The sequence below is a fragment of the Aotus nancymaae genome, unplaced genomic scaffold (assembly GCF_030222135.1).
Source record: "Aotus nancymaae isolate 86718 unplaced genomic scaffold, 86718_ANA_hifiasm-v0.15.2.pri h1tg000103l, whole genome shotgun sequence".
In the NCBI taxonomy this organism is placed as follows: domain Eukaryota; kingdom Metazoa; phylum Chordata; class Mammalia; order Primates; family Aotidae; genus Aotus; species Aotus nancymaae.
Window position 1 is genome coordinate 907,843 of NW_026988518.1, and position 144,179 is coordinate 1,052,021.

Consider the following 144,179-nt stretch of genomic DNA (forward strand, 5'->3'; position numbering starts at 1 on the left):
ATGACCCCAGATAGATGGTACCTTCCCTTTCCCCACCTCCAAACTGCAAATGCACCTGTGACCATTGTTAAGTGTGTTATTTTAGACACGTTAAGGTGTCTTGGCTTCCTTACCTCTAAACAAGGATAATACCACTTATCTCAGAGTGTTGCCATGAGAATTAAAAGAGAAATACGGTAGTCTCCCCATTACGAATGGTTTTGCTTTCCATAGATTCAGCTGTCTGTGGTTATCTGTGATCCAAAAGTAGGTGAATATAGTACAATAAGATATTGCGGGGTGTGGGGGTATGGGAGGGGAGACCACATTCACTAACTTTTATTACAGTATTGTTATAATTGCTCTTTTTTATTAATTAGTTATTGTTATTAATCTCTTATTATGCCTGATTTATAAATTAAACTTTATTATGGATATAGAGGAAAAAACAGAGTATATGTAGAATTCAGCACTATCTGTGGTTTCAGACATTCATCGGTGTCTTGCAATGTACCCCCTGAGGATAAAGGGGACTAACGTATACATGTAGCAGGGACTGAAGCTGAGACCCACATGGGCTTTTGTTTGCTTCGCCAGCACTATTTAATCACTCCACCTTAGAGCTTCTTGCATTCTATATTGTCAGCCTACTGAAACAGCTTGAAAATGTCTCTCAGACTGCTGATAAAGAGCTGAAAACTGATCCGTTGGTGTAATTTGTCCTTGGCTATGTGTAGACAATTGATTTACTCATAGAGGATAAAGTATGGTATCTAAATAGCAGACCGTGATAACAAGGCCCTTATAGAAGATCATCATAAATGAGGAAGAAATATGATGGTTCGATAATCTGCAGGTGGACTGAGCAAGCTCCACCTTGGTTCCAAAGAAAGCCTTAGGAAGTGGGCGGAAAGATGTGGACACTTAATGTTTTGAAGGTTGTCAGTGTACGAGGGAATGCGCCACAGGCAGCTGCAATGAGCTTAGAGGTTCATCTGGGTGATGTGGGAAGAGGGTCTGCAATTCCAAGGGTACATTGGATTCACCAGTGAGCAAATACCAACTTGTGGAAAGTCTCTATCCTCTAGAGGGTTCTGGCAGCAGATACGGCTACAGACAGTGTTGCAAATGGTTGAAAAGGACAGAAATGAGTGAGAGCTGCAAGCATCATTCACCTTCCCTCCTTGAGGACTCTAGGAGGGATGTAAAAATAGGGGGTGGCCTTTTATAAAAAAGACTAAAAATTGTAAATGTTGGTGAGGATGTGGGGAAAGGAGAGCTCTTATATACTGTTAGCAGGGATGTCAGTACAGCCACTATGGAAAACAGTATGGAACTTCCTCAAAAGATTAAAAATAGAACTACTGTATGGCCCAGCAATCCCACTACTAGATATATAGCCAAATGAAAGGAAATCAATATCTCGAAGATATATCAGCACTTCCATGTTTATTATAGCACTATTCACAATAGATAAGATATGGAATTAACCTAAGTGTCCTTAAAGAAAATGTGATATATATACACACTGGAATACTGTTCAGCCTTAAAAAGAATGAAATACTATCATTTGCAAAAACATGCATGAGCTTGAAGGACATCAGAAGTGAAGTACACCAGGCTCACAAAGACAAATACCTCATGATCCCTCCCATTTATGGAGTCTAAAAAAGTTGATCTCTTGGAAGTAGTGACTCAAATGGTAGTTATCAGAGGCTGGGAAAAGGAGGGGAGTGTTGGTCAAGGGGTACAAAGTTCCAGCTGGATAGGTGGAGTAAGTTCTAGTGTTCCATTGCACAGTAGAGTAACTATGGTTAACAATAATATATGGTATATTTTAAAATAGCTAGAAGAGAGAATTTTGAATGTTCTCACTATGAAGAAATGATACACTTTTAGGTGATGGATATGCTAATTACCCTAATTTGATTTTTACACATTGTATATGTATACTGATGTATCACACTGTCTGTAAAAATTATGTACAATTGTTATGTCCATTTTATAAAATTAGATTTTTATAAAAGAATGAGGAGTAGCAGTTGGAAAGTATTATTAATAGACCTAGGGGTGAACTATTTAAAATGACTGGGACTAGAATCTCATACTAGATCACATTTAGACTACCTATTCAAGGGCCACTGGGAATTCTAGGTGATAAATGAAAAAAGGAAGTCTTGGAAAAAGTCTAGAATTCTTTTAGTATCATGACCTGGTGTTTTCTTGTAAATGTGACCCTATTTGTTGTATTGTTTTGTTTTGTTTTGTTTGAGATGAAGTCTCACTCTGTCACCCCGGCTAGAGTGCAGTGGCGTGATTTTGGCTCACTGCAACCTCCATCTCCAGGGTTCAAGTGATTCTCCTGCTTCAGCCTCCCAAGTAGTTGGGACTACAGGTGTATGCCACTACACCTGGCTAATTTTTGTATTTTTAGGAGAGATAATTTTCGCCATATTGGCCAGGCTGGACTCGAACTCCTGACCTCAAGTGATCCACCCGCTTTGGTCTCCCAAAGTGCTGGGATTACAGATGTGATCCACCATACCTGGCCAAATGTTTGTATTTACCCTTGAAATGTACCCATTCAATGCATGTAAAACACATAGCAGTGAGTACAGCATACCATAAGCAGTTAAGAAATGGTTGTTGCTATTTAATATTGTTGTTGTTGTTGTCAATATCAATCCATTAACCCCACTGCAGCCAGTATCTGCTATTTCTATCGGCATAGTAGAAAATTAATTAAAACGTGTTAGATAAATGAAAAAATGCATCTCTGAGATCTGGGTAGCTTTTCTGCAGAAGCCTGTAGTTATAAATTTATAGAAGATGAATTTAGAATCAATGAAAGATACAGATATGATTATTTATCATTCTATTTTAGGATTTTTCTGTCCTTAACATTTGCCACCACTATCCTAATGCAACCATTATTTTTTCTGCTATTATTGCCAATGACATTCTGTTACTTTAATCACCAAAAGTATTGTCCTGGTGCTGCTTCTCTACTGATCATGGGAGCACTTTGTTGAGCTGCTGCAGGGATGTAGATTGAGAAATGGTCCCTCTCCTTATCATTCCTAGGGAATCTGTGCTTCCTGTCTGCTTTGAGTAATTAGAGGTCCTGGTTCTAACCAGGGGCAATAATAAAAGTTCCACTAAACTCAAAGCATTGGCTTACACCAGTTTATTTAGGTTCCCTCATTCTAGTAAACTATCAGGCAAAGAAATTAGATACTCTACAGGAAGGAATAATGGAGCCAAATTATCATTAGGAGATAAGGATGTTGCTACATAATGAAGTTTTATGGGGACTCCTGATGCTTTTATGCACAGTGGTAACAGTGAACAGATTATTCTAGAAAGTACAGCCCTGACACGGGTTTCATATTTAAGGGCGCAGACACCTCAGTGGTGAAGCAGGTTGACCTTACCTTATGGAGCCAGTGACCTAGACCAAAGTGCTGGCTGAATTTGATTACAACCTAAAATAGGTGGTAGAGGAGAAAGAAAATTAATATCAGTATGACCTGAACAAATTGCATCAATGCAACTGGGAATATAGTTTATACCATGAATCTTCCTATTGTCTTTTTAATTTTTTTTTAAAAAAGAAATTGTGAATACTTATCAATTTTAAATATCTGTGATAGGATTGAGGCCTGAGTAAACATAATTTGGATCATGAGTTGGTTCACAAGGGAGGGACTGTAGCAGATGCTGTCAATTGGCCACCAGTATCTCCTTGGCATTAACTCTATCTATACAACTTGATTGCTTCTTACTGCAAATACTTGGCAATTTTCTGACAATACTTTCTCTATTTGTAGGAACGATCTTGGCTTGTGTGCATGACTTGCTGGAAATGACTAGAAGTTAACTTTCCTGAGAGCAACCTTGAACCAATTATGGATGGAAGTGATGAAGTAATAGCATAGTGTCTCATACCTCTGGCGGGATGGCTCTGAGGGGCATTCTACATGGTCTCCCAGAGGTCCCTAAAAGAATGTTTCGATTTCCCACAATGGCAAACTCTTCATTAATGTACCCTATATTGCCTTGTTGTCTTCTCTGGCTTACTTCCCCATTTTCTTACTTGTGCTTCTTGAAATGACATCCCAAATAAGATACTTGCACATACATCTTTGTCTCAAGGAACCCAACCTAAAAGTGGCAAAACAAATCAGAGTCCTTACCTCCCTCTATTTATAGACTAGTAAAAGAGAATGACATTAATCAGATAATTACATTATAATTGTAAAACTGCAACTGTGATGAGTAATGCAAAGAAGCCATATTGCATATAAAAGGGACTAGAAGGGGATTTGATGTGTGTATGCCTGTTGGAGTCAGGGAAGGTCTCTCCTTAGGAAGTGATGCTTTAGTTGAGAATTGGAAGACAGACAACGAAGAGAGATAGAGCAGGGCTCTGCACAGAAGAGCAATCTGTGCCAAGGGCACGTGGGAGACAGCAGTGTGGGATGTAGAGAGACTCGAGAAAAACCAGTGCAGCTGAAGTAGAGGATGATGGGAAGTTCAGGGGGAAACAAGACCAGAAGGTAGATAGGACTCAGATGATGCTGGGCTTTCTAATGTCATATTTTTGTGAAGCACTATGGGAAGCCACTGGGAGAGCTTAACCAGGGGTTCATATTATCAGGTTTATGTTTTACAAAGGTCACTTTGTATGCGGTATGGAAAGAGGGAGTCAACTGAAGGATATTTGATCTTAGGTGATACAGGAGTCTAGGCGAAGACTTTTTCTACTGTCATTACTTGGACCTGATTGGACCCCAGGATTCCTACCATTTTGATTTTGGTGCATGTATCTTCTGCTTTAACAACTAATATAGTGGGAAGTGAAGTGGCAGAGGGTCTAGAATCAAATACAGGCATGAGTGCTTACTGGCTGAACAAACTTGAGCAAGTTACATTACTCCTGCTTCCTTCTCTCTGCTATGAGGAGGGGGCCAATAATGGTACCTACTTCTTTGGATTATTGTGTGAAACATGAACTTTCCATCAGATACTGGTAGATAGATGACACATAAGCTTCATGTCCATTGCAACTATTGTGGTAAGAATTAATAATTGCCTTTTCTAGTTGCCATTCTACTAGTTTATTCTTCTTCCAGTGTGATCCTGTTTTAATCCTTAAATAAGAATCTAAGATAGCATTTTGGAATATTTTTTACCTTGTAAAAGCACCCAGACAATAACCCACCTTAAAATCAAGCCCTTAGTATAGACAATCTCACAAAAACATAGATACATTCACCACCTTTCATTCATAGGTATATTCATTCACTCTTAAAGAAGGATGCATTCTCCTTTAAATTTTACATTTATACCACTTTAATGTCTTTATATTATGAACATCACACATCTACTGCTATATTATTATTGCAATAAGGTCCTCATCAAAATGACTCCAACCCTGTATCTCTATGAGTGAAGTAACCACTCTGATCTGAACGGTTATCTAAACAAATTGCTGGGAACCTTCCAGGTGTTATATCACATTCCTTTTGGCTTCAATAATTTCATCATAATTATTATAGAAACATATCACATATTTTGCTCATAAGCATGAAATCTTGTGTTCTTAACACAATTTTCTCTCAGGACTGAATTACAATGTTTTATGAAGTAGAAGAAAAACATGTTTTTTACTTGAAAACTACGTGAAGTAGAAAACAACCAGACTATGAATATGAATACATTTTTTTATTGAAGTACATTAAGCACATTAACTTTTTTTGGTAAACATTGTCTATTTATTGAATGTGGCCTTTAAAAATATTTTAGCATGATATAGAGACATTGAGAAACAATCTCCTTTCTTGGATAGAATTATATTGGTCTTTTCCATTTTATGTTTTTAGCACATTTTTCTGTATATATACTTACACTTTCTTTCTACATAGGTTATTAAGTTTCTTTAATGTTTGGGTTTAATTAATTTTATGACATTTAAATATGTGATATCTGAAGTTGAAGATTGTTTCTTAATTGATTTTTGTGCTGCTAAACAACTGTGCACATTTAATAGTTATGAGATTATCAGATTTAATCCAGATAACAATACATATTATTAATACATTCTAACATTATTTCCCTTCATGTTACAAAATATTACTAATATATTTTGAGTAAGAAATTTTCCTATTGTTCTTGATTCAAATTCGCAGCATCAAAGGAAGATTTCTAAAATTAACTGATTCCACTTTTGATGTTTTGATAGTTTCTATAAGCTCCTTTGAGTCTATTTTCTAAGATGCTTTACTGAAAATACCTTGAAAATAGCACTGTTCATTTTCTGTTCGCATCAGCAGGTGTGCATGGTGATTACTTTAGTTTTCATACCTTGTTTCTGACATGTTACCCAAGTTTTCAATGGCTCAATTGTGTAAAATGTGTAGCAACAACTCTAGAAAACTTTAAATAATCTTTAAGCTTCAATCTGGCAGTATCAACTTTTGTGCAAGAAACATTTTCAAAGATGAAACATTAAGTTCCATTTCAGATCAGCATTAACAAATGAACATTTGCAATTGTTTTGAGGATCAGAAACACTGACTTGAGTCCCAGTTAAGCAAAACGTTATTTCTTCCAAAATAATCACTTACTTTTTATTAATTTACTTGTATTATGAGAAAATTGTACTTAATTATCATCACATATTAAATTCTGTCAATAAACATTTTTCAAATTTTTTTCTTTTTTGTTTTGAAAGTGCCTGCACTATATCTTTGATTTTGCCTCCTGTCCTGTAAAGCCTAAAATACTTGTTATACGGTCCTCTAGAGAAAAAAAGACTGACTTCTGCTTTCAGGAAATTGTCTTCATTTCAGCAGGAAGAATGGATTGTGGGACGCGAGGTGTCTGGTTAGGGTGCTATTTGCAGAAGTTCAGGTGAGAACGGATGGAGTTAGGAACTGAGCAGGAGTGTTAGAGTGGTCCCTGACTAACAGGAGAGTGCTGAGCCTTTTCTATGCTCCCTTGGCAGTGGTAGGGAAGGGGTGGGAGTCATCCTCCCTGACCCCCAAAAGGGTTTCTAACAACCACTAACAGAAATTTGGGTTGATAATAGACAAGATATGTTGATTGCATTTTTTATGAGAATTAACTTATTTGATTTTCATAGTAACCCTATGGTAGGAGATACTATTATTTCCATTTTATAGATGAGGTATCTGAGGTACAGAGAAATTTAAAAACAAGCCTAGTGTCGCAGGAGCAGTAAACGGAGGCACCGTAGCTTGAATTGAGCAGTGTGGCTCAAGCGCTCAGTCTCTGAGTCACGACTACACTGTCATTTCCATAAAGAAGGGAGGCAGCTATCTCCTATCTTGGATGAATGTCTGCTGAGGTGGTGTGCTTGTGGTTCTGTCCCCATTGCCTACTGGAACAGGAGGAAGGAGCAGGGAAGAGATGACAGGGTGAATACATAGGAGACGTATGAGAGAAATCTACATTCCCAATGTGTGGTGTGTCACAGGTGTGTGGACCAGGTAGATCGACCCTGTGAAAAGAAGCAAGACTTCATCTGTCTCAAGAGGACCTTATGGCAGAGAACTGCTTGATGAGGTAGGAATCCAAAAAGCAAGAGATGAGAGGAGAGAGAGCTGGGGAATTTAAGCTGGAAAGTCTCTCTCACATTAGCAAACTACACTGTGAAGATTTTTTTGACGTTTTCTGAGGAGCCCACTAGGTCGCCTGCCACATAGAGTAAAATGACAGCCAGGCTGGATGTAGTGGCTCATGCCTATAATTCCAGCACTTTAGGAGGCTGAGATAGGAGTACCACTTGAGGGCAAAGGTTTGAAACCACTCTGGGCAACATAGTGAGACTCCATTTCTACAAAAGTATTTAAAGATTAGCTAGGCATGGTGGTGTGGTCCTATAATCCCAGCTATTTGGGAGGCAAGAGGCTCAGGTGGGAGGATTACTCAAGCCCAGGAGTTTGAGGCTGCAGTGAGCTGTGATCGCATCATTGCACTCCAGCCTTGGCAAGAGTGAGAAAAAAAATGACAGCCAAGAGAAGAAAAGAAAAAGACAGCCAGAGAGGTCTTCAGCAGTAAGAGGCATTTGGAAAAACGTGTGCCCTTTTCTCTGTTTCCTGCTGTACCCTACCCTACTCTAATGTTGAAGAAGACGTAATGAAAGCCAAATTGTGTGGGTGTGTGAGAGGAGGTGGGGGGTGGTGGCAGACTGGTGGGGTGGGGGAGCAAGGACAGAATGAGGGCAAGAGGAGATGGGAAAGATAAGACCAGCATCTTTCTTACTCCAGTTTCTTCACACTGACTCTGAATCTGCTCAAGCTGAGATAAAATTCAAATTTCTCTCCTACAAAGTTTTCATGTACTCAGAGAATATGAACAAATCTGACTGTCCATAATGCCAATAAATAGATCTGATTATACACAGATGCTGCAAAGTATTTCATAAGACAAGTTGGGGCAGTATATGTTTTACAGTAGTATTGACTATACGCCATAGTACGTAGTTTCTCTTTGCAAATGAATTTACTGTGATTTTTAAAGAAAACTGGTATCCGTATTGACTGTCTACAGCATCATTCCCCATCTCCAGCCTCAGTTTCAGTCTGTGCTGAACCCAAGTGATGCAGACAAAAGTGAAATGAAGTGCAACAGGACGACCTGTGAGAAACAGCTATTTGTCTTGGAATTTAAAAGATCTTTCTGTATTTGTGTAAAACCCAAATCATGCTGCTGCTGCTGACGTTGACATCACGTAATTTAACTGCCAAAGCAAAACGGGGAGAACTGGAGTTATACTTCTAATATTCAAAAAGCCAAAGTGGCTGGGTATGGTGCTCACATTTGTAATCCCAGGACTTTGGGAGGGTGAGGTAGGAGGATCACTTGAGCCCAGGAGTTCGAGACCATCCTGGGCAACAAAATGAGACGACACCCATCTCTACCAAAAAAATACCAAAATTAGCCAAATGTGGTGGCGGGTGGAGGCTGAGGGGAGAGGATTGCTTGAAACCTGAGACCAGGAGGTTAAGCCTGCAGTGAGCCTACTGTTCACTTGGCTGGGCAACAGAGTGAGGCTGTCTCAAAAAAAAAAAAAAAAGAAATGCCAGATGCAGGTGAGGGGGGGATGGAGACAGCAAACCACCATAACATGTGTGTACCTATGCAACAATCCTGCAAGATCTGCACATGTACCCCAGAACTTAAAGTACAATAAAAAAAAGAAAGAAAAAAAGGGGACAGTTAAAAAAGAAAGTCAAACTCCCTCATCCACACATTTTACCCATTTTTAAAAAAATTTAAAAATGTTGTAAAGACTGCATTCATTCCATTATTCAACAAAATTTTACTAATCACCTATTATGTGCCAGTCTGTGTTTTAAGCATGAGAGATTCGGCAGTGAAGAAAAGAAACATAATTCCTTTCTCTCACATAGCTTAGAATGCATGTGGATGTGGGTTTATTGGAGATGGGAAAATAGAGGAGAGACAGACAATAAAGAGATTATATAAATAAATTATATAATATGCTAGAAGGTGTTCTTTGTTATGGAGGAAGAAAGAAAGATAGGCGATTGAAATTAGGGGATATGTGGAAAAGTGGTTTGCAATTATAAACAGGGGTTTTCCGGGTAACATATATGAGATTACTTTGCACTTGGAAAACATCATGCAAAAGCTAATTGCTTTTATCGGTTGGAGGAATCACAATATAGGCATCTGTTTTTCAGGGTAGGTACATGCAATTTTGTAATAAAGAATGTACAAAGTCACAGAGTGGCAGAGTATCCTATTTAGGCCTTGTGTACTTATTAAGCTTCTCTGCACCCTGATCCCTAAATGTCTTCTAATAAAGCTGTACCACTACTTCATTGGGAGTGGATGCCCTTATGGTGCTTATGAAAGACTTAAGGAAAGATTTAAAATGAAAGCCTTGGGTCAGGCATACTTATCTCTATAGTGGTTTCCAAATATCAAGTCATCCATTGATCCATCTATCCATCACCTAATATTTACCCAGGATGCATGATATCCAGGGCATCTTGAGTAAGTGCTGGAAGAGTTAAAAAAGTGCTCGTGGTCTAGGGTGAGAATGGAGCTAATAGGGTTATTTAGGAATTATGCTCTGGAGATTTAATTTGGTGCTAACTATACTATTTCAGGATAAAAATCTCATTTGACATCAAAGCAAAAATGTAAAACGACCCTTTGAAAAGTGGAGTCATGTATCTTCATACATATAGCATGCGGATCTTCAGTTTAATGGTAGAGGTGATGAACCAGCATAGACTTCTGTAGAAAGTTTCACAGTATGGGAAGCATTGTAAAAATCAAATTGAAATGAAAAGTAAAAGGAGTTAGCTGTTGAAATATCCTTTAATATTAATTTAGTATTAATATTAAAAATTTTAATTATTAATCAAAGAAAAGCGGTATTTAAATAGAAACATTTATGTCATTTAGGATAATTTTCAGGATGGCCCTGACAGCCTTGTATTACTGTACCTTTTTCAAATTCCTGTGTTTACAATCATTGTTATCTCTTTAAGATTGACTACAATTATAGAAATATTAAATAATTTTTATTATAAATGTTCAAATAATTCAGATAAAGTATGCTATCGTTTGAATATTTGTTCCCTTGAAAATCCATGTTGAAATTTAATCCCCAATGTGGCAGTATTCAGAGGCTGGGTCTTTAAGAGGTGTTGGATCATGAGGGTTTTTCCTTCTTGAATGGATTAATTTATTTCATGGATTAATGGTCAATGAATTAATGAATTACTGGGTTATCGCAGGAGTGAGACAGGTGGCTTTATAAGACGATGAAGAAAGACCTGAGCTAGCATGCTCAGCCCCCTCACTGTTATGTTCTGTACCACCTTGGGACTGTGCAGAGTCCCCACTAGCAAGAAGGTCACCCCCAGATGCAGCCCCTCAACCTTGAACTTCTCAGCTTCCATAACTATAAGAAATTATTTTCTTTGTAAACTACCCAGTTTTTGGCATTCTGTTATAAGCAACAGAAAATGTACTAAGACAAAGTACAGGTTCCATTTGCCTTATTCCTATTCCCAGCTACCTCCTAAGAAATACCCACCATTATTAGTTTAACATTTTGTATAACATAATTAAATAAGAGTTTGTTACATATGAGTATGTAGGAATATATAGTTTTATTTTGTGTAACCAGTCTTTAAATTAAATGGGACTATAATGCATTTTTACCTTACAGTACACACCTTGGAGATCTTTCCACATGTATAAGTATTGATGTCTTATTCTTTCCAAGAGCTGCATAGCAGTCCATTATATGACCTTCCATAATCATTATTTTATTCATGGATATTTTGGTGTTTTCAACTTTTTACTGTTAACAGACAACGTCACAGTGAATGTCATGTATGCTTTCTTCTACACACAAATATTTATTTCCTGATTATATTGAACTGTACAATTGCTGGGTGATAGAGTAGCCATATTTTAACTTCTAAGAGCACCGACAAATCATTCCCTAAAAATAGTGTGCCAGTTTACACCCCTACCAGTAATATACAACAATACCAAACTTACAACAATCTCATCGGCACATAGTAGTATCAAAGTTTAAAGTGTTTTTATAATTTCCTGTTATTTCTCATTGATTTGTATGAAGTCTGTATCTATTCTAGGGAGTAGTCTTCTCCCCATCACAAAGATTGAAAATATACTCTTCCTAGCTGAAGTTTATCTATTCTGAATGCTGATCATTTTTTCTGTTATGTAGGTGGACAATACTTTCTCCAAATCTGTAGTTTGCTCTCTGATTTTTAAAGTTCTTAATTTTGATGTAGTCAAAATTATGACTCTCGAGTATTTTATTTGTGGCTTCTGTGTTTTATATGTTGTTTAAAAAAGTCTCTTTTATCCCAAAGTTATAAACAAATTTTTTTTAATTGTGTGTTTGCAGTTTTGATTTTCACCTTTACATCTTTAATCCATATGGAATTTGTTTCTTTGCATATGGTGTAAAGAGAGATTCAACCTAATTGTTTTCTCTCATTTTACTGACTACTCTATACCCTCCCCATTGAGTTGTTTTACTATCCTTATGAATTATTGCATATTTTTCCATACATAGGCTCATTTCTGGACTCTATCCTGTCATAATAATCCATTTGTCTCTTTATGCATTGATACTATCATGTTTTAATTCTTGCTTCCTTCTGACTTTACATTGCCTGCCACTCTGCATGTTAATATTAGCAAACTAAATATCATGTTTCCAAGAAAGGATACTGACATAGGGTAGAAGTTAAATTGACATTTATTGAATTTTCTTTTTAAAGAAAATTAACTCTGAGTCACCTTCAGCAGACTGAAAAAATAGTGTATTTAATAAAAAGATAAATTGGACTCTATTTTTTTCTATTTTCTAGGCTCACATATTCCAAACTTTGGGATTGAAATAAACTCATTTTATTAACTCCCAAAGCCCACCCCACTGCCAAGAGGAGAAGCTAGCATAGCCATCTGAATTCTGCATTTATAAATAGCTATGTGTGCAAAAAAGCGTAGTGGACTGGAGCTTCCAGTAGCTGCTGTCAATCAAGAAAAGAAAGACCAGACTGTAAAGCAGTAAGACAAGGCATTTATTGGGGTCTTAGGAACTGGAATTCAGGAGACACAGGTTCAGCTAGAAGCCAAATTGTGTTCCGAAAGAGGAAAGGGAGTAGTGATTTTTGAGAGGACACTGAGGGTGATTACACAAATTGTTTTATAATAATTATCATTAGTGGAGGCAGCTAGTTTAGTAAGAGTCTATAGTTCATTGGTTGTTGCTGCTTAAGAGCTGCAGGGCTGGCAAAATTCAGCTATTTTCTAGGACATTGTGGTTGCGGTGGTTTGACCCAGCTTACTTGTGGCTTCTTGACTTACAATGGCTTCTTGACTCCATTTTAGAGCTCTGAACCAAAGTAATGCCATTTCGTTTATCATACATTACACTCCTATGGTTGAGGGTTTAAAGAAACTGCAGTTCTTTCTTTAGATTGTTGCCACGTATCTTTAAAGAAAACAACATTATTTTGACATGTTAACTAATTGAGAAAGATTATTCCATAAGCATTGCTTTCAAAATGTTTTATTGATTTAAAAATTTTAAAGTAAATAGCAACAAAACAGTAGAATACACACCATGAAATAATGTAAATTAAAATAATTTAAAACTTTTGCTTTCTGTTAAGAGGGCTGATGACATTAATAAGAATATTGTAAAAAGAAGTCCCAAAAATGGTAGAAAATAAAATAAAGCTAACAAGGGTGGCTAAAATAAAATAACCACAGAGTATAACAGAAGACTGTTATGCTGTTAGGCAATTAATTCATTACTCATTGCTAGGAGATAAGTAATTTAATTTTGTTCTTAACATTAATTATAATCCCTTTTCAAAGTCATTTGGATTTAGGTCAGAAAAAAGAGCAATATATTTTTACGTGTTTCTAAAAAATACATTATGTGGTTTCTGGTTCAGCATATTAATGCCACTCCATTCTAACAAGGAAAAAGCTGAACAAACTGAAAAAGCGACAACTCTTCTTAAACTGGTAAAAGAAGTGAGGTCACAGGGCAAAGTGCTATCTCCAAAATTGGAGAAATCAACAGAGTAATACAGAGAATCTCATTTTAACAGAACAGAAATCCAGGAGTGGAAACCTCTGTGGGAACTAGTACCAGGATAGGAAAACCTGAACTGTGGTTGATAGATTGCTGGAGGCTTAGTGTGGAGAAGTCAGATATAAAGCCTCCAGGGGGACCCAGTTATTGCGAGTCCCCACACTTTTGCAAGTTTTATCTCCAAGAGCTTGACCTGGTTATCACTGTTCATAGTGAATAGAGAAGAAACATCCCCTCCTGCTTCAGGCAGAGGGCAGGGAAAGGAACCCTTCTGAAAGCCAGAGCACTGTGTATTTAGCAAGGCTGGCCACCAGGAGCAACTGTTTAATCAGAGCCCGACCTGCTGGTCTTTATCAGAACATAACTGACCTGGGAGAAAGGAGATACCTTACTAGCTGGTTCTAGTTTTCCCAAGGAGAAAGGAAATGCCCAACTCTAGTCCAATTTAGCCTTCCTGTTCCACCAAAGACAGGAGGTGGTTATGGGATATGGGGAACCGAGAAGCACTTGTGAAGTTCCTAGTCCAGTGGCACAGTCTCAGCCCTCCTCAGAGGCAGAGCCCTCACCAGTGCCATTAGTGCCTTTATAAAAGGGGCTCAGGGGAGCGCTTTTGTCTTTCTACTACGAGAGGACACAGTGAAAAGACTGCTGTGGGTGTGCCAGGAAGCGGGCCCCCACCAGACACCAAATCTGCCAGGATCTTGATCTTTGACTTCTCAGCTTACACAACTGTGACAAATAAACAGATTGTTTATAAGCCACCCAGTCTATGGTATTTTGTTATAGCAGCCTGAACAGACTAGGAGAACTGGATAAAACACAAATACCAGTCACACACATAGTGCAAGTCCTTTATTGTAAACCATGAATTTATAAATGTGGTTTATCAGTTAGTTAAAATTTAATTTGTGTCAGTTCCTCTTATTTTGGTCACCTTTAAATGAGCTGATTATGTCGTTTCTGAACTTTCAAAGAGGTGGGCCCTTCAACTGCGTTGCTCCTTCATGAAGCCTTCCTTAAGTGGTAAACCATCTAGTTTCTCACGTTAAAACATGAATTTTTCCCCTGTAAACCTGAACTGAAATGCTCTTTGTTTATTCATTTATTGAATATCTTTTAGAAAATACTGTTGTAGGCATTGAAGATACAGCAACGAACAAAATTAACAAAGTCTTTGCATTCATAAAGCTTATGTGCTATTGAGATGCTAATAATATATATTCTTAGATGTAAGAGTCCTTGAAAAGCTTTTAGTTCAATTTCCTTATTTTAATAATCAGAAAGTGAACTCTTTTAAAGATGAGATCCCCTGCCCTAGGCCAGATAGTTAATGGTAAAGCTAGGGTTTAAAGCTGTTTTCTCATTGGTTGTCAAGAAAACGGGAAGGTGATAACAGAGCCAAATTTGTGTTTCCATTGACTGCTCTGTAGTATTGGTAGAGAGGAATGAGGGCGACTTACACTAGTGAAGATTACCCAGGGATGACACACCAGGATGGAAATGAGTATTCACACAATTTCCTCATTACTCTGTTTTCAGTAAAACATTGCCAGAACATCTAGAAGAAAAACTAGGACGCTATATTTTAAACCACATAGATATAATACACAATCAAACAATGAGGAGAAACCAAAGTGGAAAAAAAAGCATTAGCCAGGGAAGTGGAGATATTTAGTCAATTATAAAAATTTTGTTTAGTGTTGCTATTGGTGTTGTTGCTTAAGTAACAAAACAACAATTTAGCATGGGAAAGGAAGTGTTTAAAATATAGACTCAACTAATACAATTATTTTGACATTAGGACAATTATCTCATCACTATTTTACTTAAGAAACAATTCAATAAATCATGTATTTACAGGGCTGTAAACCTAACTCAACATTTTCTGTGTGTTTTCCCACCCGTCCCTGGCAAAGTAGCAAAAAGTATGGTTTTTGAAGCCTAGGTCCTGGATGTACATGCTGCTTCTACCTATTACTTATGAGTGACATTGGCCAAGACACCAGCCTTTCTAAGCCTCTGTCTTCTCTTCCTTAAAACGTGGTGAAATATTTCTTTCCTCACAGATCTGCTGAGAGGATAAAATAGATCTTTGCATAAAAGCACACTGTAAGTTAGGGGAAGTGTATATTAAACTGGTCAAACAAATCCTAGGCGTTCATCATACACAAGGGCCTATAAAGTCTATGAAGAAGTTCACTTAGTTCAAAACATTCTCTGACCTATAGTAGCATTTCACCTCTTCTTTTCTTTAATATATTTTTTATTGTACTTTAGATTCTAGGATACGTGTGCAGATCATGCAGAATTGTTGCATAGGTACACACATGGCAATGTGTGGTTTAGTGCCTCCATTCCCCTGTTACCTATATCTGGCATTTCTCCCCATGTTATCCTTCCCCAACCTACCTACCCCCCACCATCCCTCCCCTAGTCCCCTCAATAGACCCCAGTTTGTGATGCTCCCCTCCCTGTGTCCATGCGTTCTCATTGCTCAACACCTGCCTATGAGTGAGAACATGTGGTGTTTGATTTTCTGTTCTTGTGTCAGTTTGCTGAGAATAATGGTTTCCAGATTCATTCATGTCCCTACAAAGGACAGGAACTCATCGTTTTTTATGGCTGCATAGCATTCCATGGTGTATATGTGCCATATTTTCCTTGTCCAGTCTATCATCGATGGGCATTTGGGTTGGTTCCAGGTCGTTGCTATTGTAAGCAGTGCTGCAATGAACATACGTGTGCATGTGTCTTTATAATAGAACAATTTATAATCCTTTGGATATAGAACCAGTAATGGGATTGCTGGGTCAAATGGAATTTCTGTTTCTAGGTCCTTGAGAAATTGCCACACTGTCTTCCACAATGGTTGAACTAACTTACATTCCCACCAACAGTGTAAAAGTGTTCCCATTTCTCCACATCCTCTCCAGCATCTACTGTCTCCAGATTTTTTAATGATCACCATTCTAACTGGAGTGAGATGGTATCTCAATGTGGTTTTCATTTTCATTTCTCTAATGACCAGTGATGATCAGAATTTTTCATATGTTTATAGGCTTCTTAAATGTCTTCTTTTGAAAACTGTCTGTTCCTGTCCACTTTTAAATGGGTTTGTTTGTTTTTTTTTCTTATAAATCTGTGTTAGTTCTTTGTAGATTCTGGATATTAGCCCTGTATCAGAAGGGTAGATTGCAAAAATTTTTTCCCATTATGTTGGCTGTCGGTTGACTCTAATGTTTGTTTCTATTGCTCTACAGAAGCTCTGGAGTTTAATTAGATTCCATTTGTCTATTTTAGCTTTTGTTGCCAATGCTTTTGGTGTTTTAGTCATGAAGTCCTTGCCTATGCCTATATCCTGAATGGTTTTGTCTAGGTTTTCCTCTAGGGTTTTTATGATGTTAGGTCTTATGTTTAAGTTTTTAATCCATCTGGAGTTAAATTTAGTGTAAGGTGTCAGAAAGGGGTCCAGTTTCTCTTTTCTGCACATGGCTAGCCAGTTATCCCATTCATTAAACAGGGAATCCTTTCCCCATTGCTTGTTTTTCTCAGGTTTGTTAAAGATCAGAGGTTTGCAGATGTGTGGTGTTGCCTCCGAAGCCTCTGTTCTGTTCCATTGGTCTATATCTCTGTTTTGGTACCAGTACCAAGCTGTTTTGATTACTGTAGCCTTGCAGTATAGTTTGAAGTCAGGTAGCATGATGCCTCCAGCTTTGTTCTTTTTGTTTAGATTTGTCTTGGCGATGCGGGCTCTGTTTTAGTTACATATGAAGTTTAATACATTCTTCTCAGCACCACATCACACCTACTCTAAAATTGATGCTATATTTGGAAGTAAATCACTCCTCAGCAATTGCAAAAGAATGGAAATCATAACAAACAGTCTCTCAGACCACAGTGCCTCAAATTAGAATTCAGGATTAAGAAACTAACTCAGAACCACACAACCTCTTGGAAACTGAACAACTGGCTCTTGAATGTTGACTGGATAAACAATGAAATGAAGGCAGACATAAAGATGTTCTTCAAAACCAACGAGAATGAATACACAATGTACCTGAGTCTCTGGGACATATTTAAAGCAGTGTCTAGAGGAAAATTTATAGCAATAAATGCCCACATGAGAAGCAAGGAAAGAGCTAAAATCGACACCCTATCATCAAAATTGAAAGAGCTAGAGAAGCAAGATCAAAAAAACTCAAAAGCTAGCAGAAGACAAGAAATAACTAAGATCAGAGCAGAACTGAAGGAGATAGAGACAGAAAAAAACTCTTCAAAAAATCAGTAAATCCAGGAGCTGGTTTTTTGAAAAGATCAACAAAATAGACAGACCGCTAGCCAGATTAATAAAAAAGAAAAGAGTGAAGAATCAAACAGATGAAATAAAAAACGATAAAGGGGATATCACCACTGACTCCACAGAAATACGAACTACAATCAGATATTACTATGAACAACTCTATGCACATAAACCAGTAAACCAAGAAGAAATGGATAATTCCTAGACATTTGTACCCTCACAAGCCTAAACCAGGAAGAAGTGGAAACCCTGAATAGACCAATAACAAGGGCTGAAGTTGAGGCAGCAATTAATAGCCTACCAACCAAAAAAACCCAAGGTTCAGATGAGTTCACAGCTGAATTCTACCAGACGTACAAAGAGGAGCTGGTACACTCCTTCTGAAACTATTCCAAACAATCCAAAAAGAGGGAATCCTTCCCAAATCATTTTATGAGGAATCCTTCATTTATCATTTATGGGAATCCTTCCCAACATCATCCTGATACTGAAACCTTGCAGAGACTCAACAAAAAAAGAAAACTTCAGGCCAATATTCATGATGAACATAGATGCAAAATCTTCACGTGCTTCTTAGTGGACTCCTATCAAACGTCTCCCCTCTTATTATATTAGAACTAAGCAACCTCTGGTTAAAATTGTGAGATCAGAGAAGTTTGTCTTTATTCTTGCTCAAACCCTTTTCCAATTCATTTTTCCTTTTTCAGATTCTATACAAGGACCATTAAGACATAGGACTTCCTGCTTAAGGTTATTACAAGGATGTCATGAGAAATATGTAATAAAAAGTGCTTCAGATATACAAAGAGGTATTATTATTCTTTATTTCAGTTTCTATCATTTGTGCAGATGAAAGTTAAACACCTACATTCGATAAGTGCTGCACAGTAATTTTAGATTGTCTCCCACCTCCTACCAACAGAAGGCTGGAAACCAATTTGCCTTATTTTGTTTGCCTGCTTATGAACCTCTTATCCAGTAGGCTTTCCATATTTTCTTTGGATTATAATTTGAAGTGTTTTTAGATTCTCCTGTGGTTTTTACAAATTATTATTATTACTGGAGCTTTCTGATGCAGGCAGTTTCTGATTTTCCCTTACATATAATTCATCTCAGTACTACCAGAAGCTTATATGATATACAGACTCAGATTAAACAGAACTCCAAAGTAAGTAAAGTCAGATACAATTTTACATTGTACGTTTACAGATAAAGTTTCCATTTAATTTCTGCTTCTTTTGTACAGTCTGAAAATAGTTTAAACCCTGAAAACTCTTCTCAACACCTGAATAGTTCACCAATTTTAAATTTCAAATTTCAGTTCTCTATACCATGTGGTAAGTCAGGTAATAATACTTTAAAAAATAAATAGAAATGATTGCATTATGCCACTCTTATTCCCTTTTCTGTTATGCCAATTTATACTAATCCTTCAAACATGCACCAAATGAATGCTCGGAATGCTCCAAAATATATATAAGTTTTAAAGGTTGGATGCCTGGGTAGGGAATTATGCCTCACACTTTGTATTAAGCACATTCTATATGCCTAGTAGTCACCCTGTGAATTCTTGATGATTTTAAGTGAACAGAAAAAAATGGGAAAGGCTTTAGTAATTGGGGATGGAAGAGCATACCAGAAATAAAATGAGCATATCTGAAAGTAAATCTTAAAAACCAGAGATGTATGAGCCATGTGAAAGGCTCAAAATACAACTTTGAATGAGTCGAAGTTCAGACTATTTAATCAATGCTGTATTCCTTGGGGAAATTGGATCTGAGAGTTTTGCTCAGCAACGCTAGTTGAGTTCATGGATTGGCAGAAGCAGAATCTAGCATTCTCAAGCAGCGTTAGACGAATTTTCTTCTAGAGAAGGCTGGGATAATCTTGAGAGAAGGGTACAGTGAGAGAACCCTAACAACAAGGACACTGGGCGAGTGAGAAGGAAGTCTGAATATTGTTACAGGGATAAATAATACATAGCAGGAGGAAACATGATGGTGAATTGTATGTGTCAGAGGGAAGGGTAGAGGTTAGTCTTGTAGCCTCTCTTCTGTACTTTCTATTTGGACATCTGAAAGGTCAGAGGCATCTGTGTTTTAGAATGGATTCTAATAGTCAAGATGGAGGAAGCCATTCTGTAGGGGCATAGTGCCAGAGAAGGACGTAGATAACTGAGGCTAGAACTGGAATACAAATTTTGGAGCTAAATGTCAGCTTTAGGAGAGGCACAAATAGTTTAAGGCATGTAAAACTATTAAGAAAGATGTTGTATGCTTTCCAAAACTGTTAAGTCTTTCCAGAGGTAAATAGTTTAACATTATACAAGACCTCACATGACATATATTATTAAAGACAGTCTCTACAATAAAAATAATATACTTTTGTTCCAAAGAAGGTACTATTATTTTCATTGAGAATAGAATATTTCCATATTCTAAAACTCATAGAGATGAAGTATTGGACCACATATAAAGAAGAGTATTTCTGCCTTTAAAAGAAGTACAAGCAATTCAGAGTTACAGAAAGGCTGTTACATATAACAGCCAGTGGCAGGGCACAGCCAATCAGAAAGTGAGTTGGAGAGCAAGCAAATGGGAGGTGTTTGATCTAAAACTTCACAGCATTGCAAATATGGCATCAGAGATAACATTTATATATTGGGACACTAGGGAAATAATGTAATTTACTGTACTGACATTTTGTGATTTCTAGCTTCTAGAACTAGATATTAAGGATTGTTTTTCAGCATCAGAGCCCATTCTTTTAGTCACTGTTTTTCTGATAATTTATTTAAATGAATATCATGTATATGGTTATAGGCAGAATAAGCTCTGCTGTAGGTATATAGCCCTTATCTGAACAGATCAAGAAAGGGAAGTTGCTCAGCACCATCAGAAATGAAATTGCTGATATTTCATTTTTGATACAATTTCTCCAATAATGAAAGCACTTACATATCTTTAAAAGCATTGCTTATTGCAGGCATAAAAAATGTAATTGGGTTTCTTTAGCACCAGAAATACGAATTTAACCATAAGTTTTTGAACATCAGAAATAATAGTTGATACTATAATGTAATTAAATCATATTTTTGTTATAATGGAAGACATTTTGATTACTACAAGATACAATTACTTCAGTTATTAGGCTTCTAATAAGGTCAACTCATGCTTTTAAATACAAAGCAGCTTAAATGTCTAGCAGGCATTAAATGTCTGACATGCATTTCATTACACGGTCTCCCCTGAAATGAATGCACAAATTCATTCTTAATGGAACATTGTACTGACTGGAATAAAATCAAGTTACTTTCTTGCATTCTCTATATGCTATTACCATTGTTCTGAAGAATCCTCAGAAAGAATAATATAAATCTGAACTGTTATGAGTCATTTGTATTTGTCTATGCTAACACACTGTGAGGAATATGTAACTTACATTTTCTATATTAAAAAGCATATCTAATACAATTTATTAATTTGTATCATGAATTTAGCCAGAAAGTATAATTCTAATGATAGTGAAACAATCAAATTTTCTGAGAAGATAAAAACCTGATTAAATATTTAGATGATTTTAGTGTTTTGTTTCAAATATTTTTCCTAGAAAAAATATATATATTTTGGCATAGACATTTTTGATCTTTTTGTTTTCTTATGTGAGACACCCAAAGTTAGCCCTCTGATTATGATTAAAGTGAAAAAAAAAAAAACCCCTTTCTTCTGTTTAGTGTACAATCATCTATGTGAAAAGCATTTAGAAATAAGACCAAATGAGGCATCAAAATACAATAAAAGCAGAGTAAAATTTCATAAGCTTCAATCAAACTATGGGCTTTTTCACTGACAAAAAATTAACTGGGAGAGTAAAGATTGATCGATTGATTGAACAACACTGAATGAATTTGCTGTGTGGGTCTGGTGATCCCCAAACGAACAAGGTGGACATAGACTGAAGGGGGCTCACAATACAGTGGTGATTACATCATGTGAAAATTTACAACAGTTATTAGTTTTAGAAAAAGTTGTGATTAAAAAATGCTAAGGGCAGCCAGAGAGAAAGGTCGGGTTACCCACAAAGGAAGTCCATCAGACTCACAGTGGATCTCTCTGCAGAAACCCTACAAGCCAGAATACAGTGGGGGCCAACATTCAACATCCTTGAAGAAAAGAACTTTCAACCTAGAATTTCATATCCAGCCAAACTAAGCTTCATAAGTGAAGGAGAAAGAAAATCCTTTATAGACAAGCAATTGCTGAGAGATTTTGTCACCACCAGGCCTGCCTTACAAGAGCTCCTGAAAGAAGCACTAAACAAGGAAAGGAACAACCAGTACCAGCTACTTCAAGAATGTAACAAATGGTAAAGACCATCGACATGATGAAGAAAATGTGTCAACTAATGGGCAAAACATCCAGCTAGCATCAAAATGGCAGGACCAAATTCACACATAACAATATTAACCTTAAATGTAAATAGACTAAATGCCCCAATCAAAAGACACAGACTGGCAAATTGGATAAAAGTAAAAACCCATCAGTGTACTGTATTCAGGAAACCCATCTCAGTGCAAGGACACACATAAGCTAAAAATAAAGGGATGGAGGAAGATTTATGAAGGAAATGGAGAGCAAAAAAAAGGAGTTGGAATCCTAGTCTCTCATAAAATGGACTTTAAATCAACAAAGATCAAAAGAGACAAAGAAGGGCATTACATAATGGTAAAAGGATCAATGCATCAAGAAGAATTAAGGAACTTAAATATATATGCACCCAATATGGGAGCACCCGGGTACATAAAGCAAGTTCTTAATGACTTACAAAGAGACTTAGACTCACACAGAATAAAGTGGGGACTTTAACACTCCACTGTCAATATTAGACAGATCAATGAGACAGAAAATCAACAAGGAAATCCAAGACTTGAACACAGATCTGGACCAAGTGGACCTAATAGACATCTACAGAAATCTCCACCGCAAATCCACAGAAAATACACTCTTCTCAGCACCGCATGGCACCTACTCTAAAATTGACCACATAATTGGAAGTAAATCACTCCTCAGCAAATGCAAAAGAACAGAAATCATAACAAACAGTCTCTCAGACCACAGTGCAATCATATTAGAACTCAGCATTAAGAAACTAACTCAGAACCACACAACTTAATGGAAAGTGAACAACTGGCTCCTGAATGTCGACTGGATAAACAATGAAATGAAGGCAGAAATAAAGATGCTTTTTGAAACCAATGAGAATGAAGACACAGCATACCAGAATCTCTGGGACACATTTAAAGCAGTGTCTAGAGGAAAATTTAAAGCAATAAATGCCCACATGAGAAGCAAGGAAAGATCTAAAATCAACACCCTATCGTCAAAATTGAAAGAGCTAGAGGAGCAAGATCAAAAAAACTCAACATCTAGCAGAAGAAATAACTAAGATCAGAGCAGAACTGAAGGAGATAGAGACACAAAAAATCCTTCAAAAAATCAATAAATCCAGGAGCTGGTTTTTTGAAAAGATCAACAAAATAGACAGACTGCTAGCCAGATTAATAAAAAAGAAAAGGGAGAAGAATCAAATAGATGCAATAAAAAATGATACAGGGGATATCACCACTGACTCCACAGAAATACAAACTACAATCAGAGATTACTACAAACAACTCTATGCACATAACCCAGTAAACCTGGAAGAAATCGAAAAATTCCTGGACACTTGCACCCTCCCAAGCCTAAACCAGGAAGAAGTGGAAACCCTGAATAGACCAATAACAAGGGCAGAAGTTGAGGCAGCAATTAATTGCCTAACAACCAAAAAAAGTCCAGGTCCAGACGGGTTCACAGCCGAATTCTACCAGACGTACAAAGAGGAACTGGTACCATTCCTTCTGAAACTATTCCAAATAATCCAAAAAGAGGGAATTCTTCCCAAATCATTTTATGAGACCAACATCATCCTGATACCAAAACCCAGCAGAGACGCAACAAAAAAAGAAAACTTCAGGCCAATATCCACAATGAACACAGATGCAAAAATCTTCAATAAAATATTGGCAAGTCGATTGCAACAGCACATCAAAAAGCTTATCAATCACAATCAAGTAGGCTTCATTCTGGGGATGCAAGGCTGTTTCAACATACACAAGTCTATAAATGTAATCCACCACATAAACAGAACCAAAGACAAAAACCACATGATTATCTCAATAGACGCAGAGAAGGCCTTTGACAAAATTCACACCCCTTTGTGCTAAAACCTCTCAATAAACTAGGTATCGAAGGAACACTTCTCAAAATAATAAAAGCTATTTATGACAAACCTACAGCCAATATCATACTGAATGGGCAAAAACTGGAAGCGTCCCTTTGAAATCCAGCACTAGACAAGGATGCCTTCTCTCACCACTCCTATTCAATGTGGTATTGGAAGTTCTAGCCAGAGCAATTAGGCAAGAAAAAAAAATAAAAGGTATTTAATTAGGAAAATAGGAAGTCAAATTGTCTCTATTTGCAGATGACATGATTGTATATTTAGAAGACCCTATCATCTCAGCCCCAAATCTCTTTAAACTGATAAGCAACTTCAGCAAAATCTCAGGATACAAAATCAATGTGCAGAAATCACAAGCATTTCTATACACCAATAACAGACTAACAGAGAGCCAAATCATGAGCCAACTCCCATTCACAATTGCTACAAAGAGAATAAAAAACCTAGGAATACAACTAACAAAGGATGTAAAGGACGTCTTCAAGGAGAACTACAAACCACTGCTCAACAAAATAAGAGAGGACACAAACAGATGGAAAAACATTCCATGCTCATGGTTAGGAAGAATCAATATCATGAAAATGGCCATACTGCCCAAAGCAATTTATAGATTAAATGGGATCCCCATCAAACTACCAAAGACCTTCTTCACAGAACTGGAAAAAACCACCTTAAACTTCATATGGAACCAAAAGAGAGCCTGCATAGCCACGACAATCCTAAGCAAAAAGAACAAAGCCAGAGGCATCACTCTACCTGATTTCAAACTATACTACAAAGCTACAGAAATCACAACAGCATGCTACTGGTACCAAAACAGAGATATAGACCAATGGAACAGAACAGAGGCATTGGAGGCAATGCCGCACATCTACAACCATCTGATCTTTGACAAACCTCACAAAAGCAAGCAATGGGGAAAGGATTCCCTGTTTAATAAATGGTGCTGGGAAAACTGGCTAGCAGTGTGCAGAAAGCAGAAACTGGACCCCTTCCTGACACCTTACACCAAAATTAACACCAGATGAATTAGAGACTTAAATATAAGACTTAACACCATAAACACCCTAGAAGAAAAAACTAGGAAAAATCACTCAGGACATAGGCATAGGCAAGGACTTCATGACTAAAACACCAAAAGCATTGGCAACAAAAGCCAAAATAGACAAATTGGATCTAATTAAACTCTAGAGCTTCTGTACAGCAAAATAAACAATCATTAGAGTGAACTGGAAACCAACAGAATGGGAAAAAATTTTTTGCAATCTACCCATCTCACAAAGGGCTAATATCCAGAATCTACAAAGAACTAAAACAGATTTATAAGAAACAAACAAACAAACCCATCCAAAAGTGGGAGAAGGATATGAACAGACACTTTTCAAAAGAAGACATATAAGAGGCCAACAAACATATGAAAAAATGCTCATCATCACTCATTATTAGAGAAATGCAATTGAAAACCACATTGAGATACCACTTCACACCAGTTAGAATGGCGATCATTAAAAAATCTGGAGACAACAGATGCTGGAGAGGATGTGGAGAAATAGGAACAGTTTTACACTGTTGGTGGGAGTGTAAACTAGTTCAATCATTATGGAAGCCAGTGTGGCACTTCTCAAGGACCTAGAAATAGAAATTCCATTTGACCCAGCAATCCCATTACTGGGTATATATCCAAAGTATTATAAATCATTCTACTATAAGGACACATGCACATGTATGTTCACTGTGGCACTGTTTACAATAGCAAAGACCTGGAACCAACCCAAATGCCCATTGACGATAGACTGGACAAGGAAAATGTGGCACATATGCACCATGGAATACTATGCAGCCATAAAAAACCATGAGTTCATGTCCTTTGTAGGAACATGGATGAATCTGGAAACCATCATTCTCAGCAAACTGACAAAAGAACAGAAAATCAAACACTGCATGTTCTCACTCATAGGCAGGTGTTAAACAATGAGAACACATGGACACAGGGAGGGGAGCATCACAAACTGGGGACCGTTGGGGGGGTCAAGCGAGGGGCAGTTGGGGGGTGTGGAGGTCAAGGAGGGATAACATGGGGAGAAATGCCAGATGTAGGTGACGGGGGGATGAAGGCAGCAAACCACATTGCCATGTATGTACCTATGCAGCAATCCTTCATGATCTGCATATGTACCCCAGAACCTAAAGTACAATTAAAAAAAAGGAAAAAGTTGTGATTAATCATTTTTATAAAAGACTAATAATTTGTTAATTATTTTTTAGAATTATTATCAGCCCTCTCTCTGGCTATTCATGTATTAATTGGGGAAGATATATACAAACATATGTATATGGATATGTGTTATTTTTCTTTGATATTTTGGCATATACTTAGATTATTTTCAAAAATGAACCACTAACTTGATAATCTATAAGGAAAACTTTATAATATATACAGATAGCAAATGGGAACATGCTTTAGTACTTTTTAAAACATATAAAGAAACTAAAAACTCAATAGAATTAGTAAGAGAATGCAATTAAATGACAAAATATAAGATAAACATGCCTGAATTAGTTATTAATGGAAATAAGTAATTAGAAAGGATAACTGGAAAAATATTTCAGACACAATTGCACAAAACTGCACAACTTTAGAATTTTTTTAAGGCAGACAATAAAATATTACAACTTTACTGTCAAACATAAAACTGAGCAGATCAAGTGGAGACACATCCCATGTTTCTGCATGGAAGACTAAACATTATATAGATTTAAATTGTGAACTAAATAATAAACTAGATGCAAACAATACTGGGAATTTTATGGAACTTCTAGCCGTTTCCAATGTTCATAAAGAAGAATAAATAAACACGTTACTAGCACACATTTGATACTTACTACTATACAGTTGATCCTTGAGCATTATGAGCTTGAACTGCATGGATCCACTAATCCACTTATATGTGGATTTTTCTTCCACTTCTGCTCCCCCGAGTCAGCAAGACTAATCCTTCTTCCTCAGCCTACTCAACATGAAGATGACAAGAATAGAGATGTTTATGTCAATTCACTTCCACTTAATAAATAGTAAGTATATTTTCTCTTCCTTGTGATATTCTTAATAGTATTTTCTTTTCTCTAGATCACTTTATTGTAAGAATAGAGTATGTAATACATATAACCTAGAAAATATGTGTTAATCAACTGTTTATCTTGGGGGTAAAGATTCTGGTCAACAGTAAACTGTTAGTACTTACATTTTCCAGGAGTCAAAAGTTACATGCAGATTTTCAATTATGCAGGATTAAAAACATGATATACTTTAAGACTATTTAAGAATGAAAAAGAATTTAAAAAGAAAAAGAAATACAGAGGAATGTATTTGAAATCTTGCAGTAGAAAAGTCTCCCTAAGTGAAGCACAGATTCGGAAGCCACAGGGGAAAGCCTGCCATATTTGACTGCATAAACTAAAATGTCAGTAGAGCAAATAAAACCATAATACAATAAAAGTTTAAAAATAAAGAACACATTGGAAGATAATATATACTTTCTATATAACAAAGACTAATACATAAGAGTTTCTAGAAAGTCACATTGAAGTAATACAAGATGGTGATGAAAGAAATGCAGACTTAGTTTGTGTGTAGTTAATAAATGTTATTTTAAAAGATAGCATGAATTTTTAAATGGAGGCCAAACATAAAAATGTATCCCAACTGTAAATTTTTCTTTTTAAATGCTTGAGTATTCCTTTCTTTCCACCATATGCTTGCCAGCATGCATCTACATGAATTTTTGATTTGACTCTTCTATTTTTACACTATGATAGGTACAAGATATCTGTTTCCATAAACCTTGATTCACATGTTATTTTTCTAACAATTTTCCTTCTTCTTGCAGAAGGGTTCTCAAAAATTGAACTCTGATAAGCCTGTTATTATAAAGTATCTATTTATAGGTAGGCAACTGGCAGAGTTACCATAGAAACCAAAACAGTAATCAATTCAGAAACCATAAAAGCGTAAGTAAAGATGTGAGTATTATGAATAGAAAGCAATAAAACACACAATCCCTCATAATTATTAAAAAAATACATAATAGAATCTTTTTCAAGGGATAATAACAGAAGGAAAAACAGTTTACAATTATGGTTTATCCACTAATGTAAATTTGTGCAACTGTAATGAAGCTAGGCACACTCTCATTTTAAGATGCTGTCATGAAATTGGTTATTTTAAGAAAACTGGGTAAATATAAAACTCTAGTACACTTTAAGAGCCCTATGTGTTAAGCAATTATCCTCTCTCTAAATCCCCAGTATTAGACCTATCTCAAATGCAATGCCAGATCATTTTGATTTGGCTATCTTGACCCACATCTACCCCTTCTATAACCACAGCTACACAAACATGGGAGTTGAATCTAGTAGGTGAAATTGAAGAACAGGTCAAGAATCTTAATAGATGACCATTAAAGTGATAAAATCTTTTGACAAATAATTGTCTAGGTATTTTTAGCTGGCATGTTTGGTGCAGTAATGCAATCATTCCCAAGCTCATGATTGTGACTCTCTGGTAAGATTGCAGAAGGAATTATAGCTAATCCTGGTAGGAATGGGATTTAGTTTTCGCTTTTAAAAACATTCTTTAATTTTTTAAAGGCAGAACAATAGGAAGCAAATGTTCTGTTGATAAACGATTTTATGAATAGATTTTTCTCATTTGTAGGTATTCACTGCGATAAAATGGAACTGCGTGAAGAATGTCAGAGTCAATATCCTTTATTTAGTACACTAATATGAGTTACACCTTAAAGTCTAAGACATCTTGTAATTTGACCTCACATAAGCCAACATGAATAACTGGATTTTTTTTCCCCTCAAGCAACAAAGGAAGTTTATAATATACGAGGGAGTACAAGGTAATTTATGTTTCTATGAATATTCTCTTGCTAAATTAAAAGCTTCTCAAAATTTGGCTTGCAAAATACACCGATTGTTTTCCCATATGTCTACTAAAGGAAAAGGAAAATGATTAGTTTAAGAAATTCATATTAATTATATCAGATAGCTCCAAAAATGAAGATTATAACTTACTGTAGGCTTGTTCAGTTGCAGAAAGCAATGCATTTCATTCCCAAAGGGAAATAGCTCAGGTAGCTTTCATTACACTTAGGGAGGTGTAGACTATACTACCCTGAGTCAAAGAGATTTATACAACTGCAGGTGGATTACATAGTAAATCACTAACCTCAAAAATAATTCCCTTAACGAAGATTGACCTTGACCTTATTATTTGGTTTTGAGAATGTTAAAGGCCTTCCATTTATCTGAACACCCAAATTGTACATACTAAGTATGAGAACTAACAAAACAGTACAAGTGATTTTAACTAAATGTAATGAGAAAAAGAACAGTAGTTGGCAATTTTAGGAATAAGAAATCCTGACAAAGAAAAGTCTTTGCTGATGACTTTTATGAGTCAAATAAAAAATAAGGGGAAATATTTCTTCTGCTTCTATTTAAAATTTTCATTTTATATATAGCAATTTCTATGTGTATGACTCAGTAAATTTTCACCAGGTGAACCCACTTGCATTAGTCTGTTCTCATGCTGCTATGAAGAAATACCCAAGACTGAGTAACTTACAAAGGAAAGAGGTTTAGTTGATTCACAGTTCTGCATGGCTGGGGAGGCCTCAGGAAATTTACAATCATGGCGGAAGGTACCTTTTTACAGGGCAGCAGGAGAGAGAATGAGTGAAGCAGGGCAAATGCCAGATGCTTCTCAAATCATCAATTCTCATGAGAACTCACTCACTATCACGAGAACAGCATGGGGGAAACTGCCTCAGAATTCACTTACCTCCCACTGGGTCCATCCCAGGACATGTGGGAATTATGGGAACTACAATTCAAGATATTTGGGTGGGGACACGGTCAAACAATTTCACCTCTCATGTAAATAACACCTAAGCTGAGGAATAGAACATTGTCAAACTCCCAAAGCCACCCTCAAGTTCCTTACCAGTCACTACTCATGCTTCCTAAAGTTAAAGATTATTCCAACTTCTACCATTGTGGAATAGCTTTGCCTATTTTTGAAATTTGTCTGAATAGTATTTTGTATGTACTATTTTATGGATTCTGCTCCTCTTACTCATTACCTTTATGGTATTCAACCACCTTTTGCATCTATTTATAGTTTAATTGTGTGAATGTTTCAGTTCATTTATCTGTTCTGTTGACAGACATTTATGTAGTTTTCATTTTGGCTCTTAAAAACAGCACTGCTCTGAACATTGTTGTCCATGGTTTTTGATCAATACATAAGTATTTCTATAGAGTAGATACTAAGGAAGTGAGTTGCTGACGCATGAAGAATGCACACACTCGGCTTTAGCAGATACTGCCAAACAGTTCTCCAAAGTGGTTATATACCAATTTAAACTCCCATCGACAGGATGAAAGTTGTAGTTGTTTCACATGCTTGCAACACTTAGCGTTTTTTGTTCTTTTCATTAGTTATTCGTGTAAGTGTATAGTAAATTCTCAATGTGGTTTTAATTAGCACCTTCCTAACATGTAATGAAATCGAAGACTTCTTCATATGTTTATTAGTCACATGGATCTTTTCATTGTGAAGAGCATCCCCCAAACAGTGATTGCTTCCTAAGGGAAAACTGTAATCTGGTCTATATTTTAATAATTCTGCATTTTAATAAATACTCCTGGTGATGATTCATGTCAACATATGACAACCATTGCACCAGACTCTATTCACCAAGACAGGGATTATGTTTTAGTTACTACTGTATTTCTAGTGTCTAGCACAGTGCCTTGTTTTAAATCATTCACTTTGCATTTTTCTTTTTAAATATGGACATTTACATCTATAAATTTACTTCTAAATATAGCATTAGCATTTCTTTAGCTGTATCCAGTTAGTTGGTATGTTGTATCTGTATTATCATTTAATAAGAAATATTTTCTAATTTCTTTTATGATTTCCTTTTAATTCCAAAGTTATTTAGGAGGAAGCTGATTAAATACCAAATATTTGGGGATGTTCTAGGTATCTTATTGATTTTTAAAAAATCCAGCTATGGTATAAAAACATGTGAATCCAATCCTTTTAAAGTTAACAAGACTTGTTTTATGGTCCTAAGATGGACCTTCTTGGTAAGTGATGGTCCAAGATGGTCCATCTTGGTAAGTGTTTCATTGCGCACTTAAAAGGAAAACATATTCTGCAGTTGTATAAATAAATAAATAAGTAAGTAAATAAATAAATAAATATGGCTGGGCACGGTGGCTCATGCCTGTAATCCCAGCACTTTGAGAGGCCAAGGCGGGCGGATCACGAGGTCAGGAGTTCGAGACCAGCCTGGTCAACATGGTGAAACCCCATCTCTACTAAAAATACAAAAAAAATAGCCGGGCATGGTGGTGCGCACCTGTAATCCCAGCTACTTTGGAGGGTGAGGTGGGAGAATCACTTGAACTCGGGAGGTGGAGGTTGTACTGAGCCAAGATTGCACCATTGCACTTCAGCCTGGGTGACAGAAAGAGACTTCACCTCGAAAAAAAAAATGTAATGTTTAGAATGTAATTTAAATTGCTATATTGAGGTATTGGAGCTAAATACCCTTTAGCACTTTTTTCTTGTGCTAGTCAAATTCTCCTAGGTGAGTTTTTCATCTTTGACTTGGAGATTATTCATCTACTTGATGTAATTCTGAGAGCCCAATGGGACAAGAAGTTGGGTTTTCAGAATTCACTTTATGCTGACAGACTTTCACTTAATTCTGTGATTTTAATAAGGATTTCTGTTTAAGGATGTGGTTTCACCCCCATCTCTACTAAAAAGAGTTTCATTCTTTTACTTTGAGTTCTGGGGTACATGTGCAGGATGCGCAGGTTTTTTACATAGATATAACGTGTGTCATGGTGGCTTGCTGCACCTATATCAACAGATCACCTAGGTATTAAACCAGGCATGCATAAGCTATTTTTCCTAATGCTCTCCCTCCTCCCACTCCACCTCCTGACAAGCCCCAGTGTGTGATGTTCCCCTCCCTGTGTCCAAGTGTTCTCATTGTTCAGCTCCCACTTATAAGTGAGAACATGCAGTGTTTCGTTTTCTGTTCCTGCATTAGTTTGCTGAGGTTATGTCCCTGCTTCATTCACATCCCTGCAAAAGACATGATCTCGTTCCTTTTTATGGCTGTGTAGTATTCCATGGTATATATGTAGCACATTTTCTTTATCCAGTCTGTCATTAATTAGGTCAAGTTTTGGCAGTGTTATTCAAAACTTTAATGTGCTTACTGATATTTTCCCACTAATTAATTACAAAGAGAAGGGTGTTAAAATCTCCACCTTTGAATGTGGATTTGTTAATTTTTGCTTTATATATTTTAAAGTTCTATTAATAGGTGCATGCATGCGTGGGACTATTATGTTTTCTTGATTTACTGATTACCCGTCTGGTTAATCTGGGTGGACTGATATCAGTCCTTTTAGTACTTGTCTCCTGTGCTAGTCAAATTCTCCTAGGTGAGTTTTTCAGTCTTTGACTTGGAGATTATTTGTCTACCTGATGTAATTCTGAGATCTCAATGCGGTGAGAAGTTGGGTTTCAGAATTCACTTTATGCTGATAGACTTTCACTTAACTTTGAGATTTTAAAAAGGATTTCTGTTCCTATCTGTGATGAGTGCTTCCCAGGGACAGAACTCTTATCTTCTCAAAGAAGCCTCTGTCTTCTAGTCTCAGGGACAAACCTGAAGTCTTCTGCAGAGGTAGGAAAGGAACAGTGAGACGGTCATGTGGTAGCTCTCGCTGATTCTTAAACAATCTTCTTGGTTTAAACTCTACCTTTATCTCTATTTTTAAAGGTACTCGGTGTTGCAAATTCAGGATTGTGGGAAGAGGTGATAAATAAAAAATCAGATTGCTTCTAAGTTTCCGAAATTTTGTTGCAGAGTTGAGGATTGTATGTAAAGGGGATAGTGGCTCAAATTATGGAAAATAGGAGATTACTGAGGTTTATAGTTGAGTTGCTGCTGAAATTCTAACATCATAAATTAATTCTTCCTTTGAGTATTCATTTATGCACTTATTGTTAAAAATTATTTCCTCTATTTCCAAAGGATTTAAATCAGCAAATTAATTTTTTAAATTTAAATATCTCTTTTAAAGTAGATCACCCTGGAAAGTGTAACACATTGACCTAGCATCAGTCATTTACATTATATTGTAAACAAAATTTAATCAGAACTTTCTAACAAACATATGCGAAACCTGCCCACTAAGGCTTGGGAGTGTGGGTAGGGAAATGCAAAAAAGCCAGGGTGGGTCTGTTTATGAGCTTTGTAAACCTACAGCGTGGGGACCTAGAGCACGTGGGGAAAAGAGTGCTATGAGGTCATGGGGAAAGAAGAGAATGGACAAGATGCAGGGTTTTGTGAGAAGCTGGACATAAAGAGAAAAAGGAAAGAATTCAAAGATAATGCTAAAGTTTCTAGAACTTATTTGTTGTTAATAGTATAATACCTGAACTCCTCTTTGAAAGCTATATGCAAAGGTTTTGAAGTTTACATGAGAATTACAGATTTTTCTAAAATGGAAATTTTTCTCTGGGCTCTTAAAATACAGTACAGATTAATCTTACTTTCTTATGTTGCTTATAGGAAGTTATTTGTAAGCTACCAATGTTTTTCTAAATTAGATTATTTCATACCAATCATCTTATAAATTTAGAAATGTTTTATGTTACTTATTGCTTATTATTATTTTCGACTCTTTAGGCTCTCTCTCAAGTAGCTAACAAGTTTTGCTGTTAGATGTACTACAAAGTTAATAATTAAGAAAAAGTAATTACTTTGCATTGCCTTAATTTTCTCCTAGAGTATTTATGTTTTATGCTGGCTGTTTTGCTTATACTCAAATAGTGCCAATCCAAATAAAAATTTAATTAATTTTCTAATTTAAAATATTTTTATTTTCAGAGGTCAGATAGATTATATTTCTATACATTGAAAAAATTTGTGACTGCTACCCATGGAATGTTTTTAGAGGTGACTTTTGAAAACGCAATTAAATTGGGTGCATGTGTTGCTCATAACACTGGTGGTGTGGGTTCAGCTTACCTGGAGGTAGCCTTCTAGTCTAACAGGGTTTTCCGATGTTACATTTGTTCCTATGGAAACTGGCCTCTCTTGCATTCTCTCTCTCTCTTTTTATCACTTTAGAAACAGGTTACAGAAGCAATGGTCAGGAGGAAACATAAAATATTCATACAGCCGCTACTTAGGAGCTTCAGCTAACATACTTACAGGTGTATATTTTCCCTTAAAGGTTATACACACACATGCACAAGCCCCCACAGCATGTATTTATATATTTCTAGCAACCCAGACCACAAAGCTGAAAGAATTCTCTCTGACTTGGCAATGAAACAGTTCAGTGATGCTGCTGTAAGATCTGTCAAGGCATGTGTGGAAGTGGACCCACACGGCATTAACAGAACTGAAAGACAATGGTGACTTCTTGGGTACGTTGCCGTTCTGGGCCAGGATGAAGACAGAAGTTCCATCCATGCTCCTGTGCCCATTGATTAACAAAGATAGAAACTGATTAAAATCTCATAAAATGGATTAAAATCTCAGTTCTCAATCTTTCAGCGCATCAGTTTGCTCATCCGTAAGGTGGGGAAAATAGTAAGACTTCTGTGAGATTACTCTAAGGACCAAAGTACCCTACTGCTGCCGTTGACAGGTACATGCTGAGGTGATGCTAGAGTTCTGCACAGGCATGAAGAAGACAATATCTAGTTTCTATCTTGTCACAGCACTGAGCACAGCTTGCAACAGCAAAAGAAACAGAAATAACAACAATTGTAATGCTCCTCAAACAACTAGCCCTTTGTGTGCCCTGAGCCCCATTGTTCTAAAGGAAGGGGAGGAAGGGAGCCACTCTAGTTCCATATCGAGGTGGCAGCAGCAGCTGTAGGGGACTGGGAAAGCACCTCCTCCCAGGTGCAGAAAATGGAGTCTACACTACGTTCTTCCCTAAGTGTTGATTTATATGGTGACTAAAATTAGTTTAAATAAACCAAGCTGCTTTATGTTTGGGTCTTACATTTCATAAAATCTGCCTCTAAATGCTATTTTCTTTATGTTATGTAAATACAGATATTTAATATTTGAGCAGTCTATTATTTTAATAAATATTGAGTGACTTATTCGTTGTAATTTAAATTGCTATACTAAGGTATTGGAGCTAAAAATTACATTCTAATTTTAGTACACAAGTAGCGCTGCCATCTCCTGGTGGCGGCCTGCTGATTTACAGGTGGAAATACTTGAGCATTGCCAATCCACAGATACACTGGCACCATTCACTGAAATGATTGACTTGAATATATCACATCTTATTTATTACACCTTCAGCTATGTATAATGGGGAAGTTAAATTACGAATTTTAAGCAAAGCCTAAATTTATTTACTAGTTTATATTTGTGCTATTTATTAACCTTTTACAATTTAAAAAATTGTAGCTGTACCATCAATCCGATTCTCAAAAATCTTCGTGAGCTCGTGTTTTTGGACTGCTATTTTTTAAATTTTATTTTACAGAGGCAGAAATGGAAGTTCAGAGAGAGCAAAGGATAATTGCCAAAGATTACACTGCAGGCAAGTGGCGGACCTGGGACTTGAATCCAAATCTTATGACTATATCTCAAGCCCGTATTCACTCTATAAGATTGCCTCTAAACTGGAATTATCATCTGATTTTCAAATACAGCTACAAACATATATACAACATCTTTCACAAATTTCAGGCCATAAGTTTGACAAATCCAATTAATTTTAAATATATACAGTTAGAAAAGACTAATTTCCTGAAAAACCACTTTGCTTATTTGTTACATAGTGAAAGTAATCACAAATGTGCCAAGGTGCTTTTTAAAATAACCATGGTAAAGACTTATTAAGCTTACTGTTAACAAGACAGTCTGTTGTGCTTCCCCTATAGATTATGTGTGTCTTTGCTGAATATGTTTAACTGCAAGACCTGAGTGTCCTCTGATCCAGAACCATTTACTTGATTTTTCATGGGGTCTCAAGTAGTTCCAGGTGACTAGAACATGAGTATCTTGGTCCTGCGTGGTCCCTGCTAGAGGGAAAATGGCTTGTTTACTGCTTGCTACAAATTGTCCTGGGCTGGGTTCCCCAGCTGTGATCACCATCTGGGCCCACTGTTTCACCTCACAGGACTCGGGGGCAGGGGAACTTGTGCTACTGTTTGATGTTCCTGATTTTTGCTGTCATGTGAGTAATAAATTGTTCTCTGATCTTGTTAGTGTGTCAGAGTGTCTTGTCTACTCTTGGGATATGTGCAGTTGTCACAAGTCAATTTGTTTAGTCTTCTCTTTTCGAGTCCTGCTACTCTTTGCTATCCTCTATGAGAATGAGGGTTCTTCCCTGACACTTTCCTTTATTCCCAGCAATTATCTAGTCACATGGTATTTTGTGTCTTTCTTTACAAATAAGGAAATTGAGAGACTTAACACAAAGTGGAAAGTGATGGAACTGAAATGCAAACGTGGTACATGTTCTCTCTCAATCATTACTCTTGAAAGAATAACAACAAAACAGCAAACCTTAAGTTGGGTCCTGACTTTTTTGAATAAATTCCAAGAATCGCCAGATCTGATGGATGAGAGATGCCATTTTATTTGTTTTGAAAGTTTCTACCATTGATCAAATCTGAACTCCAGAATTATTGCAATTATTGTATTTTCTTCTGGTAGGATTAGAACATATGATTCGTTTGTGCAGTATGCTAGCAGCAATACTGGATTTCCTTCAGTGTAGAGGAAAGACTGTGAAGCTAGAATAGAAAGTATGGAAAGCACAGTCAGGTCTGTGGCTTCTAGAGGATAAGGATGAAGGATCTTATCCTATCTAGAGGATAGGATTGACAAGACCAATGCCACAAAGAGTTCCTGGAGATTCCATTCAGCTCTAATTCAAGAGCTGGAACCCAGGTACTTGCTATCTAATTGGGGACATAGGCTGTAGAAAGAGGTAGAAAGTTCAAAAATAGAGCAGACACGGTGGGGTTTTCAGGAAAATATGGGCTTATTTCAACAACTGCAGCATCCAGGTCCTGAGTAATGGAGTTTGCGGAAATCAGGGTCTTATTCAGTCACATGAATTTGGGGCATGCCTTTAATTCCACTAGTGGCTTAGACTAAAAGGGGGCAACATTACCGAAAAGATCACATAAGACAGGCCAAGACTTCAGATAAAAGTGTTTTATTGAGGGAAGTAAAGGGAGAAGAGATCCTGAGGGCAGGGGGAATTGTGGGAATATCACTTATGCTAGCCCCTGGGTTTATCTCAGTGGAATGACATTCCACCTGTCACTGATACATGGATGGGGGATTTTGATATGTCATGTTGTGAAGTTACTTTTTCAGCAGTTCAGGGAGTAACACGATTACCTGCTGATGCTAGGTATTCATTAGAAGTCTCTGGAATAGAGGCTAGTCCGGTCACCAAGACTAACTTTCATGGATATTTAAAGAAAAACATCTTTTAAAAATTCTCATGTCATGATTAATCTTAATAATGAAAGACTCCCCAGGACTGTGCATGATTATTTGCACTCAACATCAATTTGAAGTGAGAAAATAGCCTGATATCTACAATGCTTTACCATTTTGATTTGTTTAGCAGAAAAAATGATTTACTTAGCTAGTGGAGCACTTCTTTCTCTGTCATAGACATTATTTAGTATTTAGACTCAGCAGGGTGGAGAAACTTGGCTAGAACATTTGGCATGGACAAGGAAACTGACTGCATAAACAATTTCTATTTATAGATAAGTGTAAATTAAGACCTTCTTTTCACTTAGTTGTTGTATATCCTTCAGCTTAAGTTTTAAAATTTAGGTATTCAAAATTTGATGATGGAGGAGCGGTATATAGTGAGGGTTCTTAACTGGATTAACCTTTTTTTTTTTTTTTGGGGCAGGATCTTGCTCTGTCATTCATGCTGGAGTGCAGTGGCACAATCTCAGCTCCCTGCAACCACTGCTTCCTGGGCTCAGGTGATCCTCTCACCTCAGCCTCTTGAGCAGCTGAGACTACAGGTGTGTGCTGCTACATCTGGCTTTCATTTTTTTGATTTTTAGTACTGACAGGGTCTTGCTATGTTGGTCAGCCTGGTCTTGAACTCCTGGCTTCAAGTGATCTTCCTGCCTTGACCTCCCAAAATGCTGGGATTACAGGCGTGAGCTACTATGCCCAGACTGTATCAACTTTTAAGTAACATATAAACAAAAATTTATATATGTTTTTCATATAAATGTATAGTTTCAGCATTTTTTTGAAGTATTAATTACAACTTGTACAAAAATAAAAATCTTAACATTAATGATGCTGAGATAAATGTTTGCTGAAACTCGTTGAAAGCATTGCCTACATTTGCTGTCTCCAGTTCCAATCCTATTTGTTCCTGAACCCACTCCAATCAGGTCTTCTCCTGCAAGTCCCCTAACACTTTCCTCATCATAATCATCAATGAACTTCCTGTTGCACAAATTTATGTTAAGACAATGATTGGTGCTCATGTTTATGTATATTATTATGTAAATTTTATTCACTGCCGAGCCAAACATGTACAAATCTACTTTTTCATTTTTTTTTTGGTCCAAAAGTTTTAATAGTTGCCTTTTTTATTTTCTTAGTTTTTCTTTAAAGGTCTAGTTGGTAATTTTTCCAAAATGTTCTGAGATCTGTCAAGTTTCTAGCAATAGTTCTTCCAGACGCTCAAACACTTCAGAGGCACTCAGCTGAATTCTGTTTCTAATGTCATCTCTCCTATCATCTTCCAGCCTCCTTCTCCAATCTGGACTAGTTGATTTTGCGCCTGGTTACAACTAGACTCCTGAGACTGTCCTTCAGTATTTCTATGTGCTAGAATTGTGTTTTTAGATCCTATATCTTCTTTCTCATTTACTCTGATTTGTTAAAGCATACTTGCCAGCACTTCCTAAGCATTATGAAATAAGAAACCGTTTTTCGCATTCAAAAGCAGAGAACAGTACTTAGCGCATCATACTCTAAATATTTTATTTTTTATTTTTAATTGACAAAAATAGTTGTATATATTTATGGGGTACAATGTGATGTTTGATATATGTAAACATTATAGAATAATTAAAGTGCAAATTATAATAAAAATAATAATTAAATAAAATAAATAATTAAATAAAATAATAAATAAATAATTGCATAATTGATAATTATGCAATCAATTATCCTTACTATTTTTTTTGTGATGAGAACATTTGAAACCTACTTTTAGCAATTTTGAGATATAAAATACATAATAATTGACTGTGGTGACCATGCTGTGCAACAGATCGCTAACACTAATTTCTCTTGTCTAACTGATATTTTCTGTCTTTTGCCTAAACACATCTCGTTTTTCCAGCCTTTACCCCCACCTCTGGTACCGTTCTGCTTCTATGAGTTTGACTTCTTTAGGTTCCACACATAAATGAGAAGATGCAGAATGTGTCATTTTGTGCCTGCCTTATTTCACTTAACTTAATGTACTCTATGTTCATCCAGGTTGTTCCAAATGACAGAATTTCCTTCTTTTTTAAAGCTATATGGTATTCCATCATGTGTATGTACATTTTATTTATTCATCGATTCACTGACAGACACTTAGGTTGTTTTCATATCTTGACTATTGTGAATAATGACACAGTGAAAATGGGAATGTAGATATTTTTTCAACATACAAATTTCAATTGCTTTGGATGTACACCCATAAGTGGGATTGCAATTCTAGTTTTAGTTTTCTGAAGAATTTCTATACTGTTTTCCATAACGGGTATACTGCTTTACATTAGTACAAACAGTGTGCTTTGGTTTCTTTTTCTTGCCAACATTTATTATCTTGTCACTTTTTGATAATAGCCATTCTAAGAGGTGTGAGGTGACAGCTCATTGTGGTTTTAACTTGCATTTCCCTGATGATTAGTGACATTGAGCATTTTTTCATTTTTCAGTTGGCCATTCATATGTCTACTTTTGGGAACTGTCTGTTCATGCCTTTTGTCCTTTTTATTTTTGCTTTGAGACAGAGTCTCCCTCTGTTACCCAGGCTGGATAGGGTGTGGTGGTGTGATCTCGGCTTACTGCAACCTCCACCTCCTGGGTTCAAACAATTTTTCTGCCTTAGCTTTCCAAGTAGCTGGGACTACAGGTGTATGCCTGGCTAATTTTTGTATTTTTAGTATAGACGGGGTTTCGTCATGTTGGCCAGGCTGGTCTTGAACTCCTGACCTCAGATGATCCACCTGCCTCAGCCTCCCAAAGTGCTGGGATTACAGATGTGAACCACTGTGCCTGGCCCTTTGTCCATTTTTTAATCAGGTTTTTTTTCTTGCTATTCAGTTGAGCTCCTTTATGTATTTTGGATATTTGCCCCTTACCAGATGTATGACTTGCAAATATTTATTTTTCTTTGCTATGTAAAAGATTTTTGAAATGAAATCCCATTTGTCTATTTTTGTTTTTTTTTTTGTCTGTACTTTTAAGGTTATATCCAATAAATCATTGCCCAGATAAATCACATGAAGAATTTTCCCCTGTTTTATCCTAGTAGTTTTACAATTTAAGGTCTTATATTTAAATATTTAAACTATTTCAAGTAGATTTTTGTATATGGTACAAGATGAGGATCTAATTTCACTTTTATGTATGTGGATGTCCAGATTTTTCAACACCATTTGTTTTGAAAAGACTATCCTTTCACCATTGTGTGTTTGTGACATCTTTGTGGAAAATTAATTGACCATAAGTATGTGGATTTATATCTGGGCTTTCATTCTATTCCATTGGATAATGTGTTTGTATATAGAAAACCCTAAAGATTCCACCAAAAAAACTGTTAGAATGAATAAATGGAGTCAATAAAATTGCAGAATATAAAATCAACATACAAAAATCAGTAGGATTTCTGTACACTAACAATTATTGAAAGCAGAAATCAAGATAACAATCTCAGTTACAATAGCATTTAATGAAAGGATTAAATTTAACTGAAAAAGTACAAGATCTGTATACTGAAAACTATAAAACATTGATGAAAGAAATTAAAAATGACACAAATAAATAGAAAGATATCTCATTCTCATAGATTGGAAGAATTTAGTTAAAATGTCCAATACCACCCAAAGTTATTTACATATTAAATGCAATCTCTATCAAAATTTCAATGTCATTTTTCACAGAAATAGAAAAACAATTCTGGAATTTGTATAGAGCCACCATAGACCCCAAAAGACAAAGCAGTCTTGAGAAAAATGAACAAAGCTGGAGGCATCACATGACCTGATTTTGAAATATACTACAAAGCTATACTAATCAAAACAGCATGATACTAGCAAAAAACAGTTATATATTATTCATTAAATATTTTAAATGAATGAATTAATAAATGAGGACACTAGAGAATGTGTAAGGAATAAATTTTCTGAGACTACAATTTCTAGTTTCTTACTTTTACTATTACCTTTACATTATGGTTCATTGAGGTATATGATCCTAGGTTGAAAATAATTTTCTTTCTCAATTTTAAACTTATGAATTTTGCTCAACAGTTTTCTCGCAGCTGGTATTAATAAGGGAGAAGTCTGATGTTATTTTATTTCTTTTTCCCTTGCTCTCTCAAGAAGCATTTAAATTATTTCTTTCTATTAAATGTCATGATGATATCTTGGTGTGGTTATTTTTATTAACTTTTTGTGTATTTCATGGGCTTTTTCAAGTTATAACGTTAGGTCCTTCAGTTCTGAAAAAAAAATCCTTGTATTATTCAGTATTTTCCCTTTTATATTGGACTAGGATTACTATTCTCGTTTTCTTTTTCCTCATTTCTTCTTTCCCTCCCTCTCTCCCTCCCTCCCTTCCTCCCTCCATCCCTCCTTTCCTTTCCTTTCCTTTCCTTTCCTTTCCTTTTCTTCTTTTAGCTCTGTTGCTCATTTATCTTTTTCCCCTAATTTCCAGGAGATTTACTCACATTTGCCTTTTAAATCTTTGATAAAATTTTTATTTTTATCATATTTTTAATTTCAAGAATTCTTATTCTCAGGTTAGCTTATTTTCATGCATCCTATTCCTATTTCATAGATGTGATATCTTCTGTTATCTCTGAGGAATTTAATTATAGTTTTCTCACAAAGATTTATTCTATCTGAATTTTTTTCTGAATATCATTTTATAGTTTGTTTTGTTTTGGTCTCTATCTTTCACGTGGAACTTTTTAACAAATATATAATGCTAAATTTGGCCATCCATTCATATTTACTGCAAAACACTAAAGTGTTGGTTGGAAATTGTGTGGATGAGCATTGCTTTTGATTGGTAGTATACTCTAGAAAGATCAAGGTGTAAGTCAATCATTTGAGTAAGGATCTTCAGATATCAGCATGTGGGAATATTTTCCGTGCAACTATTCATTTCTTTCATTTCTTTAGAGAAGAATCACCCAGTCTGAAGCTTGCTTGGGAAGGTGGGAGTTGTATCAGCTAATTGCAGTATACTACCAAAAATGATGAATGAGGAGCCTGAGGGTCTTATAGGTCAGGCTTTACATGCCCCTTTTTTTGAGACTTACACATCCAACTTGCCCCCCCAACCATTGTAGCTTGTATTTGTGTTATTTATCCAAAATATAATCACACAATCTTTTCTATGGAAGGGATTAACTGATGGTTGTACATAGAGAAAGGCTATAGGGAGGACACTTGACCTATGTACATACTTTCTACAAGGCCACTTGTTCTTATTTGCGTAATCTATGCCTGTGGACTAAAGAACCTACAGTCTTCGAGAGCTAAGCCTTAGGGATTTCTTCTTTTTAGGCTTATCCCTCAGCAGGTACATAGATTATAAATCTTGTTTTTTTCTTATTTTAAATTTACTAATATAGCTACCACTCTACTATCTACTCTTTTATAAAATGATTTTAAAATATTCATCTGCTATTACATTTTCTTCTATTTTCTTTGTCTTTGTAGATAATTATTTTTTATTTTTATTTTTTTGCTTTCGTACATTTGCTTTGCTAGAGTTTTGCGGGGAGAGAAGTTAAATGCATGTAGTCAAATGGCTATGTTTAACTGGATGTTTTCCTTTCATATTCAAATGAAGTAGGTGAAACAAGGAGTGATCAATACGTGTAGGACACCTGTCCTATATTGAGGGGTTAAAATGTGTTGTAGAGTCAGAAACTTGTTGCTGTCACTATATACATGTGATTCACAGGTACAACTATAGCCAGATAGCTGTTTCTATGGTGAAGGTACTACTAACCACCAGAAAGCAGGGTCTGCTTTGAGTATTTGGATGTCAGAATAGCACTTACAGATATTTGGAATTTAGGCAAAAAGATTGGCAGAAATGTTCTCTTCTTCTAGATTTTTTTTACAAAAAATCATGGAGAAATATTTGCTGTGATTTTTGAAGCAGTGAGAGGTCAAAGAGGGAGAAGAGTGATCAAATGCCAAAAAAGGAAGAACCCAAACCACTCCTCAAAAAAAAAAAAAAAACCTCCAAGGAAAGTTCAGTTTTTTAGTACGTTTTTGACATATTTTAAAATGCCTTTAGAATGGAAAGTGGCATTAGAGTTCCTACAGTGGGTATTCTAGGGAAAAGAACACGAATCCATTACACAGTTTTGGTGCAAATGTTAGAGTAGTTAGTAGGGACACTATTACATAGGCCTAAAAGAAAAGTGGTGTTTTGAGACTATAAAAAGACAAAAATTCAAGAAGAACTTATGCTAAATATGTTGCTTGCTTTAAATGGTTTTTGATTGAATCAGGTCAAATGTACTGTTGTTTATGTTTTAGAAATGTTATAGCTATTGCTAGCATACTGTCAGGCAGTGAAATTTGCCAGGAAGGGAGGCTAAATATTTCTTAACTGTATAGTTCAGAATTGGGAAGAGGCTGCCTCATTTAACCCATTGGCTTCATTAATAATCTTGTATTCTAATATGTGAAAATTCTTTATTGGTTTAGAAATTTTTAATTATTATATGTAATGCTTGTTATTTAATCATAATTAAATTTACATTTTTATAAAGAAAATATTTAGATCCTGTTTTTGTCATATTGTGTATGCATGTTTTTATTTGTTATATTGTGCATGCATGTTCTGGTTAGTCGTGTATGCATTTTTGTGTTAATGTGTGTGTGTGCATTTCATGCATTCTGAAATTGTTGCCTGTACTGTTTAAATATGATGCTGATGTTGTATTTAACGGTGAGTTTTAATTTTAGGTGAGATTTCAGTATCTTTTAAAGGAATTAACATATTATCAGATAATTAGAAAAAAATTTAAAAATAGATCTGTACCATGCTAAGTATAGTCTAGCAACATATATATGTTTAAAAACAATCCTGATTTCTTTTTAAGACGAGAGGGTAGTGAAGATGTGTCTATACAATCTCTAGACAAAGAGCTGTCTCAAAAAGAAGAGCTCAGATTTAAACATGAGGTATTATCAGAAAGGAACCAGCTTGGAACCTATGTAAAGGTTCTTGGGGTGGGAGGGGAGGAGAAAAATCCAGAAGGAAAGAAACATGGTAAACCAAAGACAAATGAAGGCTAAACCAAGGACAACTGTGTCAAGAATAAAATGAAAGCTAATAAACACTTGTACTTGAAAACCAAGAGATAAAAAAGAAGTCTGAGAAGTCTGTCTGAGAAGAAACTCAAGAAATCTCAAGAAAGGGACATAAGAGAAGAGGATGAAAACTGAGGTAGTGATGCTTATAAAGGATAAATGTAATATGTCAACAGAAATACATTCACATTAGAGGAAAGAGGGTGGGATGGTAGTCAATATTTACCCCAGTGGAAGAGTAAAGAAACTTATCTGCAATTCATTCTGATAGGGAAATCTCAAATGGTCCAAATTTAAATTTCTTGGTGGACTTGGATAGCCAAAGGGCCCCAAAGACCCTTCCCAGAACCTCTACTCCCACGACATTATTCTAACACTTAGGTAGAGTCTTAGAAAAGGTAGATGGCATGGGGTGAAAATAGTACATGTCAGTAGGAGATGAGTCAGAGAAAGAACGAAGTTTGGGAATAAAAATCAGGAAGTGTATTTAAAAAATGTTAAATACGAGATAGTTATACATATTCAAGTAAAGACATCAATGAAGTAGGAAGTTATATATTTGAGTCTAAAATTCTAGGGAGAAGTGAGGACTGGAGATGAAGCCACAGAACACTTTGAAATAATAAAAATAAGAAAGAACATTTATGTACTGTTTGCTAAATGTCACATAGTATTTTAAATATTGTATCTAAATTTATTCATTTAAAACACTTAACAACCCTAAATTATTATACTTATTGTACAGATAAGAAAACTGAGGCACACAGTAGGTGGTGCTGTAATTTGAATACTTGTCAATCTGACCTCAAAGACTCTTTCACTACTCTCGTATTCTGAAAAATATTGTGATATTCGAGTGGCACATTGAATGGCAAGAAGAGAGCAGTGGCTATGCCAGGTACAAAGAAATCACGATAGGTCCTGGTTTATTGTTCGATTTTGAATTAAGAAAAAAAGCCTTGCGTGCTTGACTATAAAAAGGGTTTTCTGGTGTTTTGTTTTTGTTTTTTAAATGTTGGAATAAGTAGGTATACTTCATTGGCACTTGCCTCCACAAAGATTACTGTGGAGGTGGGAACATCTCAACAAACAACTGTTGCTAAATCATATGTATTGTGAGAAGACAGCTTGTTCCAAGAAATCTGGCTTATACTATGTCAACACTTTTTAAACATGCTTCAAGTAAGGAAAAAGAGAAAAACAAAAATAGTGTAAGTTTGGCTTTAGAGTCTCAGAGTGCATTTTTGAGAAACTGAGACTTCAGGGCACAATCAGATGGACAACCATTTGTTTCTCTTCCAAATCCCCTCAGATTTTCCTCTGTGTCTCATTTACTTGTTTTATTTATTTTTATTCACAAGAGATAGAACACACTGTACTCATTCAATTGTTCTAAATCTATTAAACACTTGTTGTGTTAGAACTGCTTATAAAGAGTTTACAGTTTAGTGTGTAGTAAATATTCAATGCCTCATTTATCAAATTGATTAATCATACAAACTGTATGATTAAGTAATACATTGGTCATACAGATCAAGGATCTTTAAGTAGTTTCAAAAAGGAGAGATAAGGTTAGCCCTTTTAAAAAACGTATGTTCTGGATAAAGAAAATGTGGCACATATACACCATGGAATACTATGCAGCCACAAAAAAGGATGAGTTCATATCCTTTGTAGGAACATGGATGAAGCTGGAAACCATCATTTTTAGCAAACCAACACAAGAACAGAAAACCAAACACCACATGTTCTCACTCATAAGTGGGTGTTGAACAATAGAACACATAGACACAGGGAGGAGAACATCACACACTGGGGCCTATCGGGGGGTGGGGGGACTAGGGGAGGGATAGCAGAGGTGGAGGGATTGGGAAGGGCTAACATTTTAGGAGAATTACCTAATGTAGATGGTAGGGGGATGGATGCAGCAAACCACCATGATATGTGTATACCTATGTAACAAACCCGTACGTTCTGCACATATAGCACAGAACTTAAAGTATTAAAAAAAAAGTACTAACTCTAGTGATGTCAGAAGACTAATTATTTAATTCATTCATTTAAAAGTGTTTAACAAGTGTCCAACCTATGTGGTGGGATAATGTGCTAATCTTGAGGGATGAAAAAGTTAACATAACACAGCTGTTCCCTGCTCTCAGTGCCTCCCTGACACCTGCCAGTTGCATGACTGAGTAAATACCTTCAGGTTCCTTCCAGCTCTAAAATTGTATAGAGGAAGATTGAGATTTAATCTTGAATAACAAAGGGAATTTTTTTTAAACAAGAGTAAATACATTTGAGAAAGGGAGCTAAAAATAAACTGTGTCTATCTATCATCTATCTATCTATCTATCTAACTATCTATCTATCATCTATCTATCTATCTGCCTACCTATCATCTGTCTATATGTCTATCTATCAAACAGATTTTCCTAGAGAAGTAGTAGACTATAAGAATTTGTAGGTCAAATTGTGAAGAGTTTTGGAGCTGGTATGACAGAGGCTGATCATTAGCCCCCAGGAATTATTCTCATCCTCTTCTACCTGCTTAGAAAAGGTACACACACAATTTTAGCTGGGCCCAGGGACTCCCTGCCAGAGACTACATGCTTCAGCCTGTCTTGCAACAAGGTGATTTATTAGGTTGGTGCAAAAGTAATCGTGGTTTTTGCCATTGAAAGTAATGGCAAAAACCACGATTACTTTTGCACCAACCTAATAGTTTGGGCCAATTGTCTGATCATAAATAATGGATGCCAGTTATGTCATCTTCTTAAAGGTAAAGCTTCTTATCCTTGACTTCCTCACTCCTACTCCTACTTCTGGTGGGAAATTGTGACAATTAGAACAACCTGAAAATGTATTAGAGATGAAAATCCACTTTCATATATTAGAGATGAAAATCCACTTCTCCAAATACAGATTGCTTGTATCTATACTGTTTATTACTTGAGATAAATTCACACATTGTGTAACTGTTTAGTGTCGGCTTTTTCATTCCATATAATTCCCTGGAGAGTCAATCAAGTTGTTGGGGGTCTCAATAATTCATTTCTTTTCATTACTGAATAATATTCTGTGATATGATTATATAACAATTTGTTTAATCATTCACCCATTGAAGGACACTTGAGTTATTCCTAGTTTTTGGCTATTAGTAATAAAGAAGCTATGGACATATATGTACCATTTTTGCTGTGGGCAGATAAGTTTTTGTTTTTGTGGGATAAATGTCCAAGAGTGCAATTGCTGGGTTGTAAGGTTAAGTGTATGCTTAGTTTTTAAAATAAATTATCAATCTGTTTTTCAGAGTGGTTGTACCTTTTACATCCCCACCAGCAATATATGAGTGATTCAGTTTCTCCACATTATTACTAGTATTTTCTGTTAAACTATTTTTAATGTTAATCACTCTGATACATGACTAGTGATAGTTCATTGTGATTGTGATTAGCATTTTCCAAATGACTAATGATGCAGAATGTCTATTCATGTGTTTATTCGCCAGCTGTACATGCTTTTTGGTGAAACTTCTGAACATATATTTGCCCAATTTTATTTTACCTTTTTATTGTTTACTCTTTTTTCTACTGTTAAGCTTTGAGAATTCTTTTTATATTCTAGATTTGACATTAAAAGCATGGCTCATAAAGGGAAAAGTTTAAACTGGATTGAGTTTGGACCAATTGGGTGGATTATAGACGATGGATGTAGCATCTATATCATCTTTTTAAAGACAAAGAGGCTTATCCTTGACTTCCTCTCTCTCACTCTTATAAGGAAGTGGCCAGGTATAAATACTCTGAAGTGATTAATAGTAAATGAGAGTTTATGCAAATGCAATTTTCATATTTTCCCGTCTTCAAACTCATTCATCTAATTGTCAGTTGTACCATTTTGAAAATGTAACTTTAGAATTTAGATACATTTTTCTCATAGGCAATGACTGAGAATCTTAAGGTAGGGGAGTAAAAGAGATAAAATGGGCACTCCAGTTTGTAAAGCAGAATTGGTGGCAGAACCATAGTTTCACTTGTCGTTAATTGTGGTGCACAAATACAGAAAATCAGGTACTTTCTTTGGCTAACAATTGTTTGGACAGTGAAATAAAAGTCACTATATATCAAATGGTTCATCTAAGTAGTCTTTCAATTTGAAAGCATGGTCACTAGGTATCTTCTATAAATAGATCTTACCTGCAATCTGTATACTATTACTGAAAGATATGCTTTCTTCAAATCGAAGCATTTGATCCTAGAGCATTTTACAATCTTTTTACAGAATATAGGCAGAAACATATTTAAGCAGAGGAAATGAAATATCCAGTCACAAAAGGCCATTGCCTATTTTCCAAGTCATGGTTGTTGTTTTTTAGATTAAACCAATTCAATTCCTTTTGAGTTTTTCAATTATATTATTTTAATTAAACTACTCTCTGAATCATGCACATATTTGCATATTCCTTTTGACCTGTAATATGAAATTATCCATAGACATCAAGTAAAGACTTGACCTATGAAAAACAGAAATGACAGGGACCTTAATGATCACTTCCCAGGTATATTACAACCAAGAATCTACTCACCTGTTGCCTCATGAGAACGGTACGAGGACCAGGGGTCCATGTATACAGGTCACCTGTTTTGATATGTTATGTGCTGAAATGGTGGATGTAGACTTTCAGCAACCTCAGTTGGCTTGCTTCTATTAATCTTGAAGTCAAAGATGACAATGCTAATTAGTTATTTTAGATTATCTAGTTATTTTAGATCATCAAGTTATTGCCTTTCTTATAAGTTTTTGCTCATTTGATAAAATACATAACAATAATCCATAGAAACTGAGAAAGGACTTTTTTGAAGATATCCTTTAGCAAGGGAAATATGGCTTAATGTCCCCATTTTAGAAATGAAAAAATCAAGACCTAGAGAAGTTTAATTTTAAGACCTAGAGAAGTTATATTTCATCACTATATAAAATACACAGTGTTTTTTTCACGTTATCTTCTCTAAAATTAGGATGCGTCCTAAAATCAATAGTGTCTTACATTGGCTGTTGGCCAGGTAGCAACTGTGATGTCATTGCCTGGCATGTATGAGCTTGGTTGGACAGCTACATGAACTTGGTGGCCTTACCAGATATTTGTAACTTCACATTTCATTCAACGAACTGCTTAAGGACCATTTGAGTAAATCATAAGTTCCGGTTGTGGTCTAAAAACCTGCGCTAATACCTTCTAGTGAGATGTACAAATCATCAGCAGCAAAATTCATATAATGAGTCTTAATGGCTTGGAAGAATATCCTGGAGTTAATGCTGAAGTATTCTCTTAAGAAAAGCTGCAACACCAATGGCCATGATGGCACAAAGGGTGCTACTGTTTGGGAAAATAAGTACATCAACTACTCTTAGTCAAGTCCTTTGTATTTTCTTTTTTATATACTGTAAGATTGATATGCAAAAACATGTTTAAAATATAAAAGAGCTCCTTTAATAAGCATAAAATAAAATTTTAAGCAATAAGAAAGCATGTCATAGATTGACAAACTTTTCTTTTAGTCACAATCTTCTCTTAAACAATTATGAATTTAATCAATTCTGATTTATTATTATGTCCTCAGTTATTTTCCTGTAAGCCAAGCTATTGTCTATTCAGACTCTGAAGTAAAAACCAAAATATTCCAATTTTGATGAAGAAATCTAATCTTTATTTCTATGATTTTAGCACAATATACTCACACAATAGCTTTTATCTGTACTTAACAAAATACATTTATAGCACTTTACAAACTTTATCAGTTTGGAAAACATTGCATAACATTTTATTAAACACAATACTTAATATATACTATATATATATTCATAATTTTATTTACTTTAAAAAGATAATTAACTCTCTTTATTCAATACTTGGTTTTATCAGTAAAGCACAGCCTAACAAAGGAAGAAGTGCTCCCATTAGCAAATAAGAGAAATAGAACACTAAGAAGAGATACCACCTGTTAGTCTGATTTATTTTAAATTAAGGTACCAGTGGAATGTAAACAAATTTTTTTGTAATTTTTTTTTTACAAAAGACATGTTATCAAATATACATGCAGAGGTCTGAGTTCTAGTGTCTATCATTATATGTTCTTAACAATGTGTTACAATTTGCTAAGTCATTAAAAACTGTAGCCTTTGGCACTTTGAGTAGAAAAAGAATATATCAATATTTATGTAAAGAAAAAAAAACTTCAATGACTAGAGAAGTACTTTAAAATCTTTAGTTAAGAAATAGATTAGGAAATATCATACTGCACCTGAAATGCTGCAGCAGGGTTTTTTTGTTTGTTTTTATTCTTCAGAGTACTAAAACCAGCCCACCTATCCCTCTAGAAACTGGCAAAAGCCAGTAGGAGTGTCATGATGGTGGTGGTGGTGAGAAGTGGGGAAGGCAACATTTTATTCCCACTCCCCTCTCTGAGAAGGAAATTGCCAGAAGGGATATGGTTGAGTCCATGTTTTATTGCCAGTTTTCAATTCTGCTGGTTTCAGCTAAATTCCTAATGCCTTAGAAGGTTGGTTTTTCTAGAAAGCTCTGCCCTTTTCATGTAGAAATTGATAATGATGTGATACTATTCATTTGTAAACAACTCCTTCTGTTCTTATTGGAAAGTGAGCTAAGATGAGATCAATCATCTCTGTTGTTTCCTTTCATTCCCTTGGCAATCATCAAGTATATATCAGAATTCTTAAGAAATGGTGCAAAAAGGTTTAATACTGAGTTCCAAGAACTGAATATGTCTTCATACTTTAAGTTGGAAAACACGCTAAAATATTTTGTTTTTATCTTCTTATTATCAATGGTATTGGTTTCCTTTGATTTAGGCTCAAGGCTTGATTCAGGATAGGTAGCAAAAATGGTTGTTTGCCTGTTAAACTATAGCTGCGGCTATTCAGATATTTTGAAGAAAGTCATTCTTAATTTATACCGTGAGATACTTTGCCTTACCAATATGCATTTTTTTCAAATTCTTCCTCTTGGTGTCCAATTAACAGAAATGTTTTAGAGACAAAAGTCAAACTTAACCAGTGTGGCTTTAGTTTACTGGTCATCAGGATATCGGAAAAAAAAAAAAAGTTAATAACGTAGAGCCAAATGGGACTTTTAGGTTACTCGTTAAGATGGCAACCTGCGCCAGCTGATTGTAGACATCTAAGGGCAAACTTGACCAACATTTCTGGCAATGTAACCCACAGTGTCAAGTTTTGGCTCAGATTTCTTGTTTGCAAATTCACAGCAGTATATTTTGCTCAAGGAATGTCAATTGTCATTTTTGCTTTTAAAATAGAAGAACATACTATAACATCAAAAAAATTTAATCAGTAAGTAAAGGAGAGGCATAGAAAGCAAAATATGATCACAACAATTTCAAAAGATGCTCTAAAATAATATATTTTTAAAATTATGCAAATTTACTCACTGAAATAAACAGATTCATTAGCAATACCTATACTTAAATTAAAAAGTAAGCAGCAGAAAAACTATGCAGAAAAGTACTAGCTATCCCTTTCACTGAAAATATTCCTACACAATTTTTGATGTTGAAGAAAGCATAATTTTGAAGAAACGCACAAAAACCTTTTCAGTTTTTGACTGTGACAGAGCCACTACAGAGAAGCTGCGGGGTGTCCTATTCTAACACAAAGCAGCCAGCATCGTCTTAATAAAGTAGCATTTCTTTAACAAGGAATTGCACACCACTATTTCACAGCTAAATAGAGTTTGAGAGTTTACATGGTATATGTACTATAATAATCAGCACCACCCGTACTGAGCTGTAGGTGCAGATTCTGCAAAATGAATATATAATACTGCATGGCCTCTGCTGTAGGGAAAACGTGTGTGTTCTGGATTCCCACAGCTCACTATAAAGAAAAAATCCCCAAAGTTGGCACATTCAGGAAGTAAAATAGTATACATTTGAAGAAAACTACTTTCTTTTGATACTGCCCTCTGCAAAACCTTTTGAGTTTGACGACGGGTCTTAAGAAAACGCTTCTCATCATCACATTAGTTAGGTTCTTGCATTGTGCTTTTCCCTCTCCTTGATGTGAAATCTACAAGTTTGAGTATAGCAGTTCTAAGAAGTTACAGAGTTCTGGGCTGATGGTAGACAATCTAGTTTGGTGAGACTTCCCAATTCACTGGAACAGAGCACAGGTAGAATCAACATATGGTCTTTTGGGAGTAGCCCAAATGATGGAATGGACATCACTCAATCCTTATAAGCCCGTGTGGGGGAGGTTCCTTTGTAGAAGATATTTCTAGTGTTTTCGGGGCTGTTGCTTCTTTCAGGGATTAGAATGATGTTGCCCTTTCTCCGCAGGGTGGAGTCGCGGGAAGAAGAAACGGACAGCGTCTCTGAGCCGATTTCGCTGCCCTCTACTGGGGTGACGCGGATGGTGGTGATTCCGTGGTGGTGATGCTCATTGCTATCAATGTTGCTTCTCTTGCGATCTCCAGAACCAAAGCTGTCTTTCAGAGACTCACAGCTCTCTGAGTCCCTGTTGAGATCGTTGAGCTCATAAGTTTGGCGAAGGCTGCCCTTTTCAGGGGCTTTCCACTTCCAGGAGCCACTGCCTTCACCTTCAGTGGACGGGATCTGTATGATGGGCCTGTTGTTCTCTGGGTGAGCCTCAACTCTCACTATCCCACTGGGCTCATGGTCTGTCAAGGTTTTATAGCGGATGGAGCCAGTACAGGAGACCGTGCTGCCTTCAGTGTTCTTGGGGCTGCTTTGGAGGACGCCCTGCTGCTTGGACATGGCTATGACTTGCATGATTCGGGGCTGGCTATTGCTTCTGTTACAGGCCACAGTCTTCTCAGCAGCTTTTAACCACTTGGCCCGAGCAGAGCTGCTTTTGGGGGAGGTGCTGATGTTTTCCTGAGTCTCCTCAGGGATGTGCACTAACTGTGAGGACCCAGGGCGGGACTGAATGGACACTCTTGGCCCTCCAGGCATGCTGTTGTTACATCCGGGGACGGCCCCAGGCTGGACCTTGAGGTACTGATTGCCAGGACCATGGTGGTCTCCATTCACCCCTACCCTCGATGGCTCTGAGCTTGACCTCATCTCTATGGATCTGGGTGGCGACTGTCCAGGCTCAGGCTCTATAACTTGCAGGGACAACTTTCGACTTTCATTCTTATTCTTCCACTGGGTGAGGAGCTGCTTTGATCGAGCGGAATCCATAGAGGCGTGAATGCTCGCGTTTCTTCTGACGGGGTCTTCTACGGATGGGGTGTTGGCTCGAGGCAAGGTATTGCTGAAAGTGACCATGTTCTCCTTCCCCATGGGGCTCCGTGGAGTAATGATTTCTACATCAGCATTTGCCCTTTTGAGATTTGTCAACGAGCTAGCATCTCTGTGGTTTCGGTTGAGGATGCCTTCTGTGTGAGCAATTCCATCACTGCTGCTACCATTTTTAGCAGATAAAACTCGGTTGGGATCTTGATTGAGGTCTGCCAGAGACCTGAGGGCTTCTCTGTGATGAAACATACTTTCATCACTAGGCAGGAAATTCCCCACAGCATACAAGCCCTAGTGTTTGAGAGAAAACAATAAATACCACGCACTAGAAGACAGTCGCTAGGGTTTTTTTTTTAGAATATCCACTGAAGTACATATATAGGTATATGCTTCCTATACACCATTGACTAATGCAAATAACAAAACATGAAAACTACATTTTTGCAGAGAAATAGTTTGTAAGTTCCATCATAAATCACTTCATGAATTGCTCAGCAATGTGAACCTCATTCTTTTCTCCACCTTACTGGGTGTTCTTGTCAATCCTATCCTGTGTATATTTTCAGAAGAAAAAGCAGACAAGAGAGAAATAAGGACTTTTTTTCCCCCTGCTTTTCAAAGCAATTCATTTTTTCTGGATTTAGGAACTTCTTGTTGAGTGACATCTCAAATGGCTTAAATGATTTATTTTACCTTCCATTTTCAATCATAGGAGGAAAGCAGAAGAGGTGTACAAAATATACAACAATACATCATTCATAAAAGATGATATCAGGTTTTGAAATAAGGCCATAGACAGATATTGTTACTACCCACACTGAGTACTGCCTTGTGTGTTCAGCATTGTACAGGGTGCTCTCGGAAGAGAGGGCAGAAATCATCACCAGATTGAGGCACCTAGATTCTTTCCTGATTTAAACTTGGCCATATATTGGAAATGCTATTTGATCAATTTAGTGCCATTGCACTAAATTTAAGCCAGATTTTATTTAATTTTGTCTTCATACACAGTGTATCAATTTTTTGTTGTTATAGATTTGGAAAGCAAAAATTTAGAAAAAGGCTGAAGTTCAGACTCAAAATCATTACTTTGCACATAGAAAATCTAATCCTTGCTGGACTTTCAGTTTTGAGATACTTGGTTTAGAGATAAAATCAAGCAGCAGACACCTATTTGTGTGCTAATTTCAAAAGGAGGTAGCCACTGTCTACTTTTAAGTCAAAACAAAAAAAAATTTATTGATTTTCTGGAATGCTTACCAATGAACAAAACGTTGACTTAGAACTAAAAATTTTTCAATTTTAGGGCAAGAGTACAGACAGAAATGAAATAAAGTCAAGCTCCTCCCTCTTCAAGTATTTTAATTCCTGGTTGAAATCTTCTAAATAATACCTGTCTATGCCCTCACCAGAATGAGCAATCCTACCTCGTATTCTATTAATAATTATACCTAAATTTTGAAGTTGGGTCAAATCCTCCACTAAACTATAAGCTCTCCATACAAGTACAGCCATGTGTCACTTAATGACAGAGATATATTCTAAGAAATGCATTGACAGGTGATTTTGTCATTGTGTGAACATCGTAAAATTCACTTACACAAATCTGGATTGTATAGCCTACCACACACGTAGGCTATATGGTATAGCCTATTGTTCTTAAGCTACAAAATCCTATAGCATGTTATTATACTGAATACTCTAGGGAATTGTAACACAGTGGTAAGCACTTGTATATCTAAACAGAAAACTTACAGAAAAAATTCAGTACTATAATCTTATGGAATCAACATGGTATTATATGTGTGGTCCATGGTTGACCAAAACATCATTATGTGACACATGACTGTAGTTGTTTAATTCTTGTTATTATGTGGGACAGAGAGTTAATATCTTTATTTTGTAGGTGAAAAGCAGGCTTTTGAGAGGCTAACTTGACTAAGTGCAGGAAAATTGAGATTCATAACCAAATCCTTTGGGCTACAAATCCCATGCTAATTCCAGGACATCATGAAATGACACACATGCAAAAACAATTCATAAATTAGAGAGTAGCATTTCTAGTCTTCTTTATTTCTTCTGCAATGCACATTGCCAACTAACACTCCCATGGGCAACCCAGACTTATGCACAATCCTGGCACGCCAACTTCAATTTGATCCCTTTTTCCTGCACTGAAGAATGCACGTAAGAATAACTTTTAAAGTGGCAATCTTGACTGTGCCAGTTTATGAAAATAAAAACCTTATAAAATCATAGCACACTTCAGAACTTTAACTGTATTTTGCTAATCATTTTCTTATAATACCTTTCCAAGGGCACTAAGACCACATGATTGAGAACTGTAGCTACAGATAATTAATTTTTATTTCTGTCAGCTCTTCTCAGTTTCTTTCATTGTTGCCTTTTCCCTTGCATGTCACTTGTTTATTAATATTCCCTAGCTCCCTTTTATTTTTATGACCTGGCAATTTTATATACCCCAAGTAACTACAATGGTACTTCCATTAAATAATGTCCTTCTCTAGTACTGATTGCTCTTTTGAACTCCAGAAGCAACTACTCAACTGCTTATTGATTCAATTGATCCCCTCAACTCCCTTTACCCCCATCAATATGCTCCATCTTCCAATAACCTGGTCTGCTAATGAAGTCATCATTTGTACAGTGTTCCATGCTGGAAACCTGGCCATTATGTTTCATTCCTCCTGCTCTCCATCTTCCACTTCCACTTGCTCTTTCAGATGCCAGTCTCTTTGCATGTGTAGTTTCTTCTTGAATGTCCTCCTTTCCTTACCCCATGAAATTCTCATTGACAACAACAACAACAACACACACATCACTTCTGTGAAATCTTTTCTAACCTCCTTAGGCAGTTTGCTATTCCCAAAACACTTTGTTCATACCCTGTTATATCATTTAACATGTTGTAACCATTTATATTTATGTTAGTCTTGACATTGTAAACTTCTAAAGAATACATCTCATTTCTCAGTGTTTTAATGTCCAGCATAATCCCTGGCACAGATTAGATATTGAATAAATGTAAAATGAATGAATGCATGCATGCATGACAAAATGAAATGGACAATCTCAATTTCCTTATGCTGAGGATATTTCCCTTAGAGGGAGATCAGGCTTGAAAAAAGAGTAGTGTTAAAGAAGTCAGTATTAGTTGGATCACAGGTACATTCAGGTGCTAAGTTGGTGGTGTTGGGCAAGTTATATAACATTTAACTAAATTTTTGCTTTCACTAACCTTACTTTCAGCAATAATCACTTTTTTCATCTATAATATTATAATCATACTATTAACAATAGTCCCCGAGCATCTCGGGTTTGGTTGGCATAAAGATAAAACTCAAAAATCTTTCTGAAATTATGATTTCTGGCTCATAGTAAGAGTTCAATAAATGATTTTATTGAAAGTGGGATATGTGTTTTGGCATAGAATGGAGATGCAGCCAGAGATTTTCTCATGAACATAAAATATATTGCAAGTAAGCTATTACGGTGCAAAATATTCGATGGATGTTTTCCATTTTAAGCTTTAGTTTATAAAATAATAATAAATTATTTACCAAGTACAGCGCAATTCCTCCTCCTATTAAAAAGCCACAATAGACATCAACTGGGTGGTTTTTATATTGAGTTATCCGTGTTAGCCCGCAGATTATTCCACAGATGATAAATGTGAAGACCAAGAGAGGTTTCAGAAGCTTAGAGGAATCCGTTAATGTGGAATTGAAGTACATCTTAAAAATGGAAGAAGTGGGTTAAGTATGTTAGAAAGGCCATTTTATTAGTAAATTATAATCAAATAAAAAGTTAAAAGTCTGATACAACTGACTTCTATTTTACTGTTTCATCCCCTCTTCTTATGGCTATGTTCTATACCCGCCAAGAAGGGAAATACATGATGAAATTTATCAGCTAAACAACAGATCTATCATTTAATTACATGGAAGTTGGAAAAATACTGAGGCAGCAGTTAACCACTTAACTGCTTAGCCTCCACGTTAATGGTCACATAATTTCAGTTCATTCTTCTCAGGAAAGACTTCACAACTATTGTATAAATTAGATGCAATGACTATTTATTGTACATCATTTCCAAATTTACAACGACCTTCAATTTACTGTTACAGAAGTACTAAAGTAGCACATGTGTGTGTGCGTGTGTGTGTGTGAGAGAGAGAGTTTTTGTGTGTGCATGCATGTTGTATGTATTTGTGAGTACTTATTATGATCCTTTCAGGTTTAGTAACATTCCTGTAATTCAGAATATCCTTCCATGAAGTATAATGTTAAAGGGATACCAGAATAAATAAATACTATTATAACTGTGTAGAAAGATTCTTTTACTGTGCTATTTTTATAGTAGTGTTTGATTTCTGCTTTGGATGCCATTGTATTGAAAGACCGCAGTGCTAAATTTACCATTCTGTTATTACATGACCGTATTAACTAGTTAGTCACTTGGAGATAACATTCTTTCCTCAGATTTTCTGTAGAACACAGCTTAACAAAAAAGAACCTGTTACTTACCGAAACATACACAGCTGCAAAGGCAGCAAGGGTTGCATGTTGAGAAGGGAAGGACTTTCTGCCAAAAGAAGATAGTCAAATTATGCCCTGTAGTTCAGATATACTGCTAGCAATCATCTCAAAGGCACTGAGTGGTTAAAATGTTCAAGTTAAAAGTCACAAGGCAATAAGCAATAATTTTACTTTCCGTTCAGCTTTCTGGTGAAAGACCTGAGTGATAAAATAAATACTGCTAATCACCATCAATATTAACAAATAGTAATGATGTACTTTCCAGTATAAAGAACTGCTAGCTTGGCAAGGGGCCACTTCATTACATCACTAGAGTGATGGTTGAAAGTAGAAATGGATTGGAAAACATAATTGTTCTTTGTTGTAAGAATTACACCAGTTCAAAGTAAAAGTTCATAAAACCTAGGGTTTTAAGGCTTTAAACTTTTTCTATACTCCTAAATACATTGTTTTATTTATATAAAAAATTTTTTAAATGAAGTTATTTTCTCCTGTCATTGGATCTAGATGTGTTTTGTTGATAGCCTAGAAAGCATAAGAAAGTCTAACTTTAACAAAATGTTTCTCTACAAAATTAACAAAATGTAATACATTTCATAATAATTTCATCTCAAGAATCATAGATTGTCTTATTTAGTTAAACCATTTAAAGAGCAGGCAAGGATAGTGGAAGAGACACTGAAAAGGGTAAGCAAAAGAAGAGACATTTGTTTCAATGAATTAAAAAATTAGAAAAAATAAAATGTACTTAAATTAGTGCCTTCCTAATTATTTGGTACTGTGATAAAGAAGATCCCCATTTAATACAGATAAATTAATGTAATTGGACTGAGAAAAATATAGAGAAGATAAGTATTGGCTGTAGGTTCAAAATTAATGAATGATGCATGAAAACCTTAATGTGTATGATCACATAATATCAGGCTTTATTTCTTCAGGTATACCAATTAACTTATTTTTGACTCCTTAATCAATATTTGGGAACCCATTGAATGGGAAGTTCAATTGTTACAATAATTTATTGGCCCTTATCCCTCTGCAATTTATTTCTTTTGAGCCTCTAAACTACTGTCTCTTGTCATGTGAGTTTATTTTTGCTTTATTTATAAAAATTTAATGCATTGATAATTTCTTGAGTTTCCTTTATATTCTGACACATAAGGCCAGAAGCTATGCATACCTGAGTTCATTCAAAGAAAACATAGGCAATCCTAGATGTTACCCCTTCTCGAACTTTACAAAAAGAAAAATTCACATTTTTTGTAGAACATATAATGGAGATATAACTTTCATATATGTTTAGTCTTCCATTTAAACCAGTACAAGACTTATTGACTGTCATCCATGACTGACTATAAATATTCTGAAATAAACCATTTATAGTAATCTAAAACCATCATGAATATAGGATTGATCACAAAACATGGTGGAATTTGATGATATAAGGACTAGTAGCAAGAATGTGAGGCTGAAATTTTAAGACATAGAGAATTTGGAATAAGCCCCCAGTGGGATTCTATGGTTTCGTCACTGAAGAGATCATTCAATTGAAAAGAAAAATCATTATAACTGAAAAAGGCATGCTTAAAATGATACTTTAAGCAGCAATTGAATAATGAAAACAATGATACAGAGTGTTTTTAGATCTCAGTTTCTAACCTGCCACTGTTGATAACTGTGAGGTCAGATCCTGAGCAAATATCTTCCACAATGTAGGAATTTTCTTTGCAAGATACATTCAGAGAGGTATAGTTTGGTTTGCACACAGTCAGAAAGTAAGGTGCCTGATATCCTGTGGACAGTTGTATAATATCTGTAATGAGAGCTGTAGAGCATAGTCCAAATATATGAACACCTATAAGCAAAATGAAAGAAATTGTTACTAAGTTTGTGGTTGTGTCCACATCAAACATATTCATTGAACATTAATGAATTAAGATCTTTAAATCTATTGTGTTCATTTTCTCTAAGTTAATTTCAAGAAGATAGTATAGAAAATTATCAACTTCTAAACAGATAGTTAAGGCCAAAATAAAGGCAATGAGTATCTCCAAAGTAGTAACTTTAGGTACTTTCGTTAATTTGGTTATAAAGGGCCAATTCTTACCATTAACTGCCAGTCACCTGTTAGACACTTGGAGCATGCTAAGGTATGATCTGAGAGGGATTAAATGTGAGGAATGAAGCAAAATGTAAAGTGGTTTTAATTTGCTTAGCATGTTTAAGTTGCCAGAGTTATTTCTCCCTGATGGTCTCTAGTTCTAGCCACATTCGTCACATCCTCCTACAGAATCTGTTCTAATTCTCTTCAAGCTGTGATCTTACTAGGAACGCTAATTAAAACAGAGAAGAGATCAGGCAGGCCCTGTCATGGAAACAACAATCGTATCCTAGGTACACGAATGTGGGGAGCCTGCCTGAGTATATGGAATTTAAACACGATGTTCTTATATCTCTTGGTCCAAATTCTTCTTTCTCTCTCTCCTAGGACCAGTCTTAAACCATAAAATAACAAATCCTTGCACTTGTATGTGCAAACCCCATTCCTGCTTGAAGTTGCTTGCCTGGCCTTCTCTTTGGGAGTCCAGCTTTCTGCTCACAGGCACATGATCTGGAACCTGCTCACTCTAGTTTTTCTTGCCACCCTAGATTCATTCTGACTTGACAGCTTGCATTCTGATTCATGAGTTGCTCATGGAAATCATTATGAGAGGACCAGGGTAATTCTTCAGTCACCGCCTCCAGACCAAGAGTGCTGGCTTGCACATTACCCTGTTTTGCATTTTTCTTCACTGCTTATTGTCACCTAACCACCACTCCTCCATCACTTCTCCACCCACACACCTGGGATTCATGACACAGAAACTTTATTTCTACATTCGAATTCCTAGAAGCATGCAAAGACTTACTTCTTCCCTTGGATAATGAGACTTTCTAGACCTATTGCTGATGCAGGTTCTGGAACATTATTCTCTAGGGTAGAACAGATCATCCTTCCAGTTGAAAGAGGGTATGTGGCCCATTGTCCACAGTATTTTATTTTAGGGAATATTTTCTCTGAGATCAGCTACATGTCCTGGAGTTCATTTCCTTCCCTGAGTTTGTGATGCTGTTAAGCAGTCTGTTCATTTCTTATCATCTCAATGTGATGGTAAGAAAATGCTTAGTGGAGCACAGTGTGAGGTGTGAGTTAGACCTGATTTTTCCTCTTGCCAGAAAGAAAGTTGTGTATAATTCTCTACCAGGGATTAAGTGAAGCCATTATTTATTTTGAACTTACATGTTACAGGTAAAAATAACTTTATGCTGACGTATTGGGAATGAGTAGAAAACATTCAGGTTGGGGTGATATATTGTGGGTGACTATTCAACTATGTTAAAAAGAAATAAAAGACCTGTGACTGGAACAAGATTAAGATGGTCCCATGCTAAGTAGAAGGGATGAAGGTTTAGAAACTGGTTTGATTCAGATGCTGTTTAGCTAGGTCTATAGATTTTCTATAGGTCTCATAAAAGATGGAAGGTAGCATTAGAGGCTATAACAAAGGAAAAATGGTCACAAAGCAGTACTCAATAGTGAAATTTCAAAGTGTAGTAACTTCTGGATGAAAACACTCGAGGACAATTGAAATGGAACCACTAATGTGGCTAAAGTAATTTCCGAAGAGTTATCTATTCATTCTGGCCTGCTGACGTTTGTTCTCCATTTTGAAAAACTGAACACAGATCCAGTGAAACCATTTTAAAACAAATTCATGCTTCAAGCAGAGCTAAGGCAAAAATACATTGAAATGCATGGCATATTAGCTCTCAAAACAAGGGTTCTAGCTGTAAATAACACATTTCAGATACAAAGTCCAAAACACAAAATACGAATTTTGGTGTTTTAACAGTTTCTTGTAAACTGTAAAACTCATCATGTACTAAAAATTATACATCTAAATTATAGTGTAAGAGACTTAATATCTATAATTAAATATAACATTTCTACTTAAGAAAACATTTTCTTTCTTTCTGATTCCCCATACCCACCAACGAATCTGACGGCTCGTCTGAGAAAGGAGTTGAAGTTGCAGCCTCCGGCATTAATGTTGGGCTCCAATCCAACCCCATTTCTTCTTTTGGAGAGGCAACAGTAGAGAATTCCTTCTCCTACCATAATCTGCAAAGATAGAAGGGTATTCAGGAAAAAGCATGTTGGAATACGTATCAAGTCAACAGGTATAAAGGAATTATATATCACTTTTTAACATATCCATTCAATAAAGTAAAATATAAATTTTCTTAAAAGCTTTAGAGGCACAGCAATTTCTTCTGAGAATTTGATCAAGCAGTGAGAAGTAAATAATCAGGCTACTCTCATGAGATTTAGTATGGTCTTCTCAACTCTTATGTACTGGAACATTTTACCAGAAGATTAGGTCCATAAGTCAACTTGGGATTGAGCAGAAGGATCAATCCAAGGAAAGTGTGTGATTGCATAAAAGCGTTATCTATAGCATAGCTGTCCCATAAATATTTCTGCAATGATGGAACTATCCTTTGCACCGTCCAATACAGTAGCCACTACCCATATGTGGCTATTCATCACTTGAAATATAGCCACCGCAAATGAGTACCTGAATTTTTAATCTTATTCCGTTGTATTGATTATTTAAAAATTAAATAAACTTAAATGTAAAATGAAGTGGCCACAGGTGGCTAGTGGCTATCTTATCAGAGAATGCAGATTACAAGAGAATCTAGGTCAGAAGGGTAGTATTTCCTAGGTATATACATTTAGACAACATGTTCACAATGGATAGAGAATCATACAGTAGTAACAGGAGGACTCTCAAGGAACAGGGCACTTTGCTGCAGGATTTTTAGGACCTGTGAGATCAATAAAGGAACTCAATATGATTTAGGCAAGATTTCCTTCCGTAAGTTTTCTTTGAAACCTCTTGCTGTACCCTAAATTGAATCACATCTCCGTGTAGGTGGCAACCTTAGCATCCTGTCCTTTCCTCTAGCATAGCGTTATGAAATCATTCATTTGGCTCTCTCACTAGACTAGGGCCCTCTGAGGGAAGAACCATTTCTTATTTACTTTTCACCTTCACTGTCTAGCACAGTGCCTGCCAACAGTGAGATTTACATTTTTAGCCTTTACTGTGGGACTCACATTTGCTAACCACCTTAGGCATTTGGGTTGTCAATTATTCTGTACAACAGAAGGAAGATTTAAAGTTGTCAATTTTACTCATGAAAAATTTTTTCAAATATTTAAGATAATTGCTGTTGGGAAATTAGATATGGGTTTGCTATAAACATGTGGGGCTGAGGAAAGTAGGATTAATGAGATACTAACAGTCTCTCAAATACAAGTAATCGTATCACTGTAAATATTATAACCTTGGTTAGAGCTGAGACAGGTTTTCCAGGGGAAACTTCTCAGTTCTCATTACTAGCTCAACATTTATTTTATGAAGTGTTCAAAATTATACTTTAAAAAAAATAAAAACTAATGACAGTAAGCCTATGGCCTTCTGCTTTGAATGTTTAAATTGCTATATTTAGTTCTGTAGGGAATATGGTATATGTTTAAAGATAAAGAATCTTAATTTGTGTAAAAAATTTAAAGAACAGTTATCATAGTAGAACTCTACCCATAACCATATGTGTGAAAATCATGTGGCATAATAAGCTCTTTTAAGATCAGTCATTATAGATACAATCAAAAGGAATTCATTTCAAACAATTGGATGTTGAGTTAGCCATTTATACTTTTTGAAAAAATAACCCTACATTAGCACTTCAAGTTAGATATGGACATTCAACAGGTTCTCTACTCTGTGTAGACAGATACAACATAATACGACACTTACACAGAATAATATAACTGCTACCTCAAATTTATCATTTCAAGAAAATTAACCACTCATCCCTGAAATGTATTGTGATCCAGCTAAAAGCAATTAATTTCATCTTCACTTCCTCAATAAAAATTCTGTGAATAACTTTGTTTTTCTCTTTATAATTATATGTGTAATGATTCACAACTTGTCCATGAGTGTTGAATTACGTAAGAATTAATCTGTATAGAAAAGTGTGTCTTGTCATAAAATACAACAGTCATTATCTCAAATGACCTTGAGATTTCAGGAGTTGTTTTTTTTGTATTTTTTTTTTTTTTTTTTTTTTTTTGAGGCGCAGTCTTGCTCTGTCACCCAGACTGGAGTTCAATGGCGTGATCTCAGCTCACTGCAACCTCTGTCTCCCAGGTTCAAGCCACTCTCCTGCCTCAGCCTCCAAAGTTGCTGGGACTATAGGCATGCACCACCACGCCCGGTTAATTTTTGTATTTTTAGTAGAGTCAGGGTTTCATCTTGTTGTCCAGGCTGGTCTTGAACTCCTGACCTCAAATGATCCACCTGCCTCGGCCTCCCAAAGTGCTGTGATTACAAGCATGAGCAACCACACCTGGCCAAGAGTTTTATTTTAGTTGTTTGAGTATGTTCAAAACTCATACATAAAGAAAGTGCATCAACACTTATTTGGCAGATCATGTAATATGGATAGAGATTTCTTGTCAGTATTCTGACATCACCCAACTGTCCCTCTCATTAAACAGCACATTTTCTCCTCACACTCACTTCTGTCACTTAACCTCAGCTAATGTCATTTATGAGTTTTCAAAATAATTCAATTTGGCTTGAAGATAGGTCTCCTCAGGGTATGGGGAGATGTTTCCCAGTATATTTCCAAATGCCCAGCTTATTTCCCCTTTTTGAATGGCACATTGTTGTACTGCAGTATGGTGTCAGAATTTAGGTTCTGATAATAAAATTATTTGTTGCTGCTGTATTTGTAAACAGAAAACAGTTTATAACAGGTATCTTTTCACAAACTCTGTTTTGTGCTGTACCCAACCCTAAGAAACAACAATGCAATTTGTTGTTGTTTTTGTGTCAAATATCATGGACAGGTTTTGAGAGGAGGTATTATAATTACTTCAGGGGAAATTTTGAGAGGAAATATATTTCTCAGTACTGTGAGGACCCTGTCCCTGAAATAGTTATCATAGGAAGAACTCCCAATCCAAAAAGTCTTTCTTATAAAACAACACAACAACAATTATTGTAGTATTCATCATACTATCTTCAAATTTTCAATGAATGAATGTTTTTTGGAAGCCCCAACGTGTCTAATGTTTTGCATATTGATTGTGTAGTCTCTTAAAGCTAAGGCTATCCTCCAGAAGTTACAATTAAATTCTGATAGAATTTTTTTCTATAAAATTAGATGTATTAATTCTTTAACGATATGTAATAAAATTGTATTTCCAGGGAAGAAAAAGCGCACTTTTTTTTTCTGTTCACATAGACTTTATGAAGATTTATGATAAACCCAAATAGTCTTACTTGTTTTCTCTGAGAAATAATCTCCAAGAACCTAAAACAGAATGCTTGTTTTATCACTCTAAAATAAATGCAAATTGAACAATAAGGAAGAAATTTTTCAATTTAAGGGCAATGTCAGAAAAATAAAAATATACATTTCACATAAATGAAATACATTTTTCCACTTTTATGTATAACATCACGGAGACAAGTTATTTTTAAACATCTCTCAAAGCATTAAAAATCTGGGAAGCAAATACTGAATGATTCATATTTAAATTACTACATAAAAGTTAGCCGATCTTTTAATTCCTGCGAAAGTCCTTTTGGAGAATCTTGCTGAAGTGAGGCCTTCTGCTTTGCTTTACCTTCCCTCCACTCCACGTGGTGGGTGGCAGCTCTCCTCACAAAAGTCCTCGGACACCCATTCCCAAACCAAGGGTTCTGCTTGCCTCCCTACCCCTTCTCACTATCCCATCTTTGGAACAGGCTTATGCCACCACAAAGATAGAAAAGAAAATGGCATCTTTGAATGTCATAAATTAGAGTCCGTTATTTTCACTTTCAGGGAGAGAGGGGAAAGGAGTTAGCACAGCTGCATCTGTAGGAAGATTAGAGATAGAATTATGGTTCTAGAACAAGAGAACTGCAGACACTATGAGATCACTGTTGAGAAAATGTATGTTTTGGGAGAAGCCCTTCAAAACCAAGAAAAAAATGAAATTAGAGTGAAATCTACAAGCATAGTATATGTTTGGAGAGAAAGTTGTGACAAAGTATTTGATGTCAGCAAAGTCAGATCTGTCTCACCGTCCAGTTGGTTACCTAAAACCTATGAGACCAGCGTGTTGGGAAACAATGGCTGTCATCTTGGAATATCCGGAAGCGATATAGGGAAACCAGGGATCCTGAAGTGTAAATAGTCCCCGAGTTTGCCTTTCCTTCCATGAAGAAGCATGCAGCAGCTATGGAGGCTCTGTGGAGACCCAGGAATGGAGTGGCACCTTTGTGGAAGGACTTGGCACTGGAGTCCCCAGGTCGGCCTGGTGGAAGGGAGCCATGGTGGAGTTTCCCTTTTATTTCTCAGGCCTCAAGAAAGAAAGCTTTAATGCCAGATCCCTCAGAAAGCACCCCAAACTTGCATATTGAGAATTTATCATAGGATGTGAAGGAGTCAACACAAGCAGGCACACAGCGATTACGCCAAGGTTATTGTCCCCAGGACATGTAACAGTGTCAGCACAGGAAGCAACATGAAATAAATGGTGCCGGCAGGGAGTGCCACAGCTAAATTAGCTTTCCTAGCAACTTGATAAAATGCTCTAGGGGAAATATCCTATTTCTTTCTCTTGCCTAGTTGCTGTAGTCAGAATATCTAGGTATATACAAGGCAAATTGTTTAAGTGATTAAATATCAATACAGTCTTTATAACAGAGGCATGATCACTTTATATAGTATTTTATGTAATTTATTTCAAATTCAAATATATCTATCATAGAAGTTTTGAGCACTTTACCACGAGTTAGGATAAGTGCTTTCTGGTGTGACAGTATGATAGATTTAAGGAATTTATATATACATAAACTATTTATATTATAAAGTCTATCTATCTATCTATCTATCTATCTATCTATCTATCTATCTATCCTTTTAAGTTCAGGGGTACGTGTGCAGGATGTGCAGGTTCGTTATATAGGTATATGTGTGCCATGGGGGTTTCTTGTACTGATTATTTCATCACCCAGTTATAACACCTAGTATTCATTAGTTACTTTTTCTGATCCTTTTCCTCCCTCCAATCTCCCAATCTCTGCTTTCAGGTAGACCTCAGTATGTATTTTTCCCCTGTATGTGTCTATGTGTTCTCATTATTTAGCTTCCACTTATAAATGAGAACATGGCTTTCTGTTCCTTTGTTAGTTTGCTAAGGATAATGGCCTCCAGCTCCATCCATGTCCCTGCAAAAGACATGATTTCATTCTTTTTTATGGCTGCACAGTATTCCATGGTGTATATGTACCACATTTTCTTTATCCAGCCTATCACTGATGGGTGTTTAGGTTGATTCCGTCTTTGCTATTGTGAATAGTGCTGCAGTGAAGATACATGTACATGTGTCTTTATAATAGAATGATTTCTATTCTTTTGAGTATATATCCAGTAATGGGATTGCTGGGTTGAATGGTAGCTCTGACTTTAGGTCTTTGAGGAATTGCCACACTGCCTTCTACAATGGTTGAACCCACCAACAGTATATAAGCATTCCTTTTTTTCTCCACAACCTCACCACCATCTGATGGTTTTTGACTTTTTAGTAACAGCCATTTTGACAGATGTGAGATAGTATGTCATTGTCCTTTTGATTTGCATTTCTCTAATGATCAGTGATGCTGAGTCTTTTTTCCCATATGCTTGTTGGCTGCATGTATAGCTTCTTTTGAGAAGTGTCTGTTCATGTCCTTTTCCCACTTTTTAATTGGATTTTTTTTGTAAATTTATTTAAATTTCTTACAAATGCTAGATATTAGTCCTTTGTTAGATGCATAATTTGCAAAAGTTTTCTCCCATTTTGTATGTTGTCTGTTTGTTAATAGTTTTCTTTTGATGTGCAGAAGCTATTTAGTTTAATTAGATCACATTTTTCAATTTTTGTTTTTGTTGCAATTGCTTTTGGTGTCTTCATCGTGAAACTTTTGCTCGTGCCTATGTCCTGAATAGTATTGCCTAAGTTGTCCTCCAGGGTTTTTACAGTGTTGGGTTTTATGGAGATCGCTCCACCAGCGTAGAGACCCCTCCGTGTCTCCGCCATGACGGAGTTAGAGCCCAGACATATTCTCCCCACGCTGAGGGCAGTCGAGCTGAGGAAAAAAGAAGGAAGTGATAGAGGCCTGAGTTTGCAGAAGCCTATTCTTGATCCACTGAGCTAATGGCATGTCTGGGTGAGGCCTGCGTGACTATCTATGAGACTATTGTCTCTTGAAGTTCCCATTCTGGGCTGGTTTTATGACTCTGTTTACCTGCATTCACTAAATCCTGTGATCGCTCACATGTTACAAGAAAAATGCTACCCCTCAAATTATTGCTCGCCTTGATGTTATTTACTGTAACTGTAGTCATTGATAAGAGGATAAGAATCTTAATAGGATTAGAATCTTTTGTTTGTTTTGGGTTTAGTGATCTTTAGCTTAACCTGTATGCTACCCCCTCCCATACTTACTTTGTAATTTTCTGTTCCCTCCTGATAAAACTTTTGTAATGGGACCTACGTCAGACACTGTATGAAAAAACATATATAAGCAACTGTGCACAAAGAATAAATCGCTGATCTGAGCATAGCTTTTATCAGACCTCCAGACCCATTTCTTTCTCTATCTCTCTTTTCTTCCGCGCACTCTCTCTTCCAGGTATTAGGACCCTCTTGCTGGTCAAGAGATCCCTGGCAGACGTGCCGATCTCACGGACCCCAACAGGGTTTTACATGTAAGTCTTTAATTCATCTTGAGTTGATTTTTGTACAGGGTGTAAGAAAGGGGTTCAGTTTCAATTTTCTACAAATAGCTAGCCAGTTATCTCAGTATCATTTATTGAATAGGGAATCCTTTCCCTATTGCTTGTTTTTGTCAGGATTATCAAAGATCAGATAGTTGTAGGTGTGCAGTCTTATTTCTGGGTTCCCTATTCTGCTCCATTGATCTATATGTCTGTTCTTGTACCAGTACCATGCTGTTTTGGTTACTGTAGCCCTGTAATATAGTTTGAACTTGAGTAACGTGATGCCTCCCAGTTTTGTTCTTTTTGCTTAGGATTGCCTTCGCACTTTGGGCTCTTTTTTGGTTGCATATGAATTTTGAAATAGTGTTTTCTAGTTCTATGAAGCATGTCATTGGTAATTCAATGGGAATAGCATTGAATCTATAAATTGCTTTGGGCAGTATGGCCATTTTGATGATATTGATTCTTCCTATCCATGAGCATGGAATGTTTTTCCATTTGTTTGTGTCATCTCTGATTTATTTAAGCAGTGATTTGTAGCTCTTTTTGTAGAGATCGTTCACTTCCCCTGTTAGCTGTATTCTTAGGTTTTCATTCTTTTTGTGGCAGTTGTGAATGGGAATTCTTTTGCGGCCTGGCTCTCAGCTTGACTGATGTTGGGGTATAGGATTGCTAGTGAATTTTTCCCAATAATTTTGTATCCTAAGACTTTGTTGAAGTTCCTTATCAGCTTAAGAAGCTTTTGGACTCAGGCAATAGGGTTTTCTAGACATAGGATCATATCTTCTGGTGACTGGTCAGGAATAGTCTTACATCTTCTCTTCCTTTTTGAATGCCTTTTATTTCTATCTCTTGCCTGGTTGCTCTAGCCAGAATTTCTAATACTTGGTTGAATAGGGGTGGTGAGAGAGGGTATTTTTGTCTTGTGCTGGTTTTCAATGGGGAATGTTTCAAGATTTCATCCATTCAGTATGATGCTTAGGTTTGTCACACATGGTTGTTATTATTTTGAGGTATGTTCCCTCAATACCTAGTTTATTGAGCACTTTTAACATAATGAATTCATTTCCAGTACATTAGAGCATTTCTTTATGTACATATTTTATTTATGTAATTATTTATTTTAGATTTTTTACTGATACATGATAGATGTACATCTTTTCAGGGTATAGCTGATAATTTGATATATTCATATAATATGTAAATATTAAATCAGAGTAATTAGGATACTCATCATCCTATAATTTATCTTTTTTTATGCTAGAAACATTAAATTAGTCTCTTCTATCTATTTTGAATTTATGGACATGTTATAAATGCAAATGCCTTCTCTGAATATAAAACATTTTATTCTTTGAGCATGTCTGTATGTATGTGTATGTGTGCATGCATGGCTGGAATGAGTTTTGATATCTTTACTTTATAATTATTTATGCTCAGTACTCATAATCAATAAATAGTGATAATCTAGTTAAAAATGAATCTCTTAGTGATAGCAAATGCACTTTTGGAAGAAAGTCTGTTGGCTATGTAATTCCTCCTCCCCAGTTTTTCAGGCTTCAGATACCAAATAAACACATGTAAAGTAAGTTAATTAGGTAGTGTATCAGAAATGTCATATTAGTCATTCAAAGAGGAATATACAGTTACAAAACTTTTCATAATGATTTATACAAATAAACACTAGTAATCAATCATTTTTCAAATCATATGATGTTTAACTTTTAATACCAACAATGTTATTCTGTTAACTTCCACATGATGCTGTCAAAGTATCTCAAAGACATGATTTTGATTCAAGATTTAGAGCTCACCTTTTGCTTGCTTTGAACCCATTTATTATACAAATGCGGTCATTTTTGGTTTCCCAGGACTGACAAACACAATTTGGGGGATAGTTCTTACCGTAATTGCAGGTCCAGCAAAAGCCAAGCTAAGCAACATGAGGAATGGAATTGCCTCCTGGGTTGGTTCAATATATGGCATGCTAAGACTCCGGTCATAGCAGCTAAATCCAGAGTGTACAGGTTTGAAGACATCCGTGAGTTCGAGGAAATAGAGGCTAACCACCGATGATGCCAAGATAGGCAACTAAGAATGAAGGACAAAGAAGATCAATTTATTCTACCTGGTATACAGGCCATACCTAGAAAACAAGTGGCTTTCTCTCCTTCTCTCACTATTCCTCTCTAATTCCAGAGTTAAGACTTATTCGTAAGTACTATTGCTTCTACCTTCAACATGGATTCCAATTCACTCACCTTAGTCATAGCCTGCTATGAGTCTATGTCAATCCCAACCTTGTAACTGGTGCTACACATCCACTCCTACCCTCTCACTGTACCCATCCATTTTCCCACAGCATTCCAAGGGGTCTTGTAAAAGTATTTCAGATTAGATGGGTCAACATCACTAATAATCAGAAAAACGCAAATAAAAACCACAATGAGATACCACTTCATGCCATTCAGAATGGTTATTGTTAAAAAGCAAGGAAACAGTAGATGCTGGTGAGGCTGTGAAGAAACAGAAACGCTTTTACACTGTTGGTGGGAATGTAAATTAATTCAACCACTGTGGAAGACAGTGTGGCAATTCCTCAAGGATCTAGAACCAGAAATACCATTTGATCCAGCTATCCCATTACTGGATATAGACCCAAAGGAATAGAAATCATTCTACTATAAAGACACATGCACATGTATGTTTATTGCAGCACCATTTACAATAGCAAAGACATGGAACTAACCCAAATGGCCATCAATGATAGGCTGGAAAAAAAATGCGGTACATATATACCATGGAATACTATGCAGGCATAAAAAGGAATGAGATCACGTCCTTTAAAGAGGTATGGATGAAGCTGGAAGACATCATCCTCAGCAAACTAACACAGGAACAGAAAAGCAAACACCACATGTTCTCATTCATAACTGGGAGTTGAACATTGAGAACACATGGACACAGAGAGTAGAACAGCACACACCGGGGCCTGTTGCAGGGTGGGGGTTGAGGGGAGGGAACTTAGAGGACAGGTCAATAGATGTGGCAAACCACCATGGCACACGTATACTTATGTAACAAACCTGCATGTTCTGTACATGTATCCTGTTTTTTTAAGAAGAAATAAAAAAAACAAAAACAAACAAACAACCACCACCAAAAATATTTCAGATTGCATCACTCCCTATCTGAATCACTATAGTGGTTCCCACGCAACTTGAATAAAATGCAAATGTCATCCCATGCAACGCAAGTTTCTTCACGCTTTGGCTTTTGATTCTTCTTGTACCACATTTTCACTACACCTTAGCCCCCTGCCCACTGCAATCCAATGGGTTTCTATTCTTTTTCTGTAATAGTCAAATTCATTTCTGCCCAGGGTCCTTTGCACTTGCTGTTTCTTCTTCCTTTTGTGCTGTTTTTCTGGCTCTTTACACACTGGATTCTTTTTATCATTTAATGACGCCTTCCTGCACTCTCTACTCAAGGTAGCTCTTGATCCATCCATCACTCTCTGCTTTATTATCTTGCTTGGCATTTTTTCATGGCACTTATCATTAACTGAAATTACCTTGCCAATTTAATATTTTATTTATATTTTTCATCTCTTCCAGTTTCCCACTGAAATAAGTGCTCTATGAAGTGAGAGTCTTCCAGTGTTATTTATAAGTCCTGGCACTTAGTAGGCAGGGAATACATCATTTAATAATTTAAGGAAGGAATCAATACTTGATGATAATTAACTAAATGAATAAATGAGTAAACCTTAATTTATTACAGTAACTAGACTAGAGTTACCAGATTTAGCTAATAAAAATACAGGTTACCCAGTGAAATCAGAATTTCAGATAGCAATGAATAATTTTTAGTGTAAGTATACCCCATGCAATATTTGAGAGATACTTACATTAAAAATTATTCATTGTTTTTCTGAAAATCCTAACTTCACTAGGTGTCATCTCTTTAGTCTCCCTAAACTAGGCACAGTGTACTTTCTAGGCTTTGTGTACCCTTTTTGTGTTCAATTATTTACTCATTCAACCTATGATGTGCCAGGCACTATGTAGGTGCTAGATACAATATATTGAACAAGAGATAGACTCGGCCATCGAGGAGTGTAGGCTTAGTGAGAGACCTGTTTAATACTTAAATGTATTTATATGGATGTAAGTGGAAATTTCAATAATGTGTTAAAGAGAAAATATCACGAATGCTTAACCTAATGCCAGACCTGCCGGAATCTGAAAATGTGGACATATAGGACTTATATAGCATTCAAAGAATTGCTTAGTTTAAGGCTTTGTTCCTTTGGAGGATATAATATTTATTTAAGCAAATAGCCAATGTTTTTGATAAAGACAATGTTAACTACCCATGATTTCTGATTGTTTAGTTTTAAAAAATAATTATTTTTTATTTTTAGAAGACAACATTATGCCTTCTATTCCCAAGAGGTCTTTTTTGTAATGAGGAAATAATACGGTTTATTGGAAAAAATAGAAATATGTAGTGATTAATCTGGCATTATTTTTCTGTTTTTCGGATGGACGCTTTGCAGAGAACAAAAAGTATATCAAAAACATTTATTTTTTTCTTATCGACTATTATTTGATCACTTCAAATATCTCACCATGCCTCCTCAGCACTTCCCTCTCCTATGGTGCAGGAATAGTAGCTTTCAGTCTTGACCAATAAATCAGCACTTCATAGTGCATGCACATTATTGAAATATCCACTTAAATCCATATAAATATATTTAAGTATCAATTTAACAAAAACTTCACATAGTGCTTACTATGTGCCAATTTTCTGTTTTACGAATTTTAGTTAATTTGACTCATACGTTTTAAATTCATTTAACTTAAAACTTTCTATTGTGACATAAGACAGTTGCTGTCAATATCCTCATTTTGCAGGTGGATAAGCAGTTACTGATAGTAAGTGACAGATGTGGATTTTGAATCTATGAATTCTAGTTCCAAAGTCAACAATATCTGGAATAAACACTTTGTAAATGTTATTAAGTATTGTTATTGTTGTAAGTAAAAACAATAATATATTCATCAAACGTCACTTTTCTCATGAAGCTTTACTCGATAACACCTTTTAAGAGTAATTTCCTCACTCTTAATTCCCTAGTACTTCTTTTTAGGACATGTTTACCCACTGCTCTTTTTTATCTCCTATAAATTAGGTCTAGTCTTTTGCGTTGCTTCCCAAACTAAAGTCTCCTTAAGGCAGAGGCCTAATTGTACTGATTTCTATGTTGCCACTAATATACATTATTGTGCCTTCCAAATATATATGCACATATCTCTATACATACATATATGCTACATTAACACATGAATTAATTTGTCACTAATATTATGTATTAGTCCTTTCAGCCAATAGCCTTTCTGAAACTGACAATTTTTCCAATTATATCATTTTCCATATATGTATTAATATCTTCTATATTTCTATAGAAGCATGTTTTAAGACCTTCATTTGTTTTCAAAATAAGAATCATTTTTTCTTTTTAATGTTTATTTCTCTGTCTTTTTTTACAAAAAGCATCTTTTATTCTGTTCCTTGCATCATTTTGTTTTTAATGAAGAGTTATTTGTGTAAAATCTTCATTATATTCGTTGTATTTTGGAAATAAGTAATTTTATGCATGGTATTCCCATACTTTACTACCCAGTGTAATGAATTAAATGACAATGCTTATTTCTAACATAACTGTCTTCAGAGTTTTTTTTTTTTATCTTTTGAAATGCTCAACAACAGATTTTTTTTCAGTGTAAGAAATTTAACAGACGGTATGTGTCAATTTTGGCATACATAGAGAATTGATATGCACATAATAAAATTACACAGACTTGTTTTGATTGCATTGAAAATGGGATTTTGAAAATGAGATTTAAAAATATTTTAAAAAGTCTATATAGCCAAGCACTACAAATTTTATTCTCTAGTCATGATATAGCTTCCAAAAAGGTGAACCAAAAAAATGTAACCAAGCTATTTTTATGCAGCAACAGAGAGGAGGGAAATTACCTGAGGATTAGGAAAGCAGTTTTCAAAAAGAAAAGATTGATTCTTATAATTACCATCTGCTAAGGAACTTGTGAGTGAAAATAATAGAGCAATTTTTAAGAAAAATTGTAACTGTTTTAGAGAATAGGGCAAACAAAAGAAAAGTGCTTCAAAAGACCACATTTGCTAGATAATATTGATTTTCCGATGTTAACCTTAAAAAGACAAATCTAGATTATATATCCATTTTAGTGAAACATTTTATGAAATCTATCATGACATTTAATCTAGATCAGATAGCTTACTTGCTTTTAGCATGATTATAATAAGGACAAGCTTTACTTTTCACTGGGGAGAGTTCACTTTGCTCTTATCCTAGGGCAATACAGATCAGTTCCATTCTTTGCCTTCCTCATACCCATCATGAATTCAGAGTCCTATAAGATCCTCTTGAACTGGTTGCAGCCATAGTCACAAAGGGCCAATTAATATATATGCTATTGGTGGCTCATTCATTTATTCATTCAACAAATATCTTTGAGAGCCTGTCAGCCCCAGACCTTGTTCTAGGTCCCGGGAATTCAGTTGTGATAAAACAAAATCTTTGTTCCCATGAATATTTCGTTCTAGTTGAGGAAGGCAGGTAAAACATATATATCACATATATATTATATCTGGTATTATATATTATATCAGAGATATATATTATATCAGATATATATTATATCAGATTTATACTAAAATATATAATATATAATATATATCAGAAAGAACACATACTATAAACAAGAGGGCTGTAATTAAGTGCCTGAATTCCTATTTTAGATCAAGGAAGACCTATCTAAGTAGGTGCCATTTAAGCAGAGACTTGAAAGGGCAAGAAAGAACTAACCATATAAAAACCAGGTAAAAAGCATAATCAAATGGAGGAATGATACAAACTGAAGTCAGAGAGGTAGATTTGGGACCAAACTTTGCAGAGACTGAAGTACAAGGAGGAAGTTAGAATTTTATTTAAAGTAGGATCAGACACCCTCTGGAGAGTTCAAGCAGAGGTGTAATATGATTCGAAATGTCTTTTACAAAGATCACTGGTTGTTGGATTGAGAATGGTCACAGTGGGCCAAAAGTAGGAATAGGGTAAAAATTTAGAAAGCTGTTCAAAACTCAACAAATATTCATTGAATACCTAGGAGGTGCCAGGTACTTCTCTAAGTGTAATGAATGTAGCAGTAAACCAAACAGAGAAAACTCACAGAGCTTACATTCTAGTGGATGCATGGCAATGGCAGAAATCCAGGAAAGGTGAGGCAGCATGTACTAGAGTTTAGTACTGGAGATACAAATAAATTGGCAGATTATTGATATAGTTTTGGTGATAGATATGACAGAACTTGTTTATGGCTTGATCAATGAAGAAGATAATAAAAGTTGATCTCAAAGATGGGGTTTGAGCAATTAGGCCAGTGGAGTCATTCGCGGGGATGGGGAGAAGTTTGGATGGGAAGAATAGAAGATTCTGTTTTGAAAATATTAAAACTGATATGTCTCTTAGTTATTAAAACAAGATGTCGCTTTGGAGCTAACAGGAGAGGCCAAGGCTGGAGGCATAAAGCTGCAAATTATTGGTACAAAATCCTCACTTTTGGAGAACAAACACTAGCATGAGACATTTGAAAGTTAAATTATTTTAGTTTTGACATAAGTAATGTCACAAAATCAAAGAAAATAATTGTGCATATTCATGCCAATCATATGCAAGAGCTAGTCTCAGAGAAAAAGGAAGATTTTAATATTAATAACACATTTAAAATGAGAGGCTTGGAACCAACTTGATAAATACCCCCAAATCATATAAAATATAAAATTTGAAACATTAATACAATATATTGAAATTCAATTCAAACTGGAAAAAACACTAGCAGATCAAGGCAATTGTGTTAAAGCCTGTAGCCATGAAGAAGGTTGTCACAGGTCAACACACACGTGGTGAGGGACTTTAGTGGTATTCTGTAATATTTTTGCCTTGTAACTAATACAGATTAGTATTTTCTTCAAATATTGATAATAATAATAATAACAATACTAGGCTTTATGGCATATAAAACTATCTTCACTCTAAGTATAGCATATTCAGATTGGCTGCAAAGAACTTCAAAAATACAGATTATGAAAACATACTAACATTTGAAGTGTCATTAAGGGAAAGAATTGGTCAGAATGAGTCTGTAACATTACTCAAGGTCTAGAAATCTAAACTAATTTTTACACATGAAACATATGTGGCTTGTATGACATGAATAGATACAAATTGAAACAGGGCAGTGTGATTGAGGGAAACCAGTGCTGGCCTTAGAACCAGGAGAATCCATTTTCTCCCATTTATTCTGCCAGCTTTTGGGATTTGGGAAAGTCACTTAACCTTTCTGGGCTTCATTTGTTATCAGTGAAATGAGAGGCTTTTTACGTTGCCATCTAATACTGAAATGCTCCATGTACTGTCATGAATTAAGAATTGTTTCTCTCATTTCTTTCACACTGTCACTGCCTTATATAAAACATGAGGGCTTAAAAAAAAAATCTGTACTCTCTTCATAATTTGTTTCATCCTCCGCAATGCTTCCAAACCAATTTTCCCAGAATTCACACCTCATCACACATTTAATGGTGCCCCACTAATAACAAAATAAAGTGCAAATTTTTTAGAATGATATTTCTGACTTTTTATAACATGGCCTTGATCTGATTTTCTTGCTTAATTTTGCTTTCCACCCACTCTCCCAAACCAGAAAGACAGCCCATGTTCCCATTATATTTACATTTCAAAAAGACACGTTCTAGTCTCTGCTTCACATTACAGTTCCACATTTATTTCTCATAAAAATTATACTTATCTTTTCAGGTTGAGACAATATAATTTTTTTTCCTCTGAAACCTTCCCCATGCGCTCCACTCAGAATTGAAGGCTCCATCTCACATACCTTATATATAACATAATTGAAGGACCTTTTAGTCTGGCTTTGATTATATTTATTTATATATTACCAGCCCTTGCCTTAAGATCAAGTACTCAAAAGTGATACCTTTGCAATTCACCCAGTGCTTTGAATGTTTTAGGTGTCCAGTAAATGTTCACTGAATTTAGTTGAAAGAAATTAGGAAATTATGATTAAGGGAACAAAACACATAGACAATTTCTGAGAAACACACAGCACGTGTTGAGGATTTAAGTGCCAGATACTAGTTAAGTTTAAAAGATTGCTACAATCAATCTACACTGTATAAAGTGTCTATCAGTATCTCCAAATTGCAAATGGAAAAACTGAGGCAGAAATAGGTTACATAATTGGTGCAATAGCTACAGAACTCCCAAGTGGGAACATCCAGATTCCTACCTAGGTGTCTATGTTGGGAAACATGCTCAAAATTCTTTGCTCATGGAACTCAACTGGCTTTCCTCCTTCACACCGCTAAGATAGCTGCAATTCCCATGTGGAGAGAGGGTGTCTTAGGGGAAAGGTGCGGTTTGAAAAAGGCCATTCTGTTTCTTTTAATTCTTATTACTTTTAAGCACGTTCTCTGCTCACTTATTCCTTATCACCCAAACATGAAAATTGCTTTGTTTCAATCTGAGATCTATCTTTTCTAGAACTCCTCTCAGTTTCAGTAGAATTTATTAGGTATGTACTCAGACCTAAAAAGCAAAGGACATTTACTGAGTTTTTATTTAGACGTTTCCTCCTAATTATCTGATTTAATTCTTATAACCTCCTTGGGATTCTCAAGATAAATTTAAGAAAAGGACCATGCCCCAGATAAGTAAAATAGCCTGCCTAGCTTCTAAGGCCAGTAATTGAAACCTGGTCTGTTAAATTCCTGGAAGCATGTACCGCCATGTACCCTGCTGCCATTCTACCACATGTCACCATCTGGCACTAGTCTAGTGCTTTTCAGGAAAGGATAGCCCCAGGCTTCAGTGAGATTGCCAGTTTAAAGGACACAAGGCGAGAGATGGCCATGTGTCAAGGGGTTTCAAAGGCAACAACAGTGAAGGGGTGGCAGGCACTTTCAAATCACAGTCTCACTGATGTGGTGCCCTCAGGTCCTGAAGGTTCTTCCTTGTGCAGTTTCTTTGAAGTCATTTGTATTATTTTCGTTTTGGGAATATCTTTAGAGCATTTAATTGTATTTTGGATATGATCTGCTTGTGTTTTCACTTTTGTCTTCCCTAGTGAATGATTTCGAATGTAAAGTATCAGAAAGTATGCACACTTAAGGTTCCAGATGTTTTCCTGCTTTTAGTGCTTCCTTTGGATCACTTTCTCTGACTGTACAGCAATATCCTGTACAGGATGAATGCCTGATCATAGCAATTGTCATATTGGATGGTGGTTGTTCCTCTCCTATTCGACGACAGAATCCTTGAGAGCAGACAAATTGTATTTTTAATTTCTTTATCCCTTTATTGCACACCGAGGACACCCAGTCAGGACATACTAGGTATCCTCAGTGCACAATGAACTAATACATATGTGGATGATTTGAAGAGAGTGCCAAATGTTGAGACGTTCTTGCAGTATGGTTAAGAAAATACCCCCATTTAAAAGATCTTCATTTACTTCTACCACAAGAAAATGCTTTCTATTTTGAATTTATAGTTTTCTAATAATTTTTTAGGATTAAAAAATACAAGAAACTTAAATTGGATCCTCCATAGAAATGACAATTAATAGAGAACAGCTACCTTTTCTAATATATGTATTAGATTGAATGGGAAAAATCTGTTCTATGTTTTTATACCTGAATATGAAACCACATCTTTACAGCTCTAAAAGGACCAGTTACAATCACTCAATGATTTAACAGTAAAGTCAAAAATAATGATAAACGGTTGTTTTATTACCTGAATATTGATCTAGCATTAGGCTTGGGTAGTAGGTTTTGTAATCACCAGTCTTAACCTCAGGTAGTGAAGATTTGGTCTTCTTACATAATTAGACACTGAAGTATGTGCATTGTCTTGGTAAGCATTTTATTCTTTAAACCAAATTAGAGACTAAGACCTGAGGCTGAGGATCTGTATTTCAATTGTTAAAAGTAATTGCTTTTAAATCCTTTCTCCCAGCTATAATTTCTCTTCCCTTGTAACATACAGTGGACGTTAAAAATTGGGTAATAATAGTAATTTAATGCTACTAATATTTGACAGGTACCATTTAAAGTACTTTATATGTTTGAATTAATGCAATCTTCACAACACCTTTTTGATGAAGGTACTATTATTACTGCCATCTTACATATGAGGGAACTGAGATTACGTGATTTGTACAAGGTTATCGTGTAAGATTCCATGATTTGTATAAGGTTATACAGCTTTTTAGCTGGATTACAAACTCAAGAAATCTGGTTTTCCAGTTCATGTTTGTGATTATTGTACATACTACCTCTTCCCAGAAGCTTCTATTATGGACCTATAGCTTTCCAAAGACACCGAGAAAAAACAAAAATAAAGAAATGAGAATATCTCTCTTTATATATTGTTAATGCTACTCTATAATGTCTAGTGTGTGATATTGTACATATTCTTGATGTCCTCTAAAAAAGGTAAGGTCTTAATATACTTAGATTAAATAGTGTTTTCACTCTTAGTGGGATTGTTTTATTCATCCAGAGAAAGCATATAGATGTTCACATTATCTGACAAAGGAAAGATATAGTGCAAACAAAACAAGAGTTTAGGGGAAAAAGGCCATTGTAATAATGTCAGGCAAATGTGGTGTAACTAAAACTGCTCCTTGAGCGATCTTCAAAAGTCATGGAGCATGTATATTATGAAAAGACTGTGCATGGGTTTCAATTTTTTGCACCAAAATGAGTTCATATTCACTCATAACATGTCTGAAAAGGATCTAGTTTGAAGCACCAAGAAGGATAAGATATCAGTTTAAAAAGATCCCCTATCAGAGCAACATGAATTCTGCTAAAATTGAAGCAAGAACATTCATCAAATTTATGATGAAGCTTTGGTAGAAGAAAGGCAAAATCATCGATACTTTACAGAAGGTTTATAAATACAAGAAATCAGTGGAAAAAGATGATGTTGACGATGAATTTCACAACATCAGATCATCCACATCAATTTGCAAAAAAAAACATTTGTCTTGTTCATAACCTAATTGAAGAGGACTGACTATTAAGAGCACAAACAATATCCAACAATATAGACCTCTCACTTGGTTCAGCTTATACAGTTCTGACTGAAATATTAAAGTTTAGCAAACTTTCCATTCAGTGGGTACCAAAGCAAATGTGGCTAGATTGGCTGCAGACGAGAGCAGAGCTTTCAATGGAATTTTTTAAACAAGTAGGATCAAAGTTCTGAAGCATTTCTTCAAAGAACTGTAACAAGTGATGAAACATGATTTTACTAGTATGATCCTGAAAATAGAGCCCAATCAAAACAATGACTACCAAGATGGGAAAGTGATCCTGCCCAAGCAAAAGTGGACTGGTTAAGAGCAAAAGTTATGGCAACATCGTTTTGGGACGCTCAAGACATTTTGCTTGTTCCCCTTCTGGAGGGTCAAAGAATAGTAACATCTGTTTATTATGAGAGTGTTTTGAGAAAGTTAGCCAAAGCTTTAGCAGAAAAATGCCCAGGAAAGCTTTGCTAGAGAGTTCTTCTCCACCAATGCTCATCCCTCTCATCAAACAAGGGCAACTTTTTGAGAGTGTCAGTGGGAAATCATTAGGCATCCACTTCACAGTCCTAATTTGGCTTATTCTGACTGTTTTCTAATCTTAAGAAATCTTTCAAAGGCACCCATTTTTCTTCAGTTGTTAATGTAAAAAAGACTACAATAACATGGTCAAATTCCCAGGACCATCAGTTCTTTAGGAATGGACTAAATGGCTTTTATCATTGCTTATAAAAGTGTCTTAAACTTGATAGAGCTTATGTTGAGAAATAAAGTTTATATTTTTTATTTTATCTTTTAATTTCATTTTATCTATGAACTTTTAGATGTCCCCTTGTATTTGAGTTGTAGCTGAGTTATAAGAGAAGCAAATTTCTGATTTTGAGATCTAGATTGACATGTAATCTTAACGTTATATACAAAGGAATGATTGAATTAAAGACCATCAGTGTTTCAAAATTAATTATGTTTTTACAATGTTTATTAAAATAAGGTATCAATTTTGTTATTAAACCATTTTACTTAAACATGAAAGTTCATGTTTTCTGTTATAATTATTCATTTTATTTAACAAATACTTTTTAGTATTTGCCATGTGACTGATACATTTTATTTGACCTATTAATCATTCAGAAAAGGAATTTCTCATCTAATTTCAGAGATTAGAATTCTACAGCATATCACAAGCTTCTCTCTCCCTCTAGGCTTCTCCCCTATATACTAGATGCACAGTTAGATGCACGTTAGGAGCCCTTCTTCAAAATTAAAACTTTCCAGTGCTGCTGAAGGTCTTACTTATGTAAGTTTTATTTCTGAAAAGGCTTGATGCACATGAAAGAGAGATTGAAGCTGAGTTGTTAATGTGGGATATTAATAACTTCTATTTTATTTTCTAACATCTTAATGATGTGATTAAATTAATTAAAGTAAGTGGGATTGCGTTATATGTTTCGCTGGAAAACGCATCCAAAAGTCAGATGAACAATATATATAAATCAAATGCAATGTAACATGGCATACAAGTGCATCTGCCAAAGAAACCTGTTTTGTTACTAAATACTTAAATAAATAAATCTAACTGCTGTTAGGTGCTTGACCAACACAATCACCTGGGAAGGTAAGTGGTTTGAACCAAGAGTAAATAGAGAGAGTGTGAGAGGGAGCTAATTCTCCCTGCCTCACTGCCCAAGCTCAGTCTCCATACTAAAGAGCTTCTGTCTAGATTGTAAATTGCTGTCCTCTCTGTGATTTTTTTAACATAGCCTGGAAAGAATGTGGAACTGAGGATAGATCACTAAGGACCTTGTGATTCCTGGGGTCAAATTATATTAGATACTTCATCCCATCTCCCTACTATGCTGCTTCGACCTCTGGAATCTTAGGAAGGTGAAGGGTAGCGGTGGAGGAAGAAACAGAGCCTGTTGAGTTTGGTGGGGTGGAGACTTTGGAATGAGCAGTTCTTAAAGTTTTTTGTAGTCCCATTGAGCAGGCATTTTCTAGGATGTGCTGCACTTGGCCCTTCTTAGTCATATTGGAACATACATCTGAGCACTGAAGTCTTAGCAATCTCTCTCCTATTTCTGAACAGGACTGAAAGGACCACTAGCCTTCAAGGTTAGTCAGAGAATAATGTGGCCAAGATCAAGGCCTAAGCTGAGGTTCAGTCCAGGCTCTATCTCCCTATATTCATTAATTAAACTGCTAGATTTCTTGACTAACATAACAACTAATGCATCACAGATTTATTGAGAGACTATCTGCTCTCTGCTATTTTCATTGTTCCACAGACTGGAGTTTAAAAATAAATAAAAAGAATTTTTTCTTAATTATGTACCTGCTCCAACCATCTAAAAATTACTAGAACCAATATTATCTATGAAATAACTACTAGTCTGAGACTTAAATATTGAAAAACATACTACCATCAAATAATTTTTCTCCACATACATCAAATTCAACTGGAAGCTAGAAACCAAATGAGGTCTTAAAGCAGAAGAGTTTTCAAAAGTTCATCTCTCTGTAGCATATTGTTTACAACAGATTGCTGACCATCCTTTTTATAAGCTTTTGCCATGAATAAGACATTACTTATGTCTAAATCTTCACAGTTGGATGTTCTCCATATTTTAATCACTCAAATCTCAGTTGCTACAATACAGGCATTTTCACATCATCACCCAAGGGATAAGTAACCTGTTAATTCTTCAGGGTGTATCCAACTGCCTTAAAAAAAGAAAAAAGATTCCAGTGAATCATACAGTAGCCTAAGTGAGATGACTCATTCCCAAAGACTAAATCTAATTTATTCATCATTTTTAGAAAGCAGAATATTCTTTATTTCACAGATGGTTAGGTTGAGGCATGAGAAGATATTTAATTTGCATTGGACAGACATTTCTGCTGACAAGTTTATATATAATACTGTAGAACTCTGGAAAGATGAGGATGGCAGTGGTTCACAGAGTATGGGCCTACCAACAATCTTGGAGTAGGGACTTTCAGGAGAGTGTTACCTGGGCGCTGTGTATAGAAGACGCTCAGTAAATGAGAATTCCCCTTCACTGACTGGGTCAAGGTAAGGGTACTGAAAAAAAGGGATCTCTATTTTGTGAGTGTGTGCATATGTCCCTCTATCTATGAAAATGAGCAGGTATTCCAGTAAAGATTTGTTGTTAATGTATTTATACATTATAATAAACTGCTCCACCATTGTATGTACACTATATAAAACATACATGAATGAGTGATACCAATAAAAAACAACCAGGAGAACCAGCTCCTTTCCAGGGAATCATGTAACATCTAAAGCCACCAACAAAGTGTACTTTAGACAAGATGGGAGAGGGAGTGTTGGCAAATGGAAAAGAGAAAATTCATTTACCAGGTTTGACTTTGCTTTAGAATTGTTGGCCATATTTTACAATTTGTTTATGATTAAAGGGTCATAATTACTCTCACCTGACCATAATAGTTTCATCATTTTCAAACAAGGAAAATTAGGCTTAGAGGAAATAAGTTACTCGCCCAAGATTACAAAGCTAATTGGTAGATCGAGTTAAAAAAAAAACTGTATTATTTTATCAAAGTAAAAAACATATATCTAATACTTTGTTTTACCATAGGCACAAAAAATTGTCTGCTGGCATATGTGCCTTATGTAAGTAAAATAACTTTCTATGAGAACTAAAATTGCAAGTTCTTTGCTTCAGTGATGCCTTTCTTTGAAATCTCAAATCTCAAGCAATCCATATGTAGGTCCTAGATCATAAAATAAATATAAGTAAATTTTAGAGATGAGGACTCATAGAGACCTCAGAGATCGATTTAATCTTCAACTTTTCAATAATCCTTGAGGCAGAGCAATGTTTTGTATGAAAAATTTACATTAAGGTATAAGGAAAAATTCAAAGCTATTCCATGAATGATGACATAAATTATATATTTACTCCTTCCCATGTTTATACTTTCTTTTACTGTGTGTTACAGACCTCATGTCAAGGGAATTAATTGTAAAATTACAGGTGGGCACTTAGGCAATGAGAAAAAAATCATTTCCAATTTTCTGATCTTTGGCTATTACCATGCTTTTAAAAGAGCCTAACAATTTGGAAAAGTGGAAGATCCATTCATGATTGTTTTGACTTATTGTTTAATGCAAGGTGGTCATGAAATGTGTTTGGAAGTTAACACAAACAGCTAGCACAATTTGTTCACATGTAGAATTAGAATGACCTGTATTTTAAATGTTATAATCCAGGGGGAAACTTTCTAATATAAGGAATTCTAGAAATAGTAGTAATTAGGAAAAAGCACTAGAACAGGAGTCAGGAGACCTAGGTTCTATTCCTGATCTGATATTAACCAATGTGTCCTTAGGCAACTCGGGCACGCTTGGTGTGTCTACAGGTTAACTCAGTTAACCTTTTCGAGGAAAAATGTTCTTATATGATAGAAGAAACAGTGAGGCCATATGTTCTTAAATTCCATAATTTTATTAGACTTATCTCTGTAATAAGACTTTTAAACTCTATAAGACACTTTCCTACATTTTAAATAAAAAGGTTGCTTGAGAAATATCCTATGCCATATACATATGTGAGAGAAAATGTGTTTGCTGTAATATTTGTAATACATTTCCAACATAAACAGCAATAATAGTGTCTCAAGTAATCTTTATTTAACAAGCCAGCTTAAACAATCAAAATGTTTAAAGGGGTCTCCATGGTTTGCTCACAGATTGGATCTCCATTACACACACACACACACACACACACACACACTTCATGCCTCTCTTCAATTTTGTAATGCTTTTTCTTCTAATCCTGCTTGGTCTCACCTCTCTGTTTCTATTATCTTGTTTTCTTTCTTTCTATCATTTTAATAGACCTACGGATTCTATGCTCCTAAAACTCTATTTATGTTCCAAGTCTTCCCTCTAATCCCCACCCACTGATCCTCATTAATGTCCATCAAAGACTCACAGGGGCCATTTGTGCTTGCCCAAAGGAAGCTTCTTTTTAGGGGCCACTGGGCCTTCAAGACATGTCAGAAATTAAACCAGTTACTATTAATTAGGAAATAGCACTAACACAATGAAGTTTAGTAGCTGAATGTAGAGAAAAACTCTATTCCACAACTCTGATAGAGCCGCAACCAGACATGTTTCAAATACATGCATCCAGATGCCATGAAGCCAGCCAACTCACAGCAGAGGCAGGGCTCTCCATTCTACTTCGGCACTAGGTTTAGCACTGTTGTTGGAAGCATGTGTGAGACAGTGTGGTGTAGTCATAACGCAAGAGCAAGATGGACAAGCTCTGAAATCCTGACTCCTTCACTTAATTGCTATGTGTCCCTGGTAAAGACGGTAGCTCTCTGAGCTACAATTTCTGAATCAAAAAATAAAGATAACAATGCCTTCTGAGTAGGATAGTTCTCAGGACTAAAAATAATGTATCTGGAGGGTCTGCCATATAAAGAAGACTTGAAATGGACTATTCTTTGTTGTTACTGTGATTATTATCATTATTATTATTAAAAATATACTTGAAATTTGCAAGCCAAGTATTTTTTATTTCCTGATAGAGAAAAGTAGAATGAATCACATTCCGAGTAACTGTCCCATAAAGAAACAGTAAGATCGTGGTGGTGTTTAGGAATAGAAAAGAATTCCCTAATGTTCAACACTTAGATTTGCAGAAATGTCCTCATGTAACTCTATCTCTAAAACTTAGGAATCTATTCGCTATTTACTTTATTTTGCATCTGACTTTATGCACTGTGACTTTGAAAGAGGAAAGACTTGCCAACTCATCTCATTTGGCAGGGTTTGAAGTACTTCTTTGAGCAGCCTATCCTTCTATACAATCTAGAGAAGAGGAAGAAATCTACAGCTACTATTTTGGTATATGCAACGTGGAAACGTGATTTTGTGTTTCATACTGATGCTAAAGTTTATGTAAAAGGCAATAAGCTAGCAATACTTCTCAGCAAGAAAATCAAATGAGTTATATAATTTTTACATAGATTATGAGATTGAACAGAAATCTTGTGAATTAATGTTTGCTACAATTAAGAATCTGTGGATACTTTCCAATGGGAAGAAAATGAAAATTGTGTTAAGGTTTTGTCAAGGCACCACAATTTCAAAATGTGTTTAGACCAAACTAATCAGGTGACTTTCCTCAAAGGCTTGTTGAACTTCTCCAGGTAGGATGGTAACAGAGTAGCAGCAACGGCTTCTACTCTTGAACACATTGTTTGATTACTGACCCTACAGTAATTAAGCTCCATTAGCCAAATCCTGCAACATACCTACTGCTGAGTACACATTCAAAGTAATGAAAACTTTCTGAATAGGCCGGGCACAGTGGCTCACATCTGTAGTCCCAGCACTTTGGGAGGCTGAGGCGGGAGGATTGCTTGAGCCCAGAAATTCAAAACTAGCCTGGGCAACATGTCTCTACCAAAAAATATATACACTAGCTGGGTGTGGTTGTGCATGCCTGTACTCAAGAGGCTGAAGTGGGAGGATCGCTTGAATCTGGGAGGCAGAGGTTGCAGTGAGGTGAGATCATGCCCCTGCACTCCAGCCTGGGTGACAGAGTGAGACCCTGCCTCAAAATAAATAAAATAAAAAGAAAACTTTCTGAGTAATCTTACTTTTTTGAGTTTAAAATATTCTGAATTGGAATGCTTCAGATACTGTAATTTTATGATGAGTGGAAAGAGAGATGATATTCTCACTCCATATGTATTTGTACATACCTATGTGCAGGTGTGTGCATACATATGTGTCTCTGTGTGTTTTCCTGTATGAATATCAGGCAATTTCAAACTCTTTTCTGTATCTGTAGCCCTGTAAACATATATTTACATATAGGTCAAACATAAGTCTTCTGCCTTCATAAACTTAGCATCAGATGTGTTATAAAAATGTTACATCATGTAGCAGAATGTTTAAGTAAAAAGAATCTCTTTCCCATTTATCTTAACAATTTATTTCTTTTTAGGTGTAAAAAGGTAATTTGTCACTTGTTTACACTACATAGTGAATTGATCTTTGAGCAGGATGACTAATGAGAGCAAAACTGTGAGCCTGAGCCCCAGAGGGACCACTGTAATCCTTTGGTGCACTAGCACCCAGACAACTGGCCTTATCACGTATACTATCGGGCTATTAAGTTTGAAAACTCTTTTGCTAATTCTAGGTACACTGCTGGCTGCAACTGCCGCTGTAAGTGATACAGCCATCACTTGCAGAGTACTTAAAAACTTTAAGAGCATGGTAAACCTTTTCTTTAGTGGAACATTCCTTTTTACTTGCTTTTCTGTTCAACCTAATAGGTTGTGGGTATGCTTGTCTGAGAGTTCTTTTCACTGCTTGACCTTTGTTTTCCCGGGCTGAACAGTATGAAACTAAGTTTGAAACTTGCTCATAAAATGAGGTGCTAAACTAAAAATCAGGATGTTTTTCAAATGCTGTCCAATATTACTGTCAACCATAAACTATTTTATTAGCAAATAGCAGCATAAACCAAAGAGGTATGAAAAAATAATTCTATCCCTTAAACTAATGTGTGCTTTAACATCAGGTATGGTGGTGAACAAGGACAAGATTACTTGGTTTTAGTGGCTGAACACCTCAGCCTAATGCCTACGGGGATATAATTAGAGATCCCTCGACACTCAGCAAATGGACTGCCAATATCTTTACTCCTTCTTTGCTTCTATCCAGGGTCCTTGTTGAGGGGCACTAGTCCCTAGCTGATGAGCTAATGTGGGGAGTAGGCACTGTCTGCCAACTCTTTGTGCTTGGAGGCTCCCACTGGAGGAGGAATTGAGCTGAGGAAGCTGATCTGTTGCCAGAGAAAACTGTATCACCTTTGACAGCATGCCCTTGCCTTATTACATCTTCCTGTTTTTACCAGTGAGAAACCATACGGAGTAACTTTGCCTATATGAGCGTGCTTTCAACAAGTTGAGGGAGATTGTTATTGCAGTGGTGAAGATCATGAGTTCTGAGTTAATTTCCAGCCCTGCCTCTAATTTTGCTCTATAAAATTGGGCAAGTTGTCTAACTTTTATGAGTTTCAGTTTCTTCTTCAAAATACAGATAATGATGACTTCTTTCTTAAAGAGAAACTTTGAAGATTGAACGACATGATTCACGTAAAGCATTTAACTCTATTGTTAGTACATATTAAGTATTTTATAAATGGTTGTCATTATTATTGTACAAACTGTAAATAGCACTTCACTCTCCCCATTTATATCAATTAATACAGGTTCATTTCAAGAAGTCTGTGGAGGCCAAACTATTTCTAGAAATTGGGGAGAAGATGACTTCTTCTCAACTATGAGAACTCTCAAGCTAGACCTTGTCAGTACTTGATCCCTTAAATCCAAACTATAAGTAAAATAATCCATTTCAGGTCAAGAACAGTTATAAAGGAAAGGAACTAACATATCTTGATCGCCTACCATATCACAGGCCTGATCTTTAACCTCATAATATATTCTATATTCTAAGACATATAATTATTTCTATTATGTATGAATGCATGTGTATTTATATTTATATTATGTAATTTCTATTATATGTGAAGAAACAAAGGATGAGAGAAGTAACTTGGCTAGAACAATTCATATAGTATCTGGCAAAGGCGGTGTTTGAACCAAATCAATCTGTCTGCAAGGCCCAGGTTTTCCCTAGAGCATGCTGCCATTTTCCTGATGTAATTCAGTCCATCTTGATTTCAGCCCCTTTTGGCTAGAGCAAATTTCTCTTCCCTCATTTTCCCAATTAAAGTTTCTTTATATCTCATATCTCTCATGAATTTGTAATTTTAAATTCCTAAATTCTTTGAAAAAGGCAAAGTGTAAGTTGCTCATGGTTACTGACTTGAGACCCAGAAACCATTTTCTCCTGAGATCTGTTTTGTTAGCCTCTTCTTGTTACTTAAATTATAGTTCAAGTAACAGAGAAGGTTAAAAATGCATGCTTTAGGCTAATATGTGATGGAAAGAGCTTCACTCATGCTTCACTTTTCCATCTTAACTTCTAACTTTTCCATCTTGGGAAACTATGCTGTAAAGCAAAGTGTCATTGCTCCAGAGCATTTTACTAGCATGCGAATTCAAGCTATGTTTATTCATCCTACAAAGGAGATGTAAATTTAGTGCATTGTCACCAGCTTCAAAATGAGTCATTTCAAAGGAGCGTGGTAGTGCATCTGGTCAAACCCTTAAATAATTGGTATACTAATGCAGTCTCCCATTTTCTGGAGGCTCTTTAGTGGTTCATCATGCATTTAGTTTTCAGAAAGATAATTTGCAATCCAATTGTGTGGATCTGCCGTTGAAGTCTGTTATCCCCAAGTCATAGTGTCATCAATGCTCATTTGAATTCCATGAATTGTCTTTAAGTAATTGTTCTATAGCTTGCTCTGCTGAAAAATTTCATAGAGGGTATCTGAATGGGCCAAAGTAAAAGTAATGAATCTGGGCTATTTCCACTCATGGGAAAGAAGTGACAATTGTGAGATGTCTATTCCTAAACACACAATTCCAATGCATTATGAGGCCCTTTTACTTTTAAAATTCTTGCTTAAGGGACATGCACTCCTGTTAAACGTGCCTCAGAAGTGTGCATGTACATTCTGTAAACGCACATCCTTGATTCTCTAGTTTGCATCCCCTTTCATGAGGACATTTTCCTTGAAGCTATATAGCTGCTACCTACGTGTAGTTAGCTTCCTGCTGACCTCAGGTGTGCTCCTTCCTGGAGAGGGAACTCAGCCATTAACTGATTTCTCCTAGACAAATGTCATTGACTCAGACACAAATGAAAGCACTAAAGCACAAAACTAGCAATGCGACAAGTGGTCTGATATACTGAACTTGAAGGCAGGTATCACATCTTTTCTTTCCTTCACGCTTTTCATCACGGAATCTTCTGCTGTCTACATTTTACTAGAGAAAGCTCTTTATTGTCTTTCAACAAAAATTACCTAAGCCATGGTCTCAAAAATCTCTTGTGAAAAGGACAATAAATGAATCAATTAATTATTTTAAATACATAGGTCCTTTTTAATTTGTCTCTTTTCAATGGGTCATGAATGAAGGAGTCACTCATCATTTCTCTGAAACTTATGCAAGTCACATATATCTTTCTTAAAACTGAAATTATTTGAAAAATTATGACACCTATACAAAACTTCTAAATACATTGTTACCTATAAGAAGAGTCTGACAATGTCTCTTCTCCCAAGTTCAAGGCAATGACTATTCCTCAAAACAGATAAGCTTTGCAATGATTGCATACAGAATCTACTGTTTGTACTTGGAAGGGCTAAACCTCCATATTTGGCTGAAAAGATGGCCAGAGAAGGATATTTATAATTCAGCAACAGTCGTATAATTCTCTATGCAACCCAGGCTCTAACTACATAGAATATAGTTTTATGCCGAAAACAATCTATTTTCCCTAAACCTATACAATATGTCCCCTTTCTATCTGTAATTTAATAAACCTCTTGCTTAAAAATGTCTTCCTAATGCAATGGAGCACAGTACACGGAATCACTGTATCTGTCAATCTTTATGACCCTCCTATGAATTGTTTCTCCCTCAAATACTGCGTTTTGGTAAGTTAGAGGTTCATTATGAATACATCTGCATTTAATTGCTTATCTGTCATCCTGCTCAGCACAGTAAATACACAGATACAAATCATGTAAAATCAGATGATGTCATAGATTTAAAATATTATATATAGACATGTACACACACACATATATAATATGGTTTTTTTTTTCCTGTGGAAAGAGGCCAGTAAATTGATGATTAATGTTTAGAGATGCAGATCCAATTTTAGAAGCATATGTGAACACCATAATAGGAGAGGGTTTTGGGGGTGCAGGGGTAATAAAAGCAATGGATAATATTTGTGCTATGTAAACACCGTCAACCCTCATATGCCCTAGGCACAGCTGTGTGCACACAGAGTTCCCGACACATACTCGGCAGGTTGAAGACACAAATCCCGAAATATGGGCATCATGGCCCCTCTGGGGCACTGGCGGACGTTGTGCACACAGACACACAGGAGGGCCAAGGAACTAAAACCACACTCACTCACACAGGTATCCCTTCCCTGCAGGCCGCCCAGCAGCGACACCTCTAGTGGTAATCACCCCGGGCTGACAGGTATTCACAGGCACCTTCGGGGAGCTCCTGTGAAATCTGGGGGAAGAGGGAGGGACGGGCATTTGGGGACAGCGGCGCGCGCCCTGGCACGATCTCTGCGCCTCCAACGCTGTCCGGGACCTGAATTCGCTCAGGAGATGCCCAGAGGATCTGCATTATGCCAAGGCGCTGGGCCAACTCACCTCGACGAAATAAAAGCAGGGCAGGAGGGTGACGCTGTCCTTGATCACTTTGCCCTTTGGCCTCTCCTTCGCCGACATCCCTGCCGCCTGCCCGGGTCTGCGTCCTCCCCCGGGCGAGGTGTGCGCAGCGCAGCCGAGGCGAGCTGCCTCCTCCAGCCCCAAGCGCCCGGCGCCGCTGATGTCACATTCCCCGCGGCCACCGCTGGAGCCAGCGCGGTGCACGCAGCGCCCCCGCCTTCGCCCCGCCCCTTTTTGCAGCAGCCCAGCGATTCCCCGAGCCGGCCGGTCCTCTTCCTCCCCTAGTCTGGCTCCTGCTCCCCGTTTTCCTGGCGAGAGGCGACGTCCAGCTCCCTCCTCCAAGCTGTTGCTGCAATGGCTTCCCCTCGCTGTCACCCTCCCTCAGCTCTCCACCGCCTTTGCGAGGCTCCAGGGCTGTCGGAGCTTGACGTCAAGAATCCGAAAAGGGGGACGCACCCCTGGTTTCTGCAGTAGCGAGGCTGAGGAGCTAAGCCACCTACTCCCCTCCTGGGAAGCCTCCTGGGTCACTCTAGGAATGCTATTCAAGAATGCTGAGGGTCAGAAGCCCTGCTCCAGCGCACTGACCCGTAGCGACAAAACCCACCCAAACCCACCCTACCTGCACGAAATGAAATCATACTGAAAAGTAGGCCGCGGTAGGCACTGAAAGCTGGTTGCTACCCAGAAATGACAGCTCCTACAGGGGAGTCTCTGCCTGGGAGACTCCTTGGCTCCCTTCAACACCAAAGCACCCACTAACAAACACTATTGGTTGTGTGGGAATGATGTGGGTTCCTTGCCTCCAAAGAGGCAGATGTGTGAATGCACAGGTAATGGGCATTCTCATTGAGCCCAAAGGCTAGGGCATGTTATAATCTCACTGTCACAACCCTGGAACAATGTCAGTATTACAGTCATAACAGGAAAAAGAAGTATGTCTTCAGATATTAATAATCTAAAGTCCTTCCCCTTGTTGGCAGTATACGTGGCTGGTCTCAATTTTATGATTATTTTGCCAACCAGAATAGAATAGAATAGTATAGAATAGAATAGAATGGAAAATAGAATAGAATAGAATAGAATAGAATAGAATAGAATAGAATAGAATTTTGTGATTATTTTGGCAACCAATCAAGTTGATAAAGAAGAGAGAAACACCCAGCAAACACAAGACATGGTATTATACTAATAAAGATAACCAACTTTTGTGATTACATGTCCCAGGCCATTTCCAATATCTTCAAGTCTCCATTTCAAGCATGTGATGGCCAATTCCAAACTCATTTATCCATTTCCCTTTTTCAGTCGCTCCTCCTTTAGGTCTTTGGCAATATGGGACCATCGACCATCGTATCTAATAATGTACACATTTCACTGCCACCACCACCTCTTGCCCCCACTTTCCTCTGCCAGGTATGGGTTTCAAAGTCTAGCAGTGTAATTGCTTGTTTTCCCCTCCCAATTTGCCATACTCACCTGATAAAAATCCCAGCTTAGTTGAACCAAATTCTCTGCCCTTACCAGAGCAACCGAAAGTAACTGGAGAAAAACACGCAACCGCATGATTCTGTCTCACATCCAGCTCATGACCACGAGCTCCAAATAGGTCCTAGAGTTGCCCCCAGAATTCTAGAATTTTTTCTGTCCAGCCATTTTCCCATTCAGAGCTTCTCACTTCTCAAATCTCCTCATCTCAGTTCATAACATTAACTCTTATTTCACTTAGAAAATAGCAGTAATCAGAAGAGAACTACATCTTCTTCCCAAACTGACTACGTGCCCCCATCCCCTACCAAACCCAGACCGCCATCTCTTGCCTAGACTGGCATAACCTAACAGCTAGCTTCCTAATTGCTCTACCAGCTTTTGTCCTTGCCGTTCTCACAACCTAGGAACCATTCCTTACGCAGCAGCCAGAACGGTCCTTGGAAAAGTAAACCCGATTGTGTTATTCCCCTACGCAAACCCTCCAAAGCTCTCTTCCACTTCAACAGAAGGTCCAAACTTCCTGTATCTTCTTTAAAGCCCTACCTGGCAACCCTGCCTGGTTCTGGGACCTCATTCACACCACTTTGCACCTCAATGGTTTGGCCATTCCAGTCTAGCCTCTCACTGCCTCCGGAGGTTTGCACTTCCTCTTCCTTTTGCCAAGAACTCTATTCCGCCAGAATTGCACGTCTTAACCCGTCACTCAATTCATATCTCTGCTTAAATTTTAACTCTCCAGGGAAGTTGTGTTTGACACACCAGGTAGCATCACAATCTCAGACCTCTGTTACTTTTTTCTTTTATACTATTTTATTTTCCTTCACAGAACTTATCACCATTTGATAGTATATCAAGTGTTTCCTTTGTCCTTTTCTCTCTTGTCTGCCTCACCCACTAGTAAACTCCATAAGGTCAAGCATCTTTTCATTATTGTATTTTCTGGTATCTAGAAGTGTACCTGGCAAAGAGTAGGTTGTCAGTATATATTGAAGAGATAAATAAAACAATAAAATTAAGTGATGCCTGTATAAGCATACAGCATAGTTTCTTTCACATACTATATGTTCAGTAAGTGCTGGCTAATTCTGTTTAACTGTTACGTTAACCAGTAATTATACTTTTCATCACCACCAACATTACTTTGTATTGTGGGGAGGGACTGGAGGTCTTTCTTTTTACAAACTTCTTGATACCTCAACAAAATTTATAATCTTTAGTGAGGTAAAAAGTAAGCTAGAACATTATTAACTTAAGAGATATGCTATCCAATGAGAACACATGGACACAGGGAGGGAAACACACACCAGGGCCTCAGGGCCTGTAGAGGGGTGGGGGGCTAGGAGAGCGATAGCAGGGAGGAGGGGATAGGGGATGGATAGCATTAGGAGAAATACCTAATGTAGATGATGGGGTGATGGATGCAGCAAACCATCATGGCATATGTGTACCTATGTAACAAACCTACATTATCTGCACATGTACCTCAGAACCTAAAGTATGATAATAATAATAATAATAAAAGAGGTATGTTATCATCCTGGAAACTCAGTATTTTTAAGAAGAGGTGAAATATAAGACTAAACCTATACTTGCCTAATTTTAATAGCAAAAAACCTGAAAGTATGTGATAAAACATCAGAGATCTATGCTGATCATACCTCAATAATTGAGGAAATTGTTGAAATATCAGAAAGGCACCCTATTTTTCCTCCCTAGCTGGTCTGCCCAGATCGGCCAGCCCACTGTCAAAGATCAGGAAATGTTTCCGAATTCAAAGCCAATTCTTACTGTAAATCTTTTACCTTTCGTAAAACTTCTCCTTCCTTCTCTCTCTCTCCTTTTGAATTTTGTTTTTCTAATGTATAGGATTTCATAAAACAGTCAAGCTAAAGATTCCCTTAAATATTAAACACAATAATAATGTCTTACATTGGGATAACAGTTTGATATATATTACCTACTTTAACTTTTGATGCTCAAAACAATGCAGTGAAGTGAACAGGGCAAATGATTTCCCTTTTTTGTAAAAAAGAAAAATCAGTAGACAGAACTCAGAGATAGATAGAATAAATAAATAGAAAAGTTTGAACCAAAACAGAATGAAATTTGGAGTTAGAAGACATGAATTTGAGCTCAAATGTGTAATGCTTGAACTCTGCCCATAAGCAAGTCATTTAGTATCTCCAAGCTTTAGTTTTCTATTGTTCAAAATGAGAAGAGTGCTGGTACTATCTAAAAACATTGCCTGGTAGCTTAATTATGACAATAAGTGTGGAAGCACTTGGTGAATTGTAAAGCTAATTCATCCATTCATCTATCCATCCATTCAACCTACAGGTATTTATTGATCCCCAGCTATGTGAGAGGCATATTTCTCACAAGACATCCACTAGAGGAAAGAATATATATGGTTGCTGCCTTCATAAAATTCACAGGCTAATGCAGGTGAAAAGAAGACAGACACAGACAATAAATTAGTCATAGTAATAGAAAACTCCTTCATGATGCTCAGTATGGAATAGGCACTGTTAACAATACTTTGCATCTTACCTCATGTAACTCTCACAAGATCTTTATGAAATGGGCATCATTATTATCACAGTTTATAGTTTAAAAAAACTGAGACTCAAAGAGGTAAACTATTATTGTATGGTAGGACCACACATATATATAATTAGTGGGGCTGATATTTGAACTCAGTAGGTTTCTCCAAGCTATATGATCTTAAGGGCTACACATAGTGCCTCTCTTTACAAATATATAATTATGTCTTGTGATATAGACTATTAAAGAAACAATTAGGGAACAGTTGTAATCACTACGAGAAACTTCTTAAGAATGGTGGTTAAGGAAGTCCATGAGAGGAGTTGACATTCAAGCCACTTACAGCACTGAGGTTACTAGAGAACATTCCAAAACTAAAAAATATGTTTCATTCCATCTTTCCCATGTATATTCACATTGGAGCCAAGTGCAAAACTTTTATATTGAATGTTGCTTCATGTATGCTAGTTGCAGCTCTACAGTATAATAGTGACATTAAAAACAATGTAATGTGCCTCACAGAACTTGAACATTTTCAGTGGAAATCCTGTTACAGTGCATTCAAATGAAAAATGACACCCACTGAAAAAGCAGCACTCTGACATTTCACAAGACAGAGTATTTCATAGCACAAATAACCTGGAAAAAATATGCCTAAAAATGCATTTGACATTATTATTAAAACCGTCAGACTTCTCAGATAAGAAAGAAGTCATTTTTCTATATATTGGTTTTGTGTGCCCATAGTCGAATGCAAACTGCTTTTCTGTTTCCTGGCAACTATTTGCCCTTTGGGTATTTGAATGACATTTATCTTTAAGGTCATAAAAATATATTTAAATTAGCTATGTATTTCTCAGATATCAGCCCACTCCACCACATTTAGAGAGGACCATGTAAGATTTTATTGTATTTTTCTAAATGAAAGAGACTTAACATAACTGAATATGCAGATGCATGAAGTAGGAAAAGTATTAAAATGAGAAGTTTCCAAAGGATGGAAAAGGGATGTTTTAGCTCCAGCCTCGTCACTGACTAATTCCGTGGCTGTGGATAAGAGCATTTTAACTCAGGGACTCTGTTTCCACATCTAAAAATGAATGGGTTAGATGAGTGAGATGGACATCTGTTGTTTGGGTTTGTTCAGGATCCATCATTCCTTCTTTTTGTAATGGTTCTTGAATTTTCATGATAAACTGTCCCACGTCCACAGTCAAAACTGGGACTGCAAATGAAGGTATTCAGTCCTCCCGAGGCCAGATGGAATAGTGACCAAATGTGAACAATTGGATCCTATTCCCCAAAAATCTGAATCTTGAGGAAAGTGATACAGAGTCAGAAAATTTTTGGTGTTGCTGCATGATGGAAGAAAAGAGAATGCTAATTAATGCTGGCCTTTGGTTCTCTGAACTATCCTTGTTACCTTTCTCTTAGGAAGTCTGGCTTTTTTCCTTCCTTTTGTTTCTTTGTATTTTTCCTTCCTTTTGTTTCTTTGTATATCTCCATTGTCTTTCCAAATACATCCTTTCCTCTCCTCTTTCCTGTCTTTCTCATTAATTCAGCCAAAGCCCATTTTCCGTGCCCACAACCAAACAAAAAAGTCACATACCTGTGATAAGAAGACATTCACATACCAAAGGTATGCGACTTTTTTGTTTTTTAATCTAACACCAAGTTTACCTAACAGCAGTTCTTCTGGTAAGAGATTTTTTTTTTTTTGGAGACGGAGTCTCACTCTGTCGCCCAGGCTGGAGTGCAGTGGCACAATCTCAGTTCACTGCAACCTCCACCTCCTGGGTTCAAGTGATTCGCCTGCCTCAGCTTCCTGAGTAGCTGGGACTACAGGCATGTGCCACCATGCCAGGCGAATTTTTGTATTTTTAGTAGAGATGGGGTTTCACCATGCTGGCCAGGCTGGTCTTGAACTCCTGACTTCAAGTGATCCCCCTGCCTCGGCCTCCTAAAGTGCTGGGACTACAGGCATGAGCTACCAAGCCTGGCCCTGGCAAGAGATTTTTAAAAGATTATTTTATTTTATTTTATTTTATTTTTCTGTCAATGACTTTTGTCCACTATGGTCCTTTGTGAGGCATGGTAGAAGCTGATTTACATGAATCTGTGGAGCTTCATCCCACAGGAACATATCTTTGCCCTGGGAATCAGTGGCTACCCAAGAAAACCTATAGCAGTGATACAGGCAACAAAATAAAAAGTTTATTGCAGAGCTGTGTTATGGCTGTGCATTGTCTTACTAGTGTGTTGTGAATGGATTTCAACTATCTCACAAGATACTGATCCCCTCAGGGCCTTAGCAGAGTCTGTGCAAAATAATCCAGGTTCAAGGTGGAACAGTGTATGACAGCAAGCTCAGAAGACTATAAACCAGGAGAAAAGAGAAACAACTTCAGAATTTGCTGCTCGACCCCAGTGTACTAAATATAGCTTAGAGGGAGCCCCACTGCCTGGAAACCCACTGGACAGCCAGCGGCAGAGCATGTTACTGCCCAGGGAGCACTGGGCACACCCCTAGGTGCGGTCCGTTAAAGGCGTTTGGAAAGTGGAGAGATCCAGCAGTTCTCCTCATGGGCACAACTGAGGGAAATGATTGACATTTCTGTCTTCTATCTGTAAATTCTATCCATGGGCACTTATATGTCTTGTATATGGCTTCCAAGCTACCTACATAGGAATGGTCCTAAAAATGAATGACTATTCTGCAAATAAAGCATCATTTTTCTTTTGTAACATGTGACAAAAATATTTAATTGGATTTAGAAACATCTAAGTTAGCACAAGAAATTTAAACATTACTTTTGTCAATGAAGGCAGAGCTTTTGAATTCTTCACATGTAATTTCAAGGGTTGTTATATTTTTAATGATTGTGAAGCAATGATATCAGATTTTTATCTCCTACTTGTGCAGACAAAGTTTCTCTTCAATGTTACTATCAAGAATTTAAAGAGGTCAAAAGTGAAAATTCTGATGAGAAAATGTATGTAGCCATTCTCTTTACAAGTGAGCTTAAGTTTCTCATTTGAAAGTTTCTTTTTTAAAAACTGAATGAAATTTATTTGGATGTTTTAAATTTAATGTATTTCTCCAAAACTTGGTTTTACTTCATGTTCACATGCTATAAAAATGCGCTTTGTTTCCCACCAAGTTCTGTACAGCTGCCCTCAATCCCCTTTTAAAACATTTACCCTATTGTGCTGTATTAATACACTAGTGAATGTGTGAAAGGGTTGAGAAATACATGCATATAAATTAGCCATTCCTTTTTCTTCAGTGTCACGCTGCAACTGGTTCTCTACTATCTTCCTGGAAAGTAACAAGCAGCAACTAATTAAAATGTAGGATGATCCAACCCACTCAACCTAAAAATCTTGTCATCATCTTTGATTTATTCATGCCTTGTGTCCCTTATATTTCCTCTCCAAATTCTTTTGAATTTCCATGAACGTTCACCCTTTCATATTTTTCTCTTCCCTATTTGCGTTAGCATCAATTAATGCCCGGTTTCTTACAAAAGTCTGCTATGGCCTCCAGGTTCTTCCACCACACAACACCCCTCTGGGTAAGTCCTGCCCCACCAGACACTTGTTTGGTGTCCTTTCCTCTGATGAGCTTGTTTGAGCTGCACTTGCACCATCTTGTTCTGTTTCTGTGCCTTCTCACGTGCTGCTCTACTCTCCTGGAATGCATTCATATCTCACATTTCTGAATTTTGCCCTTGCTACTCTAGATCTCAATGGCATTTCTCTGAATACCGGTAGACCTCATTTTGACTTCACAATCTAGCACATGGCTATAAACCATTTTATTCTATTTGATGTATTGTTATATTGTACTTCCAATTGTAGGAGTGAGTTGGAGAAATAACACATTTTATTTCTCTTCTCTCCATTTCCTCTTTTCCAGTTTGCTCTTACCATTTTGAGTTTGAGACCAGCCTGGCCAACACAGTGAAACCCCATCTCTACTAAAAATGCAAAAATTAGCCAAGTGTGATGGCATACGCCTGTCCCAGCTACTCTAGAGGCTGAGGCAGGAGAATCACTTGAACCTGGGAGGCAGTGGTCGCAGTGAGCTGAGATCGTGCTACTGCACTCCAATCTGGGTAACATAGTAAGACTCCGTCTAAAAATAATAAAATAAAATAAAATACATAGAAATTACATACTTTGAATAATTTTTAACCCTTTAGTTACTCCTTTGATGTAGATTTGTTCATTGATATTTGAAAAATAGCTTTATTTATGCTGGACTCCATTTTTATGTACAAAAGTAATACAAATTTGAATTGTTTCTTTCTTTCCTTTTTTTAAATGAGGTCTCTCTCTGTCACCCAGGCTGGAATGCAGTGATGTGGTCATGACTCACTGCAGCTTCGAACTCCTAGGTTCAAATGATCCTCCCACCTTAGCCTCCTGAGCAGGTGGGACTACAGGTGTGTGCCACCATGCCTGGCTCTTTTTTTTTTTTTTTGGTAGAGTTGAAATCTCACTATGTTGTCCAGGGTGGTCTTAAACTCTTAGCCTCAAGTGATTCTCCCACCTCACCCTCCCAAAGCACTGGGATTACAGGCATGTGCCACCATTCTTGGCTGCAAATTTGATTTCTTATAGGTATAGAGTCACAAACGACAGAGAATCTCTAGTCCTGTCTCTGCAAATAGGGAGACTATGCTCAATTAATCTTTAGAATTCAGATTCATTGACTTGCCCTTTACATGGAATTGTATGTTATTAATTTATCATTCAATAAAATGTTATTTCATAAAATTCTATCTTTGATTCCACATATAGGAAATCTCTGTCGCTTTGGTTTGCAACAACCCCTTATTTTGAGAGAGGGCCTCTCTTCCAAATACAAGGTAATATGTGGTCCTGGGGACATCCGAACATTTTCTGTTAGACTTCATCACACTAATAATGGAGTGAGCACACAATTGAAGTGAAGCCTATCATTTATGCTACACTATATCCTTTGACCGTGGAGATTTGTCCAGAGATGGTCATGAAATCAATAGGATCCTATCTGTGTACCCTCCCAGGAGTTTTCTAACTAGAGTCAGAAGGGAAGCGTGTCCTTCCTTTTTGGTGGCAAAGCTGTACAGATGTAAGTCCCAAAGCCGCCTATGGCCATGTTTCCTTAAGCAAATGAAGAAAGTCTTACACTTGTAAAAGAGAATAAATCTGGCGTTAATAGAGAAGAGATGAAATATAGAAATTCTTGAGAGTTTTTAGTCCCTGAGTTCAATTACGTAGAAGAAGAACTCCAACACAACCTTCTGTTCAACCTTTGAGGTTCAGTATACGAGTCAGTAATCACTGCCTCCCCCAACTATTTTTGCCTAAGTTACTTGTTTGTGAGTTTCTTTCACTTATAAACAAAAATCTCTGTGCAATATACACTTTATAAAGTGCAGAAAATATAGAATGATACTAATGATGTTGTAAGCATTTTTCTGTGCGAGTAAAGTGTTACCAATCAGTATCTGATTTCAAGCTATAATCAATCCTACTATGTCATCATCCTGAAATGCATCACAATAGACTACAAATCAAGCCATAACACAAGTTACTCACCACTGCATAATTTGCTGCCACCCACAACTTGCAGGGAGAGATGACGACAAGGATGCCCATCAGTCCCTCTTATGTAGTGATTCTGGAGTTTCTCTACTTGCAGGCACATATGTCTTGCCTACGGGTGCAGCTCATTGGGGTTAATGGAAGCTGGCAAGTTTTGATTGGTGAATTGTGCAAGTTGTGTGAAAAGCCAGCAGATGCGAGGTGTTGCCAGAATAAAGATAAGTAGAACGTTGGTAAGTTAAAAGAATCAATATACAAAGTGTTTGTTTAATTTGCATTTTTTAAAATTTAGCTTCTATTCAATTTAGAATGTCTAGCCCTTCCAGAAAGGACTTCTTGTATCTCAGAAAAGTGAGCTCACACCTGAATAAGAATTTCTTTTGAACAAGGCTAAATTTTATTTTTATGAAGACAAATTGCAAGTTCATTCTACAGAGAAAAAAAGAAGTCATCTTGGAGCAGATCTTTACTTTAAAAAGAGTTGATATAGGCAAATGTAAATGGAATAGGACCCAACATCCCTAAGGAAGACTTTTAAGGCCAAGGAAACCACAAAAGTTGTTTGCTCTGGTATTTTGACAAATGAATCTGTTTTATGTAATTTAAAAAACTAGAATCTTTATGTAAGAAAGTGAAACCAGTCCAATTGTCCCATATAATTGATATTTATAGTTTTTTGAAAAATAAACATAGAAATTGAACCCCTTAATCTTAAGGTATTTTTTTTTTTAATTTAAAAAACCTTTTATTTTAAGCTTAGGATTACATGTGAAAGCTTGTTACATAAGTAAACTCAGGTCACAGGGGTTTGTTGTACAGATTATTTCATCATCTAGGAATTAAGCTTAGTACCTAATAGTTATCTTTTCTGCTCCTCTTCCTCCTCCCACCCTTCACCCTCAAGTAGAACCCAGTATCTATTGTTTCTTCTTTGTTTTCATAAGTTCTCATTGTTTAGCTCCCACTTACAAATGACAACATGAGATATTTGATTTTCTATTTCTGCATTAGTTTGCTGAGGATAATAGTCTCCATCTCTAACCATTTTCCTGCAAAAGACACGATTTTGTTCTTTTTTATGGTTGTATAGTATTCCATGGTGCATATGTACCACATTTTAAAAAATTCCTTCTGTCATTAATGGGCATTTAGGTTGATTCCACGTCTTTGCTATTGTGAATAGTGCTGTAATAACATTCACGTGCATGTGTCTTTATAGTAGAATGATTTTTTTCCTTTGGGCATATATCTAGTAATGGGATTGCTGGATTGAATGATAGTTCTGTTTTTAGCTCTTTGAAAAATCACAATCATGCTTTCCCAGGGTTGAGCTAACTTACACTCCCACCAACTGTGTGTAAGTATTCCCTTTTCTCCACAGCTTCACCAGTATCTGTTATTTTTGACTTTTCTTAAAAAAAATTTTATTATTTTAAATTTAAAACAATGTATTAACATATAAGATAATATTAGTACAATGTATTTTATTATATTAATATTATGTACTTGTTATTTATTATTAAATAACCATTCTGACTGATAGGAGATGGTATCTTATTGTGAACCATTCAGTCTTAAGGATATATTTGTCATATCTAGATAGATAGATAAAGATGATAACGATAGAGATGACAGTTTCCTGCATTTCTTTCTCAGGAAATCGACTATCAGAACTCCCAAGTAGTATCAAGGAACTGAAACTTACTAGATCATTGCATCTGGACAAGGAGACACCATTCCTATTATTCGTCATGATTGCCTAACCGGTCTACCTATTGACTAACCCTTACCTACCCCTCCCTAATTCTTGTTTTCCTGCAATTTAGCTACATTCCTGCCCCACTATATAAACCCCTTATTTTCATCAATTGGGAAGATGGACTTGAGACTCATCTCCCATTTTCTCAGCTGTAGCACCTCGTATGGTGGTGTGCTTTGAGGAATCATGAATGAGCATGAGACTGTGAAATGATAGAGTTCCAACCTGGCAGTCCCAATGTGGGGCACTGCTGGAGTCTGTGCCAGGCTCCAAGTGAGGGAAAGAACTTCAGCATCCTCAGTGTAATCTGCACTGGACCATGGAGGACCAGGATGCAGCAGCAGCAAATAGAGCAAAAATGCCACAGGAAAAATGAGGCTTTTCAATTCTCTCTCCTGACATTGGAAGAGGATTGAGCTCTTTGAGGAACTAGTTAGCCCTTGGGGGTTTTGGAGCCTCTAGAGCAGGGACTAGTGAACACTGGCTTACAGCCTGAATCCAACTTGCATTTGCAAATAGTGTTACTGGAACACAAACACACGCATTCCTTTCTGTATTATCTGTGTCTGCTTTGACCCTACAATGGCAGAGTCAAGTAGCTGTGACAGAGATTATGTAGCTTGCAAAACCTAAAATATTTACTCTCAGGTCCTTTACAAAAAAGTAAATCCTGATCCCTGGTATTCAACAACTTCCACAATTTCCATCCCTTCATCTATCCTAATTCTCTCTGATTCTACATTTTAGTCTCTGAGTTTGGTTTGAACACATGTGGTTGATCTTATTGTTCCTAGTATGGACCAGGACTTTTTCCTAACATATCATTTCTCACTAATTTCCCTCATGGCTGAGTTCTTGCACAACATTCTACCCAACCGCAATATATAGTGCTTGACTCTTTAAAGTCACATTCTATGGACGTGAATTTCCTAGTGCAGTGAATTTCTGACATGACTTCAGGCACGCAGGAATAACAAAGACACAAAGTAGAGTTTAAAATTTATTTTTATAAAAAAGTTGATAGAAATGAAATATACTTCCTAATATGCCATAAAAAACAGTGAAGTAATATTTTAATATGATATTTAAATTTCAGACATCTACTTGGCTCTGCAAATATTATTCAGAACAAAATTTAAACCTTGAAATGTCATAAAATGGCAAAAGCCACATTATAAAAGCATATTTAATTTATTCAATCTGTGCTGAGTCTTTTGTAAGTTATTTAAAATGGCATGCAAATCAGAGTAAATTAAACAGTATTTCAGGAAAAGCAGATTTCTAGATGTAATCAACATGTCATTTGAATAACAGTCTTAATGTTATTTAAACACTGAAACCAAATGTTATATTGATTAGAAAGAAATATGACTAGATTTAATGGAAATAATGTTGTTTTCTATTGTTGACCAGGCACTCATTACCATCATAACACAATAATAATTTCAAAAGAGCGCAACTATATATACTTTTATAGAACACAACTCTATATACTTTTGAAATTATTATTGTGTTATGATGGTAATGAAGGACTACACAACTACAAACAGGATTCCCTGTTTAATTAATGGTGTTGGGAAAACCAGCTAGCCATGTGCAGAAAGCTGAAACTGGATCCCTTCCTTACACCTTACATAAAAATTAACACTAGATGGATTAAAGATTTAAACATGAAGCCTAACATCATAAAAACCCTAGAAGAAAACCTAGGCAATACAATCCAGAACATAGGCATGGGCAATGATTTCATAACTAAAACACCAAAAGCAATGGCAACAAAAGCCAAAATAGACAATTGGGATATAATTAAACTTAAGAGCTTCTGCACAGCAAAAGAAACTGTCAATAGAGTGAGCTGGCAACCAACAGAATGGGAAAAAATTTTAGCAATCTACCCATCAGACAAAGGGCTAATATCCAGAATCTACAGCGAACTTAAACAAATTTACAAGAAAAAAATAGCCCTATCAAAAAGTGGGCAAAGGATATGAAAAGATACTTTTCAAAAGAAGACATTTATGCAGCCAACAAACATATGAAAAAAAGCTCATCATTACCGGTCTTTAGAGAAATGCAAATCAAAACCACATTGAGATACCACCTCATACCATAGAATGGTGATCATTAAAAAGTCAGGAGACAACAGAATCAGGAGACAATAGATGCTGGAGAAGATGTGGAGAGATAGGAATGCTTTTACACTGTTGTTGGGAGTGTAAATTAATTCAACCATTGTGGAATACAGTGTGACAATTCCTCAAGGATCTAGAAATAGAAATTCCATTTGACCCAGCAATCCCATTACTAGGTATATACCCAAAGGATTATAAATCATTCTATTATAAAGACACATGCACATGTACATTTATTGTGGCACTGTTCACAATAGCAAAGACTTGGAACCAACCCAAATGTCCAACAATGATAGACTGGATAAAGAAAATGTGGCACATATACACCATGGAATACTATGCAGCCATAAAAAGGATGAATTCATGTCCTTTGCAGGGACATGGATGAAACTGGAAACCATCATTGTCAGCAAACGGACACAAGAACAGAAAACCAAACACCACATGTTCTCACTCATAAGTGGGTATTGAACAATGAGAACACATGGACATAGGGAGGGTAACATCCACACTGGGGCCTGGGGGCTGGGGGGCTAGGGGAGGAATAGCAGGGGTGGGGGAATTGGGGAGGAATAGCATTAGGAGAAATACCTAATGTAGATGACAGGGTGATGGATGCAGCAAACCACTACCATGGCACATGTATACCTATATAACAAACCTGTATGATCTGCACATGTACCCCAGAACTTAAAGTGTAATTAAAAAAGTATATATAATGATATACATATACATGTATATACACACATGTACACATGTACAATCTTATATGGATACACATGCACATATAAGAGAGAGATAGCTATATTTTCATGCATATTTATCAATCAAAGTTAAACTAAACTAAAACTTTGATTATTAAACAAATATTTATTGAGGTAGTATTCTATACAAGGTATTTCATCAGGCATTAGAGTTACAGAGATAAATGAGCACAGCTCCTGTTCCCAACAAGTTCATACTATACTAATGGAAGTTATTTGAAATCAAATACTTAGAAAACAGACTTCAAAAGTTTTTCTCATATACCTTTAAATGATATTTTAAAATGTTTTTTTGATCATTCTATATCAGTATCTCAAATTTTAACATGTTTAAATTACTGTTAATGATATAATTTTGGTAAATATTAATATTACATATATTAATATCTAAATGTTATATCACTTTTTAAAATGTATGCAATAGAATCAAAATAACATGATTATTTCAAACATACATTCATACATTAACAATATTAAAAAAAAAGAGATGCTTCTAGTAATGGTGACTTAGGTAACTCAGACTGAAATTCTTAATAAGAACAAATAAAAAAAGCTAGACAAACCAAAAGAGAGCCCGCATAGCCAAGACAATTCTAAGTAAAAAGAACAAAGCTGGAGGCATCACGCTACCTGACTTCAAACTATACTACAAGGCTACAGTAACCAAAACAGCATGGTACTGGTACTAAAACAGAGATATAGACCAATGGAACAGAACAGAGGCCTCAGAGGCAACGTCACACATTTACAACCATCTGATCTTTGACAAACATAACAAAAACAAGCAATGGGGAAAGGATTCACTGTTTAATAAATGGTGTTGGGAAAACATGTACTGAAAGCAGAAACTGGACCCCTTCCTGACACCTTACACTAAAATTAAGTCCAGATGGATTAAAGACTTAAACTAAGACCTAACAGCATAAAAACCCTAAAAGAAAACCTAGGCAACACCATTCAGGACACAGGCATAGGCAAGCACTTCATGACTAAAACACCAAAAGCATTGGCAACAAAAGCCAAAATAGACAAATTGGATCTAATTAAACTCCAGAGCTTCTGTACAGCAAAAGAATCAATCATTAGAGTGAACTGGCAACCAACAGAATGGGAAAAAATTTTTGCAATCTACCCATCTGACAAAGGGCTAATATCCAGAATCTACAAAGAACTAAAACAGATTTACAAGAAAAAAACAAACAAACCCATTCAAAAGTCAGCTAAGGACATAAACAGCCACTTTTCAAAAGAAGACATTTAAGAGGCCAACAAACATATGAAAAAATGCTCATCATCACTGGTCATTAGAGAAATGCAAATCAAAACCACATTGAGATACCATCTCACGCCAGTTAGAATGGCGATCATTAAAAAATCTGGAGACAACAGATGCTGGAGAGGATGTGGCGAAATAGGAACACTTTTACACTGTTAGTGGAGTGTAAATTAGTTCAGCCATTGTGGAAGACAGTGTGGAAATTTCTCAAGGATCTAGAAATAGAAATTCCATTTGACCCAGCAATCCCATTACTGGGTATATACCCAAAGGATTACAAATCATTCTATTATAAAGTGAATGCACACATATGTTTATAGCGGCACTGTTTACAATAGCAAAGACCTGGAACCAACCCAAATGTCCATTGACGATAGACTGGACAAGGAAAATGTGGCACATATACACCATGGAATACTATGCAGCCATAAAAAACGATGAGTTTACATCCTTTGTAGGGACATGGATGAACCTGGAAACCCTCAATCTCAGCAAACTGACAGAAGAACACAAAATCAAACACTGCATGTTCTCCCTCATAGGCGGGTGTATCCTACTGTGGTCCCAGCTCATTGTGGGGTAAGTCCCACTCGCAGCCTGCTCTGGGCTTCTGTCACTGTTGCCCTACAAGCAACCAAGATATAGGTTCTGAATTTCCGGTATTAACAAATGCCCTAAGACCAAAAGTAGCTTCTGTGCTCAACTGTCTCTCCAGTTTCTTGTTTTCTTTTCAGTTTTGACCTAGTAATTAATCCTTACTCTCTATTAGCTCTTGAGTGTTTTTAAAAGGGGATAGGGGAGATATGTAGTTAAAAAGCTAGGATTATCTCTGGCTGCAAGTAATAGAACACACACACACACACACACACACACACACACAAAAGTAACTCAGTTATTTAGTCACAAGTTGATTTCTCCATCTAGGAGGAGGGGAAAAAGCCAAACTGCATCAGAAATGGGGCAATGTAATTTTCAAGCTGGGCACATTGCCTTACCCAACAAAAATCACAATTCTGACATTCAGGTGAGCAATTAGCAGTTTCTGCCTAGTGTTTGTGCAGGTAATATGTGAACTCTAAAGAAACAAGTAAATATAAAGCAATGTTTTTATATCTGCTAAACATGTTTTCTTTGAAAAAATTTATTTGATATATTTACATTCAAAAGCGTCTGAAAGTTGGAAGAAAATTTAAATTTCACCTAATTCAATCTAGAAAGTGGATGCAGAATTTTTTTCTTTAACATCACTAACAGATATTTACTAGCTTCTTCATGACAATTTCTGACTTCAGGTTGAATAAGTTATCTGGTTAATAGATTATAACACAGCTTAGCATATTTTCTAGAAAACATACAGATGAGAACAGAAAAATAAGTGATAAAATAATAAAGACATACAACACTGAACATTATAACTGTTAATCATTTTTTAGAACCAGAGTAGATTTTCTATTAATTGAGAAATATACTTGAAACCGTACTCATGCTTTGTTTCAAGAAGCTAAGCGATTCTTCCCATCTGAGAAAAGGTAGAAAAATCTAAATTCTTCTTCGATCAAATGGCTCCTGGCTCAAGTAATGGTTTTGTACAAACCAGAAAAACAAGGGCCTTTTTTTTCCCTCTGGAATTGCTACTTTGTGGGATTATTCCAGTGTTCCTACATTCAGTCAGAGACTACAACTTCCAAAAACACATAGGGAGAGACTTGCAATATTGCACTGAATTCAGATAACTTAATTACCCAAAGTAACATACAGTAAGCAGGAGCAGAGGAAGTCTGAAGAGCTAAAGTATATGCCAAGGATTGCAGTTTTTCCTGGATCCCAATACATTACTGTGGGAGAGAATCAGATAGGAGGAATTAGAAAGGACTTACTTCAGTATAGCAGAACTGCACAAAGTACATGCTTTGTACACGACAAAGATGGTGAGGTAGTCATGCATGTATACTAGGCATCCACTCATTCATTCATTTAGCAAATATTTACTGAACACCTACTGCATGAGACAATAGGCATGGGACATACAGTAGTAAACAAAAAATACTAAGTCCTTGCCTTTCAAAGAGCTTACATTCTAACAGAGGGAAACAGACAAATATAAAAATAAAGATTTCTCAAGTAGTGAAGGTGATGGGGTAAAAACTAAAGAAAGGCAATCATATGAAAAAATGCTCAACATAACTAATTATCAGGGAAATGCAAATTAAAACCACAATGCGATATCACCTTAATCCTACAAGAATGGCCATAATAAAAAATAAATTATAATAGATGATGATATGGATGTGGTACAAAGGGAACACTTTTACACTGCTGGTAGAAATGTAAACTAGTTCAGCCACTGTGGAAAACAGTATGAAGATTCCTTAAAGAGCTACAAGTAGAACTACTATTTGATCCATCAATCTTACTACTGGATATCTACCCAAAGGAAAGAAGTCATTATATGACAAAGACACACACACACACACACACACACACACGTTTATAGCAGCACAATTCACAATTGCAAAAGCACAAAACCAACCTAAATGCCCAACAACCAATGAGTGGATAAAGAAAATGTAGTATATATATACACCATGGACTACTACTCAGCCACAACATGGGATGAAATAATGACTTTTGCAGCAACTTGGATGGAGCTGGAAGCCATTATGCTAAGTAAAGTAACTCAGATATGAAAAACCAAATATTGTATTTTCTCATTTATAAGTGGGAGCTAAGCTATGAAGGGTTGCAAAGACATAAAAATGATATAATGGACTTTGGGGACTTGGGGAAAAGATAGGAGGCAGATAAGGGATGAAAGACTATGCATTGGATACAGTGTACACTGTTCGGGTGGTGGGTGCATCAAAAATCTCAGAAATCACCACTGAAGAACTTATCCATCTGACCAACAGCCACCTGCACGTCCAAAACTATTGAAATAAAGAAAATGAAAGAAAGTCCAAGATAAGGCACCAGGATATTTCGTGTCACTAGACACCTTGATCTTGGTCGTTCTAGACTCTAGAAATTTAAGAAATAAATTTCTGTTGTTTATAAACCACTCAGTGTGTAGAATTTTGTTGTAACAGACCAAATAAACTAAGGCATATAGTTTCACTTTTTTGTAGCTTGAGATAATATCTTTATTTTGTAAGTTACAAACTTAAACTTTTGCAAATAAAAGCATGAGCAACTAATAGAGCTAGAAAGTGCTGGATTCAAAAACCACCATTTGTAGGTCTTTGTAAACTTCCAGACACCATGATATTTTCCTTTTTTAGGGCTGCCATGCTGCGTAATTGCAAAGGATACTATTCATAGAGTATTCTATATCTTGGCCAAGAATTGCACAGTCAGGCTACTTTCTGGCCATTGTATTATTATCCAATGACACCATTCAAAAAAGAAAAAGTAATACACAATCTGGCCTACAGTTTCAGTTTATTACTCTTTCACATCTCTTCCCACAGCACTTTGTAACTATTTTCATATTCTATTCTAACATCTATTTCATTGTGGTACAATTGTTTGTACGCATACTAATACTACTCATTATATTGTAGGTTACTTGAAGACATAACAGAGAATATTAGTCATTTTTGCTCCTCAGTCTTACATAAATATTAAGTCAGTGAACCAATAAATTTTAAAAATTAGAATTTTAAGCTTCCATTTCTTTTTTTGTCTCTGTATGTCTTTTCTCACATATTTCTAAGACATGTGACAGAATATAATTTAGCATCAATTGCCAAAACAGCTTCAAACAGTTTTATCCTCTTATTTAGGGCATGCTTGTGAATGGTCTTTTATGTGGTTTAAGTAGTCATTCTTTTAAGAGAAGCTGGTATTGTAATCATAATCATACATCTGGACAGACACAGACAGTCCATTTTTTTTTTTTAAAGCCAACTAAAGAGCTTTTCAAGCTGTTTGTTAGAACCAATGAAGGCAAAATATTTGAACTTAGCTTAGGCAACAGGGATTGTGTGATGAAGAAAATGCATCAACATTTTTAATGATTCTCTACACATCTTAAATTCTCTATTCATGAAACACATGTTTATTTTGCAAGTGTCCGGTACATGAAATTTGACAAATCTAAGAAAACACTCCAAACATTTTGCTATACAGTGATAATTATTTACATATTAGTGCATAGTACACATACTCTTTAAATTTTGTTGGACATTTGAGTTGTTGCCATATTTCTTGTTCTCATTAAAAAATCCACAACTCTGATTATTTCTTTAGGATTAATTCCTAAAAGTGGAGAGGGGTTTGATTAATTAATTAGTACATTGAAATTCTAATACATGGTGCTTGGAAGGTTTAAGTGACTTAGCCAATTTGTGGCAGGTCTTCCATGACTACCTTGATGGAGGAGCTACATACATTAGCCTTTCCTTTTCTCTGTGCCAGTGACTCTGTGATTCTGCTAAAAATAATGACATTTATCCTCCTTTGGGCCCAGCTGTGGTGGCATTTCCTCCATTCTATTTTCACTCTCAATTCAATCACATAAGTTTTAAGATTTCCAGGCATTAGAAAAATTATTGTTGGTTCTTCATATCCTGTCTTTTCAACACTGATATATCTTTTTATTTGGATTATGCAATCTCAATGGAACTCTGCCAGTAAGAGGAATCAAATATGCGTCCTCAGCCTATAATCTTGATTCTGCACACAGAGCAGGGATAGGGGAATGAGAAATTCTGTTGACCTGCTCTGCCTGGGGACATGCTATTGCTCTCAACTGAGAGCTGGAGGGAGAGAGAGCACATTGTTCTTGGCCTCACCTGCCTGGAATGGAGCGTTCATGATATTGAGCTTGGAAGGAAAGAGAGGGCACCTGTCATGGCTCAAATGCTACAGATTCATGCTGTTCTTCAGATACTTAATTATGTTTTCTTGATGATTGAATATGTTTCCATTTGCTGTATGCCATAAGGACAATTTCCAGAGACTGTTAAGTGATTTTTAAAATATAGTTTTTCCCAGTTATGGTTGTGGCACTGGCAAAAGGATCCGCTGAGCTCCTCACACTGCCATTCTGGAAGTAGTTCTCAATCATCGTTTTTTTTTAACCCTCTTAGTTTTAGAGTAGTTCTTATGCAGCAAAGGGTATCCGAGACATCTGTTATTATTATTATCATGATTATTACTCCTATAACCATTTATTTTATTGAGTATATCTGCTCTGCCCATGAGTACTCAATACAGTAGGGATTTATATGGTGATAGTAAAAGACACTACTTGTATAACTACATATGGAACAATTCAGTTGGTGATTCAGAAGTTACTCACGAAATATTGGGAGAAGGGAGACAGAATTAACCAATCCTTATTAAACACATCTTATGGGTTAAGAGTTTGGATACACTACTTTTTTATTTTCTCCAAAACACTGAAGTGAAAATAACATTCTCATGTTACATTTAAAGAAAATTAAATGCAGAGAAATTAAATTATTTTCCCATGCTGGCTCCGTGGTAAGTTAGAGTTGAGATTCTAATTAACATTTAACTGATCCAAGTCTTTGATTTTCTTACAGATTAGTGATCAATCAACAAACAGAAGACTATAAAAAAACATATAATAGAATAGTCTAAAATGTAAATATAAATTTTATAGAAGTTTAAGTAAGAAGAATCTGTTTGAAGCTAAAATCTTATGCAGACATAATAAAGGAAATAGGAATTGAATTGGACTCAATACTAATTAAAAGAGAATGTGCTGGTGGAGAGGTTTATTCCTGAAAGGTAGCATGTGAAAAGTAAAGGCCTGGTGGCAGAAATCCATTTGTTTTTGGGGGATAATAGGGTATGTTTGGCCAGAATTAAAATGCACCTCTGGTAGGTGTTTGATAAATATCTGGGAGTTTATGAAATGGTAGTTGAACAGTAGGTAGAATAGATTCAATGGGTCCCTCAATACAGGGATCCTTGATTGTCTTAGGAATGTGAACTTTATCTAAAAATTGATCACATGATCAAGACTAGAAAGGCAGGAAAAAAGAATGGAAAATAGATGGTAAAAAAACAAGATCAGTTGTGACTGTTCACTTATGTACTCATATTTGTATTGTCTGACTAGAATATGTTCCGGTTGATTTGTGGGGTAAAAACATAAAATTAGAGTAAACCATTTATTCCTCTGAAAGAGATAGGTTAGAAGGTTATAGAAATTTAAACTATTTGTCTGAACAGAAGCAGAGATGAGAACATGGCCTTTACACAATGAAGGGCATTTTAATATGACATAAATCAGCTAGCTTACTTGCTACCTTAATCCTATTTCAATAAATGGCTTTTTGTTATTGTCTTGACTTAATCAGCCACCAGAAAGATTTATCCATCTCAGACTCTTACAAGTTGACAATTGTTTGGCCCTTATCCTAGGTTCACTGTCAAGTCCAGAAATTTCCAGTGGGCTCTGGAGAATAAGTTAATGGAAGCCTAGTCTACTCTTAAGAAGCTAGTGGGGCATGGGGGTCGGGGGAACTAAATGCCCAGATAAACTGATTGCTTTTTACTTGCAGGGAAAAGATTTGCTGAAATTAAGTACATATCTTGAGTTAGGACCAGGTGAGCTGGGAAACCAAAACCATAAGTCCGAGAAGGAAGTCTAAAGTGTTCAACGAGTTATGTTAGAACCAGGAAATAAGAAGGCCAGCTATAAATAAGCGAGATACCTAACGTTTGGTCCTAGGCAAATATAGGAGCCAAGTGGCAGTGGCCAAGGTTGACTTTTGAGTATTTTCTATTAATTGATATGTGGGAGGGACAGCTCACGCAAAAGCTAGTAGCAAGAAAGAGAACTTTAATAGTGAAAAAAAGCAGTATTTTTAATAAGAAAATCACTTTTTATAGAGGAACACAAAATTAAAATTCATAGGGCAGGAATACTTCTAGTATTAAGAAATATGTTACTTTTTGAAGAAATCTATTCATTGTTGGACATGTCGAATTTTAAAAACTATCTCCCTTGTATTTCACTGAACTTCTTGCCATCACTAAATGGTGCCTTTTAAATGATAGATCTTCAATATTTGATGACAGCTAGAGTGGTTCAATTTTAAATCTCTTGTAAATGCTAAATCTATTCATCCCATCAAGTGTTTCTTATGTAATGTCAACTCCTCTGGAATCTTTCGGAATGTCAGTTTTTTTTTTTAAATGGTCACTTTACACTACAGCTTACAACAACACGTTTCCACCTTGGTCTGAATATCACATCACACACAAAAGTCAGTATAGTACATGGTTAAGCCAGTAGATATTAGATTCAGAACCTGAAGGACAGCTCAGGCACATATTAGATGCGTGTCCTTAAAAAAAGGAAATTAACCTTTCTAAGCCACTCTTCCTAATCTGCAAACTGTTGATATCTCTGTGTAGTTATAAGAATTGAATTACCTAGTATTTTCATCTAAATAAGTACTACTGTTAATAATCCAATGTATTTTTGTCAATTTAATACTACTATCTTGTGTTGGCTTTATGTCTACTTGAAGCCCAAAATTTTTCATGCGAATTATTCTTTGCTCACATCTTGCATTTTTGCTATTAATGGCTAAAAACAGGAATTTACAAGTTTCCCAAATCTATTTTGTTTTTGACAGTTAAGCTCACATTTACAGTGTATGGAAAACTTTATGAATATTGATCCATCATCTTCTAGATTGTCTACCTCTAAAACCATTATGAAATATTCAGGTTTCTTTCTTTCAATGCACATTTACGGAGTTCCTTCCATTTGTCGAAATGGGCAAGAGAGACAGCAGAATCAAAACGCATACAATTTGATGAACATTATAAATGAGCTGTGGATTCAACATATATTAATTAATATCTTTATTCTGAACCTAGACCTGTGTGAAAGGTATAAAAGCATTATCTCATTTAATCTTCTCCCCACCCTATGAGGTAGATATTATTATCCCTATTTTAAAAATGAAAAAATCTGAGCCTATATACCTGAACTCTAAAACTTTCTTACTCATGAAATCCTAAAAAGATAAGTTAATTGCCACTGTTCTGTGAAAGAAGGATGATATTTGTAGCATGTACTTGGAGTACCAACCTCATTTCTGGCTTAAACTTTTCTTTTCTTTGTTTTCTTTTTCTAAATGCTGTCTTCATGTTTTAGTATAAATATCATTACAAGCTTTGCTAAATTTCTTTTTGGAACAAAAGTGAAAATAAATAATCATAGTGCCTGATAACAATCTTTTCTATATTTTCAAGCCAAGGCAAAGAAGAGAAACCAATAGACATGACTGACTTCTTTAGAAAAACATAAATCTATTTTCTTGGGTATCATTATTTAATGAAATACCTATCCACATAATACTTGTTCTTATTCTTCATCATAATATCACTGAAGAGCATCCAGTGCTTTTCTGAAATCTAGAAACATGTTAATTTCTCCAGCATTCTCCTCATCTACAACTGAAATCATCTCTTAGAGAAGAAAATAAAGATTAGTAGTGCTGGATTGCTTTTTAATAATTCCACAATGAAAACAAGCTATCATTCTTTGCATTTCTAAGACACACAAACCATCTGTTTATGTTTTAGGGTTTCTTTCTGAAGCATCCATTTGTAAAATGATATTCTTATTTTCAGAATATATGGTATTTTGTGCTGCTTTGAATACAATGAACTAGATTATCTTTGCTGGTGAACTTTCCTTGAGGACACTTCCAACAAAACAAAGGAAAAAAAAAACACTTTGGGAAGCTCCCCTAACTCTCAAGGCATATTAGGGCACCACTTTTGAAATTATTCTAGGATGCTTAGGAATAAAGGGCCTTAATGAATTACAGTAATCGTTTACAAAATGGTACCTCAGTGATTCAGGAGAGTTCAATGTGCAGGCAGGGAAGAATTTACCTACCAGCTCACTATCAATGAGTCAAGCTTCGTGATTTCTAGACTAGGCTTTGTCATTAACTGATTGTGTGAATGTGCAAATCATTAACTTTTCTAGTTCTCAGTTTCTACATCTGAAAAGTAGAAGAGTTGGGTTGCATTACCTCCAAGAGTTGCTGCCTGCTCCACAAAGTGATAATTTGCAAGAAGAGACTCAACCTTAATATGTAGCAGAATCAAAGCATTACATGGCAGTGCTGTGAATAAAAATACATATATCACAATAAATTAAGTACCATAACTAGTGGCATAATTTAATTTATTATTTGAGACAGACCCTCTGAAAGATATTCTTCTTTCACCATGTATTACACAGTGTTCCTCTATAAGTCTGTTCTCTACTTCTTGATTATTTAAAATTCTTTTTGTTAAAATCTTACCTTTTGACTGCAATTGTAAAACAAATATCCCTAGAAAGCACTTGCATAGACTCTTTAAAAGAAGGAAAGTTGCTTTTAAAAAGTACAGATTAATTTATTATATGATTTATTGATCAAAGATTTGAGAGTGGCAAGGTCAGAAGAGATTTGAGACTCACAAGACAGATGTAATGTAAATTAAAAAGTCTAACGGTTAATAAGTAATAGTTAAATTTTAACCTAGGAAGTAACTTGAGCTTCCTAGGTTCTGAGGACCTCAGGTTAAAGTCTCAAAAAAATCGTCCACCCTAAATTTTACTGACATAACAGTTTTTCTGAGACTGCAACCAGAAAGTTGCTTGTGTTATAGCTTAAATCAGCCCTTAAATCTTTACTCATAAGGCTCCGTCATTGGCCTTCCATGACCATGTGTGTAATGTATTGGTTTCTAGAGCTGCTATAATACAACTGTCTTTCTTTAGATGACTTCCCATCTACGGAAATATCAGCTCTGCCAGCAAATTGGAAATTCTGCAAGTACTCTTAGCACTATTTTGTGTCCTACAGGTTGCCAGAGGTATTCTGCAGAAAAAAAAAAATAGATTTAATATTTTTCTAACATTTCCATCACTGGGTTAGGGCTTCTGAGAATGCACCAACCAGAGGCTGCTACAAAACCCCTCTTCCTCAGCGAGCATGCCAAGGGTTGAGCCAATAAGGGCTTTGCAGGGATTGGCTTACATTTTGTGAAAACTTTTAGACAATAATTCGAGTGCACAAAAGTGTTTATATTATGCACCATGAAAAGCATCAGCAATCAGTCAGGCAGTATTTACCACAGGAACACAGTAATGGCTCCACTCTTTAAATTGTTACTTGCATTTCAGATTACTGCCATCATCATTTTTGTTGTTTTTAATATTTAAGGGAAAGATGCTAAAAGTATTTTATATCAACCATAGATGAGAATTTAACATTGAAGTTAGAATTATACACTTCCCTGGGAAAAGAAAGTAAATACTGAATTCTTTTCAAACCTAGCTTCAAAGAACAATAAATCCTTTGCAAATGAACTAAATAAAAAGTAATTTCTTACTCTTTCATTTAGTATTTTGTACTTAAAATGTAAGAAAAGGTGCTATACAAGGAAAGTAGAATTTTAACAAGAGAGCTGCAGAAAAATACAACTTTGGATGAAATCTATGGTGCAGTGTGAGCATTTATACCAACGGCATTCACCAGTAAGTTTCAACAGGTGCATATGCAGCAGAATTCTACTAACCTGTCCAGTTTTCATGTAGAGCTGAAGTTTTGCAAAGTAATGACAATATTGTTATGATTTTAATAGTAGAAAATACAAGAAGAGTACAAGTTAATCAAAACTAGCATCTTGAGAATCCTGATTCAATGTCAGTAGTTTAGCTTTCATTGTAATAAAAGTTACCAACCATTATATTTGCTGGCAGGGAGTTAATTCCATAATGGCATTGGCTATGATACAGTTTGAGGGAAATTGTGGAGTAGAATCTGTCAGCACAAATCTTGAGTAGGAGTAAATGTTTTGTAGCACACTGTGTGCTTCCATGTCCATCTGGTGTTCTGAAATAAGAAAAGCCAGGGAGGTCTACAAAATGTGCTTGATGGTACATTGAGAAAGAAAAATTCAGAAAGTGATACATAATCATATTTTTGTTTTATTACAATACCTATTAGCAAAGGACACTCTAGTTACTGGACAGACTTTAACTTCATTTTGCACAAAATAAATTTTAGAGAAACTCCACCTCACAGTGAAGCCAAGCATGTTGTTTATATACTTTTAAATTTTTTAATAATAAAAAATTATAAATGAAATTACGACTCTAAAAGTGTCAGAGGTCCAGTTTCCACACCAAGATAGAGACATATGTTTCTCTAATGCATAATTCCAAACTTACATTGTTTAATTTTATCAAATTATAAATGTATGTAACATTTTGGTATAAAATCCTCAATGCAACAACAAAAACAACTTGAAAACACAGAAAATCATAGAGGAAAAACACCTTTACTCCTATTGTCAAAAGGCGATCACTTTAAACACTTTGATAAGAGCCCTTCCAGTATCACATGTATTTACACATTCAAATTATGTATACATTTCCCTCCAAAATATTGCTTATGTATTACTTTGTTGCCTATCCTATTCATTTATAATAGTAATATAGCATAGACATTTCCACAGAATATCACTTATGTTTAGAAACTGACTTTCTAACCAGATTCTAACTTGATGTTCCTCTTGTTGTTTTTGAAAAATAATCTGCTTCTTTGCTGGATGAAACCCTACTGCTTGCTCATTGTGGTTAGAATAAAGAGATAAAACTTCAGGGACACCTACCACATGGCACTTGATGCACCCAGAGAGCCTTCTTCCTCATTATGTACCCATGGCTAACTGTCGAGCAGCATGGGACAAAACCTTCATCAGGTGCTATTTCCTGGGATGGGATCCAGAATGGTTGAGATGCACCCAGCATCAAAGAAGGACATTTTATATTTCAACTGAAATAGTGGGCTGGAGCTCTGTTCATGTGAGGGTTATTAGTGATCAAGCAACAGTAGCCAGAAGTGAATGGTAAAAGGCCAGCTGATAGAGCAGGATTTTGCTTGGAAAAAGATGATGTTTTAATTTCCTAAACATCTCTTCCATATTCTGAATGTCTCCCATAAATTCATTGTTGAAGTCCTCACCATAAAGGTTAGCATTAGAAAATAGGAAGTGATTAGGTCATGAAATCAGAACTCTTATGGATGGGACAGTGCTCTTATAAGAGGCCCTAGAGAGACTCTTGCCCTTTTCATCATGTGAGGACACGGTGAGAAGGCACTGTTTATAAACCAGGAAACAGGCCCTCACCAGAAGATGAATCTGCCAGCATCTTGATCTGGAACTTCCGAGCTTCAGAACTGTGAGAAATAAATTTCTATTGTTTAGAAGCTACCAAGTATATGATATTTTGTTATAACGGCCTGAACAGACTAAGATAACTGACTACTAGAAATGGCTATCATTCAAAAATGCTGTTGCCAAACAAGTTGGCAGCACCCACATTTTCTGTTTCAAAGCTTTTGCCTCTATTTTGGGGTCTATTGCCTCCATCCGCCATGTCCAAATTCCAAATGTGGCCCAGCTGTCCTAGAATCTCCAGCCACTAGACACAACCATTTGCTATCTTGACTCCTACTAAAGTATTGTCAGAATACACATGTTGTCTTTCCCCAGTACATTTTAAGTCTCATCGTAATCACTATCTCTACCAAATCTTTTCATTTCTCCACTTCATTCTGTCCCCTGAGTATTTTTATTCCCAGTGTCACATACAGTGCCTGGCTCACAATAGCATATCAAGAAATATTGTGGAACTAATGCCTAAAAGAATCAAAGAATGATCTTTAAAAAAACACACAAGCATGTATTTCTTGTATCCCAGTGGAAGGCTTCCTGGTTCAAGCCTTTCTAAAATCTCTCAAATCTAATGCAGAGTTGTGTGTCTTTTTATAAAATCAGACCTGAGTGGGCAGCACAGGGTTTTGCAACATCCCAAGGTTGACACACGACCTCCGTTTAGTAGCTGGAACTGCTTTATTGCTGCTGATGGCTTAAGAAAATCAATTTTATTCTGATATTTTTTAAACTCAGGAATTAAATAAAGCCTAAAGCCATTGTACTGGTGTTGTCTGTCCCATTTTTTTCTAGGTAACATAAAGCTCCTGTTTGTTTACCAGACAGGCTTTCTCGAAGGCCGAAGAACGTAGAAACAGCTCCAGGTTTTCGATGTCCACAAAGCAATGAGGGAATGCTAGAGACAACAGTAATACACACTGCCTTCTCTGATTAACCCTTTCCCCAAATTCTGGCTCCAATGACTTTAGAAATATACGTTTTATTTGATGGGTACGATGTGCCCAAAGCAGTCATTTACTACCCACTGATTGTATTATGCCTGGTATCTTACTTATATCTGGATAGTGTCTCATCTTTTCTTACTGATATGAACCAACTAAGTGGCCAGGACTATGTCTTATTCAGTATTATTTCATCTGCTCCTAGAAAAGTACCTAGTATATAAGTTGACTTAAATAATTTCCTTTCCTAAGTGCTTTGCAGTCTATCTGCTACTTCCTACATAGACAATATCAACTCTAGGACACATTTATTTTTAAAAAACAATAGTTGTTTTTTTCTTTGTTAGGTTATTTCTCATTGGAAAAAGAAATTATTCCTGATGTTACAGTAACTGATTTTCTTTTTAAATAGTTATTATTCTGTTTTAAGGAAATAATCACTATGATGTTTTAATAAAAAATACATATTCTATGGTTTTTTGTAAGAGCGACATCACTATGAGTATAGATTAACGTAATCTTTTTACAAGAAAAATTTAGTCATCCTTTATCTCTTCCTTCCCAACTCATCCATCCATCTGTGAAAATGTTTTTAAGATACCAGACTATTGAATAATCCCAGCAAGGCCTCAGCTGAAGACCAGAGAAGCCAGAAAGGTTAGTGGCTGGAAGGGTCACAGAGTAAGTAGATAAAGGCTAGACAGCTAAGACAGCAGAAAGTATTTTGTAAGGTCAGGAGAATGCATCCTAGGTAGAACATTGAAAGAGAGAGAAATTTCTTGTTCAACTCAACTCAACTCAGCTCTATTGTTAGAGAAAAGAATGTATGAGAAGAAGAAAAGGTTACCAGAATATCCATGTTAACATGGATTAATCTAGTTCCTACAGTAATCACTATCCATTTCTTACTTATGACCTTCAAATTTTGGGTATCAGAGATATAAATGTATAAGGAAGCAAAACAGATTGAATCCCTCGGTGGGAAAATATGACTTTCACTTAATCTCAGATCTTGTTATTGAAAGCAATAGTTTTGAGTTATATAGATATTCTTTAACTTGAAATTTTTCAGCAAATAATATGGGTAAGAACTTAGGAAATGTCTCAAAAATGATCAGCACGTATGAATAATTCTTTATCTGATGACAATATTCATTTGCCATTAGCATTCATGTGAGTTAATTATACCTCTTAATACAAAAATATCCCATTATTTTTTATCTTGGCTTAGTGAAAAAATGTTTTTGCCCTTCTAGATTTCACATCTGTTCTTACATTGAAGAAGAAAATGGTATTTTTAAAATTTTCAATATGCTGCTATTTTACCTGAGGAACTATGCAATTAAAAACTAATACTGAAAAAATTTTAAGTGTAAAAGACTACAGAGTTATTTTCTAATTTCAAGGCAACATCCAAATGATATAATAACAAGAAGCTTTCTGTGTAAACTTTTACGTCACGGAATCTATTCAAGCTAATTAGAGAGGATTTTATATAAAACGTGGATGGTTTTCATAACAAAGCATGTATTTTGAATAACATAATTTTGAGAAATTTCTTTTTTATTGACAATACTTTTGGTTCCTCAAAAGTTTCCTTAGAGGAAAGATTTCTGATAAATAGATAGGAAAACTGGACTAAAAAAATCCAACAAGTGGGATATTATCTCTTTAACGTAGCCATTGTCGTTGCTGTTTTTTTAATGTCTTTATAGTTTTTTTTAACGTAATGTAAGTTATGTGAAGATATTTTCTCCACAGTTAATAATATGTACTTATGGCTTCCTATTATGCTTAGAGAATAAATTAGACATTAATACAGATTCTAGAAAGTTACATTTGCTATAAGGAGATACAAATGAGCAGAGTATTTTGAAATGATTTGAAAATTCAGAAACTTGTGGCTAGGAACAAGTCAATGGTAGATAAAATCTCTCTTTTTAATTGATTTCAGATGCTGGCAATACATAAATATGAACCAAGCCAAAACCATTATAATTTTGAACCCCAGATGGAAGTTGTTTATGAACAACTAGGGAACATCCAGTTTATTTATAGTACAGAAATCATTAACACTTGAAAAACAAAAAAAGCAATTACTGTATCTCCAACCGTGTAATGACCATGTTAGACAGAAGAATCACAAATTTAACTTCATCATTTTTAAATCAAAAGCTGGACTGTGGAGATCATGACTACATTTGGAAAATAAGAGAAAAATAACACTTTCAAAATTATAACACAAAAAATACAATTAAGCTGCTGCCATTATTCCCCAGAACAATAAAGTTCCAGTTTGGAGAAGACATAAAAGAAAAAAGTAGTCAGAGAAATATTAAAATAAAATTAATTTGGCAATAATTAGATGATGAAACATTCTTCCCTATTTCATTCACTCCTTGCCTTCTGTGTTGGATGTCTTCTTATATTCTTTCCTATTCAATTGCCCTTTTTTTCAGAGTCACAACTTTTACATCCCTTTTAAATATTTATTTTTTTGTTTTACATTCTTTCCAATTATCATGTGATGTTCCACAATAGTGTCCTTGTTTCCCTTCCTTTCTATTTGTTTCTTTTTTATTTTCCTCTTTGTCTCTGCAGAAGAAAGAAAAGTACCATTGGAAGGATGCTCTAAGGATACAGTTTTCCACTCAGAAGGAAGTACTTTCTGATATCTGAGCATTATCTGAAATGGACACAAACCATATTTCTGGGAGTGACCCCCTTGCTTTCAGAGATGTGCAAGAAGAGGGAGATTTAATTATCAGAAAAGTTGTGGGAAAAGCTTACATTAAATAAGAGATTGAATTAAATGACCCCTAAATTTCATTTCAGTACTAAAATAATATGCTTCTATAACTGTCTCTTGACCAAAGCAGATGGAGAAACTTCCCATGATGCTGTATCATTCAGCACTATTTACAGAGGTAAATGATCATTCATATCTGTTTTCCTCTCAGATTAGGAAAGTAAAAAAGTCTTCCACCAACACTGTACTAAACAAGTACTTGATTATGCTTGGGTTAGATGAATCTTTTTTCTGTTCTGCTTTTCTATTTGCATTCTATCGTTCATTTTTTTTCTTTGTTCCCTTGCTTACTTCTCTTTTTCTTGCCATATACCCATCTCCTCTCTTTCCGTCTTTCTTCATCTCATTATCTTCTCTTTTCCATCCTTTTCCTTTATTCCTCATTCTATTCTTTACCTCCTCCTTTTTCTATTCCTATTCTTACTTGAAGGCTTGCTTTAGACCTTGCCATTCAGTCCCAGAGCTTAGAGCAATTAGTCATCAGAGAAGGAAAGGAGATACTCTTTGGCCTCTTTCTGAAAAGATTACTTCTCATCCCTCCCCTCCCTTGACACCCCCTCCTACTATGCCCCTTTTCCCCTTTAAATATTGATGGCATCACACTAGCCACCTCCTAAGGTAACTGGCTGGCACTCCGCAGAGGCAAGGGGAGCTGCAGGTTCTGTGGCAGGTAGGTGACTTGTACACATTTTCCTTCCAGTACTTGCTCTTCTGTAGTCTCTGGACTTCAAGCTTGCCAAGGACAGAAAAACCCATGTGCCTGTCAATAGATTTACTACTGAGGGAGAAGCTCCATTTCTCATGCAAGCTATAAATTTTTCTGATACTAATCAGAAAGTACACAGGCTACTCTCCCAGCAGGAGGAAAGGGCGGCTTCTGTTCATCAGAGGAACAACTGCTCATTCAAGATTCTAGGCATTGATGTCTTGGTGCTTCTGAGTTGAAGAAATAAAACCCATTAGATATGGGGCCCTCTGCTTATTCACAAGGCATCCTGCTGGACTATATCTGTGCCTACCTCTCTCGTTGGTTTGAGGGTGCCCAGAATAAGGGCAGTGTATTTTCTGAATTTCAGTGCAGCAGCAGCAGGTCCTGGAGAATTATGAAACAGCTGAGTGCTTAAATGTGTATCACTTAATTATGTGTCACATGTAATTTCAGAACAGTTCTATTTATAGTGAGACTTTATTTTTAAAATGCTTATATTTCAAAGTAGGAGGCGATACAAATCATTTTAGACCCTGTAATGAGCTTTAAAATGTGACTCAACGAAGCTATAAAATTGGGCAGCATTTCAAATAGGTCACATTTAGATCAAGATGGCAAAGAATACATTAATGACATAACACCAAGCCCAGGTCCTGAAAATTTGAGACTTTTCTTGGTGATTGTGTGTGTGTGTGTGTGTGTGTGTGTGTATCTGTTTGCATTTTGCTGTGTGTGTCAGTATGTGTGTGTGCTTGTGTTTTGCAGAGAGGCGATTATTGCTCAGTAGTAAAGATAGAAATGAAGTCAAAGGAAATTCAGGACATCTAACAGAAACTCGGAGTTCATGTAAATATCAAGCAAGGTCAGATTGCATCTGACATGTATTCAAGATGAATTACAAATGAGGAAGACATAGGTGAGATGTAAGTATGTGACAAGGGGCAGGAGGAGCAGAGCTCGGAGAGCTGAAGTAAAGGAGGGCCTTCTCTGGGTTTTCGGTCACGAACCAGCAGCCAGGGGAGAGGGGAGATCCTGTGCCTTCTCCTCCACTAAGGCCAAAGTAGGTGTTTATGTATGTCAATGTGTGTGTGTGTGTGTGTGTGTGTGTGTCCATGCATTGAGGAGAGGGGAAATAGGTAGCTTATTAGAAGGTCCTCCATCTCTTGTAAGCATATAGGCTTCTGGCTTTTCTTGCTTTGGCTATGGTATAAAGTATACCAAAAAATTAGAACCATTTTTTTCTTCACTAAATGAAGGCAGGAATGATTGGGGCTTGTAAATAATTTGGGTGGACCTAGAGGGATACTCAAAAATACCTTGGTCTGTTCTACAAGTGACTGTAGCTCTTCATCACGTAATGAGGAACAGCTGTTTGTCTTTCCTCCTCCTCTGTCCCCATCCAGCCCACATTCTACCCATGGAGATTGGTCTCTATCTCTTTAATTCAGCTAGAAAGGCAAAGATTGTGCTTAGCTTTAGAGTTGGCACAACACTCAGGTCTGTGGGGGAAGTCGTGATCAGGAGCATCACTGAAAACAATTTCAGAAGCATGATTAACAGTTGGTTGAATGTTTCTATTTTCTGGGACTTACTGTGGCATTGGGGAGATGGAGCTGCACATTTCTCACTGGTCTTAGCAGCTCTCTCTCATACTTCCTCCTCACTTGCACATCTACATTCAGCCTCAATTTTTACACCTACTTTTAGACCCAATCTCTAACCAAATTTGAACATAATTCCAACACCCCATCCACACTGCTTCTCCTTTCACCATGAATCTTAACTCAGTGCCTTCACACTTAGGTTTGCCAAAGCAAACTCATGCCAGTAGCAGTTTTAAAAAGCAACCAAACAATAGCCAAGAGATTAAATGCGTTTTCAAGATCTAGCACAATACACATTATGGAAATAACAACGAAAAGACTGGATTTAATCCAGGGATCTGCAGCAAAATATCATTTATTCCAGTTTTTAAAAAAAGCTAGTCTCTTTAGATATGGCTTCAAGGCCTAGAGTAGTACTCTGAAAAGATCAAGTTATAACTTGTGGGTTGTTACTAATTAGTTTTCTATGGTTTGATTTTTTAAAATTGATAAGAGGAAGTATGAGTCTAAACATTAGCTCCGAAATTAGAGTATCATCATAAATGTCACTATTAATAAATAATATGGCAGTAATAAAAATTACTAATAACATAGATTATACTTATTTAGAGATTATAAATTCTGTGTTATGTTTAATGGGTGCTTAGTATTTATAGAATGTTAATATTTTTGACACATATGCTTTTCTCATTCTTTTAACAATCCAAGAATCTTGTCTCATTCGCATCTAAGTCTTTCACATGCCTAGTATTGCAACTGGTGATACAGACTGGAGGCAGGGAAATACTAGGTGAAAGAGGGTGGGGTTCCTGGTGAGGACCCTACCTTCAAGTCTGGACCTGTGGCCCAAAGTGCAAACCATCCTTGTTTTTTTGCCCGAATGTTGCTTTTTGGCTCACTGTGTTCCCTATCCTGTGCCCATAAGAACCCCAAACCCCAGACTCAGCACACACACACACACACACACGCACACACACACACACACACACGAGAAGAAGCAGTTGGACATCAGAGACTACAGTCAGAGAGGAGTTCTACCAGGGATGGTCAGAGAGGAGCTCAGCTGGGGAGGGCTGGACTCCAGGGGAAAATTATCTTCCCACTTCACCCTCTTTCTAGCTCCCCTTCCCACTGACAGCCACTCCCATTGCTCAATAAAGTCCTCCACATTCACCACCCTTCAGTTTATTTGTATGAGCGAATTATTCCTGGATACTGAACAAGAACTTGGGTGGCAAAGGGCAGGATAAAAAAGGCTGTCGCCCTGACCTTCCACTGAGCTCATTAACACTTTCGTGTCTACGGACAGCAAATGCTAAAAGAGCACTGATTGTAACATACATCCCCTGGCGATTTGGGGGGTAACAGACACCCGCTCCTGGACAGCAGAGCTAAAAGAGCATTGTAACCCACTTGGATGCTCCCACAGGGCTCACACAGAGCCTGCTCCCAACAGAGAGGAGCAACTGGCCAGTTCCAGCTTTTGTTCACTCTGGTTCCTACACCCATCCACTCATGTGCTCCCTCCAGTAAGAGACTGAGCATGGCAGCTGAGTAAATGAGCCACCCCATCTGTGTGTCCTACAAAGGTTCAAGGGAGTTCTCGCCTTTCACTGGCACATAGTTGACATGTAGCAAATATTTGTTGACTGAGGATGAGCAGCACAGGTGTAAGGTTTGCTTTGTGAATTCAGGACCTAGATCTACTACTTGACCATCATCTGACTTACCACAACCTTCTACAAGAGCAGACATTATCAGTTCCTCCTGTGCACAGATATCAGGTCACATATTTTATAACAAATTTATGCAAACTGTGATCCCATGCCGATTTTAGACGTTGCCATTGCTGACTCTTCATCTGGAGACTGCTGGAAAGGTAGAGTTTTCTTGTACTATTCACATATTTATGGAGCATTGAGATTGGAGCAGCAATAGTTGACAGATATGCTACACTATTTTTGAGTAATTCATCCATCATCCTCACTGGTTCTGAGTATACCAATGGTTATTTTGCTCTTCAAAGTCTTTGGAAGGGCAGTTAAGACGTTAGAACCAGTCTTGTTTGCCATATTTAGGGGTCAGAAAGGAGTAAGAGAAAAGAAGAAATCATGTTTCTGACTGCATTTGTGGTTCCCATGTTACCTTCTCTCTTATAATGTCCCTTGCTTGCTAGACTTAGCAATAGGAGAACTGCTTTTCATACTCTGTCTCCCACATACTCAGTTCTATGGTTAGCAATACAATCTCAGTTTAAGAGAACAGAAACAATAAGCGTAAATATGGCATCATAGATAATGAGGTCAAATGTCTGAACATATTTTTCTGTAATAGAGTGGGCACCTCTACCACCAGTCTCTTCTGGAAACATCATTCAAGGGACGGAGAACACTTGGACTCTTTGGGTCTGAGGAACAGGACCTCAATTCTCATTTTCAGTGGCTTCCAGGAACCAGCACCATCTCAAATAATTTTATAATGTATATAAATTATTTTTAATTCAATATAGATTCTTGTGCGTAGACTACAGAGAAGCAGCCAAATTTATGATTGACTGTATAATTGGAATTAATGTTTCTATGTAAAGTTGATTATTTTTTCTTGAACTTGGACTTTACCTTGTTGGATAATATCTGTCTTTGCTCCTTCTTCCCTTTAGGACCCTGTCTGAATTAGCTGCAGGGATATTTCCCAGTTCAAGCAAATGGTAAATATCATAATCTACCCATGATACCTAGAATTAGCTGCTCTTATCATTGAATGCTTGGTCCAGAGTACCCTCAAAAATTTTAATTTCCTGTGGGCATTTCATTGGTTTGCACTCCTTAAATTTTATTAATTCTTCATCTTTCTAAGAGTCCATATATTTTCCACATTCTTTATTTCCAAGTCCCTTCTTTATCACTTTTCTTCACTGTGCCTCTTCAGGCTCTCTATTCCACATCAAGCCTACCAACTTAACCTGCTTCATCGAATCTATAGGTTTTTAAAAATTCCTTTTTATGGTAAAGTTATTGTATCAACATGTGTAGATTAATCTAGTCAGAGCTAAACAGGCTAAGTATACATTTGAAGATTTGAGTTAATCAAAATACAGGGTACCAATAGGCACCACTCAGAAAAGAGGAAATTCCTTTTCATTTATTTGTGTCTTCTTTAAAATTTTTTTAATTTTTAGTTTTATGTGTACATAACAGTTGTATGTATTTAGGGGTAAATGTAATGTTTGATACAAACATACAATATGTAATAATAAAATCAGGGTAACTGGGATATCCATTACCTCAAACACTTTTCATTTTATTTTGCTGGGAACATTCCAAATCCACTCCTGTAGTTATTTTGAAATCTACAAAAAAATCTGCTTCAGCAATGTTTGATAGTTTTCAGTGTACAAGTCTTTCACCTCCTTGGTCAAGTTTATTCCTAAGTATTTTATTCTTTTGATGCTTTTGTAAATGGAATTTAAGAAAAATTTCATTTTGAATTGCTCATTGTTTGTGTATAGGAACAGAATTGATTTCTGTTATGTTGATTTTGTAGCCTGAAACTTTGCTGAATTCATTTATCAGGTCTAATAGATTTGTGGAATAGTGGAATCTTTAGGATTTTCTACTTCTAAAATCATGTTAGCTGTGAACAAAGATACGTTTACTTCAATTTAGATGTCTTTTATCTCTTTTTCTTGCCTAATTGTTCTGTTGAGGGCTTCCATTATTATGCTAATTAGAAATGGTGAGCTTGGGCAACCTTCTTTGGTTCCTGGTCTTAGAGGAAAAGTTTTCAGTTTTTCACCATTGAATATATTTGCTGTTGAGTTTTCATATATGACCTTTATTATGTTGAGGTAATTTCTTTCCATTCCCAATTTGCTTAATGTTTTTGTCACAAAAGAGTTTGAATTTTGTCAAATGCTTTTTCTATATGGATTGAGATGATCATGTGATTTTTCATATCTTCATTCTCTTAGTGTGGTGTGTCAAATTGATCAATTTTCATGTTAAATCATCCTTATATCCCAGGGATAAATCCACCTTGATTGTGGTGTATGATCCTTTTAATGTGCTGTTGAAGTCAGTTTGCTAATATTTTGTTGAGAATTATTTTTTATGTCTATATTCATCAAGGATATTAATCTGTAGTTCTCTTTCCTTTCAGTGTCTTTGGATTTGGTGTCAGGTAATGCTGGCCTCATAAAAAGAGAGCTCAGTAGTGTTTATTGATTTCTTTTTGATTTTTTAGAACAGTTTGAGTATACAAAGTAATCTGTAGACTTAAACACAATCCTTGTCAAAACCTCAATTGAATTTTTTTTAGAAATGGGTAAAACAAACCTAAAATTGATATGAAACCTCAAAAGGCCATAAATAGCCAAAACAATTTTGAGAAAGAAGAACAAAGTTGGAGGCTTTACACTTCCTGATTTCAAAACAAAGCTACAGGAAACAAAACAGTATGGCAATGGCACAAAAATAGTTATGCAGAAAAATGGAACAGAATAGAATGCTCCGAAATAAAACCACACATTTAGTCACCTGATGTTTGACAATGGTGGCAAGACTACACAAGGGAAAAAGAACAGTCTTTTTAACAATTGATGTTGAGGAAACTGAATGTTTACATGCAAAATGGACCCTTATTTTACACCATACATAAAAATCAACTTAAAGTAGATTAAAAACTTAAATGCCTAAGATGTAAATCCTCTAGAAGAAAACATAGGGGGAAAGCGTTATAACACTGGTCTTTGTAATGATTTTTTGGATGTAACACAAAAAGCACAGGTTAACAGCAAAAATAGGTAAATGGGATTACATCAAACTAAAAAGTTTCTGTGCAGCAAAGAAAGCAATCAACAAAATAAAAAGGCATTCAACAGAACAGGAGAAAATATTAACAAATCATACATATAAAATGGGTCAATATCCATAATATATGAGGAGCTTTTAAAATCAAATAGCAAAAAACACAATTCAACTAGAAAATGGACAGCAAAGAACTTGAACAGACATTCTTCAAAGAAGACATACAAGTGGTAAATATGCAAAAATATGGCCAATTTCACCAATAATTGGGGAAATGGAAGTCAATATCACAGTGATATTTTACCTCATACCTACTAGGATGGCCATTATTTTAAAAATACAGAAATAAGATTTGGTGAGGATGTAGAGAAATTGGAACAGTTGTATACTGTTGGTAGGAATATAAAAATGATACAGCTGCTCTGAACAACAGTATGGAAGTTCCTCAAAACATTAAAAATAGAACTGCCATATGATCCAGCAAGAAGTAGTTTGATAATCATTCAAAAGTATTGAAGAGATGATCTTGAAGAGATATTTGCACTCTCATTTTCATTGCAGCATTATTCACAATAGCCAAGCAGTGGAAACAATTTAAATGTCCATTGATGGATGAATGGTAAAGAAAATGCAGTTTATACATACAATGGAATATTATTCAATCTTAAATAAGGAAGTCCTGTAATGTATTACAATATGAATAAACCTTGAAAATACTAGGCTAAGTGAAATAAGTCAGTCATAGAAAAACAAATACCATGTGATTCCACTGATATGAGGTATATAAAATAGTCAAACTCATAGAAAGTAGAATGTTGGTTGCTAGGAGCTGGAAAGAGGAAGTGAAAATTACTGTTGAAAGGGTATATAGTTTCAGTCATGCATGGTGAAACATTCTAGAGATACGCTGTATAACAATGTGCACATCATAAAGAGTCCTGCACTGTAAACTTAAAATTTTGTTAAGATCTTGTATTACATGGGTTTTCATTTGACAGGAAGAAAAGACCTGAGACTGGTTGTTGGTGGTAGTGAGAGACTCTTCCCGGGTCCGCAAGGGGCGTGGTTTCAAAGGCAGGAGTTTCCCCGGCTCCATGCCTCTATCCGGAAAGTAAAGTTCTTTGTCTGGGATTCCCTGTGGGCTAGGTAGAGAAATCCAGGAGGGCTCTTTTTGTCCAAAAAGCCCTCCTAAAGCTCTGGGAGGAGGGGTCTTTGTAACTCAAAGTTGTGGACCAAGCAGCCAATCCTGTATCAGAGTCAAAGATAAATCACTCCAGAGGACGTTTGAAAGAACTCCTCTCATTGGACAAGAGCATGAATGGGGCGGGAATAACTCAAGGGTTAAAACTCCCACTACTCTTTACCTATACAGATTCCTTCTCTGGATCCCCTCGCATGGCAGCGTGGGTGCTGTCTTTCTTTCTCTCTCTCTCTCTGCCTAATATATCACTTTTTGGCAAAACTCTTTGGGTCCATGATATTTATTAGAATGGCAAACCCACCGCACCTCCGGGGCCCCTTTCCCTGTTCTTGGGTGACAGCGAGGCTAAGAACCTTTTCCGATGGGAGAACTTGGAGCTTTTTGGGACACTCCTCCCCCCATTACAGTAGTAGGGGAAATTGAGGTGGAAGTGTGTGTTGCCATAATTGTTGTTTTGATTAAAAATTTAGGGTATTACGTTTTATTAAAAACAAAAATTCTATTTACGCAAAACATCTTTTAACCTTAGCAAAGTTTTCAATTTTTTTCTGCTCATAAATGACTCCGACAAAGCCAACATACAAAAAGCTAACATGGCTGTTGTCTAAAGGCAACGTGGAAGTCACTGAGTATTGGTACATCTCCAGGACAAGAGGAACTGATTAAAATCTGCCCTACTCTAGCGCGAGGGCAGAAGGGGGTGAGTTTCAAATAGATGAATAAATCGATAACTGTTATCATGGCCCATGGCCATGGGTCCCTAAGCGGTCAATAGAACTCTGCCTGTGTTGGGAAAATATAATAAAAAATAAAATCTCTCAACCCAGAAATCCTTTCCATAAAGGTAGTGCAGAATCATAATAATAATAAACACTTATTATTGAGTAAACATTAAACCAGCATGTGATGCTCATCATCAGCAATCTGCATAAGAGATTGCAAAGACAGAAAGACATCTCACGCTTTTCTACAGCTAAGCAGATGCAACCATTACATCTATGTTTTCAAGATAAACAATGACTATTCCTCAAATAAAAAGGCTTGACAACACCGTTTGTCACACATAGTTGATCCCTGCTTTACCTGATTAGGTAATTGAGGTGACCATCTGTGTTATCTAGTTGGCTTACAATTAGGTAAAACAAACTTCTCATGTTTTTATGACAGTAGGTGGTTTTGCAACTTGGAGAGGGTGCCTGCCCATTGAAGTTAGCCTCCTACATTCTCATAGTAACTAGAAGATAGGGGTGCTATCTTTTGAATGTTTACATTTCAAAGAGATGGATCCCTAGTCTCTGAGAAAGACATTCCACAGCCATAAAGCTGACAAAAGGCCTATCTCATCTTTAAGGACCTTATATACATTTCAAAGAGAGGAGAAAGTATTTACAATGACAAGTTTTCTAATGTAAATGTTCTGAGAAAGAGGAGGAGAGGGAAATCCCTTCTTCTATTTTCAACTGCCAGAATTAAGCCTCTTATTTTTAATGCCATTTGTCTTTATGCTCTAGTTGACAGCTTGGAGCTCTCAAAGCAACCTGAGTGTGTGAGGGGTGTGTTGGGGGCACTTGAAGAGCTTCAGGTTTTGGGAGGGCCCACGGGCCTCACAGCAAAAGGCAAATGCCAGCACCATCTTCCCACTCCGGCTGCAGGAGAGCCAAGCTGGGCTCTGGGTTAAGGGTTGAAAGGTGAGGACAGGGAGTTTCACTATCTCAGTAGCCCTTAACCTCTTTAAGAAAGCATTTTGGAAGCTCATGTAGTGTCAGGTGCCAAGGCCTAGCTGTGCTTAACTTTTAGTTAAATTATAATAGTTACTGGCTTATTGGTGTGGGGAAGAGGGAGGAGAGAAAGATTTTTTAATGGAGGAAATCTGGGTCCTTTCTATCAACTTTTTGATGAATGTATATTTTAACATGACTTGTATTTCAAAAAGACTAGATTTGAATCCTGTAGAAGCTGTCTTTAGAAGCAGTTTTTTTTTTCAAAAAGTTAAATTTCTTCTATTAGTTGGTTCTCTCTAAGCTCAGTTTAATTGAACGGCTGAGTCTTAGCCAGTAGTTTTTAAAATCACTTGTTAGACCATCATCTATTCTTTTGTTCATTCAGTTTGCGAGAATAAACCTAGCTGTCATTTGAAATGAGGGCATGTAACAACCTTGCCGCAGCCCTAACTTTCTGGTTACCCGATACTACACCACCGGCTCGGTTGCTCAGTTAAAGCATTTAACCCAGACCAAGTGATAGTAGCAGGTGTTTGTATCCTAAGGTAAAAGATCAAGTTGCATCACCCTCATCTCTACAAACTCTGCTTTACTTTGGCTATTGCCAGTATTGTTTCTTGATTTTCCACAGATAAACCGCTGTGTTGGAATTACAATATAAATTGCAATGTGCAAAGCCCCAGCTGAATGGAAGCTGCTGCTAAGGGGACAGCCATTATGAAGGTCTACTCTGAACTGGTTTGAATTTCTTAGTATGAAATAAATATATGTTAGCACAAAAATTGCCTTAGCTACTTTGTGCTATCCTGTATCAAGTTCATTCAGCAAGAGCTTCAAGCAGTGAGCAGATATTTAGTTACCAACGACTTAAGGAGAGTATTAAATTTCTCAATTGTTTCAGGTTGGTCATCAGACAGTGTAATTATATTCTTTACATTATTTCTGATTGTTACTCACTTTCCTTCTTATTCATTTATAAAATGCAATCAAAATTGATTTGCATTGGCTTCCTTTTCAAATGATAAGTTTCTCTCCTCGATACACTGCGCTTTTTAGTGAAGACAACTTTTACTTCTTATGTCATTGACAAGTTTTAGCAATTTATAGCTAAATTCACAACCCTAACTAACATTTGATTTCCCTTCCTAACAAAAGGTAATAATTTCCAAGATATAAAATGGTAATCTGGTAATTCTCAAACAAGAAATAAGTTGAGAAATATGCCTGATACATAGTTATTTCTCTATATTTTGTATCTCCACATAGATTTTTAAGTTTCCTAAGAGAGAGGCCATATTTTCCACATCTGTCTCTTACAGTGACTAGTAAAGCCTCTAAAACATTGCTTTGTACAGTTAGATGCTCTCTATAAATGTCATATTGACTGGAAGAAGAAAGGCACCAGAAACAGATACCCTTCATGAGAAAGAAGATGTCCCTGAATATCAAGGAAGTTGTAATGGCAATTTTCAAGATATTTAATTGATTAAGCTTATAAGACCACTTGTCAATGCTTCCTGTTATGGATATAATATATTCAGCAAACACCTCTATTGTTCAGTTTTCTAGGAAGGAAAGGGAAAGAAAAAGAATGGCCTTTAATTACTTACTCCAGGCTTATTTTAATTTAACTCAGTTTATTTGTTCTTTGACTCTGTGTTAACTTGTACGGCATAGTTTACTGTAATATTCTCATGTGTCCTTTGAGTACAGAATGCATTCAGTTTTTAGATAAGAATTTGATGTTGTATTTGTTTGGGGGACTTCTTTAAAAGTCTCAAGTGGTCTTTCAATTTTAAGAAGGAGTTAAATGACCACTTGGGACTTTTAAAAACTGATATCTTTATTGTATCATTAGTATAACAAATGAGCCAGTTTCTTTTCCCACATCCCTCTGATAAAGAAACTATTCTTACTATTTATATGTGACATTTTCCTTAATCAGAGAGTGGAAATGAATCGGAAAGCCCTTCTGACTTTTGTGAACTTAAGGAAATTGGCATAACTGGTTTAGGAGAGATTAAATGAAAAGTGATTTTTATAATGCCCCTTTAAAATCAATCATATCAACCCATAATTTTGCTTTCAACATTATTATTCCATTACTCTAATAAATAAAGGATTGATTGATATTTCCAATTATTCACAATATGTTATATGACTTTAATATACATTTCATCACTGTTGAAACTCAAAATTATATGTATAGTTGAATTATTTTTTCTCTCTTCTCAGTATGGAAAAAGCAGGGGCTAGTGGACTGGATCAAAAACATCAAATAGGCAGTTCAGAAAAGAAGGAAGGTGAAGAGAACTAGTATTTATTTGGTGTCTCTACCATATTCAGTCCATTACCTCATTTAATCTTTCAAAATAAACTGTATTGACCCTAGTTTATAATGAAACTGGGCCTCTGTAATTGTGTTGAAGGCTTGCAGCCAGAGAAAAGTGGGGGACCTAAGATTAGAATCTGGATTTCTCTAGCTCCCAAATAGTTGTACTAAACTATGACAGCACAAAGATGAGTCAACTGTGAAAAATAAGACATAGAATGGGACTGGAATAACTTAGCATGCCAAAGTGAATGGATGGGGGAAAATTCACATTTTAACTACACCAAGAATAGTTGCACAGAACGTGAGAAACAGATGATCTCCCAGAGAAGCTAGGAGGACATTAAAATGGAGCATGAGGGATTTGAATTAGATTTGTGGAAGAAGTCTTGCCTATGAGGGCTGTAAGATGCTGTAGGAGATTATTGAGGGCAAGGGTTGCCCTTTTGAAAGTCTCTGTACGGAAGAGATTCTCACCTATTTGTGAAGAGGGGGTTAGAGACTTGGGAAGATTACACTAAATGGGTGTCAAGGCACTTACCTGCCCAGACTGAGTTCCAGTTTGTGGTGTCTGATTCTCATCCCTCCCTCACTTGACTTGTTAGTTGAAATAAAAGAAAAGGACTTGAAATCTGGCACAAAAGTAGAGTGAAAGGTTAACAGACCAGCTCAAAAACATATGTGAGAATATAGATTTGGCGTGACTAAAACAGCCGTAATGTTGCCCACAGCTTATCTAAACATTAGGCAGGCTTCTTCCTGACTCTAGGCCCCTGACCTCCCTTTTCTTAGAGCATTTGCTTTCGGAAACATACTTTTAGATTCCTTCACTGCCTGTCTGAGATGTAAATTAAAAAAAAAAAATCCTTTTGCCAGAATTCATACCTCCTATTTAACCACACATTTGTACCCATTGACCTACTATAGTTCATAATACTGTATAGTATATTTCAAAAGAACTAGAAGATTTTGAATTTTGTCACTGCAAAAAAATAATCCTCAATATTTGAGATGATGGATATGCCAATTACCCTGATTTAATCATTATGCAATGTATACATGTATAAAAACATTATATGGTGCCCCATAAATATGTACAATTATGTGTCAATTAAAAACTAAATAAAACTTTGACACTCCTTTTGCTGGTTTTACATCCCAGGAGTATCTTTCTTAAAGATCTGAGAGCCATCCCTTTGAAATATACTCATCAAGCAAGACAGCATTCCTATTTTCCAGTTTCTGTGGGAGAGTGGGAGCCAGACTTCAGTGGGTGCCTTGCTCCAAGTTATAAAACTACTTACTGTCATTAGTTCAGAGAAAATTCGCTTGTCCTTTAGGTAAAGACAATTAGCAAAAATATCTGACCTGTGATTCCCTCTTCTTAACTCATAAAAACTCCCTAGGCCTTTGTTTCAAGAGTTGAGCTCAGGCTGAGCTCTGGTCTCACTCCCCTGTGGCAATAACCTTGAATAGCATCTTCCTTGCTTGTTTAACTTTGTCCAGTGGATCTTTGCTTTGATAGGTATTATAATACATTCTCAGTTACATATGACAAATTTATGAAAATTTGAAAAAAGTAGCAATTTAAAGTAGAAAGTATAATAATTTTCAGTTGTGCAGAAAACATAATTAAAAATGCTTAAGTAATTTTACAGGAAGACTTCACTGAGAAATTGTTTCCTTCATTGCCTGTATTTTATTTTTCATTTAGGTTTTAATTAATTAAGTTGATATGCATCTTAGAAATATTAACCTCTCATTTCATGATGGTTTTAGGCTGAAAAGGCACACAATCCCCTTATATTTAAAGTGGAGTTTTTGAGAAATGATAATTATTTTGCTTGTTTTCATACTTTTAAGTTTCTTATGAAGTAAAATTTTTATTTTAGGAGAGAAAAATTATTCTGGTAGTTAAGTTCATTGATAACACTAAAATTAATTGATCATTAATCTTTCACATAATTTATTAATGTAGACATGATGTTCCTGAAAATCTCATTGTGAGTTTTACTCTTTAACATGAGTTCTATTGCCTATCAGGTTTTATCTTTAGGCAAGAAATCATAATATTTAAAAACTTCTTTATAGAGATGTACACATTATTGTAATGTTATTAAGCCAAATGTCTCAAGTTAAATGACACTCAGATCAAGATTATTATTAGGTTCCCTTGGATTCTTTTCACTTGGGCTTCTAAGAATTCCTGCCTAATAGTATTACTATAATATTTTGGATCATCCTTGGTTTCCCAAGTAGATATGTGAGATTTGAATTCTTAGAGTTGAGTTTAAATTATACTAGATCTAGAAGCGAGGTGTTCTTGAATAACCTTTTGGGCCACAACTGAGTCTTCAGTGAATCTTTGGAACCAAGGATAAACTTAGCTTGCCCATATTCCCTAGTACCTTGTATTCTATTTCATCAATTACAGCTAAGAAAATTTGCCTCTGTATAATAAGATTTTGTGTGTGGACTAGTTTTGATTTCAGACTCGGCCCCCAGATTTCTTCTGGTAGGCAAGTCTTTCCAGATAATTCCATGTAAGTTTAGACAAATATAATAACTTACTGGTCATGTTTGATATAATTAACTCAGTCTCAAATGATTTAAATTGTCATCTCTGAACTTGTGTTTCCTTCTTTAAAACCATAAAGGTTTTTATTTTTTGAGACAGAGTCTCACTCTTTAGCCAGGCTGGAATGCAGTGGTATGATCTTGGCTCACCTGCAACCTCTGCCTCCCAGGTCAAGCAGTTCTTCTACCTCAGCATCCCGAGTAGCTGGGACTACAGGCACGTGCCAACACACCCAGCTAATTTTTGTATTTTCAGTAGAGACGAGTTTTCACCATATTGGCCAGGATGATCTTGATCTCTTGACCTCATGATCTGCTTGCCTTGGCCTCCCAAAATTCTGGGATTATGAAAGTTTTAACAACACTAGTCTTTCAACAAGAATACCATAGACTGGGTGGCTTAAACATCAAGCATGTATTTCTCACGGTTCTGGAGGCTGAAAAGTCCAAGAGCAGGGTGCCAGTGTGGTCAGGTTCTGGGGAGGGCTTTCTTCCTGGTTTTCTCACATGGTGGAGAGAGAGAGTTGGGGTCTCTTCATCCCCATATTAGTACACCAATCTCATCATAGGAATTTTACCACCATGACCACATCCAAATTCAGTTACAACCCAAAAGCCTCACCTCCCAACACTATCACATTGGGAATCAGGGTTTCAGTATATGAATTTTGGAAGAACAGAAACAGTCAGCCCATAGCAGATACTGACTCATGTTGGATTGTATACTGGTATAATGGGAAAGATTTTATTTTCCTGTTATTACATTGGTTCTGGTTCTGCCAAGCCAGGAAGCTAAAACCTCTCTGAACATCAGTCTTTTATGATAAAATGGGTGTAATCATTTCCATATCACAGGAGCACTGCGTGAATTAAATAATATGGTATATCTTTTCTATTATATAAAATAATATACAACTATAAGCTGTTAAAGTATAGCTGTGCACTACATAAGGACTTTTGGTCAGTGATGGACCGTATATGACCATAGTCCCCAATTCCTGTCACCTAGTGACACTGCAGCAGTTGTAAAGTAATAAACACATATTACTCATATGTTTGTGGTGATGCTGGTGTCAACAAACCTACTGTACTACCAGTAGTATAAAAGTATAGTACATACAATTATGTACAGTACATAATACTTGGTAGTGATAATAAGTGACTATGCTAATGGTTTATGTATTTACCATACCACACTTTTAATTTTTATTTTAGAATGTACTCTTTCTACTTATAAATTAAAAAGTTAACTGTAAAACATCCCCAGGAATGTCCTTCAGGGGGTATTCCAGAAGAAGGCATTGCTGCTATACGAGATAACAGCTCCTAGTGTATTATTGCTCCTGAAGACCTTCTAGTAGGCCAAATGTGGAAGTGGAAGACAGTGATACTGATAATCCTGAACCTGTGTAGGTCTAGGCTAATGTGTGTATGTTTTAGTTTTTAACCAAAAAGTTTAAAAAGAAACACAATTAAAAATAGAAATGAGCTTATAGACTAAAGGTATAAAGAAATTATTTTGTACAGCTGTATAATGCATTTGTGTTTTAATCTGTGTTATTACCAAGGAGTCAAAAAGTTTTTTAAAAAAATTAAAAGTAAAGAAGTTATGATAATCTAAGGTTAATTTATTACTGAAAAATATTGTTTTATAACATTACTATAGCCTAAATGCACAATGTTTATAAAGTTTGTGGTAGTGTACAATAATATCCTAGGTCTTCACATTCACTCATAACTCACTCACTTACCCAGGGTAACTACTAACAGTCCTGCAAGCTCCAGTCATAGAAATACCCTATACAGATGTACCATATTTTGTCTTTTATATATCTTTTTACTGTACCTTTTCTATGCTCAGATATGTGTAGCTACACAAATACTTATATTGTGTTACAAGTGCCTGAAGTATTCAGTACATAAAACGCTGTACAGGTTTGCATCCTAAGAGCAATAGGCTCTATCACATCACGTATACATGCAGTAGGCTATACTATCTAGGTTTGTGTTGGTATACTCTCTGGTATTTGTACAATAATGAAATTTCATAAGGATGCATTTCTCAGAACATATCCCCATTATCAAGTCATACATGACTGTAAATGTAATTTTTGGGTTCCAAGAGTAGCAAAATAATAAAAACAATTGTAAAAACACAACTAGCATTTACATTTTATCCAGGTACATTTCACATATCAACTCATGTAATCCTCAAAACAACCCAGTGAGGTAAGCATTTTTTATTATTTGCTGCTGTGGTTTGAATACATCCCTTCCAAAATTCAAGTGTTGCCAATGTAACAGAATTAAGAGGTGGGGCTTTTAAGAGATGATTAGACTTTCAAACAGTCACCATTCTGACTGGTGTGAGATATCTCATTGTGTTTTTGATGGGTATTTCTCTGATGATTGGTTATGATGAGCACTTTTTTCATATGTTCATTGGCTGCTTGGATATCTTCTGAGAGGTGTCTGTTGATGTCCTTTGCCCGTTTTTTGATGGGGTTATTTGTTTTTATTGCTTGTTGATTTAAGTTCTTTATGGATTCTGGATATTGGACCTATGTCACATTCACGGTTTGCAAACATTTCCCCCCATTCTGAGGTTATCTGTTTATTCTGTGAATAATTTCCTGTGCTGTGCTGAAGCCCTTTAGTTTCATTCTCCCACTTGTCAATTTTTGTTTTCGTTGCAATTGCTTTTGGGGACTTAGCCAAAAATTCCTTGTCAAGGCAAATGTCAAGGAGAGTATTTCCTAGGTTTTCTTCTAGGATTTTTATAGTTTGAAGTCTCACATTTAAATCCTTAATCCATCTTGAGTTAATTTTTGTATATGGTGAAAGGTAAGGGTCTAGTTTCATTCTTCTACATGTAGCTAGCCAGTTATTCCAGATGTTGGTGAGACTGGAGAAAAGGGAATGTTTTTATGCTGTTGGTAGGAATGAAAATTAGTTCAGCTACTTTGGAAAGCAGTTTGTAGATTTCTCAAAAACTTAAAACAGAGCTACCATTCAACCCAGCAATCACGTTACTGGTATATACTCAAAGGGAAATAGATTATTGTACCAAAAAGACAGATGCACTTCATGTTTATTGCCACACCATTCCCAATGGCAAAGACATAGAATCAACCGAGGTTCCATCAATGATGGATCGGATCAAGAAAATATGGTATACCATGGAATACTATGCAGCCACAAAAAGGAACAAAATCATGTCCTTTGCAGCAACATGGATGAAGCTGGAGACCATAATCCCAAGTGAAGTAACATAGGAACAGAAAACCACATGTTCCCACTTATAGGTGTGGGCTAAACATTGAGTACATAACATGGACATAAACTTGACAGCGATAGACTCTGCGGACTATTAGAGGAGGGAGGGAGGGATGGAGGCACGGGATGAAAAACTACCTGTTAAGTACTATGCTCACTACTTGGGTTCAATATACCTATGTAACAAACCTGTACATGTACCGCATATATCTAAAATAAAAGATTAAATTTAAAAGAGAGAGAGATGATGAGGCCATGAAGGTTCCTCCCTCATGAGTGGGATTAAGGGCCTTATAAAAGAGGCTTAATGCACCATGCAGGGAGCTTGACCTTCTGCCTTCCTCCATACGTAGATGCAGCCAGGGGCAGCTGGAACCTTGGTCCTGGACTTCCAAGCCTCTAGAATGATGAGAAAATTAATTTTCATTCTTTACAAATTACTCAGTCTGTGGTGTTCTGTTACAGCAGCACAAACAGACTTATGAATTCACTCCTTATAGAAACTGAGGAAAAGAGAGGTTAAGAAAACGAGTAATGATTTTGTCTTGATTCTTACCAATCATTTTTATTTTTAGCAAAGGCAGATAACACATTTTAAAGACAGGCTTGCTTCAAATTTATTTAATGTTTTTTAACCAGAACTTTTACTCTCTTGCTTGCAGGCTGTACCCCCATTCAAACTACATTTCTCAAATAAAGAAAAATTATTGATTTACATGACTGAAAAGTCTATGCTTAGATGTGAACTCTTTCTCTCAACTCCTTCACTTGGCTTTCTCCTGGTCGGCTTCCTTCTCAGGTGCAGTTTGCCCACTGGCTACTGGAAGCTGGAAACTAACAGTCCTAATAGCTCCAGAAAATGACCTGGGACCTAACACAGTACATGTGCCCTTCCTGAACCAACCACCATCGTCAATGTTACCTTCCAACCTCGAGTTTCTTGTCTTCCCTCTAATGAGGGGTGGGTTAACATCTGTCAAATTATAGGGAGTGGGTTTTGGCAGGGCAAATCTAAAAAGGAATATATATCCACCACAGTAGTGTCTCACTGAACAATGCATCTGACAGAAAATACCATTCTTTAAAAAGAAATTCTTTATATTATTAACAGTGTT

At 36.2% G+C, this 144,179-nt stretch overlaps 1 protein-coding gene across 1 annotated transcript; it reads right to left on the minus strand.

The window, feature by feature from the left end:
- Positions 1 to 50,616: 50,616 nt before the first annotated feature.
- Positions 50,617 to 93,457, minus strand: PLPPR4 (phospholipid phosphatase related 4). The gene is made up of 7 exons (XM_012458465.2): positions 93,277 to 93,457; positions 71,568 to 71,753; positions 62,820 to 62,949; positions 60,447 to 60,642; positions 58,776 to 58,833; positions 57,809 to 57,982; positions 50,617 to 54,518 (listed from the first exon to the last, which is right to left on the minus strand). Exons 1-7 carry the CDS (start codon positions 93,352 to 93,354, stop codon positions 53,193 to 53,195), a joined length of 2,148 nt encoding a protein of 715 aa, XP_012313888.1. The 5' UTR covers positions 93,355 to 93,457; the 3' UTR covers positions 50,617 to 53,192.
- Positions 93,458 to 144,179: the final 50,722 nt, after the last annotated feature.

Excerpts from the sequence above, each read along its gene's own strand:
- PLPPR4 (XM_012458465.2), bottom strand. The coding sequence starts at position 93,354 with ATGTCGGCGAAGGAGAGGCCAAAGGGCAAAGTGATCAAGGACAGCGTC. Across the intron at positions 58,834-60,446 it reads ACAGTTATCAACAGTGGCAG|AAAGTCCTTCCCTTCTCAAC; the intron begins GTTAGAAACTGA and ends TTCTTTTGGCAG. Across the intron at positions 57,983-58,775 it reads TTGCAGCTGTGTATGTTTCG|ATGTACTTCAATTCCACATT; the intron begins GTAAGTAACAGG and ends TCCATTTTTAAG.